Source organism: Mercenaria mercenaria, chromosome 16 (assembly GCF_021730395.1).
Source record: "Mercenaria mercenaria strain notata chromosome 16, MADL_Memer_1, whole genome shotgun sequence".
NCBI lineage: Eukaryota > Metazoa > Mollusca > Bivalvia > Venerida > Veneridae > Mercenaria > Mercenaria mercenaria.
In genome coordinates, this window is record NC_069376.1 from 68106861 (window position 1) to 68231163 (window position 124303).

A 124303-nucleotide genomic window follows, 5' to 3' on the forward strand; every position below is an offset into this window, starting at 1 on the left:
CCTTTTGCTAAGTTTTGCACCACTTTTCATCACATATGCATTCCAGATATAGTCCCCAGAGCTTTAAATGTACACACAGGTAAATCAACAATATGTCCGCCATCCTGGTCCTTGATTCCGATGACGTCATCAAACAAGTGCCCTGTTATTTTAGGCATTCAGAATTAATTAATGGGTTAACTGGCCTGTTCAAATTAATCAATAAAATGTTTCAAGTCCACATGGACTTGCAGAAAATAATAAATTTAACTGTTAAACTGTTCTAACTACTATACGATTTTTTTTGCATGTTTAAATTTCTCTTCAGTGACACAACGGGGGGTACATAATGTATCTCCCCTTCTTACAACACTAACTGGTGTACAAAAGTCTTTGAAAAGATCAGATATATGCATTTATGAGAGCTGTGGGTAAATATAGTCTTATTTTCCTCCTAACAGACAAAGGTTATGTCTTAAAAGATGAAAAATAAAACTAACCTCCATGAAAAAAAACTTATAAATAAGGTGAAGGTCAGAAAACCACTTAATTAAAATATGCTTGGCCTTTATGTTTTAACTAACTTCCTGTCCGCCATTACTGTCGGTGAATGGTAAACATTGCAGACGAACAGATTCAAATTTTATTTTGGATATTTGTGAGAAAAGGGGCATTTTTAAGGGAGACCATTTGGAAATAGTAAAAACTGAGTGTTTTCTCAAATATTATATAAAAGATGCCATATTTAGCTGTTTGTGACGCATTTTCGGATGATGTTTACATTGGCAACATTTTACGTTCTTAGGAAAACTTTTCAAACTGTTCGGCTGCGTGACGTCATCAAATACCGCGAGACACGAGATCAAAACAAAATGTCATCGGAATTAGGACTCTCATGGAATTAGGACCTTGAACGATAAATTGCAAATGCTGATCATGTGGACAGGAAAAACAGAAAACAGATAAGTTACATGCATCAATATGTAGTTACCCTTACCAAAATAATGTAGATTTATGTTATCAAATGAATTAGTATGTTTTTCTTCATCCAGTTTTCTATGAAATAAATCGATTTTTGCAGCATGTAATTTGGTAAACATTTGAAGAAAATGGCGTAACTGCATAAAGGGGAAATAACTTTAATGCAACTAAATATAATTGTTATGATCTATTATAGACGATGTGTGCGTAGTATGTATTTATTTTGATTAAAGTCCATTTGAGAACAATCTGGGACTGGAATTATAAGCATTTATACACTTTTACGTCCGTAAAAAGGAGCGCACCAAAAAAAATTGAGCTGATTTTTCCGATGAACAACTTTTTAATTTGGTGAGGCCTTAAGACTGAAATTTGACAACATTATAGATCTATATGTAGTCACACAAACCTGACATAATTTCACCATAGATATAGATTCTAAATCTGACAAAATAATATCACCATAGCCAAATATCGTAAAAAAAGTCACCACAGCCAAGAATGTGACATAGTAATGTAACAATAGCCTAAATCTGACAAATTTACAAACAAAATGTTTTATTTTTAATCAACAGTAGGACTATGCTATTTTGACAATGTAAAATTCTTATGTAAAACTGAGATTGTCGTAACAACAAGAGAAATGCATGGAGATCAAAGAGAAACTAATAATAATGAAAAACATGTATCTCCCAGTAAATTATAAAGTATCAAAAACACTCAAAGCATGTCCCAGCAGTGCACTAGAAGAAAATGCATAGACATTTTCAGTGCAAGTATTTGGTACCGTAAGTCTCTTATATTTATACAATATATATATTACATGTAAATAAAGCATCACTTTTTTTTATAACATCCCACTGTCCGATCTTCCTGATCACTTAACGATCTCTCACAATTACAAAATAAAACCAACGTGTCATCAAAATTATCACTTTACACGGCTTCATGGACATCACGGCCTACTAATATTATTTGTAAACATGCGCCAACCAAACAAATGATGAAGATCGGGACTTTTTCAAAGGTATATTTCATTTTCTGTAATTTTCTGATATTCTAACCTTTAAACAACCGAATTGTATGCACAGAAATAACGAAGAATTTATGCAATATAGCTTTTAGTTTAAATTTTGGACCTATCTTTTTCCAGCCAAACAACAGGCATGTATATTTCACAAACCCGGCTTGTCCTCGAACTCAGTGTCAAAGGTTAGATCTACTAGAACATAAACACAATAAATAAACAGTCGCTTACTATGTTCTTGTAAGTCCTGTAAGATGAAACGGCTCATGTTCATATATATTCCGTATCGGGAACATTGACAATCACAGTTCGATCTTTTCCACGAACATGAAAACAGTAACTTTTATTCCTTTGTTTACATTTCAAACATGACAATTCACATATACGTTCAAGAACGTTAATTTTGTGCTTTCCGACCCACATGGTGTGTAAACATTTGTAATTAAAAGTATTATGTATTCGGCAAACCATTTGCCAGTAATTTCTGACTGTAAGTATCATTTATGTTCACGAAACTTAATGGAATATTTAAGTTTTATACTTGCAAAAAAAACAACAAAAAAACGTGATGGCCATGATCGCTGGTTTCGAATTCCCCGCCCATCACCGACGTGGGATGGAAACCTCACTTGATGTGTAAAAGTTTTCACGTAAGGTGATGTCACTTTTTGAATTTCCGGTGAATAACAAAAAAACAAAGAATATTCAGTTCTTTCCAAAAAGCGTTATATTATGATTCAACCAAATAGTTTCCTTTGTCTACCGGAAAGGAACAATTCTTATATCTTTATATTGAGATTTGGTACCTTTATAACAGACAATAAACTAAAACAATAGACATTCATATGTGACGTCGGTGAGCTCAACAAAGCAATTTCAAGCACAAATATTAATGTGGAATGTAAAGTAAGTTACACACTACAATATCCGTCCAAGATACTTTCAAAAACAATGCATTTGCAGAATAGAGAGATAAAAATAATTTTGACAGCTCGTGAAAACTAATGACAAATTTTGACAGGTATATGATGACTCATGACCTAATTAAATTTTTTCTGTTATAAATTTCTAACTTCCAGTTTGATTTTCATAAAATGGGTATTCTTTATTGTAGCTTACAACTCATACATTAAAACAATAAAAGAATATATTGTTACCTCACTGTCGTTTTGTCTATCTATCTCTCGTACGAATTCTTATTGTTTCAGTCATTTGTCAGTAATTAGAGCAACTCACAGTGTTGCAATCATACAAAACATCTTATGTTTATCTTAAACCTTATTTTCACATAGATATTGAGGATTTATCTAATGAGCACATGTATTGGAAACTATGGAATCCCGGTGCGACATGCTTTTTGCTATTTGCGTTATGCTTATTGCGTTTTGCTTTTTGCGATTTGCGTTTTGCTTCTTGCTTTATGCTTTTTGCGGTTTGCACATCCATTTGCATCTTTTTACAGCGTCAACAAATAAAGAGTGACTATAATATGCAGTGATGGATGCCTTGTAGATATTCAATTGCATAATACAACAAATATAGGTCTTCACACTTCCGGGACAATACTTGAATACACCCTGGGACTTTACTCTTCTCAAAAGGAAGGTGTAAAGTCCAAGGTTATATATATATATATATTTACAACCTTTATTCATATCTTATAATTATTTTATTCAAACTCTTGTTGATTACTGCATTAATCAAACTTTATAACGGTAATAATAATTTAATGTTAATGATTCTTGTCACACTTTTCCGAGTTCAAGATTCAAGAAACTTAGTTCTGGCTACTGTATGTACCATAACTTAACTGACGCTGTTTTTTATTTTCTGATGGTCGCGTCCGTAACAGCATATAAACATCTCTGAGCTGATGTTTTTTAGCTACAAAAAACTTTGATATGATAAATGATTTATCATAACGAAAGAAGCATTAACACCTGCTTAAAAGTATCTTTGATTTTTTAATTACAGTTGATTGATAATGTTTAAAGAAACATATTCTTAAATACACCAGAATTTTGAGATAGTGTTGTATTATTTCTGTATGGGGGAAGTATGGGTCCTCCCCCGTAAAATTTTGCAATTTGTGATTGCTTAATCCTGAATTCTAAGGGGATTTCAACAAATTATCAGAATAACATATTGAAGTAACAATTTACATACTCTACACAGAATTAAACTGGCACTCTTCTTCAGCAGTGTCCAATATATAAATGATGAAAGAAATGCTGCTCAGAAAAAAAGTGTTATGTTATGATATATAAAAACCTTATTATATAAATAAATTATAAAATATTAAATCTAAATGCAGTTTCTGAACCAAGAATATGTCATTCAGAGTGATATAAATATATATATTAATAATTATTTTTTTTTAATCTGACTTGGAGCCTGATTTTTTTCATTGGTATGGGAGTCAGAAATTTTTATTTTCAATAAAAAATTTTAACACCAAAGACGGGAATTTTCTAGAATCTGTTTAACTACAAATGCTTGTCAATAATCTCGATATCATATTGAAAAAGATATTGTGTAATACTTATTCGAAAATTTACTTTTATATGATTTTAAAACTGTATGATAATCAATACTAGTTTGTTTATTTCATTTAATAACAATCAATTAACAATGTGCTAATCTAATCACATCAACATTAATGGGATTATCGACAGGTGCTAAAATGATTGCTTGAATAAACAGTTACTGTTGATTGTACAATTTCAATTTAATTCATTTCTCTCAAGTCATAATACATGACAACATGAGGTATAACATATACCGGGTATATTACTTAAATAAGTAAGGCTACAAAAAACACTACAATAAAGCTTTCTGACAGTTATCTCACAAGCATTATTTTTGAATATTTTTGAACCATACTTAAGATTGTGGAGAAGAATCCATATCTTCAAAACACAAATGTTTGATAAAGGAACAACATCTTGAATTACAAACAATCTATCTGACAATTACATGTTCTGCCGTACTGTCCCGTACGATTGAGGATTCACGATGGATACTTAAAATATTCTCAAAAAGTTGTCCCCTTTGAAATACCATTTATAAAGAATTGCTTAAAAACTATGTTCAACCTAGTTATGTGAAATTTCAGCGCTGGGATATTATTGCAAACACATCAAAACGAAGAAGTCTTGCCGACTTGGGTTAAAACCTATCTTATCTTAAGATAGCCTACTGCATGTAACAGTTCCGAACTGAAAATGGTGAGTATATAAAGGCCGTACGAAAGTATAATTGAGTGACGTTTTTGTCAAAAAACTTTAAATAAGCATGGTATATCCCCAACGGATGCATACTTATAATAGATACATACTGAGATATTCCAAGTATGGTAGGCCCAGTGGATGTGTTGGCTGCTTGTCACGCAGGCGATGCTAGTTCGAAACCGTGATGGTAGACGAGGTATTTTTCTTTGTTTTATTGTATCAAAAATTACAATGGAAAGACCTGATACATTTGCTTTCCTATTTCTTTGGAAAAATGTTGTTTTTTATATGTTTTTTGTTGTAAAAAATTGTTGAAAAAAATTACTGTGCGGGAAAAAAGATCCGCTGACCGGGTTCAAACACGGTACCTTTCAATTACTGCGACAGCGCCATTATCCTTTGGCAGGCTATAGGTAAAGAAACATAATAATAATCTAGATACTAGTAGTAAAATATAAGGTTATCATTGGAATGTAAACACAATATGACATCACTGTCAGGTATCCCCGGTCAAATAGTATCTATTTGTCTAAATCTAAATCTAAATCTAAATCTAAATCTAAATCTAATCTAATCTAATCTAATCTAATCTAATCTAATCTCTAATCTAATCTAATCTTCTCTAATCTCCCGCCACGCCCGAAATGTACAGGAGGGTAAAAGTAATACTAATGTATTCGTGAAGTCTTGAAAATCAAGATGACAGTGTTATTAAAAAGAGGAGTATAAACAGTTAAAACAGATTAAAATTAGCATTTTTCACATTAGATGATCGTGTGAGAACATTTGGCCACTCCCTGTCTGAATTGTTCCAGGGTAGGGACCTGCACAACCTCAGTTGGAAGAGAGTTCCATAGAACTATAGTAGCTGGGAACAAAGAGAATTTGTAATAATTACAGGGTGTAATTAATGATCTGCTTGTAAGACAAGGGGTGCATGTGTCATGTGTCTAGTGAAGCGGGTAGGGGGTATAACGTAAGGGGGCATTGGCACTGCAACCAGTCCATTTACAATTTGATAAAACATAAGTATCCTGGCATCTGATCTGTCTTCAAGCGAACACCACCCTGAAAATTATGTTCAACCTAGTTATGTGAACTCATATCACTTTATAAGTTCATTTTAATTGATATTTTATTTTTTTATTTTCCATGTTATGTCAGTCTAAAGGCTTTGATAGTAAAAATCTAAAATGTCAGAATATTGAATGTTGAACGTCATGCAATTGCCAACTTTTTCACGTTTAATTATTTGGACTAAACGAAAGTGTAGCCCTGTTATACAGCCCTTTTCCAGAATTCAGCGTATATATCAGTAAACTGACACTAACTTATGGTGTGTATAATAATATACATATTTTATATGCTGTTCAATTTTCTATGATTTGGTGTTGTTTGAATTTTTTCTCAAAATGTAAGACTATGTCTTAACACAGATATTTGCATGTTTATCCTTAAAAAATATGTTAGACAAAACATTGGTTCAACAGTTCTTTGAAATGGGATATAACAGTCAAGAAATTGCTGCTGCTATAGGATTGAAATATCATATTTGGAAAAGTTCAGAGCACTTTTTTAGTTCTGGCAGTGGCTAGGGCTCAAGTTAGTCAAAATAATTCGACGTTTAGATTGTTTTGTCTTTTGTGATGGACAGTCTAACTTCGTACTGTACATACATAGGTTTAAATCACCAGAAAATTCGTATTTTTGGAAATTATTTGATAATTTTTACATAAATTAATGGAGCATTGAATCCCCTTTTGATACATGTAAGTTTTATTTGACTTTATCACGTATTCGCAACAAAATGAGAATATTTTAACCCAAATTGGCAGCGATAATAATTTCATAGGCCAAAGTTGTTAAAAAAATATTCCAATATTGCATGGTTTACTCTTCGCGTCCCGGGGTAATTTACACTTGGCATGATTGCTGAGATTGTAAGAGACTGTGGTAAAAGAATGTCTAATTGCCTTGTTTATTTACTTTTAATAATAACAACACATATATGCTTCATTTGTCATGATAAGATGGGGAGTCCCAGGGTAAATTTTTAACCTTTGACATTTTTTCTGATGACACACTGTATATATCCAAAATCTGGCAACAATGAGTTGGATGGCATCCAGTGACACCCCTGACTTGATCAGATAATACTTAATACTTTGAACTGTTGTGTCAGTGTATTAAGGGGGACCAGAAACCATGGATATAAATTAACTTGATGGAAGATAAAAGTGATTAATTACACAACTATGAAATCCATGAAAATTAGTCCACCACAAGTATTTATGACTTTGCAGTGTTTTTTAGCCATTTTTCTGCATATGTAAATGGGCCCTTCTGCACTATCAGTATTAGTTCAATCAGTAAGGCCTAAAAATTCTTTGTTTCCGGTAAGTAGGTCGGAACATTTTTTTTTGGCAGGAGGGTGGGGGGGGGGGGGGGGGGGGGGGGATGGGAGGGAATTTTTCAGAAATTATTTTTGTGTCAAAAAATGAATACAAATAAGGCAGTTATGCCTTTAGAACATCAGTAAGTTGATTTCTAACATCACTGGCCATGTTTAAAGCATAAAAATTGCAGTTTTGCAACTTTTTCTTAAAAAGTTGAAAAAAAAAAATTCTCAAAGGTCATAAAAACATTTAGGGTCGGGTCAAAAATTTAGGGTAGGTCGGGATACCGGAAACAAACAATTTTTTTACGCCTAAATTTATTTCTATTTAATATCTTGTCAAGGATAAAAACTGAAAATTTAGTAGGAAACTGAAATAACTGAATAAATACTCATTTTGCTTAAAAAATTAAAACTGCATATTTTAGTCAGGCTAGAGAACTGCTTAGCAGTTTATGTGCATATAAAGATCTGTTAATGTGCAAAGGGCTTCTTGCTAGGACTTGAACCTAGAATTCTTACAAGAGTAAGTGTGTTTCTTTACACTACAAGAAGTGATCCCTTAGCAACATAGACATTTACCTAAATATAAAATATTACATATGTATGTAATCCTTCAGAAAAAGATACATTTTCTATAAATTAAAACTAAAACAAAAGACTATAATATTGTTTACATCTTATGTAAATATACTGATACAGCAAAGTAGTATAATACTGTAAATCATAAAATGCATAAAATATGAATAAAAACAAGAGCACCGCCTTGTGGGTGCTGACGCTCATCTGATTTTTTTTGTATAATAGAAATATTGTCCTACCCATGATTTTCTAAGTCTAAAAAGGGCCATCACTCTTGCAAAAAGCAGGATAGAGTTATGTTTCTTGATGTACAGTGTCCACTTATGATGGTGAAAAACTGTTGCAAGTTTTAAAGCAATAGCTTTGATAGTTTATGAGAAAAGTTGACTTAAACATAATATTCAACCAAGAAAATGATTTTTCTAAGTCCAAAAAGGGCAATAATTATTGCAAAAAGCAGGATGGAGTTATGTTGCTTGCTGTACAGGGTCAGCTTATGATGGTGAACAAGAGTTGCAAGTTTTAAAGCAATAGCTTCGATAGTTTAAGAGAAAAAGTTGACCTAAACATAAAACTTAACCAAGAAATCTGATATTTTCTAAGTCCAAAAGGGGCCATAAATCTTGCAAAAAGCAGGATGGAGTTATGTTTCTTGCTGTACAGGGTCAGCTTATGATGGTGAACAAGTGTTGCAAGTTTTAAAGGAATAGCTTTGATAGTTTAGGATAAAAGCTGACTTAAACATAAAACTTAACCAAGAAAACTGATTTTCTAAGTCCAAAAGGGGCAATAATTCTTGCAAAAAGCAAGATGGAGTTATGTTTCTTGATGTACAGGGTCTGCTTATGATGGTGAACAAGTATTCCAAGTTTCAAAGCAATAGCTTTGATAGTTTAGGAGAAAAGTTGACCTAAACATAAAACTTAACCAAGAAATCTGATATTTTCTAAGTACAAAAGGGGCCATAAATCTTGCAAAAAGCAAGATGGAGTTATGTTTCTTGCTATACAGGGTCAGCTTATGATGGTGAACAAGTATTCCAAGTTTCAAAGCAATAGCTTTGATAGTTTAGGAGAAAAGCTGACCTAAACATAAAACTTAACCAGGCAACGCCGACGCCGACGCCGACGCCGACAACCGCTCAAGTGATGACAATAACTCATCATTTTTTTTTCAAAAAATCAGATGAGCTAAAAATGGCAGAGGATAATTCAAAAAACTCTCAGCAGTAGCCATTATTTATAAACATTAACTAATACATGTATACTTGGACCACAAGTTATACCTCCTTGTTCAAATTTTATCAAATTGAATACAGGAGTAAGGTTAGACTGATGTCCACTTTAAAACCACTGCATTATATTGTAGTATAAAGTACGTTACTTGTTGACAATTGCAAGATTTTAGTAAACTGCCATAATAACCTCAGGATTGCATTCCCTACTGTTCATTTGTGTGCAGATACATATACACGCATTTGATATGTATGAAAGTGCGGGCATGAAATGTCACAAAATCATATAGTGAGAAAAATGTGAAACCGGGTCCCCTTGCTGCCAGCACTGCTCTCCTGTCAGAGTTAACTGGACTGCTTTTACACATCATCTCCACATTAGCTATTAAGTCTGAACCGTGACTCGGAATCATTGTAATTTAATTACAATATTCACATACCCAGCTAAAGTTAGGGCTGGAAAACCACACACGGTGTGAAACTCCTCTTCAGAATATTCAGAAGAACTGCTAGAATAAATTTCAAATAGATTGCAGACTTTTCCGCCATATTTGTTTATTTTGCACTACCCCAAAACGCATGATTCACTGAAGGTAATTCGTAATATTCCGAAGATCCCAGAGAGTACATTGTTTTGAAAAGTATTTGGATATTTTGCCATATTATTTAGTTAAACCTCTTTGTAAATTTAGAACTATGAATCATTCTTTACCTATTGAGAAGGGAAGACATTATAACATTGAACGTTGTGAAAGAAAATGTGCACTTTGCGACAAAAAAATTAATTGGGGATGAATTTCACTATCTATTTGAATGTGACTTTTTCAGTACCAGTAGAAAAAGATCCATGCCAAAATATTATTTAACCATCCTAGTTCATTCAAACTAGATGATCTTATGAATTGCAAAATTAAGACAAAACTTATTAAACTGGCATTATTTTGTAAGACAATTTTGTCTTAGTTTAAATAATTTCATTCTCCATATAAAATACACTGATCTCATGGTTGGATGCACATGTATAACTCCTAGAAACAGTAAAATGATATATAGCTCTATTTTTAGATATACACAATATGCTTCATTGTTGTTTTGTACACTTAGCATTGTCTTTATAATAACTGGTTCAATATGTGTATCAATGTTTTCATCACATGCATATTATATGCCCTGATGTGGAAATAAGCTTGAAGCAAATCAAGAACGCCCTTGGCAGAAACGTCGCTTTCCACAAAAAAGTTACTATAATACTGCTTCCTCTTTTATGTATAATGATAAACATACCTTTAATTTTATCCCTATAGCCCCCCAATCCACTGGCATCAAGCCAATCTCCAACATCTTTTATCGTTTGCATTGTGACATATGGCACCGAATTCAGAAGAAACTGACGAAAAAGCAGAACGCAAATAGCAAAACGCAAAAAGCAAAGAGCAAAACGCAAAAAGCAAAACGCAAAGAGCAAAACGCAAAAAGCAAAAAGCAAAACGCAAATAGCAAAAAGCATGTCGCACCGGGATTCCATAGTAAACACAATTCCAATACCGACTGTGTATTGTAATAATGCTAAACTATCTCAGCCGTGACGAAATCCAGCTGAGGTTAGTGTCTCGATCTAGGTACTAGTCTGAGCCCCCAAAAATGTCTGGAGGGGCACTTGGAGTCTTTCCCCCACCAACAAAACCTGAGAAAAGTCGTTGTGTCATTTCGGTGTTACTCTCATCAAACAAAATAAACATTGTTCCCGTTTTTTGTTTGTTTGTTTATATTTTTAAATAAATGAATATGCAAAAGGGTATTTGTTTGTTTCAGTGTAACGTGAAAATATATTATTACAATTATAAATCAACAGTGAACGCCACATGCATTATATTTTCACGAGGGGTTAATACTTTGATCTTACATGTAAAACAAACATATTCCTATATAAAAGATAAAGGTAAAGGTCTTGTTTATTATAGTGCCACCTCTATTGAAAGGGCCGGCCAATTTGGCTTATGAGACACCGTTATTGTGCTTTCCAATTACCTCCCAACTCCTACCACTATGCCAGGCGCCATGCGAATAAAAGTCAGTAACCATTCATTCAGCTCGCAGCTCAAGAACCGGCCTTATCGGATCGAATCCCATGACAAACACCCCCTTTTTTATGTAGATGAGTATGTACTCGTGGAATTATACGTTAAGTGTAAAAAGTATGTATTCACAGTGCAAATCATCCATGCTAAATAATACTTTCAAAATGTTTGCTTTCTCACTGTCTAACATGTCCGAAATGATCTATTCGATTTTCATCATAGATAACATCGCACCGACACAATTATAGATCATATGGCGACGTTTCAGCTTTGATGATGGAGAAAGACCCCAGATGCCCCTTCGTGCATTATTTCATCACGAGCGAGCACCTGGGTAAAACTTCCGACCTTCTGTAAGCCAGCTGGATGGATTCCTCACACGAAGAATCAAACGCCCCGAGTGAGGCTCGAACCCACATCGGTGAGGGGCAAGTGATTTGAAATCAGCGACTTTAACCACTCGGCCACGGGGGCCCCTCCAGTACTACTAGTAATGGATTATGCTCTAGAAGAGGGAAAACCAAATAGCTAAAAGGGATATAATTTGAAATTATTCAAAACAGGGTTATGGTTCTTTTAGGTACATTCCTTTTCATTTGTACCTATTTATAGTTCATCTAAGTTTTCAATATATTTTTAATGGGAACACTATGGACAAAATAGGAGTAATTAGAACCATTTACAAAGCAGAGTTATGTCACTCCTTACAAATGGTATATATCTATATTTCAAATTTCGGAGAAATGTCTCCAGTACAAAAGAAGGTATGCTGCGTACAAATGAAGTGTACAGACAATGAGGAACATTAGCTTGTTGCTTCCCTTGAACGTTTGTATGATAAAGCGCAAGGATAACCAAATATAACATTGGTTCCTTTCAGTTGGATTCCTCTGACTTTTTTGTTATAACATTTATCCAAGATGTTGCAGTTGGTCAAAATAAATATGCTTTTTATGTGTAGGTTTCTAAATAAAAATGATTAATTGAACCTAAATTTAGTAGAGGGCCACTAAAAGAAAACCTGTCCTTAATCATTTTCCAATCCATTGAAATTTAGTATAGATATTGCTTTTGAAAGTTACAAAGAAGTCAACGATAAAAACAAAGGAAGGACGACATAATCAGGGGAAGTAATTGACTAATGTTCCCCATTGTGACCGACGTATAAACGACAACTTATGATAAGTTTACCCGTTGGGAAACATGCTGAACATTGATACGGTTAATTCACGGTGATAAATCTTTTGGATCAATGCGTAATTTCGAGCGTACAACACACATTTTTTTACTGCATGATAAAAGAAAATCAACAGGTTGATTGGTAACTAACACATTTTGAAGAATTAAATAACAATCACCTACACTGAAATTGGATCGTACTCTTCTTCTTGTTTACGATTAATGCACTACAGTTCGTTTTCGTAAACATTATGTTTGTAAACATTAAAAAATTGCGTTTTGTAACCTTAACTAGGGTTTCATATTTTAGTGTGTCTTGTATAAGAAAAACGTGAGCTCAAGCTAAAACAAAACATGATCAAAAAATAGAAACGTCATTTTGCAAGTAGAGAAATTTTGGTTTGGAAACGTGTAAACACGTATGACCTAGTAATAGAACTGTAAGTACTTATATTGGTTTGATAATAGTAGAAAAAAAAATGCGTTTGTTTCCCAGCAACAAAAATTTTAGAAGTTAAATTCTGACTGACAATTTCTAATAAGTACTGTGCGTGTATGATAACTTCGGAGTGACGTCACGTTTGTTTATGTTTTCTGGACTTACAAAACCAACAAAATAGGTAAAGCAGCTTACATAAACAATAATATTGGGTATATTTTATTGCAACACGTCTGTCTGTCCCGGTAGCTCAGTGGTTAAGCATTGGTGTTTGTAATATTGAATTTTGCGGGCCGTAGGTTCGAAGCGAGGAAAGTGTTTTTTTTTTTTTTTTTTTTTTTTTTTTTTTTTTTTTTTTTTTTTTTGTTTCTCTTTCAGGGTAACCACCATAATCATTCATTTCATTCTCCTGGAATATATTAATATATTTAGATAGAAATATTATTGAATTAATTTCTGTTTAAAGGGGACCAGGCATCAGCTCTGTGTAAACACATCGTTTTATGAATGCATAGTCACGAAAACACTCGGAAATTTCGTGCAGGTTAAATTCCTCTCTGGTATATTGCCAGTATTAGTGTAGTCAACATGTCCGAGGCGTTCACGTCTTTTTTGCAAAGAGAAACACTGTTCAGTATAAGAATGATGCTTAATGCATACTACAAAATATTCTGAAGGTTATCTCAAGCATCATCATTTTTCCATATTTCAGTTCGTTATTCTATACCGTAGTGCTCTCGGGGGAGGAAGTGTCACACGAAGGATGGAGTTCTTCTGATAACCTGTCATGTTTTCTTCTGATAACTGTTACGGAGTTCGTCTGATTTCTGAATGACGTGCCAAGGAATCGTAGGAAAAAATGGTAATTATTTATCTTTAAATAGAGAGAATGGGGTGTAAAACTAAAGTTTGATGATCAAGGTTGCCTGATGACTTGTGCTATGCGTCAGAAAAAACTGTTTAGTGTAATAATCAGCCCCACTACTTTGAAAAGAAGACATTTTGAGTAAAATATCGAAATCGTTTTCTCATTCATACATATTATTCTTCTTATTCACGTTCTTAATCGGCAGCACATGCAATAGAATAATTTTAGTGCAAAGTTGCAAACATATACCACTTTAATTTTTTAAATACAAATTGCACATAAATGTACAGTGTTAAACAGTTACAGAAATATACTTTTATTTTCATTTCTAACACGATCCGCAGCAGTTGCTATATAAACATATAGCGAAATCGCCTATACATGAATCTACGATAAAATATAGCTGTTCCATTCCACCCTACGATTGTAACATGACTGTGAGATTCTATTCTGCTTCCGTTGTATGCCGACTAAATACTCGACTTTTTCAGTGCTAAGCAGTAGTAATAAAATGTACATCAAATTTTCTGAAACAAACAATTTCTAACTGATGAATTTATTTGTTTATATTTTTACCGTAAGAAAATGTTTCAGCCCGGTAAGTTTCAAACTCAACATCAGTGCATCTATCTGGTCGTGTACGTAGTTTACAATTTCTGCGCTGTAAGCACCACGAATGTCAACTAGATTCTACTTTGACATTACTAAAATAAAATTATAATTCATGTTCCAATCTTCCAGACTCAAGTGTTTACGTGTTTATATGCCGCAATGTTCTGGCGTGTATGTTTCAGTGCCATCATGTAGTGACGTGTACTATTTTAAGAAACTGCATATATATAGGGTTTGAATAAAGTATTTACATCTGATTTCTATATCTGACCTTAGATATTATTGAAAATAGCATTTTCACAACTTAATACTTTAATTAAAATTTAATGAATATCGGAAAATTCCGTTTTATGCAACGCTTTCCATTCGTGGGAGGTTTTTGTAATAGCATATGGCCAGCCGAATGACATATTGAGCTAAAATGTAGTGCTGTAAAATGCGCAGAATTTGCGTGGTTAGAATCGAAATAATAAATATGTTCCAATAATTTTATCAGTTAATAAAATATGGGCAATCGTTCGGATGCGAATATTAAATCACTCGTGCTACGCACTCGTGATTTAATTATTACGCATCCGAACTCCTGCCCATATTTTATTAACTGATAAAATATAGGGACATATTTATTATTTCTTAATTAATTGGCTTGGAAATTACATTGTGGATTCTATTGTAAGAAAGTGCAGAATCCTCTTACTTTATAATATTTCCAGCTAAACTCTAAAATGCCATTCTATTCATCTTATAGCATTTAGATAGCACTTTAAAATTCACATTATTCACTTATTATGATATTCTATATGACAAATAATATATGCACGTATGAGGATGACAACCCCCTATTTGGTACGCAGTATTCAGCGCATCGAAAATTATATGCATTCTGTAAGATGTTATGACAATACTGCAGTATTAACGCCAGTCACATTACGAACATGTCGGTTATCTGCCTCAAATCTGTGGTAAATATGCTATAGCATCATATGACTCATGTCAACTGATTACACATGAAGCGGTAGCTCGCTCTCTGTGTTGTGTAGTGTCGCATTGTGACTGTACTTTTTCAGTGTCAACTATATGAAGGATTTAAAAAATTATGATGGTAAAGTTATAATTATCATGGTAAATCATACTATATAGCATTATTTTTTATCATTAATCCGATCAACCACTTCAGAAACAGACAGCCTCTGCAAATGCAGCAAATAGATGTACCCTAAATTAAAGATAACGGATTTGATTTCAATTCAGTGATCAATCAAAACGGAAACCAATAAATCGTTGTTCACGAACATTAGCACATCCATTGATAGAACGAAAAAATACAATATACTGCATTTATTATCTATTCGTATTTTACTATATATGTCATTATACTGCATATAGTTTTAAACTTTACAAAAGACTCATACCGAACATTATATTACCACAATACTGTGCCTTGGATAAATATATTACGTTAGAACATCGTTAACACCCTTTTTAAATAATAAAATTAGCTAAAAAGTATCTTAACATAGCTCAAGAAACACCCTGGCAGTAATAAAAGTTATTATAAGAACTCTATGACATCTTCAGAGTTATCACCGGAATTCCGTAACATTTGAAAAATCGGGCATAAAATTGTTAGGAAGTGGTATATGTTTGCAACTTTGCACTAAAATTATTCTATTGCATGTGCTGCGGATTAAGAACGTGAATAAGAAGAATAATATGTATGAATGAGCAAACGATTTCGATATTTTACTCAAAATGTCTTCTTTTCAAAGTAGTGGGGCTGATTATTAGACTAAACAGTTTTTTCTGACGCATAGCACAAGACATCAGGCAACCTTGATCATCAAACTTTAGTTTTACACCCCATTCTCTCTATTTAAAGATAAATAATTACCATTTTTTTCTACGATTCCTTGGCACGTCATTCAGAAATCAGACGAACTCCGTAACGTTTTCCAGGAACTCCGTAACAGTTATCAGAAGAAAACATGACAGGTTATCAGAAGAACTCCATCCTTCGTGTGACACTTCCTCCCCCGTGTTATTGTACACGGTCAGACCGTGGACTATTAAATATCGCCTATTGTACACGGTCAGATCGTGAACTATTAAATATCGGTTATCGTGCACGGTCAGATCGTGGACAAAGTGACCAGCAACAGCTTCATAAAATCTTTAAAAAAGACATTTGTCAGAGATATAATTTACCCTACTTTTAAGACTATAGAAACAGTACAAAACTAATAAAATATCTGTGTATAAAACTTTCTTATAGTTAGGTATTATGTAGAGTTAAAACAGCAACTAGCAGAAAAAAGGAACAATTGCTTACTTGGGCAGTATACTTCCGCTGTTTGTTGAAATGACTCGAACACGATATATGTTAAAACTACTACTGTATTGAGTAACCAAGCCGCCATTACTCAGCCCGTAATTTAAAATCTATTTGTGTTTCGGTATCTATAGCGCAAATGTTCGTTATTCAAACGAATAATTGCAGTGTTTATTCAATTTACAGGTAGTTAAGGGGACGCATACTTTGAAATTAAAAAAAAAGTGGGTGGGGTATTATAAAATTTATCTGCAAAAAAGTACATGGTTTTGGTAAATGAAATGAATACTGTTTTAACTGTTATAAGTACACAAAGGATTGCTCACTAAAATAAAAATGAGAAAAACTGAAACAAGAAAGTTATTGTTGAATTACATAAGACTTCTTGTGTACATTCAAAGTCAACAATTAAGACTTTTTGGTGCGAAAATAATAGTGCTTCACTTTGTCCAAACATTTATCAATGTCCTACAGATTCTAATTTAAAGAAAGAATGTGAAATAAGTTCACTGTCTTGCTTTTCATTTGGCATATGTGAGCTAAAACACATTATTTAGTTTGTTTACAAAGTAGTGCATAAGAAAAGATACGGTGGTCAAGGAATGCCACATTACAAAACTAAAAGAGTATATTCCCCTTAATACATTAAACATTTATCATTACAGAAGTCTAGTGGCTTACAATAAAGGCCTAGAAATGTTGCCATTATTAATTTTTAACTTGGTATTCATGAACTGCAATGCACTTAAATATCAAAACACATTCAACAAACTTTTGAAAATCTACTGTCTTAAAAATCCCTAAAATAAGGTATGAAATTTGGTTGAGAGGTCCAATCAATGTGTATATGTGCAAAAGCAACATTCTAATCTTGTTCACAAAAGTTACTTAATACACAGCAGGAATGTCAATGAATGATCAAAACTGGACGAATATACAGTTATCCTCACTTTAATGTCATTTATAATTTGTCCTTGAATTCTCCACCATACTTTTCATAACTCTGTTTGCACGAGTTGCACGAGAATGCTGTCATTCACGTAAAAAAATGGGGTCAAATAAGTTGTAAATGCAATATCATGTAAACGTAGTTAATGGATTATGCAGTTCAAGATAAACTTTATCTCATAACGTAACGAACATGTATAATGTTGTAACAACAACTTTACCTACACTGATTTAAGTAGCAGTCGGTTTATAAGTGACTTTATTGATTCATTTTGTGTTTTGTTATTGTTGTCAAAAGTATAACGGAAGTGCCTCACAGCTGAAGCGGAAACCAGTTTGATGCGCAAAGTAGTCCACTGTAAGTAATATTTTTTGACAAATGTCCACAGAAATTAATAATTTTCTAATATTAAAGACGAATATCTGAATAGGATTCATTATTTGATAACAAATTATAATCATCGACATGTTTTTTTAAAAATCGTACACGTGCTGACACCTAAGTTGTCTCCCGTTGTTTATTAGAGTTACCTTTCGTCCGGCACAGTAATACATTTGCAGTGAATCGCCGAGAAGTCGTGGGAAAATTAAAAACCATGTAAACAAACTAAAATTAACCACCTTTTCAAGATGAATTTCAAGTGATCGACATTATGCATTTAACCCGCCTGACCTGTTTAGCATCTTAGATATCTGTTCTAAGGTATTCATTGTGTAGAATGTCATGTTATGTCCTTGCAATGCTAATTCCACTCTGATTTTTTTGTTTACATTTTTTGTCAATGAGAAATATGGCGTCCATTCCGATATGAACTGACGTGGCGTTAAATTTTTACATGTTTAAGCAAACCTGGTGTGTTAGAAAGAAAATCTCATCCCTTCAACATTATTTGGAACACTGTTATTGTAAAAAACCTGTTTTTTCCTTATACAAAAGCTTAATATTTTGTGTTGAATGTACTTTCACAAACACCTCTGTTTTCCTATTACATTCATAGTACCACATCCTTATCCACAAAATACTGAATATTACAGGTGTCCATCAGTATTATATCAGTTTAGGAATATGTTTTTTATTTTCCCACCATCGATTTCTTGAATATGCACCCCTTCCACATTGCTGTATGAACTGTGAATGTAGCAATATGCGTCCCCTTAAAATCCCAATTTTTAAAACCTGGCACAGCACTGTTTTCATTTTCTGAAAATCAATAGACCCGGGACGTAACTTGAGTATAAATATCGATTATCATATAATTTCATTTACCTGGGTAAACAGGATAAACCTAGTGCAATAAACTCTCGTTTGGAGGAATTACTAAATTCTTTCTAAATTAAATGTGACAGAAAGTTATGTAAAATGGCGTATTTGACCATGGATAACGTAGTCTGTGCATGTATAATGGTTTTATTTCAAATAGTATTAAACATCAGTACCGTAAAAGGTAGTGTAGGGAACTATTGTCCAGGTTTGTATCTCCTTAATGTTGCTAAATGTTTTTACATAACTACATGTTTGATTTCTGATAACGACATATTATCTGGCTATTCAATTTTATTAAAGTTATAATACTGGCCAGATAAGATCACGTAGCGAAAGAAATAGGAAGGTCATTTTTCTACAACAACGTATAAAACATCCGTTCACGAAGACATTGGCTGGATAAATTTACTTGTAAATTGATAGATTCCACCGATGGAGACGGATATAAAAAATGTTACTTTCGGTTTCAGTGACACAACCGCCATCATTCGGATACGTCCGTGACTACGCTAAAGGAAGTGGCTAATCGTACGGTCCCGTATGGATAGTGAAATAAACCGCAGGTGGGTATTCGTACGGCAGTTTTGTATTACATTGTACTGAAGTCATTCAACTGATATGTTTTCAACGGATTTATTTACTTTTCTTTAATTTTCAGTAGCACATAAACAGAAAATGATTTCGAATATAGAAAAAGACTAATTTTATGTATGCGTGTAATATTGTTGTCATCGTATGACACATATGCAATAAGTGTCAATAATAAAAATGTGAACTATAGAAGTTCACAACATCGTTTGAATAGCATGTAATATGCTTACTTTTTCTTTCATATTTCGGTTGATAAGACTGGAACTAATTATTGACAATAATAAGTCTTCTATCTATCTCCCACCTTCGCCCCCCCCCCCCCCCCCACACACACACACACACTAAAAACACTAGAGACGCTCCTAAATATTTGAGCGTCACGGTAAGTAAATATCTCATTTGATCAGAATATGTTGATACCATCACATCAAAAGCAAACAATTCACTTAGTTTCATTAGATGGGGGAAAAACAAGAACAACAAAAAATAACCAGGAAAGTGAAAGAAACAACATACAACACAATGTCCGCCCACAGCTTAAACACTGCTTCTCTATAAAAATGAGACTAAAATTTACATGACTTCACTTGGTACCGGCAGGGTTCCACAAGATTGGAGGAGGCTATCGTTGTCCCTGTATACATAAAGGGCCCACGAAGCAAAGCCAGCAATCACAAGCCTATGCTCTTACTTGCAATTGCTTCCAACTGATGAAGCATGTTGTAGTATCCCTTACCCTAACCCTAAGTTTCCACTTTTTTCTATTTTAGTATCAAATATTATTAATCATCTAGATAACAAAATTTGCTTAATTCCTTCCCACATGGCTTCCGCTCAAAGCACAGTTGTGAACCTCAATTATTAAATTTTAGTCAAGATTTTTTATTACCTTGAAGCTAGTAAGTAGACAGACCTAATAGTAATAGACTTTATCAAATCGTTTGACAAAGTCGATCACAATCGTCTAGTCTACAAGCTATTTGAATTAGGTATAACTTGAAAAACATCAATGTGGATTTAATCTTTCCTTTAAATACGAAAACAAAAGGTCTTCAATCAGATATACCACATTTGGTATCAGGGGTACCGCAAGGGTATTCCTTAGGCCTTGCCTTTTCTTAACATACCAGTCACCTGTCAGGCTCAATTAAAGCATTATAATTTATTAAAATATGGAAAGTAGATCCCTCGGAAGCACCGAAAACAAGGCAAACAGTGAAAATTGCAGACTCGGTTTCATTGAGTCTGTTCATGAGCAGTAATGGAAAATGTAACACTGCCCACGCCCCCTAGCACTGGCTTAAGCAGTATTCAATCTTCAAATCTAAATGAGTTGAAATCAATGTTCCCGAATTACCAGAAAATATAACAACACTGAGACGAAGTCGGGGCGACTTTTAACGGCCGCCACACAGCACTTAACACCCGCTGTTGTGGAGTAAATAAAATCTGGAAAGTAGATCCCTCGGAAGCACCGAAAACAAGGCAAACAGTAACAATTGCAGACTCGGTTTGATTGAGTCTGTTCATGAGCAGTAATGGAAAATGCAACACTGCCCACGCCCCCCTAGCACCGGCTTAAGCAGTATTCAATCTTCAAATCTAAATGAGCTGAAATCAATGATCCCGAAGGACCAGAAAATATAACAACACTGAGATGAAGTCGGGGCGAAATTTTACGGCCGCCACACTGCACTTAACACCCACTGTTGTGAAGTAAATATAATCTGGAAAGTAGATCCCTCGGAAGCACCGAAAACAAGGCAAACAGTGAAAATTGCAGACTCGGTTCGTTCATGAGCAGTAATAGAAAATGCAACACTGCCCACGCCCCCTAGCACCGGCTTAAGCAGTATTCAATCTTCAAATCTAAATGAGTTGAAATAAATGATCCCGAAGGACCAGAAAATATAACAACACAGATGAAGTCGTGGCGACTTTTTACGGCCTCCACACAGCACTTAACACCCGCTGTTGTGAAGTAAATAAAATCTGGAAAGTAGATCCCTCGGAAGCACCGAAAATAAGGCAAACAGTGACAATTGCAGATTCGGTTTCATTGAGTCTGTTCATGAGCAGTAATGGAAAATGCAACACTGCTCACGCCCCTAGCACTGGCTTAAGCAGTATTCAATCTTCAAATCTAAATGAGTTGAAATCAATGATCCCGAAGGACTAGAACATATAACAACACTGAATTAAAATCGGAGACTCGTTGTTGATGATACGTAGTTTATCTCACTATAAATATCATGCATGATTGTAAGACTCTCTAGCAGTACCTCCATAAATTAGAGTTTTGGAAAAAAAATCCGGTCAAAGGAGTTAAATTCCGATAATGCGAAGTGATTAGGGTATATAAAAAGAAATAAAAAAACATTGATTTTCTCTATAAGCTACATATCCATGAATTTAAAACTATAAAAATGCTTAATATTTAGGCGAACCAGCAGTGTTAGATCACAAAAAGACAAACAAGACCCTAAAATACATCAAAAGAAATGATCAAACAAATGATAAACGTACAAATTTAAGAAACTCCGTATAAAACATGTTCAATCATAATTGGAATATTGCTCAACTGTTTGGCATTTAACAGTCTCTAACATATGGAATTGAAACAGTACGAAAGGCTGCCGCCAGATATGTTCAAATCAATTATGTCTGTTGAAGCATCACAGAAATGTTAACTTAAGGAGAAATTTCACATCCCTACATTTCTGATTCTTTTATATAAATTCCGTCATTACATTTTTTTGTAGATCACCAGTACCGGCGAGACTCTCAGGACCTTCACTTTTATATTCCCTCCTCCCGCACCCATTATCACAAGAACTCAATTTTTTCTCCAAGAACCATTAGACTCTGAAACAACCTACCACATCATGTTAAATCTAGTGCTACTCTTAATGAGTTCAGGAGTGGCCTAGATTACTGATGTTCAAACCTGAAATATATGTTTTATCATCTTTTAACCTGTAACTTGTAATATAATAGTGCTGATTTTAATATTGCACACTAATTTGTGTTTTCAATAAAGGCTTAATCATCAAAGTGCCGATCAGACAGTCGCCTCAAAGTCACAGTCAGTCATTGACAATTGGGACTATCTAGTTCTGGCTAACATAACTTAACTGACACTGTTTTTCATTGTCTGATGGTCGCATTCATTAAGTTATGGCGAAACCCCATTTGTTTAACTAACCAGTATCAAACCGCAACATCTCGCAAGTTTCTCCTGAGAAACTCATGATGTCATGCAACAGTTCAAAGCACGTGGTTATTCTTGAAAATCAGTATAAAAATTTTACCTATTTATGAATTTAATTTAATCACATAAAATCTATAAAACAAGATACAATTTCTCAGAAAATGTCAATAAATAACGATTCCCTACCGCCTATTGGTTTTTCAAAATGAAGTGTACCCTGGAATCAATATTTGACATGTTGTAGTGATGTTCAAATATTCGGTTATATTTCTTCAGGAAACTTGCAAACAAACTTTAAATAAACGTTAGATTTCTTCTTGTTAAATGTTAAACAAAATCACAATTATTTGAAAATAAAACGTGTACTAAATAATATGAGTTTTAGTTTTTTTTTGTTTTATTTTCAAATTTGTAATCGTTGGGATAGCGTTGGCATCCTAATCTTTTGGCCAACAAAGAAATAGAGTTGACCCAACGATGGACCAACCATGATAGGCGAAACAAATGCTGTTGGCCCAATGGAGGGCCAACGATAAGTGTAGGATACCAGTTGTTGGCCCGATGGAGGGCCAACGATAAGTGTAGGATATCAATCGTTGGGCCAACGGTGTACCAACCGTTGGGCCAACGTTGCGCCAATTAGCAAAATGGCGTTGGGCCAACGTTGGTAATCTTCGTTGGGCCAACGAAGCGTCTGCAGTTGGCCCAACGTTGGGCCAACGCCTGTCTGCTATCTGGGCGGGACCGTAATACGAGCCACGCTAAATGATTTTCCGTACGGGACCGTACAAAAAGCCACGCTAATCTATTTTAAGAAACAAAACAACAACATGTCTAGCACATTCGTATTGCATTTTCTGGTAACCTGCCTTTCTTTTTATCTAACTACAGGCTTAATTTTATAACATTAATATATTATTTGTAGAAATGGCATCGAAAAGCAAAATATTTGTAAATTTCTGCATTTATCCGCCGTCTTTACACAAAATTCTATCACGGCCGATCAGCCATTGTTGATTTCGACGTATTTAAATTTTTGTCACGTGACACTGTCTTCGTTGGTTTACGGAATGAATTCGGCGAAGCCTGGCGAGTGAATTAGTGACCAGCTGGTCATTAAATATTTCATGGTTTTATATCCATTCGTATCTCAACAATATTTGACCATCCAATTTAAACTAACGGGCGAATTTGTTCATTAGACTGTTTTCTATAAATCTACAAATTTATTTGCTTTATTTTAACGGTGATTTTTAACAGGTTTATAACTTTAATACACGGTTTCAGTATAACATATCTTTTTATTTCTTAGGCCGTGCCCCCCCCCCCCCCCCCCCCCCCCCTTCCACTTCCTTGTTGGCTGAGAAGTGAACTATACTCATCAAATTTGCACCGGACTACCGGTCCAACTAATAGGAGTGTAGTACCCCACCCGTTCCTCAAAATTTAGACAAAAATGAACCGAAGGCCACCATTTTATATCTCTATTTTAAAATTTCCCCCTGAACCCTAACACGAGCGGAGGAACCCCTCCCATACGTACTCGCACTCGGTGCCTTCGTTCTAAACTGGTGCCGCCCCCGCCCCCATAAAATATATTTCTGGATCCTAGCCTGCAGAGGTATCGGGTTTAATTCCAATGTCTTTTCATTATGTAACACATTAGTTTACCTATATTATATATTTACTGTTGCCAAAACCGAGTCCGATGATGAGGTCAAATGACTTCAAACGTTCTGGTTTCAGTCAAATCGCCCCCGCCAGAGGAACGCAATCAAAGCGCCACTCAAATGATCGTGTTGGCATTGACAAGCTCAAACAGCAGATTCGTTTAAGGACTTTGGATTTCATAATTTATAACATAGATATACACACACTGAGTAACTGTTTACATGTACAGATACCTATTATAATACAGTCGGTTCAATCACTGCTGCATAATTACATAATTTACTCTATCTTAGACGAAGGCAGAGCGCACCATGGAGAGTGGCGATTTCATACCGACGAGATCGACGGCTCTTCTTGTGAACTGATATGTCACCATGGTTACAGCCCTAGCGGATGCACTGTTCTCAGGAAAGATGGATTTGGGAACTGGAACTATGATATTCCAACTTGTGAAAAAGGTATCCATTACTTAAAGACTGAATCACGGTTAAATAGTTACAAGCTAGATATGAAACACATTTGATTAACCCTTATCATGCTGGACACGAATGATCCTGCCTTTGCGGCCAGAGTAGATCATCCGTGCAGTCTGATCAAGATCTGCACTGTTTGCTATTCAGTCAGTATCATTTTGGTATGTACCCCTTTGAACAGTTAATGTTAATTATAGAAATTTAGCATGGTAAGAGCTAATGTGTGCCCTTTTTGTACAGTTTTGCTTTCTCTTTATAATAAATTCGGTTTATCCATTGCTGTATATATCAAGTAATAGATGACTGAAACAACAAAAGTAACTTTTCTAACGTCACACCATAACACAGGCTTCCAATGGACAACTTCCGGGAATATGCATATGACGACAATGCAAATTCAGAGTTGTAACCCCTACCGTGAATTTTCCGCCTTCAGCGTCACAAGGTTCTTGGGAGTTAATATTGATTTGCTGTATACAGCTTTATCAAATGAGGGACCTCCGTGGCCGAGTGGTTAAAGTCGCTGACTTCAAATCACTTGCCCCTCATGCATGGGGCGTAGAATTTTTCATGTAAGGAAGCCATCTAGTTAGTGTACAGAAGGTCGGTGGTTCTACCCAGATGCCCGAACAAAAAGGCGTTGATGGCCCTAAGTTGCTCACATTGACCTTGACCAACTTCAGGTGACTATCTTTCTAGCACTTCATGAGAAGCGTCGTATCTTCTTATACATTTCATTACAGCTTATTCATATATGAGCCGTGCCATGAGAAAACCAACATAGTGGGTTTGCGACCAGCATGGATCCAGACCAGCCTGTGCATTCGCGCAGTCTGATCAGGATCCATGCTGTGCGCTTTCAAAGCCTATAGCAATTACATAAACCGTTAGCGAACAACATGGATCTTGACCAGACTGCGCGGATGCACAGGCTGGTCTGGATCCATGCTGGCCGCAAAACCACTACGTTGGTTTTCCCATGGCACGGCTCATATATTTTTCAACTCTGGTTACCACTACATGCAATCAATCGGAACTATTCAACAAATATAAAAGAATATATCAATTGGTGCTACAAACCAAGTTTAGTGACTATTCATTGAGTGTTTCATAAAAAAAATGTTATTTTGAAACTCTTTCTGTTAGCCCATAACAGCAGTAAAACGGCACCACTGCACAAATCCTGGAGAGGCCAATACCAGGATGCTATAAACCAGTAAATAAATATATAAAAAGATCCTTTGGTTGCATAGAATGTAACCAAGCAAACAAATTGCAGAGTCGGTTAGGTCGGTCTGTGTTCATGAAATCACCCCTCACGTCCCTTAGTTTCACACCCATCCATCTGTACTAACAGCTCAACTTGAACCTTTGGTTCAAAAAGGTTCAAAGTAGGTTTAAACAAAAGGACCATAATAGTCCTATATCGCTCGACAGAGTTTCGTAGCTCAGACAAACTTTCAGAGATCAAACATGTATAATAAGAAACATTTCCGCTAAATGTCTTTCAAAACAGATTTAAACGATTGCACCATATACAGGACATACAGCGGAAAAGTGAATAGTACGCCCTCTGGCGGTCATATTTTGGCGAATCTGATCAATTTGAATATTCTTTGAAAAGGAATACCCCGAAGGAACATTCATGTGATACCATCTTAAAGTCGGTACAAACATTTCTTACAAAGTTCCCACTATATACATATAAGAAAACTGGCTACTATGTATAACAAGTTTCAGAGATGTCGTTTGAGGAAAAGACTAGACGACGAACGGACTGTGATTGATTACAATAGCTCACCCAAGCATAGTTTTGCTCAGGTGAACTATACAGAGAATACTAGGTAACTGTCTTACAAATTGAAATTTATTAGGTAAGTCGAAGAAAATATAAAAGTCGAAGCTTTAATCAAAGCTTTTACTTTTCGTAGATGAACTTAATCAATTATTCATAACGACAGAAACCTAATGTTCTTTTCTTCCTACCTTCCGATTTAAAATCATTAAAATCAATAACAGTCCACAACAACTAGGTACGTGTCTGTCCTATAGATTAAAAATTAATACACCACTAAAGTATGTGTCTCCAAAGTATACAATGTACACAGACTGTAATGAAATGGCTCTTAATAATTCCAAATATTATAAAATAAAAGCAGGACTACAAATATGTCACCGACATGGATGCCCCCGCAACATGAGAAAGGTCACATGCATGATACTGCTCACAAACTAAAAGAAGGACCCTTGGCTCTATTTACTTACAAAGAAAATATTGTAGGGAGACCAGAAAATTTAGTAATCTATATATATATATATAAGAAAACTTGGCTAAGTTCAACCAAGGACTGTGACCTTGACCTTTGAGGTAGTGAAATGGTTATTGCGTATCTTCTATCCATGCTTATTATTTGTGTCAACGTAACTTATTTTGAAACCGGGCCAAGCATGTCAAAGTTATAGACCGGACACGAAGACCATATTATCAGTATATATGTAGTGGAAATTGGGAAAAAAAGTTCAACCAAGGACTGTGACCTTGACCTTTAAGCTAGTAAAAGGTTTTTGCGCTTGACACATTGTCTATCCATGATTATCATTTGTATCGAATTATTCTGAAATCGGTTTATGCATGTTAAAGTTATGACCCGGACAGGAAGACCACTAATGTAGTGATAATTGGGTAAGTTCAACCACGGGCTGTGACCTTGAACCTTAAGCTAGTGAAAGGATGTTGCGCATAACAAATTGTCTATCCATGCTTATTATGTGTGTCAAATTATTCTGAAATCGGACCATGCATGTCTAAGTTATGGCCCGGACACGAACATCACCCTTTCCCGAACACACACACACACACAAAAAAACACACACACAGACACACACGCGGACAGGGGTACCATTATATGCCTCCCCCCCCCCCCCCCCCAACCCTTCCCTATTTTATGGCGGGGGCATAAAAACAAAGCATTGATTCTACGTTAACTCGTTAAATTCAGAAATAAAAATTGTTGAAAAACACCTATCTTTAAATGTTTTTTTGAGTGTTTTTATTTGATTGAACAATGTTTCAAAAGTAAACATCTGAAGTCAGTGGACCCAAACAGGTCCTAGATTTTGTACCAAAATTTAATTAAGTATGAACACTCTGCAGGTACATCGTAAGATACGTTATACTGACGCATATTTTAAAGTAAACTTCTATGAAAATTTTTCAAATCTGATATATCATGACCGTCTCAAGCATAACGTATCTTATGCTTTTTGCAATATGTTTCTTATATTATTGTTTAAAGATAACTATTTATGTCTAATACGAAAAATAAAATCATAATCCAAAACAATTTATATAAAACAATACTCATGTAATGTTTTTCTTATCATTTTTTTAAAGAATACACACCATCATGATCATAATCTCAGTTATATGTCGTATCTTAAGAAAACCCAAATATGCAGGTTAAGACACGTACAATTTCATAAAAAGATTTATGTTCTTATAAAGTTATAAATGATGGATCTTTTAAACTACAGAACATAAATTTTATCTATCTTTCGGCCTCTTTCATATATCTCATATATTCTATTCCTAACTCCTCAGTGCTTGTGGTGTTTTAATATGTTTACTGGCCGAGAGATTCGGTTGTTTTTCAGACTCTGTCCTTTGCAGATAATCAAGATCAGATTTCTTCGCTATTAATCTCTGTTCTTTCTGCCTAAAATTCTGCATGGTTGATATTATTGCTTACAATAAAAGAATATGAAATGTAGATTTACTGATTCTATTGTAAACATATGAGTTTACTTCCATTGCTACGCTTTAGAATAAAACAAGAGGTTTTCATAAGATACGTTATGATTTACATAACTGGCCTTGTTCAACATACTCAATAGAGGAAAGCACGTCTTACAAGCTTATGTTTTGTCTAGATCTACACTCAAAAAGTTTATTAACGTACATTTCCTTAATTTAAAATTATAAATTACATGTATAACTAATGTTTCATTTAACAAATAATCAAGGCCTTTGAGTTGTTTGTTTATCGTCTGATTTACCACGATTCAGAGTTCATTTGCGTAGGAATTGAACCACGAGGGCGTTATTACCCATACGAAAAAGAAATTTATTAAAAGGTCAATAAAAGGCAAACAAAAGGCTAGCAAAAGGTACTTCTATGTTTTGTTAAAACCTTTTATAAGCCTTTCATTTAACAAAAGACTAACAAAAGACTATTAAGGATTTTGTGAGTAATACATTTTGTTTACCTTTTGTTTCAGATACTGCCTTTTATTAATGTTTCATTACACTTATATTTTGAAATTTATCTTTTATTAGCATTGGATTAGACTTATTTTCTTAAATGTTGCCTTTTATTAATGTTTCATTACACTTATAATTTGAAATCTACCTTTTATTAGCATTGGATTGGACTTATATTCTTAAATGTTGCCATTTGTTTGTATTTCATTCCACTTAGAATCAACACTGACATATTTTGTTTGTATTTCATTACACTTGCTTTCAAAAACAAGAAGTTTTTTTTCATATTTCATACATTTGTAAGTTTGGGTGACTTGTTTCACAAAATCTAGCATAAGCAAATTAGTTTCATATTTCACTGATATTGGCTAAATACTGCTGCTGCTGTTTTGAATTTAGAGCTACATCTACCATTCACTGCGTTCTTCATATGCATAATTACACCTCTGACGAGTGCAAAGATTTGTCAGTAAGTAAATGGCTACTGAGCACTTGCAAATGCATATATTCTTTATCATATATAATTTTTAAATTAAGCCAGCCCTCAATTTTCACAATTATGGGAATTGTGAATACAGTCAAAACCTGTGTCAAAAGACCACCTGCAAACAAAGACCACTAATACAAAACCTGTCTGAAAAGACCATCATTTTTTTCTCCGGTCAGACCATTATCAATAAATTATTTAATCAGTTTTAAGAGAGACAATCTGTGAACAGAGACCACTTAAAATAATAATTAAAAATTCTCCTGCAAAAACAATTCCATTGTTTTTCTCATTCCATAGAATTCCTTAGATTTTTAAAGATAATGCAAAGTTTGCCTAGTAAGATTTTTTAAATTTAAATTGCAGCAAAGAGCTCATTAAAAATCTTAAGATTTGTTTGGATTATACTAGATATCCAAATTAATTGAAATGAAACAAGGAATCTAACTAATTAAAATTTATGTCAATGTTTTCATTTTGTATATTAAAAGGATGTAAATTAGAATTCTATCATTTTATTTATAATTAATGTAACAAGATATATAATTGAAAATAGTTCCTATTTATATAAGCTATTTATTTTTTGGTTATTGAACACCTCAAACAACAGCACAAGATAATAGGCATTAAAAGTCATTTCATAAGTACAACAAATTGTAAATGATATTATGCTTTTAATATAATGTTACAATACATCATAAATGAATTAGTCTATTCTTTTGATGACTGGCAATGGTTAATTATCTTGCTTTTACAGCCACTTGATATACTGCTGTTCAGTGAATACAGATGAGTTAACACACAGAGATACAGCTTATCTGATCAAGATAAGGACCAATGAAAATACAGGCTTCTGAAGCCGTTTTACACCTGTACCCCAAAAAATAATCCCAATCTTTCTGCTAGTTTGTTTTTTTTTCTCTGAGATCTTTGCAAATGCTGTGAGCAAATAAATGGTCAAATTTTCCCATGAACTGTATACTTATATATCTTAAGAACATAGATATTCCCTTCAGTAACTATATTGTACCAAAGAAAATGGCTCATGAATACAAAAATTTGAATGTAAACAGGAAGTTCTTTGTTCATGTTGTTGGAGGCAAATGGAATAAAGCTAACTTGAAACTCTAAAATGCTTTTAGAGAGATATCAGGTAAGAGTTTCAAACTTTCTAATGTAGAATTTATGTTTTACAGCTATATGTCACAGATCTTGAATAAATAGACTGAAGCAGGAACTTTATTTATCTCAGTAGATTGAACTTTCGCCTGGTTACAAGTAACCTTTTCAGGTATATGTGAATGATAGATTATAATGCTTCTGAGAAAACAGTTAAATATTCAATACTTAATTGTTGCAGTTCTCAGTTATTAATTTTTTTAATAAGTACAAATATGTTAGTAAAATCACTCTGTTAACCCCTGACTTACAACAGCGTCTAAACATTTTCAGATGAAAGAGTGTGCATATATCTAGTTATTAGAGGTATGCCTATATGTATGAATTGATGTAGTCGGAGAAATCAGATCGCTTCAGTGACTATGCTACAGGATGATATAAGATCACAGACAGAAATTCGATCTAGGATCAAACATAAATTACATAATATTTCAACTAAATTGTAAGTTAAATTTGCAAACAGTCTTATACTATACAATTACTATAAAAGGTTGATAATTTATTTATTTTGTTGGGGTTAGCCTCACACTGAAAGGATGATCATAATACACCAATATTTTGTCAGTTCTAAATTCTAAAATTTCTTTTTAAGATTGTCTGATAAAAAAAACACCCAAAAAAACAAAAAAAAAACGCATTATTGTATGGTCAAGCAGATGAGGGATAATACCCACAGGTGGTGCTCTCAATATTTTCATTTCAGTGTCCAATAAATTAAATAAATAAATGGTTTTGATACATGTAGAATGTTTAAATGGTAAGTACAAATTAAAACTGGCTTTAAAGTTGTCATTTCACATACTACTGTACTAAGTTAGGAATATTGTATTGCCTAAAATTATATTTTAATCGCAATTACTAATATAATTCATTTCTGTAATTATGTTATATCATTTTCAGAAATGGCTGGAATGAAGTTCCTGACCCTGGTGATGGTTTTGGAAAAGCAAAGAGACATTCTGATGCCACCTTGTATTGAGCCTACAATACTCCAATTTTGTTGTATTCATAATTTTCTATCAAATAATCTTTTAGTTTAATTTTCAAGTTTAAGCTAAGTGAATTTTTATTATTCTTAACCACAAGTGTAAAAGCTGCTGGCACATGTGTTATTCCCCTTTGAATTTTATTCTTTTTGTGTTTTTTGAAACCCAGATCTGTCTCAATATTATATTAAAATAATTTTGTAATGATATTATTTCTTCTTTTTTTTGTTTTGTGTCAATATCAGCAATGTTTCACAATGGTTTTCCATCAAACCTTTCCAAACTTTTGCAAATAATTCTTAGAAATTCCTTCAACTTTAATGCGATGATTTCCAATTTTTAAAGAGTTCCATGGACTTTCAACTGCATTTTTACAAGGCTGTTCCCAAGGTTTCAGAGGTTTATTACCATGGAAAATATGCAGGGTTTAAAACCACGGAAGTTGTTCGAATACTCCAAGGTTTCCGAGGTTTCTATTCATGGAAAAAATCCAAGATTTCTAGCCACGAAAAATATCCAAGGTTAAGTACAACGGAAGTTGTCCGAATACTCCTAGGTTTCCATGCATGTGCATTTTACGAGGTTATTTCACCAAGGTTTCCAAAGTTTTATTCCCTGATTTTTTTCTTTGGTCAAAATCTTTCAAAATAAAAGAGTCCGAATAGTCCATGTTTTTTTTTTCCATGCTGTTTTTCCAAGCTTTTCCATGGAAAATGTACAGACGGGTGTTTTTGTGACATAAACACTTTCTAGTTTTAGTGTATGTTTGGGATCATGCAAGATATCTGGACAGTTTTTTTTTTAATACAAAATCAATAATTTATTTAATTCAGCAAAACAAGCATTTTGGTTATCTTACAGTATTTGTTCATTGCAGTGAAATTGATAATTGCATGCATTGAAATAACTTTTTTTACATTATTCTTTTGATCATAAATATATGTATATAAATGTAAATAGTTATTTGTCAATAGTGTTTGATTAATGTTTTCTTAGCCTTACGAAAACTTAAATAAAAGGCAATTGATGATATACCTTTTATTCATGTTTTGTTTCTTTGAAACAAAATGAACCGCGCCAAGCAGAAATATGTCTTAACGTACATTATGACGAAATCGAGAAACGACGTCACAAGTTGCAGGTGCGATTTCAAAATGGCGACGCCCATGCTTTGACATGTTTACAATTTAATATTTGACATGGATACGTTTGAGGTATGTTTCAGTCTATAATATTACATGTTGATAATGTTGTAACATATATTTGAAAATTTATTCAGTATTATAAGCAGTTTTATTATGAAAATATGAGAAATCCCTTGCTATAAAAAGTGGTGAAGGTCAAGTGTGTCGTCACTGTCGAATCGATTGTTGTGATGTCATCAAGCTATATTTTGCATTGAATGAAATAATGAAAAAGAATCTAGATCTACATGTAACAATTTTGAAACGACATTTGTTCTCGTAAATTATTAATCAAGATAAGCCCTACAGTATTGCAATTTTCGATTTAATTGTATGCGAATGTTTCTGGCAATGTTTGTAGATTTAGATCTATTTTGTCCAATTTTTATTATTTATTTAAGTCAAAAAGCTTGCACTGTCGGCTACATCACATTTCTTTTTGTACATAAACATATGTAAAAAGATCTCCGCCGATGACATCATTGTACAATTTTTAAAGATGGTATGTGTTAGTTTCATAAGGTGTAATTATTTATACAATAAATGCAACAAGTAAAATTGTCTTGGGCGGAATGGCGCAGCGCTAGCGTACCCGATTTGCAATCTTAAGACTCGCGTTCGAGTCTGTCTCACGTCGTGTTTTTTTTTTTTTTGTTTTTTTTTTATAAATTATAACTATTCATTTTATTTACTATTCAACCTCCACACATTCCATTCTTTTTTTTCTCCATTCAGGATTTAGAAGATTTACTTGAAGTGTTTGGATTGGGAAGTAAATCTAGTACATCAAATAGCCAATGTACACAGGAACTTGCAGAAGCTGGAACTACAAATGGTAGTGACTGTTAAACTATTATTGACTTTTTAAATGTTTTTATGTATAGCTAAGATGCAGGTTATAATAACGACACACACGTTTTTAAAGTTCACTTAAACAATGTTTTTATAAATTTTCTTTATAGCTCTATATACATACACACGCTGTATGTGCGCGCGTTTGTGTGCATCATGATCATCATCAGTATTTACCTTAGCTAATAATACCAATAAATTAAATCTTACTTAGATGAAAATGATATATTTAGAAGAAAGAATTAAAATGAACGTGTTAATTATCTCCGATATTTTTCTGTTATGAAATTACATCACTAAGATATAAGTAAGCTTTAACATTCTATTTTCCATGATTACTTTAAGATGATGCTGATGATGAAATGTCCGTGGAAAACCTGGTGGAAAACTTCATGGCAGCTAGTGTTCAAACCGATACAGCTGGTGATGAACACAACGATGATACACATCTAAACCAAACAGATGAGTTTGACGAAGATGATCCCCAAAGAGATCTCGCAACTATCAAACATAAACTTCAAGAGGGGTGTGGCTGTAAACTTTGTTGTTTCAAAGGTGTTACAGTAGGAGTTGTTCTAGACAATATTCTTAGAATGAGAGAGATGTCAAAAGACAATAAAGAGTTATTTGTCATGGGAAACTTGCGAGAAAAACTTGGTACTGACCGGTGCAAGGAGGGAGAACGACAGCGAGTGCGCTTTGAATACAATTTCCAAGGAAAAACGGTTTGCCAGAAAGCATTTTGTTTGATATATGACATGGGGAAAAGCACTGTGAAGCGTATTCAGAAACACATTTCCACAAAGGGTGTAGGACCGCGGGTTCATGGTCTAGTAGGAAGAAGACCGTCAAATGCATTTTCCTCTGACGTCATCAAAGATGCAGTGTAGTACTTAATAAACTATGCAATCGAAGAGGGACTTCCACAGCCATCACCACCAAGAGGCCGAGATGATACACCGCCCATTTATCTACCTGCATCAAAACCTAAGATCATGATTCATCAAGAATATATGGAAGCTTGTGTAGAAAGTGGTAAGGCAGCGATTTTTTTCCTTCTTTAATAGGGTCCGTAAAACGGACCCTTTCCCAATTGAAAATAATGACCATTTTTCCCAATTTCAGACCAAATTATTCCCAAAAATGACCTACAAACATTTTTGAAACGGCTGCTGTCCCGACATCGTGAAATTCGCCGATTATAGAAAATATGTTCCGAATTTTAATCGAGTGTTCGCTAATTTTGACCAAAGGACAAATATTCGATTAAAATTCAGAACATGTTCTCTGTCATTTAATCAATCGCACCATGCATTGTTTTCGGTAACCGGTTTCCACGATCTTTTTCTGTAGAACCAGTGACAAGCTGTGCGAACAATGAGTCACAACAGCAAATATAATGTTCAAAGGCTAACAAAATCCAAGCTTGCTGGCTGCAAAAGCCTTGTGGAGTTCAGATTCTCACGGGCATCTTCACAGCCTGTTCTGACTGAGGAAACGTCCGTTGAATCGTCGACATCGGTGTCGTTTTCATGTCAGAGTCAGGAGAACTCTTGTGTAACTCCGGTTGAATTTGTGCCAGTGTGTGCTTTTAGAACAACCATCGTTATCTCAGAGTCAGGCCACTGTATCATGTTGTGATGATCAGAACACTAGCTCTAGTGTAACTCATTTAGATCCAGGAAAGGGGTTATTGTAATTTTGTATGTTACACAAAATTCCCAATTAGGATGAAAACGACGCTATTTTTCCCAAATCGTCCGGACGCGGACGCTTTCCCAAAATGGCAAAAAAAATCGCTGTAAGGTTCACGTTGGAAAGTCAACATTTAAAAATGTATGGAATCAGTGTGTCCCTCATATAAAAATCATGAATCCGCGAGACGATGTATGCAAGACATGTGAGGACTTTCGCGATACCATATCTATGGCTAGAAGTGAAGATGACAAACTAGACGCCACTGCTAGTTATCACCAGCACGTTTTGTCTGCACGTGCAGAGCGAGAGGTGTATCAGCAATGTGTACAAGAATCTACGGCTCTTTTCCGAGGTAGCTCACAAGATCACAGCAAGGTCCATTGTACATTTGATTTTAGTCAATATGTGAAATTACCTCATCACGCAAGAGAGAAAGGACCTACCTTCTTTATACAGCCACGCAAGGTGCAGATGTTTGGCTTCAGAATAGATGGATATCGCCAGTACAACTATTTAATAGATGAAGACCAGACAATAGGTGTGTAAGTTCAAATTAACATGATTAAGTACTAGTAACATTTGTTTTGTTTGTTAATAAAACGTAATCCATGTTTCTTGATTGACCAGTATTTCTCACTTCTCCGCATGTAACTGACAACTTCCAAACAAACGGTTACTTTTAAGTGTAATGCATGCAATTACAAAAATCAGGCAAAAATTGTATGCTTTGTTCGGGAAGCGAGTCCTTTATCTGTGTGGTTGTTAAAAGTATTTTATTCTTCCTACCAGACGAACCGGGCAGGCACATTACATGTTACTAGTATATATGCTCGTGATGACTAGGTCCTGCGCATGCGTTTCATATTGATTTTAACATTATAGACATATTGTAAATTTGTTACAGCTTGTTTTAAATATGATAAATATAATAGTTATAATGTAACTTTGCATTACAAGTTTCCATTTCATTTTCAAGGTGTAGACGGACAATTGGCACATGGACCCGATTCTGTGATCTCCATGTTGGACCACGCCTTTGGTACGTTTTGTCACCAGGGAGGAGATTGCACAATACATGCTGATAACTGTTTTGGTACGTGTCTATTACTGTTCAGAGAATAAAAAAAAGATCGAAAACAGGACACCCGTTTCATTGAAATATTATAAATTTGGAAATTGTAATTGTTTCTCATTCTCTGACCGCTAATAGTAAAAGTAACCTTTTTCTTTTTTGTGTAGGTATTAGGTTAAAGCATAAATTAACTGGCAGTTACGAGTTAAATAAACAATGGTTATGAACATGTGAATGGAACAATGCAAATGATAATAATGATAAAAATAGTTATAATGATAATTATTCATAATGTTAGATAAGTCATACTCATGAGATTATAATGATGATGATCATAATAATAATGTTGATGATAATGATGATGATGATCATAATCATGATGATGATGATAATGATGATTTGATAATGCGGGTGATGATTGATTTGATGTGGATAATAATTGTGAAAATTGTATTTCAGGTCAAAATAAAAACCGCTACGTGATTGCCTACCTCTCATGGAGAACTATGACGAACAGACACGATAATATCAAATATATGATGCAGTTACCTGGCCATACTAGGTAGTACAATTTACAGATTACCTAAAAACTTAGTCAAAGTGACATTCCTTTATACTTAGGGTGATATTCTTTAAGAGTGCATAGGAATTCATAAACAGATTTTAACAAAGAAATACTATTTATGTTTAAAAAGACGGCTATCTAAATGTATTTACGAAAGAATTTTATTCATCATTATAAATAAACATTTTGGGATTATCCTTGTTACCTTATTAGCTTGATCCGTTGTACATACCCTAAACGGCCTGTTGGTTTATAATGATACATTTTATGATGTATGTATGATATGTTCAAAGATTAAAGCAGTAACTGAATGATAACTGTCGCATTTTACAGATGTTTGATTGACGCCGGTTTTGGCAGAATTAAACAGAGGTATCGTAGGGAGGATGTTGATACGCTTCAACACGTAGCGGATGTTGTTGATCTGTCATCCTGTAGCAACGTCTCAGTTGTGTATGGCAGGGATACATGGAAATGGAGGCAGTGGAAGGCTTTCTTCGGCGACAGATATAAAAAAGTTCCGAATATATCCAAGTACCACTACTTCCGGTTCACTTCAACAGACCCCGGAGCCGTATTTATGAAAATGTCTGCGGTTGACACAGAGGAGACAAGGTTTGTCGTCTGTAAAACAAACCTTCTTGCTATGGATTCATGTGACATTCCCCAAGAAATAATGCCAGCTGGACTTAACCGAGAGCGACAGCGCTACCTTTACAGCCAGGTTCGCCCGCTTGTGAGACTTCAGTTTCAGGAAGAATTCTGTGCAGTACCAGCTCAAGAATAGTGGACATGTGAAAAGCAATGTCTTTAAATGGGAGCTTTTTAACGCTAGACGTTTGTCGTCTCGTGAACAAAGTGTTTACAAATGTGTAAAAATGAGATTTTTAATTTGGTTATATATCGTTATGGTAATAAACAGTGTAAACTTGAAAATTGAAGTACATACTGAAATACCGGATGACGGACTTCTTTCACTGCTGTTACCATGGGAACGGATAAATACGTGTGCTATTTCAGATATGTTGCTTGTTATAAGGGACGGCATTTAATGATTTATTGTTCTAAACAAAAATGTTTTGAATCTGATTTCTATATGTTGCTTTAAATTTTATGTAAATAATTCCTTTTCACTACCGTTGTATGCTACTGATGTTACTAAGTTTACATAGAAAACTGCTTTTCTTTTAATCATAACAAATTTGTAATAATTAAGTGAAATTTCGTAGGATATTTTTGTAAAAGTGGAAAAAATATTTAAAACTGTAATGTTGTAAGTTTACCGGTGTAAAAAGTACTTAAAATGTCTTGAAAGCTGCATAATTCTATTCGCAAGTCAGTCGTTTCCTTGACAACAAATATTTGTATAAAAATAAATACTTATATTTTAGAGAAAGTGTTTGTCTTTACATATAATATTAAATGACCGTTGTAAAATCACTATAATACAGTAGATAAACATATAAATCCAATACTTCTTTTTAATTGTTTGACATTTTTGTTAACGTTTTCTTGACGTTAATTGTGTATTTTTTTATTCAAGATGACGTCTTTGGACTGAAATGCTCAAAAATGTACGTAATATACCTATAGAAAGGTTTACATTTTTATAAACAGTAAAAAGTGCAGAATAATAATCAATGAAAACCTAAAAATGTCACAAAATTACGTTAAGACATATTTCTGCTTGGCGCGGTTCAAATATTAATAAAAGGTCTCTCTGCCTTTTATTCATATTTTGTTTCCCATATTTTATTTTGAATTTGTTTCTCATGTAATGAATGTAAATGCCTTTTGTTAGTATTTTGTTACTACCTTTTATTCATGTTTTGTTTACCTTTTGTTAGTATTTTGTTACTACCTTTTATTCATGCTTTATTTGCCTTTTGTTATCTCATTTGCATATGATTTGCTAGGCTAATAAAAGGTCTTCAAAACATAACATTTTATTTGCCTTTTGTTTCAGCCTTTTGTTACCCGTTTTGTTTTCGTATGGGTAGCCCGAGTGGTTAAATACTGAAGCATCTGAACGATGAACCGTGGTAAATTAGACGATAAATAACAAGAAGGCCTTGATTGTTTTCATTCTGACATGTTCATGTATATATTTTAATATATATTATACTGGATCTCATTTACGCGAGGAGTAATGTATCGGACGTCATGCGGCAATATGACGTCATTATTGACGTCATAATGCTCTCTTATAGGTCCCCGCGTCAACCGTTGTTTATCGCAGAATATACAGAGCTTGATTTTCTTCTTTGTTTAACTGGAAATCAAATCGAGCCATGTTAGAATATTTCATAATATACGTTATAGTGCATAAGATACGTTACATAACTTACATAACTATTTTCAGTTTCCTAATCGACCAACTTTGGCTAAATAAACCGTCAAAGTTAATTCTGCATCAAGTTTGAATGTATAACCTGTAATAATATTGCCAAATATCATGTTGAATACAATACATATTTTAATAACTACTCACTTTTTCTAGGCTATACTTCATTCATTGTTTAACACCCTCACTTAGTAAGCATTATGTGTGAACAAACATGTTCGCTATGTATTTTGCTTCCACCAGATGTTCTTAAAATACATTAATGCGCATAATCGATTAACGTGATTAGTCGTTGTGAATTAATCAGTTATTTTATCAGCATAATGTATCTTATTTTAACATATCTTACTTGCATTATATGAAATTGAATCCCACATAAAAGTGTTCATCTTTTTTACTACATTTCCTTCACATACATAAAACAGGCATAGCTGGCTTAATAATAATACGGTGTGAGGCCACCTTTTCCAAAAGTTATTTTCATTTTCTTGCAAGCTCTGTATAACGTATCTTTTGTTTTTATTGAAGAATTCCAGTCGCGGTTGATCAACTTGCTTGGCTCTAGAAAGTATGTATTCTACTATGAAATAACTTGCAAAATGTATACAACTATGCTGTGTGTTCAATTAAAAAGTAATAATTATGCCATTCCATAAAACTTAAATCAGTGGTTATTTTGTCAGTTAAATTCGCATAACGTATCTTACTTGAAAATCGGGACAATGGACATTTGGAAAATGCAGAAAGATATCACTCAATACAGTTAGATTTTGTGTTTTAAAATCCACACTTACTCTAGTTCCTTTAGTTCAGGCTTTGTGCGCAAGTGTACACTACGCACTAACTTTGCAAATAGCTTGCATTGTACACACCCATGCTAGGGACAGGCACAAAAATGGGCTATATGGAGCTACTGTTGATGAATGACTAAACATATCGCGCAAAAGGTGGTGTCCTGGTGTCACCTCATTATTTTTCTACATTATATATATATAAGCACTAATACCAATGACTTACCTTTTAATATATAAGCTTGGGACAGGTAAAAAACGTAATGTGACGAGTTAACGTAGAATCAATGAAAGGCTAACCTTGTGTTTTACCCGCCTTCTGTGCTGAACATGAATTAATGATTTTAATTTCCTTCCAAGGGAAGTTTTATCCGAAGTACAGTTTTAAGTTGGATTATCAATTCTCACCAGGCAAACAATGGGCGCGAGTTAAATTTACACACGCTATGCCGCGTGATAGAAATAATAGATAACCGTTTTCTCAATGATTTCATTCAATAACATTACATTCCAGATGCAATGGTCCTTGATTTAAGTGCAGAAAGCTAAATTCCTGGACAAAGTAAAACGCTATGAACGAGTAATCTTCTGTTTCTTCGAGCTTCTTGTTGTAATAGCAAATACGATATGCAACGCAAAACTCGTTTATAAAATTCATTGCATAAATATGTCTTAAGTAGTTGTTCTCAAAAACAAGATGGTGTCGTTTTGACAAAAGTCTAAAAGAGGTCTGGCAAAATTTTGTTCAGTCACTAACCTGCTAAAAAGCAAAATCTATCAAACTCCGAGATTTTGCTCTTTATTTCGCCTGAAATTAGAATATAAACGATTTGATAGTTATTCTTATATAACGTATGTATGCATAGGAACTAACACGAGACACGATAACATAAATCATGAAAAATTGTAAAATCCATTGCAAGAAGTCAGTTGCAGATTTCATTGTACTTATATTTAAATACTTTCTTTATCATTTTCAGACTCTTGCTTCTCTATGTCGACGCTTGTGTGTAAGGCAGCTGGATTTGCTCCCGAATATGTATTAGGGTCCTTTGGATTTTCAAAGACTGGCATTGTTAAAAATTCCATTGCTGCAAAACTGATGAAATGGCTGGTTTGTTTTAACATTACTTTGATTAAAAGTTAGCATGAGTTTTGCTTTTTTCAAATTAAAGTTATTAATGAGCATGGATCTGAACATAAACATCCTCTAAATGGTGCATTGCTGTATGAATTAAAACACGAGTTCCACGACCACAAGCTTCAAGTTCAATAGAACACTGATCGTTCAACGTCTTAGGTGCATTATCAGTGTGTACATACCACGTGGTTTGTGACGTCATTTTCGGGTATTACGGCAAGAAAATTAATAAACAAATCCGTCGATTCAGAACTTAAAAACACCGTAAGTATTTCATTTCTTCTCCGATTTGAAAAATTCTTTTACGAGGCTTAAGCCAAAATAGTGGGCTATAAACACAAGTCAATGTGTTTCTGAAATTCTAAGCAGTTTTTGAAAAGGCCCTTTCCAACCCTGGAATTGGGCAAATTTTTGGGAGGTAATAGGGCAAAAAAAACCCCCGCGTTTTACAAAATAAAGCAGGATGTTTTCCCTTTACTTTGCTGTGCCCCTTCCCATCGCTTTTTTTTGGGTTCCAAGAAAGCCTGCAAACCACTTTATTGAAAAAAAAAAGGTAGGTTTCTTGTGAAAATGTTCCCCCAAAAAGCTAATACGGAAAGAATGATATGAGGGCAAGCGATTCATGAATCACCTTTTTTCCCTTAAAAAAACTTTCGCGGATTATTGAGTTTGAGACTGTTTCCCATTAATATCTTTTTGTATATTTCACAGCTTTTAAGATTAAACAATGTATACCAATATAATAACAAAATTACATGGATCGTATATCTTGTATGTCATACAGATTTAAAAAATGCGTTTCCCCGTTAAAATAAAAACAATACTTTTTAAACAAAACGTAATGTGTTAAAATATTTTCTCAAATTTTGGACACTTTAAAGGGCAAAAAAACCCAAACGACTGAAAAATAAAAAAATTCGATCGATAAAATAGAAAAATGGAAACTTAAAGGTCGCTAACACGACAAAAACGAAAATTGCAGGCCGTTGATTGATCATGTTTTAGACGGAAGAAAAAACGGTGGAAATGCCCCGCTTCCCCTCCACCCCCCTTTGCCCCCGGGTTTTAGCAAATCTAAAAAACAAAAAAATACATGGTATTCACAAAGACCACACCAAACGTGAGAGAAAGAATTAATGCATGGCCTTTGTATAAAGCGTTAGTGATTTGCACACATTAGTGCGATATTGAGCTGCTCCTGAGGCAAAGCTATCTGTTGGTAAATAAAACATAGTTAACACAGACGGAATCAAGGGTCGTTGTAACATCTTCCTAATACAGGTCATGTAATGAAACAGTTGTCTTCTACTAAATTATGACCCTGGTTATGGTAAGGATCGCAGAATCATTACTGAAGATAATTTGGGCTTATCATAAAACTTAAAAATCATATAATGATGAAACCAAAAAGTGCTAAAACTTTATGCCCTAAAAAGGGGGCATAAAAGTAAAAATATGAAAAGAAAAGAAGGTTTATCCTGTTAGATAAACGTAACATTACGAATCTGAATTTTCTTAAGATTTTGCATAATTTAATACCAAAATTGTACAGTATTACATGCATTCTTCAGACCCCAATACGTATATTAAGATGGTATCAAATTGTTTTTGACAAACGATAAATATTTTTTATGAACAATATTACAATCGTTCAAAATATCGTTTCAGAATCATGGTCGTAAAATGGAATGTAAGACTATGCCTATAAAATCACTTTACTTGCCAACATTATTAGTAAAAAGTATTTTCAAGTCGTGTTAAGCAGTCAGACTTTAAAAAGCTATGACAGTCCTTTATCGCTCACATAGTACAACTGTTTGTACAGCAAAGCCCCCATCCTTCACATGGACTGAAAGTGCATGAAAAGGTAACAACAATTTTGAAAACAGACCACTGAATTATTCTTTCTAATAAATTTTAGGCATACGGAAAAATGTTTTGTCAACACTTCAAAAATGAAACAGGGCTTTACTTTTTATAAACGGTTCCGTGTAGGTTAGCATACCATGCACTAAGTAGGTAGGCCCTATTTACTTACCTGCTGACAGAAGTAAGTAGTTGTAAAGAACCAAGTCTCAGCTGTTGTTCGGAACAAAATTTTACAGGTTATTAGCTTTGTATCGGGAAATATGCACTCGTTCTTCAGCGGAAATATTGCGCGAATTTAGGAGCGCAATATTCTTCCGCTGAAGAACGAGTGCATATTTCCCGATGCAAAGATAATAACCCTTTTATTACATACGCATCTACACATATAAATATAATGTAAATATCACAAATTTCTTCAATAGCCCGAATAGGATTGACAATACTGAACTAAATAGAAAAAAATAGTGCAACAACACACACTGAATTACGTCACGCACCCGATATGAAATTCAGGCGTCAATGTATGGAAAAATATTGACGTTTCCGGTACCAGTGTAACTTAACGGGAAATAGAAACAAGTATGTAATAAGTGTATTCATGAATCTGCTTGCCGTCATATCATTCTTGCCGTATTAGCATTTTCCGAAGACATATGTTTTCACAGAGAAACCTACCATTTTATTTCCAGTAAAGTGATTCGCTGGCCTTCTTGGAACCGAAATAAACAGCGGTGAAAGACACAAAAAATATAAAGGAAAGCAATCCTGCATTATTTTGTATAACACGGGTTTTTCTTGTCGTATTACCCTCCAAGAATTTGCCGAATTTCAGGGTTGGAACGGACCTTTGCAAAAACTGCTTAGAATTTCAGAAAAACATTGACTTGAGTTTATAGCCCATATATCTTGGCTTGAGCCTCGTAAAAGAATTTTTCAAATCGGTGAAAAAAATGAAATATTTACGGTGTTTTTAAGTTCTGAATCGACGAATTTGTTTATTAATTTTCTTGCCGTAATACCCGAAAATGACGTCACAAACCACGTGGTATGTACACACTGATTATGCAGGATTTCGAGCCATCAGTTTACCAAAACATATATGCAGACCAAGTAACACTGGAAATTTAAGTTCACTGTTGTTGTTGTTTTTTTTTTTTTGTTTCTTTACACATAACCATGAGAGGTTTTAGAAGTAGCACATATACCGGTACTTCTTTAATAACAATATATTGCTATGTCCTCGTCCAAAACTATAAACATCCTGTAAAATGTTTGTTTTCTACAGAAAGCGCATTTTCAAACTCGGTTACGATTTTTTCGTCGGCTTAAACTGGCACTATGCCTTCGATATTGTACAAACAAAGATAAAGACCAATTAAAGATCATTTTATGGGCGCAAACAGGACGTTTTTATTTGGAAATTCGTACATTATAAATCACTTCCCACTGAACACAAACTGAACATGCGCTAACGCTATTCTAGCATAAACGTGTAAGAGGTTAAAATGCATATGTTGTTCATCAATTTTATTAGATGTCCACGAAAAGCGGGGGAGGTGGGGGATGTCATCATTGATTGATAATGCGTTTACGCTTTGCCACGGAACGAGCATACATAAAAAGATGTGGCGCGGAAATCTCTATGTTAACACGTTGACTTTACCGTGAAAACAAGCGTTAAAGCGACAAAAACAGTAATTTATGCTAGAATGGTAGATCTGAAAGCCCACCTGGACCTAGTTGCTTTGATTTTTCTTCTTGACTTTTTCGCAAGGCCCTTTACAGCGTTGCTCTTGATACTGTGTCGTCTGCAAGATATTAAGTATATTTGTATATGATGTGTTATCGTTTGAAATAAATGGATATGAACATTACTGTATTTTGAAATATCTTGCCTTTGTCACCTTTGCGAATGTTAGGTATTCACACGCGGGCGATTACATGTCTTCACTGAACCACGGACGGGGTTTAGAGCACCGTTAACTTGATAATGGTAACTTTTATCGGTGTTTTGCCACCGACCGTTCCAAGGTGGAGTCCAGTTCTGTGTCTTTTCTTTTGTGTTTTATCTACTCCTGTATGTTTTACTTTGTCTTTATATTTCTCTGTGAATTTCTGTTATGCTTACATCTATTCTTTCGCTTTTACAGGGTTTCAATTTGATACGGCCGTGTTTAGTAACGCTCCTATGCTAACACACAGCCGATATTTCTGTTCTGACAACTGTTACAAATTACTCAGAAAAGATCGTCAATTATTGCATGCCAGAAAGGTTTTATCTGTGTTCTTGCCGGTGCTGGAAAACCTCATGCCGAGGTGTAAGATGAATCACGTGCTGATGAAGTTTATCAATGAATGCGTAAATTCATATGTTCATATAACAAAATAGGTCTTAAATAGAAACACATGTATCTTGATATGTATATGAAGCAGTCTATCTTTGGTATCTTTCCATTTCAATGTCAACACTTAAGCGATTCTGTTTTGTCAGATGTTCCAGAAGCAGATGTGTACAGAGATTCTATTTTCTATTTAGTTTGTTTCCGCCTTTTATATTAAATTTCATTTTATTTTCACTACCAGCCGATATCATTTCATCATGAAATGAATTTAATTGCATGGAAACGTTGAAAAAGGAAGCGTATATTCAAGGATACAAAGCGCTGCAATGAAGGGATACTATCCAACAGAGGTGATTGATCTTATATGTAAAAAAGTAATAGAGTATTTTGCTTCAAGACCAAATTGCGAAACACCGAGAAGAAAGACAGAATTGTAAGGCCACAAAAACACTGAGCAGATACTGTCTAGTAAATATACAATCTTGAGTGTATGTGTTGTTCCATGTATTCGTTTGTTTTTGTTGTTGTTGTTTTTGTTTTTTTTGTTGTTTTTTTGTTTTTTTAAATGTTTTATAACTTTCTGAATACTGTATAATGATGAGTACTGTATGAACAGAGATTGTGATATTTACGCATAAATGACAGTGATGTATAAGATAGAGATATGTTTTCTTTTTTTATATCGGATGAAGGACATCATGAAAACTTGTTTGCATATCATGATTATGATATGTCCATTTTGCATGTTCCCTAAACACTGCTATTAATATCATTATTTTTATTGTTATAATTAGTATCATTTTTGTTGTTGTAATGACATAATGTTATTGTTAATTAAGGAACATGTAAGGTCCTATGCTATATGCACCATCTCTGATCTTTTTAGGGTTTTCAGACATCACTGATCATTGATTTTCATGAAATAATTTAACTAGATGGTACCGAAAACGTAGGAAAGGCTTTCAGAGGGACTGGTGTGTTTGAAAATACGGACGTTATTTTTGACATAAGCTTCAATCAAATATTTTGTTTAGAATAGAAAGATAGAAAGAACAAGAGGGCCAAGATGGCCCTAGGTCGCTCACCTGAGAAACACACCATAACACAACATATTAAACAGAGTAAACATGTTTGACCTAGTGATTTCATGGAAAAAAATATTCTGACCAATTATCATTAAAATTGGAGCAAAAATATTGAGTATAAGTAAATATTTTCTTTGATTTGACCTAGTGACCTAGTTTTTGACCCCAGATGACCCATATTCGAACTTGACCTAGATTTCATCAAGGCTATCATTCTGACCAAATTTCATGAAGATCAATTGAAAAATACAGCCTCTATCGCATACACAAGGTTTTTCTTTGATTTGACCTAGTGACCTACTTTTTGACCCAAGATGACCCATTTTCAAATTTGATCTGGATTTCATTAAGGTAATCATTTTGACTTAATTTCAGGAAGATCAATTGAAAAATACAGTCTCTACCGCATAAACAAGCTTTTCCTTTGATTTGACCTAGTGACCTAGTTTTTGACCCCAGATGATCCATATTCAAACTTGACCTAGATTTCATCAAGGCAATCATTCTGACCATACTTCGTGAAGATTAATTGAAAAATACAGCCTCTATTGCATACACAAGGTTTTTCTTTGATTTGACGTAGTGACCTAGTTTTTGACCCCAGATGACCCATATTTAAACTTGGCCTAGATTTCATCAAGGTTATCATTCTGACCAAAATTCATGAAGATTAATTGAAATATACAGCCTCTATCGCATACATTAGGTTTTTCTTTGATTTGACTTAGTGACCTACTTTTTGATCCCAGATGACCCATTTTCAAACTTGGCCTAGATTTTATCAAGGTAATCATTCTGACCAAAATTCATGAAGATTAATTGAAAAATACAGCCTCTATTGCATACACAAGGTTTTTCTTTGATTTGACCTAGTGACCTAGTTTTTGACCCCAGATAATCCATATCTAAACCTGGCTTAGATTTTATCAAGGTAATCATTCTGACCAAAACACATGAAGATTAATCGAAAAATACAGCCTCTATCGCATACAGAAGGTTTTTCTTTGATTTGACCTAATGGCCTAGTTTTTGACCCCAGATGACCCATTTTCAAACTCATCCTAGATTTTATCAAGATAATCATTCTGACCAAATTTCATGAAGATCAGTTGAAAAATACAGCCTCTATCGCATACACAAGCTAAATGTTGACAGACGACAGACAGACGACAGACGCCGGACATCGAGTGATCACAAAAACTCACCTGAGCATTGCTCAGGTGAGCTAAAAAACGGATTCCAAGGGAACGGCATAAAAAGATCGGCCTACCCTAACAGACTACTAAACCCTTCTTCCAACATGGAAAAAAACAACTACCACAGACAAAAAACCTTTACCAGTTAAACACAGGAAACACAGCTTAACCTATAAAAACAAGACGCAGTACCTAGTGGCTATCGCCTTTGGATGGTTGGCACCAAACGGCTTCATGTTTTTGAACTAATTCAACAGGTATGCAGCCTCTCACTACCTTGAATACATGAATACATGAAAGGACGAACCACTAGACTGGTAATAAAAATATTCCATCTCTTAATCTATCATGTGGTTTTTTTTTTCTTGCCAAGTGTATACTGGCGATTTACATAGAGTAATATTTTGGAAAGTATTATGAAATTAGAAAATAAGTTTGTTCACATCAAGTAAAAGGGATTTAAACCGAAGAACATATAAAATATATAACATTGAAGAATCCAGACAACCATATTTAGACAAAATCCATTATGGCCAATGTATTCCATGAAGACCAGCAATATGAAACAGTTTAAAATGGATTCATTACTGACACTCAATTGTTCTGTCTAAACTATTTAAAATAGAAAAAAAGTGGAAACTTTACAGGTCGCTCAACTCGACAAAAACAAAAATGTTGCAGGCTTTGTTTGATTGAGCCTGTTCATAGACGGAAGTGGAAATGCATGCTACCGTCCATGCCCTCTAGCCCCGGGTTGAGCAGAACTCAACATTTACACATGCTACAAGTACAAAATACAATTAAAGAGACATCCGCAGATGTATTAATATGGTGGTGCACATGGAACCTTCAATAATTCACTAGCGTGTAAATCCATGAACAGCGCCATATGGTCCCCAGTTAAAATAATAAGCCATGTTGTATTTATTGTCAGGACTGAAAATACACATTATCGTATCTTATGGTATTTGTATTCTTTAATACTTAACATTTATTTATAAAAATGGTTTCCCTTTGTTAACAATCAAACATTGTGAATGACAGTTGCCTCCACTCCTTTGCATTAATGCAGCCTTAAAAAACAGTTACTAAAATGTCAAGGAAAAAATTAAACATAAAAGTTCAGAAATTGGTTTCCAAATCTTTCAAAATATTATTTTACCAAATTATTTTAAATGAAAGTTTTCTTTATATTAATAAATGATCTTAGAGATTATTATACCTGTGTATGCAAAGACAGGCAACAATTGCCTCGGATAAGTATAAAGCAGATAATGTTAGGTCAATAACGCATATCCGGTATGTTAGTGTACAGTGTATAAAGGAAAACGACAATATTGATATTACTTTTCAAAACTAAGACAAAACGTTTGAATTACTTGGCAAAACAGACACAGATGTATGTTTTAGATTATTTGCTGACAGAAAAAGCCATAATTTCCATTTCAAATACGTGTATCAAATGTGTCAACTAGTGAACTACACATTTCATTATCTTGCCTCCTACAAGTTTCTTGCATTTCTATTGGTCAATAGACGTCACGAGGAGACAGGATATATTCCATATCCTGCAAGTACATTGCAGATATGAATTTTAATTAAAACAAAATGGCTGCCGCATCGCTGGCGTCATTGAAACAAGCCAGATTATTAATTTGCTCCAGCGATAGTATCTTTTCCGAGAGTAAATTTAGTGTTTTCTTGCCGTTGTCATTTTACTTAGTTTAGGCTCGTGAAGTTTGACAAATGTTAGCCGTAAAAACGGAATAACTCTATATGGTAGACACTTCGAACATTGAAATCTTGTTTTAAGTTAAATCGTCGTAAAATAAAGAAACTGACATATTTGTTACTCAGCAGTTTATTGTAGGATCATTTAATCTACGTGTAAGATAAACGATTTAACACGAAACTGGATGAAAGCCGAAGTTTCAAGACATTTGTGACATCGTGAAATCTGGTCATTTTCGAAAGGATGGAACAGGAAGCTTTTTTGTGTTTCTGATCTAAATTAGTTCATAACCTATGTAAATGGGCTTTTGTGTTTTGTTATTTAATCAAAATACAGGTCATTGTGCATTTTATGGCTGGTGTAAGTCAACTATAAGCACAACATGATGACCAAACAAATGATTGCAGGATTCCAGTCTGCACTGTAAGTAGCTTTGTTATTTACAAAATGTGTCGATTATAGCATGTAAGTAAAGGGTAGTCAGCAAGATAAAATTGTACCACAGCGTGTTGGTGACAGGATACGGGATATATGCTGTCTCGAAAATTTCCTCGACAGCGTATATCCCGTATCTTGTCACCAACAAGCAGTTTAACTAATAATATCCAAACACTTAATTTAAATGAGTGTATGCATTTGAATGACCTGCAAAGTATTGTCCTTTTATTGGTCTGAGTATAATCAATCCTTACACACCCATTAATTTGTAAACACCATACCCATCAGTTGTACACTGCATTGTTACAGTACTGAAATTACTATACCTTAGCTTAGACATGAATACTTTTTATTTTCAGCCAATTTGTGACCTGCTAGACAGTAATGGATGGACAGCTGTTTTGGTCCATTCAGATATTGCTACAATAGGAAAGAAATCTAGTTGTATGTCCAGCACAAGTCATGTCCATGTACATATAGTTTGTATAATCTAAAACTGAGAGCATACAGTGAATATTAATATCTCCAATGGCATCTTCATATAAGGGTATTATATGATGTTTCAAACTACTAGCCTAAAAAGGAATCAATTGTTTGTCCACCAATACAATATGTTGGAGCATATCTCGGAATTCGAACCAGTACTGGAACATGCTGAAATTTGTTAAATCAGATAGACAGCGAAACTTCACATTATACGTTCGGGCAGTGAATCAGTAGATCTCATGGTTCTTTGCACTAGACGAAACCAAACTATTCAAGAAGGTTAGACGTCAAGAGATATTCTCACCCTTTCAGAAAAGAATCCTGACATTCACAGTTCGTGAAATTTCTACAAAGAATTCTGTGATTCTGTGAAGTTCTCTCCAGGTTGGGTAATATGCGTTCAGAAACAATGTCGGATCTACTGTTTACACTTGAGACTCAGTCTATGAGTGCCATTTGAACATACTGAAACGGGTCCCGCTAACGTAATTGCTATTCAATAAGTAGTTTAGGTTTGTTTTATTTTGATTTATTTTGTCTTTCTGTATGACAGTTCAAGTGCGACAAAATCATTTTGTCTGTACTGCAGGAATGAAGCTTTTTAAACCTTAAGAACAGCAGATAGGTCACATCTTCCCTACACTGGCAGTGTTACTGCAACATACCTTGCAATATTTAGCATAGTCGCCTGTCAATTTTCGAAAATATTTTAAATGTTAAATTAAACACGTTTAAACTTACAGGACAGGTTAAATCCAGGGCCAGTCAATGACAGCAGAACAAGGTATAGCAACATGGATAATTAATCCAATGGAATGTACATTGACCTAATATAGAAATATGAGATCAGGTGTGCATTTCCGTAGTAAATCCATACCTCAAAATTTTATGGCGGCCATCTTAAATTTTGTTTGAATTTTGTCGATAATATTAGATTTATATATCGAATGCATGTGTTAAAATGTTGCAGGGGTATGTTTTACAAATATATATACTACCATACAACGTTTCACAATTTTCACACAATATGCCAAAGTGACGAATGATTTTCATGGAAAATAGTGTTTTATGGCGGCCATCTTGAATTTAATTGGCCATATTAAATTATCTATCTTACACTAAGGAGATGTTAAAATGTTCAACACATACACATTTCGACACTCTGTACCCATTGTGTTCAAATTTAATCGGCACAAATTAACACAATGGGTACAGACGTGTCACGTTGTATGAGTTGAACATTTCAAGGTGATTCTTTTTGAAGTACAAACTATAGTTAAGTATATGTTCGTTGTGATTTCATATCTCGTCAGTGTATGTCAGTGTTACCATATTTCCTGTCTGCATATTGAGCTTACCTGTAGGTAAATATTACTTTGTACTATAACACTAACTCATTATTTCCTCACCATGTATACAATTCGAGAGCATTTTACTATGAAAATGTTAATAATGGTGGTCATCTTGAGTTCTGGCCGCCATTTTGAATACAGTATAATAGATCAATATACAGACATAAAACAAACAAGAAGACAGACAGCATATAGTTCACAACAAAGTCTTACGAACACAGCATACATTACCCTACTTAAGTGAATACGTTAAAGTCTTTTTACTGGTTTTCTATATAGAAATTTTTAAAACAAAACTTGGGTTTGTTTTTCATATATAGGAAGTACAGAAAAGGGTCCAGGCTAGTTTAGGGTAATTGATAACGTGAATTATTCAAATCACAGTCCATTTAGAGAAAACATGCATACCAGTAAAATACTGAGCAAAGGATTTTTAAAAATTCTGTGAAACTAAATCCATTTTTCATTTATTATAAATCAATGAAGTGTATTATTACGATTAAGTACTGAGAATAGACCATGATAATACAACATATGTCGAAAAGGTGGATAATATTGATGACGGTGGACGATAATTTTGCGTGATATACGTTATATTGTAGTGTTCACCTTTAACATTTGCATAGATTACTCTTTGACTTATTTGTAATAATGTCTCTTTGAATGTCTACACGGACATAATAGTTTTCAATTACACGGGTGAGTAATGTCTTTAAAATATGCAGGTCGAGTAATGTCTGTAAGTTATGGAACTGTTTTTAGTTATTTTGATCATGTGCCTCGATTCATAACCATTTAAACAACAATCACATTACACAGGGGATATAGGCAGATTGTAATAAAGTATGCGAGGATTTTTTCGAACGCTTTTCAAGTAGGTGGCTTAGCTTATCATTGTTCCTTCTCTTGAGAAGGAATATTATAGTTTGGTAAGTCACACTTGACTGAGCTACTGATATCGAAAGCTGTTGTGATTACAAGCTGGCCAGTCAAACTCCGTGACCTTAGAAATAACCTCTGACGTTAAAACTATTCTTTCTTAATTGAGGCGACTCTCTGACTGAACGCATCCATGGATTACATATTACTAAACCCGAGGATGGTTGACTGATTCTTTTATTTCCTCAATTCTTGAAGAACATAACATATGTACAAACAGATAGACATATACCTGCAAATTTACATGTAAACAACTAAATATTACCGTTATCTTCAAATGCATGGTTAATTTGTGAAAACAAACCCCATTGCGACCCTCTAATTATGTGCAACAAATTCACTCATCGAATCATAACGGATTGACCGGGGTCAATGTCTTATTGCCGTATTTACTCAACTGAAAGTGGTAACAGATTTAAACAGACATTGCAACCAAAATTTTACAAGATGTTCATTATATATTTATATAGATGTGCCCTAGAAGGAACTTTTGTTATGCTTTAATTTGCAATATATAGTGTTTACTTACTAAAAGAGGAATATCATTATTCATAAATAATCGAAAGTTCCTGGCAACAATAAACTTCACTTAAGATTGGATATATAAAATGCCTACGAAAAGACAGCACAGCTGCAGTATTAAAGATCTCCTAAGCTATTTACATTTTATCAGCATAACAATTGCGATGTCATGATTTTACGCGTTATATCGTGCAATGTTCGTGAAGTTGTGCGGGTAAAATGGATATAAGTTGGTAAAACCACTGAAACAAACACCCAGTCTCCTACTATTTGAACATAGTACCTTCCTCACATGTTGAAATATTGTAGTTCCAGTCGCCATATCCGTCTTATCTAACGATATGACATCCGCTTGGGCTATACCCAGTGTTACAGTCCAAAATACATCTCAAGCCATCTTTGTTATCCAGCCGCCACTTTCCATTCGCTGCCTTTCCATTGTCTGAATAATAAAACTGCTTGTCAACAAAAGAAGTGAATGGTCTCACATTACTACACTTCCAATGTTATCAACCGTTGTATAAAGTAACATAAGAAGCAAAAACAAGTATTCTAGCATAAAACTGCTCTTATTGTCACTTTTCTGAGGTGTTTTAACAGGAGAGAAAACGTGTGTATACAGAAAGATTCTCTCGCTCACGTGCTGTTAAAACACCTTTTTATATATGCGCGTTCCGTGGCAAAGGGTAAACGTATTACGGCCTCCAAAGGGATAATTCAAAATGAAATGACGCCAACGTGTTAAAACAACGTAGACTTTACTGCGCATTTCATGTAATTTTAATGACGTTGAGAGACATTATATTCATTTACTTGCCATTTACGCGTTTTATGCTAGAAAAGCGTTAGGGCATGTTCTTTTCGTGTTATGGCTTCTTCAGAATCCCTATCGGGCTCGGGTACCAACCAATCCCTCGGGATACTGCAGACGTTATAACACGAAAAAACATGCGTTATCCCTACATTACAAAAATATCTAAATACCAACACTGCAAATTGTTTGGTTTAATTAGTTAGTTGCATTTTGACGTTTCTGGGCCTTTCAAACATAAATATGAAATACGTAAGGATATTTAAAATACGTTTTACAGAGCAATAACTTTGCATAAACACCACTGTAATAAAACGAAATTTATGGAAAACAACTGTTTAACAAATTCAGTTGTGAAAGAGAAATAACATAATATTTTGTGTAAAGTTATCTGAAATAGAAGTGTTACGTTGCGTCCGCCTGTCCTAGCTTGCAAGTATCCCAGTATGTTATGATGACACTGCGGTGTCCCGTTAGGATTTTTGAAATGAAAAATCTCAAAACCAAGGTGTCAGAACAATGAAAAGTCCAAAGTAAATTATTTGTTTGTTTACTTGATCTCTAACTGTTCCCTAGTCATTTATATTTCGGGTAAATGTAAATACGGTACACGTCCATACCCACACTACTGTAGTACTGTAGGGGCGTTCAGTCTTTGAAAGAGTTATTTGAAAACGTTTCAGTCGGAAATATTTTATCGTTTTTAAAGCAGATAGGAATTTATCAAAATATCTAACATTTCATATTTTCATTTACATCTTTTGCAATATTATTATGTTTGCAGCTGATATTTTAACATATACGTATATACATTTTTACATAACTCATTTTAGATATGCTTTACATTTTTACATGGATGATTTTAGATATGCTTTACATTATGCAGTGTGCTTTACATGTTTACATGGATGTTTTTAGGTATGTTTTACATTTTTACATAAATGTTTATGCTTTACAGTTGGCGTCTTCTCGGCGATGTATGACCATTTTGTGTCAATTCGCCGTAAAACCCAACTCACTCACTCACTATAGGGGTGCATTTTGGGCAGGTTATGTTCTTGTAATACGGTTATTCTTCTTGGATATTTGTTCTTTATTAAATATGGCGACGGCCCTAGCGGGATAAATTTCATTATTCTTTATTATAATCTTATCCAAACATGTTCCACATATAAGACAGGTTAAATAGCCACATGTACGCCATTAGACAATAAAGCACAAGAAAGACAACTCTGCAACACGTGCAGATCAAGTGGCAAATTAGGTATTTTTCTCAAAGCGGTAGCAGACAGAGCGGAATATCATAATTCTATTTCTAATCACGTATAACGACATTTGGGCACAAAACAGAGACTTATTTTTGGATTTTTTTTATTTTTGACCAATTTTCGCACATGATAATTTCGCTAAATATGGTGTAGATCAAATCCCTTATTTGTATGATTTAGAAAAGATATCACGATGTATTTGTTAAATCCGTGTCCTTTCAGATGAAATAGTGCTTATTTTACCTTCTGTGCTTTAAAACGTTTGCTAAAACACATGTAAAACACTCGAAAAATGCGAAATCTTGCACATGAGGTGACATTTTTGACCAAAAAAAAAAAAAAAAACAATAACAAAAAAAAAAAAACGGACATTGGGTGGCCTTAGAAAAACTCGAATTTCTCGACTTTAACTTATGACATGCAAATTGAACTGCGCAGACTGTCTTTACTGAATGTTTTCTGAGAAATAAATGCAAAAATTGTCGAAAATTAAATAAGTTGGTTCCTCTTGTAGGTTATATTGCAGTAATTCGGTCAAAAACGTGCTTCCGTTGAGTAGTCGAAAGAAGTCCCTAATAAATAGATCCTATTTTTTCCATTTTTCGCGCATTTGCGCGCAAACCGGAGGCCAAATGTGTATTATTTCACTTGTGGAATGAATTTTACATTAATTTAAATAAGACACTTTTCATGCTAATATTCGCATGTTTTCCAGTTGTTTACTTGAAAATGAAAGTAGGGTGTTTATTCTGCGGACCGCTTTCTGAAATGCGGCTATATGAGGGTACCTGACTTCATTACACTGCATACTATTCAACACCCCTTTTTCTTTCGGTTTTCTTGAAGCAAATGTATGGATATTTTGTGGAAAATAGGTTTACGACGGAGTGAAAATCTAGAACTTGTATCAAAATTGTTCTTAAGTAGCTGAATTTTTATGAAACAAAGAATAATTTCTTTTATTGATATATAGCCATCAAAGTGGTCATGTTGCCTTGCAGGTTTTCCCCCTTATTTAGCATTTGCTAATTGATTTAAAGAATCCATCGTTTGTTATATACTTTAAACAAAAGTTCATAACAATGAAATATATCGCCAAGATAAACAATGATCTTCATAACTTTGAGGAAAACTAGTCAATTTTGTTACAAAAACTGAATATATGATTTCCAACCATTACCCTGACTAGGAGAAAGAAATTACAATATCCATTATTGACAAAAAGTTAGATGTAAAATCCAGTGATAGTAGGAAAAGGGCAACACTTTTTTCAGTTTTTTTTTCTCGCTTGTATTTTTTGTCACTTTTTTTCTTCCTTTGTGTTTCTTAAACAGAATGCTTGAGGTCCGTTTTTAGCTTAAAATTAGAAATATCATCAACTGTTTGTAAATATATTATGTATGGTACTGTGTATGCATGTAGAAACTTTTATTATCTAATTAAATATTGAAATGTTTTTGGATATTGTAAGGTTAGTAGGCGGATGGTTCTCCGATCCCTATCATACCAGTTACGGGGATAATAAACGGGGTTACCCCACACGGGGCCTCAAACAAAAAAGAAGAAAACAACAAGCAAACCAGAAAAAGAATCTACTTGATAACACTATAATATTGAGAGAGGAAAACTAGCATTATCGCGCACAAAAATCTTCAAAAATCGGTTATCGTCCATGGTCAGATCGTTGGCTATTAGCTATCAGTTATCGTGCACAGTCAGATCGTGGACTATTAAATATCGGTTATCGTGCACGGTCAAATCGCGAACTGTTATATAACGGTTATTGTGTACGGTCAGAACGTGGACTATTAAATATTCTTTGTCGTGCACGGTCAGATCGTGGACAAAGTGATCAGCAACAGCTTCTTAAAATCTTTAAAACAGACATTTGTCAGAGATATGATTTACCCTTCTTTTAAAAATATAGAAACAATACAAAACTAATAAAATATCTGTGTATAAAATTTGCTTATAGCTACAGTATTACTTAGGGTTAAAACAGCCACTAGAAGAAAAAATGCTTACTTGGGCAGTATACTCCCGCTGTTAGTTGAAATGACTCAAACACGGTAAATGACTATATGTTAAGAAGAGAACTACTACTGTATTGACTAACCAAGCCGCCATTACTCAGCCCGTTAAAATATATTTCTGTTTCGGTATCTTTAGCGCAAATGTTAGATATTCAAACGAATAATTGCAGTGTTATTCAGTTTAAAGGTAGTTAAAAATATTCAGTCATGTCCCAATTTTTAATTTCTGAAAATCAAAAAAAAAAAAACCCATCCATGTCCTATTTTCATTTTCTGAAAATCAAAATAACTTTCATACGGTGTATTGTATAGATATCGTTTATCTGGGTAAACAAGATAAACCCAGTGCAATAAACTCGCGTTTTACTAAATGTCTTTCTAAATTAAATGTGACCGAAAGTTATGTTAAATGGCGTGTTTGACCATGGATAACGTAATCTGAGCATGTATAATGGTTTTATTTCAAATAATATTAAACATCAGTACCGTAAAAGGTAAAGAGAGTGTAGTGAACTATTGTCCAGGTTTGTATCTCCTTAATGTTGTAAAATTTTTATATAACTACACAAAATTAAATTGTTGCCATGAACAATAGTTTCATATGCAGGACATTGACATGTTTGTATTCTGACAATGACATATAATCTGGATATCAATTTTATTGATTCCCCAGCCCCGCCCCACCCCAGTTGGCTCAGAAGTGAACTTAATCATCAAATCTGCACCGGACTATCTTGTCAAAGAAATAACATTTTCTAAAGTTTAGCCCCAAAAATGCACCAGAGGCCACCACTTCATATCCATATTTCAAACTTTTCCAGGTAGATCTACGTGACCCAACTAACAGGAGGATAATTACCCACCAGTTCCATAAAATTTAGACAAAAATGAACGGGAGGCCACAATTTCATATCTATTTTTCAAAATTTTCTAGGGGTCACCCCCTGACCCGTAACACGAGCGGTGGGCCCATCCCATACCTACCCGCACTAGGTGCTATGTGCCTCGCTGGTGACGCCTTCGTTCTAAACTGGTGCCGCCCCCGATCCCATCCCCACCCCTCCCAAATTAAATATATTTCTGGATCAGGGTGTGCAGAGGTATGGGGTTTAATTCCAATGTCATTTCTTGATGTAACACATTAGTTAATCTATATTAAAATATTCCTTGTTGCCAAAAATGAGTCCGATGATGAGGGCAAATGACTTCAAACGTACTGGCTTTAATGAAATCGCTCCCGCTAAGAGAATGCAATCAAAGCGCCACTCAAATGGTCGTGTAGGCATTTTAAGCAGATTCGTTTAAGGACTTTGGATTTTATATATTTAATATACACACTGAATAACTGTATACATGTACAAACACCTACTATAATACTGTCGGTTCGATCACTGCGGCGTAATTACATCCTTTACCCTGTTTTAGAAAAAGGCAGGGCGCACCATGGAGAGTGGCGACTTCATACCGACAAGGTCGGCTTTTTCTGTGAACTGATATGTCACCATGGTTACAGTCCTAGCGGATGCACTGTTCTCATGAAAGACGGATTTGGGGACTGGAACTATGATATTCCAACGTGTAAGAAGGGTATCTATACATTATTTAAGGACTGAATCAAGGTTAAGTAGTTACAAGCTAGATATAAAACACATTTGACTAATGTGCGTGCCCTTTTATTTACAGTTTTGCTTTCTCTTTAAAATAAACTAAGTTGATCCATTGCTGTGTATATCAATTAAATGATATCTGCAACAACAAAAAGTAACTGGTCACGCAATAACACAGGTTCCAATGGGAAACTTCGGGGAATATCCATATGACGACGGTGCAAATTCAGAGTTGTAATCCCTACCGTGAATTTTCCGCCTTCAGAGTCACAAGATTTACGGAAATTAATATTGATTATCTGTATTTAGCTTTATCAAAAGAGGGACCTCCAAGGCCGAGTTGTTAAAATCACTGACTTCAAATCACTTGGTCCCTAATCGACTTGGGTTTGATCCTTGCATGGAGTGTAGAAATCTTCATGTCAGGAAGCCATCCAGTTAGTTTACAGAAGGTTGGGGGTTCTACCCTGGTGTCTGAACGAGAAGGCGATTATGGCTCTTAGTTGCTCACATTGACCTTGACCAACTTCAGGTGACTATATTTCTAGCGTCTCATCTTACACATTTCATTACAGCTTATTCATATATACTTTTTTAGCTCTGGTTACCCCTACATGCAATCAATCGGAACCTTTTCAACAAATGTATAAACAGTATATCAGTGGATGCTACAAACCAAGTTTAGTGAATATTCATTAAGTATTTCATGAAAAAGTTAATTTTAAGGTCTTTTCTCTGTTATAGGTCTGCTAGCTCGTAACAGCACTGTACAAACTCTGGAGAGTTCAATACCAGGATGCTATAAACCAGTAAATAAATGTACAAAAAGATCCTTTGGTAGCATAGGATGTAACCTAGCAAACAAATTGCAGAGTCGGTTAGGTCGTTCTGTGTTCATGAAAGCACCTCTCATGTCCCCTAGTACCGGCTTAAGCAAACTTCTATTTTAAAAATTCATTATCAGAAAGGTCAAGAAACAATAACACGCCCATCCATCTTTACTAACCTTTGGTTCAAAAAGGTTCAAAGTGGGCATAAACAAGAGGGTCATGATGCTCCTATATCGCTCAAAAGAGTTTCAAAGCTCAAACATGTATAATAAGAAACATTTCTGGAAAAATTACTTTCAAAACTAGTCCGCGGATTCATACGATTCCACCATATACAGGACATATGATGGCAAAGTGAATACGCCCTCTGGCGGTTATGTTTGGCAAATCTGATTACTAGTAATGTGAATGTTCTTTGAAAACGGTTATCCCGAAGGAACATTCAAATGAAAATATTTAAAAATCGGTCAAACATTTCTGACAAAGTTCTTACTATACACATAATTTTATAAGAAAACTGGCTGCTATGTGTTTGACGAGTTTCGGAAAACATGTCGTTTGCAGAAAAGACCGGACGACGGATGGACGGTGATTGATAACAATAGCTCAACCCAAGCACGTTTTTGTTCAGGTGAGCTAACCAGAGAAATCGGGTCACTTTCTTACAATTTTAAATTTATTAGGTAAGCCGAAGAAAATATAAATGTCAAGGCTTTAGCCAAGATTTCTTTTTTTTTCGTACACGAACCTAATAAATTTAGATTTATAACGACAGTAACCTAATGTTCTATTTATCCTACTGTCTGATTTAAAATCATTTCTAATTAAACTTTCCAACCAACTAGGCATATGTCTGTCTTATAGTTTAAAAACTAAAACTAATACGCCACTTAAATATGTGATGCCAGTATATACAGTCTGTATTGAAATAGCTCTTAAAAGTCTCAAACATTATGAAATGAAAGTGAAGTAGTTGCAAGTCGGATTAGTTTTTCCCATCAAGCAAACATAAGGCACAAATTAAATTTATACAAGTCATAACACCGCTCGATAGAAAAAATAGATAACGTTTCCTCGACGATCTGAATTAATAACGTTCCATTCCATGATTTAAGTGCAGAAAACTAAAGCTAAAAATGCTATGAATGAGTCAGTCATCGTACTATTCTTCGGCTTCTTGCGGTAATTGCAAATACGGTAGGCATACGCAATAAAATAGTAACGTCTAGTACCTATAAAACTTTTATACATTTTTTGATAAATGTAAGCAGATGTTCAAATCAAGACGGCGTCGTTTGAAAAGTCAAAGAGGAGTCACACAATTTTAATTTGCATTGATTTGTACGTCATATATTTTGCCTAATTCTTGACTCGACTTTCAAATAAACTGGTATGAAATAGTTTATGCCTCTAAGTCAGGACTAACGTGCACTTTACTTCTAAGAAGGTGCGTCTGTTAAGTCAAGTGTTGACAATGATAGTATCCTAAATACTAGCTCATGTTCGCACAATGTCGATGGGTGATTGACTGTCCTTTCCCTAAACTTAATTGTACAGATCTCGAATAACAAGCGATGTACAGGAAATTTTTAGACATAAATGGTCTAATGTATATACTTCAAATATTTAAAAATGTTGACCCCCATTAAACAAATGTCATTTGTAAAGAAATAAAGTAAACTTTCAAAGCAGTGTAACATTTTACGTAAAGTTAGCCACGGGGCATTGTGCAAATCCATCAAAACGATACAGACATCTTTTTTAAAATGGTTTTTAAAGGCGTTGAACTGTCTAGAAGTGTGGTCCCTTTTTGAAGTCCCTTTCTGAATTTCAATACATAATATATCAATAAATTGACAGTTGTTTTGCCTACTAATATAAATGTTTAAAATGCTGTTTAATGTTCATGTAAAACAATTCTTTCTTTCTATAATTTGGTGATGTTCGAACCTTTGTACCGAAATATGGACGTAACTCTTAACTGAAAGTACAGATATTAGTAACAGATTATCTATTGATAATCTTATATCATGTTTTACTGAGATATTGTACAAGAGGTTGTAAAGCCAGTATTTTGTAAAACATCTATCATTAACAGAGGAAGTTCGTTTACTGATTTCTCTAAGGAAAACAAAAAGAACTGGTTTGATTGTGAATGTGAACAATGTGATATTTAAATTTCACACATTTAGAAATAATGATATTAGAGAGCAATAATGTTGATTGAAAGGTAAATATCAAAATATTATCATAGTATTAAAGTTAAACGTAATCGATACCGAGCTTCTAAAATTATGGAGAGTGAAAAGCTACGGTTATCACAACCTTATATATTTGGAATATAGAAAATGTTAAAAATAATATTTCTTCTGACTCATCTTTTAAGTATCTTTCCAAACGTAGTAAAGATAATTATATTGCAGTCTACTAATGTTGAAGCTGAAGATTTCGATTGGTTTTGTTAATCTGGAAAATGTAGATGAGGTTTTGGATAAACCCGTTAGTGTTGAAGAAATTATTGAGGCTGTTAAAACATTAAAAAGGGAAATCTCCTGGTAATGACTGATTGATTAATGAAAATTTTATTGAATCTATCACACTTTTGTGATATATTTAATGGTATTTTATCTGGTGGTTCTTTTCCTGAATCTTGGACTGAAGGTTAATTATATTATTATAATTATATAATTATATCACTTCATAAGAAAGGTGATGTTACCAATGTAAATAATTATAGAGGAATTACACTAGTCAGCTCTTTGTTTAAACTCTTTACTTCCATTATTAACAGAAAGAGTAATTAGTTATTGTGAACAAAATAGTATATTGTCTGACGCACAGTTTGGTTTTAGAAAGGAATGTCTACTCTAGATGAATTGTTTATTTTATTTGTCAGTAGTTCAAAAATATCTAAATGATAGAAAACGTTGTGTTATTGTGTCTTTATGGATCTTAAAAAAGCGTTTGACTGTGTGTAATAGGAATAAATTGTGGCTAAAATTACATAACGTATGTATTAAAGGTAAAGTGCTTTATATTGTCAGGAATATATATTATAAAGTTAAATCTTGAATGAAATATTATGATAATTACTCTGATATCTTCGAATATGCAGTCGGAATACGCCAGGAGATGGGGGTGTAATTTTGCCGATTTTATTCTTCCTGTTTATTGATGATATCGAACTATTCTTACAGCAAGATTTATACTTATGCTGTTATTATTTGCTGATGAATGACATGGTTATTTTGAGCTCTCTATACTACACCTATTGTTAAAAGTGGAGCCTTGATGTCAATATAGACAAAACTAAGATAGCTGGTTTTAGAAAACGCCATTTACTGCCACATGAAAAAGTATTGCAAGATGTCAATTGCAGATTTCATTGTATTTATACTTTAATATTTCTTTATAATTTTCAGACCCTTGGTTCTCTATGTCGAGGATTGTATGTAAGGCAGCAGGGTTTATTCCTGGATATGGAATATCGGTTCTAGGATTTTCAAAGGCAGGAATCGTTAAAAATTCCTTTGCTGCAAAGCTGATGAAATGGCTGGTTTGTTTTAACATTTCTTTGATTAAACATTTAGTATGTAATATAAAAAAACGCATTTCAAAATATTGCCATCAAAAACGATAATACCACTTCTTTAGAATTTTATTTGGCACTGGGGATTTTTTCAAGGGAACTCTGCTTTATAATACGCACATAATTTTATATTATTCAAGAGTCAGTGTAGGGATAATGCATGTTTTAACGTATAACCTCTTCAGAATGCAGAGGGGTCGGTTGCGCGAGTTATGTAGGGCTAGTCTAGCATAAACCTCGTAAAAACTAATACATAAATATTAACATTCGCCCTACTCTTTTCCACTGACAATTATGACGTTTATTTTGTATGAACAGCAAAGGGAAAGGCGTCAAAGCTACGACAATGCTGCTTAGTTGTAATGGGCCGCTGTTTTGATGACGTCCACGTATAGACAAGGAGAACATTCCTCAGATGTTTGATCACGTTGACGTCATTTTCTTTTGCTTATCCGTTTTGTTGCCATAATACGTTTGCGCGTTGTCACGCAACGCGTATATATAAACAAGAGCTGTCGGAGGACAGCAACGCTCGACTATTCAACAGCTTTGTCATTTGAACAAATACAGAAGTCGAAAAGGGGCATACTTTTGTAAAAATGCAAATCAGGGTTATGGAACCTGCAGAGTGCTTATCAGCTCATAACAGTGGACAAGTGTGTGAAGTTTAAATCCATTCCCATTAGTGGATACTGAGATACCAGCTTACATACAAAAACTTGACCAAAAACTGCTAAGTTGAAAAAGGGGCATAATTTTGTACAAATGCAAAGTAGAGTTATCGGACCTATGCATTGCATGTCATATCATGACTATGAATGAGTGTGTGAAGTTTCAATCCATTCCAATTAGTGAATACTGAGATACCAGCTTACATACAGAAACTTAACCAAAACCTGCTAAGTTAAAAAGGGGCATAATTTAAAAAAGTGCAAAGCAGAGTTATGGGACCTGCGTAGTGCATGTCAGATCATGACGGTGAACAAGTGTGTGAAGTTTCAATCCATTCCCATTAGTGGGTACTGTGATACGAGTTTACATACAAAACCTTAACCAAAAATTTCTAAGTCGAAAACGGGGCATAATTTTGTAAAAAAGCAAAATAGAGTTATGGAACCTGTGCAGTGTAAGTCAGTTTATTACAGTAAATAAGTCTGAAGTTTCCATCCATTCCCGCAAGAGGTTATTGAGATAACAGCTTACATAAAAAGACAACAAAAATTGAACATGCTCTAGGCTATTCTAGCATTAACGTGTAAATGGCTAAAATGCATATCTGTTTTCCACCAACTTTATTAGATGTTCACGAAAAGCGGGGGATGTCATCGTTGATTGATCACGCCGTAATTGGGTCCGTAACGCATTCACACTTTGTCATGGAACGCGCATATGTAAAAGGGTGTGTTAGCATCACGCGGGCGCGAAAATCTCTCTGTTTACACACGTTTACTCTCCTGTTAAAATACCTCTGAAAAGGATGGCAGCTTTAAAAGCTCTTTTTTGATGTTTGTCTTCTGGCCATTTTCGCGTTTCTTGATGTTGTGTCGTCTGCAATTATATTAAGTTCACTTATACTAGTATATGGTGTGTTATCTTTTAAAATATACGGATATGAACATTACTGTTTTTTGAAATATCTTGCATTTGGTCACCTTTGCAAATGTTAGGTATTCACACGTGAGCGATTACATGTCTTCGCTGAACCACGGTCGGGGTTTAGAGCACCGTTAAATGGTAACTTCCCAATGGTGTTTTGCCACCGACCTCATGCTCTTGAGCCTGGTGAGACCGCGCCAAGTTTTGATAAATTTAATATCAAAAGCGTCCCAGATACTTTTTTGTCTGATGATAGTGTTTTATCGGAAATTAACGCTGTTATATCCAACCTTGAGCAGGGCATGAGACTGCAGTGTGATATTGACACGGCATATAATGGATGGTGTAGTATTGTTAGACATGAAATGTATGATAAATTACCATGCAAAACTGTATCTTTTAATACAAACACTGTTAGGAGTAATAAACAGTCAAAACCTTGGTGGAGCCAAAAACTTACAGACCTGTTCAAAGTCGTACATGATACTGAACGAAAATGGTTGAAGTGTACAAAAAAGGCGCAAAAAGTCACATTAAAGCAAGATTATGTTGCTAGTAGGAAATTGTTTGATAGAGAGGTGCAACGAAGCAAGAGATTTTATTGGTATAAGACACAAAGTGATATGCTGTTTAATTTGCAAAATGATCAAACTCTGTTCTGGAAAAACATTGGTAAAGTTGGAATTGTGTCTGAAAGTAATAAATCTATTCCGATGCAAGTATTGCTTGATGATGGTAGCATTTCAGAGGATCTCAAAACAGTCCTTAATAAATGGAAACATGATTTTTGTAAGTTGCTCAACACTGCCACTGTTGAGCCTAGTTCAGATGCACTGCCTCCAGACACAGTTGATTTAAATCTTGATACAAATATTAGTATTTTTGAGGTTGCTAAAGCTTTGGAAAGGGCTAAGTTAAATAAAGCTGCTGGTGTAGACCAAATCCCATCAGAAGTTTTGAAGAATGATGCATCTGTACTTGTTTTACATAGTTTATTTAATGTTTGTTTTGAAACTGGACAGGTACCTACCACGTGGTCTAAGAGTATTATAAACCCTATACCAAAGTCTGGCAATAAAGACAAAAGGGATCCTATGTCATATCGTGGTATAACATTAGCCTCTACCATGTATAAAATATATAGTAGTATTCTTAATGAAAGAATTGTAAAATGGACAGATGATAATGATCTCATCGTTGAAGAGCAAAATGGTTTCCGCAAAAAACGCAGCACTGTTGATCATATATCCAGTCTCACAAATGTCATTGAAACGCGAAAGAAAAGTAAAAAATCAACCTTCTGTGCTTTCATAGATTTTCGAAAGGCGTTCGACTCCATCGACAGAAACCTTCTTTGGCATAAGCTGTCTGACATTGGCATGTCAACCAAAATGCTCTCAGCGGTGAAATCATTATACTCTGACATATCATGTTGCGTACGTGTAAATGGATTTCTAACAGATTGGTTTAATGTAAACACCGGTTTGCGTCAGGGTTGTTCTCTATCGACTGTTTTATTCAATATTTTTATCAATGATCTTGCTATTTTAGTGAAAGGTTTGCACAAAGGTATTAAAATTGGTGATGAAGACATTTGTATACTTTTATATGCAGACGATATTGTTCTGATCGCTGAAAATGAAAATGATTTACAAGCCATGTTGACATTGTTAAATGACTGGTGTACAGCTAATGGCATGTCTGTTAATATAAGTAAAAGTAATATTGTTCACTTTCGACCAGAATCTGTGCAAAGATCAGAATATGTCTTTTACTGTGGACAGTCTGTATTAGAATATGCTAATAGTTATTTGTATCTTGGTATTACTTTATCCGAACACCTTGACTATGGTATTACAGCAAAAGTAGTTGCTCAGAGTGCTGGCCGTGCCCTGGGACTTCTCATTGCAAAGTTTAAAAGTTACGGTGGGCTACCGTATGATGTATATACAAAATTGTACAATGCCTATGTTGTTCCTGTAATATCATATGGCGCGGCCGTGTGGGGAGTGAAATCCTACTCGTGTGTCAATGCGGTTCGCCATAGAGCAATGAGATTTTACCTGGGCACGGGCAAGTACACCCCAAACGCAGCTGTACAGGGTGAAATGGGCTGGAAGCCTATTTTGCATGAGCAGTGGAAAGTGATCTGTAATCACTGGTCTAGGTGTTTGAATTATGATAGTACAAGAGTGAATAAGAAAATTTTTAATTGGACATTAAGCAAAGGTAGTAGTAGATGTAAGAATTGGTCTTTTATTGTTACAGAAAAACTAAAGTCGATTGGTTTAGACAGATATGTTCATTTACCATTTTCTTGCAAACAGTTTCTTAAAGATGTATCTGATGTTTTGATGCAAAATCATGTCCAAAATTGGAAGACTGATTTAGAAAGAGTGACAGCTGTAAATGGTACAGGTGGCAATAAGCTAAGAACATATAAGCTCTTTAAGACTACATATACTGTCGAACAATATTGTAAATTAAACATGTCATTTGGGCATAGGTCTGCGTTTGCTAAATTCCGGTGTGGTGTGGCACCACTTCGGATAGAAACTGGGCGCTATGTAAATTTGCCTGTAATTGAAAGAAAATGCCCATTTTGTGCGGACAAGGTTGAAACGGAAATGCATGTTTTACTTGAATGTCCAATGTATGTGCTAGATAGGCAATTGCTATTTGAAAAAGCTAACTCTGTCAGTGCTAGTTTTCATACTTTATGTGATACTGATAAGTTACAGTTTATATTCACCCACCCAGATATGATAAGGATTTTAGCAAAAACCTGTTATAACATTTTAAGACTCAGAAATAATCAACTATATAGTAAAAATAATACATGTAGTTGATTGTATAGATATCTAATAGTTGTAACATTATTATTGTTTTAAAATGAAGAATTCTTATACACAGTATCACTGATAATTGTAGTGTTGCCGCGCGGGCGGGGGCTTTACGTGGTTTTGTGCATCGTCTTGTGTTGGTCGATGAGTGGCTGTGACATAAACTGATTGTATCCTCTCATTGACTGATGGGAGATTGTGCGTACGGCTGTTGTGATGGCCTTCTGTCGCGTTGCAAGGGTACAATTATCTATGTGTATACATGTAAAATATTTTTGCTAATCCAACTACAGATGATCTGATCATATGTAGATTCATTATTTTAGCTCCTATTTTTAAGTGCATTAGTACCCTAATACAATTTTCAGTATCTTAATATCTTCTACTTTTATGGCAGATTTTAGACTATGATTAGCAAAGATATTTTAACTTTTAATTGTATAAATGTAAATAGCACGGTGAAAGTTCATTGATGCTTGATCTTAAGCACAGGCTAAATCACGGCTAAATAGAGTCTCTTGGTAATGTGGTACTTTACTCTGGAGTGGGGATGAGGATCATGATCTAAAGGTTTATGATTGTCTCCTTTGCTCCACTGTGGAATGCTCCCAGTTGTGATAGAGTATGTGCTTTGACAAATGTGATAAGTTAAAAATTTCTGTGATATATCTCTTGTAGTTCTATGTTAGAACGGCCATTTACATGTCTTGTTAGTCAATTTTATGTAATGTTTTATGTATTGTTTTATGTAATGTGTGTAAATGGATGAGACAGTAATAAACAAATATATATATTTTTTCCTAGTTGGAGTCCAGTTGTGTATCTTTTCTTTTGTGTTTTATCTACGCCTGTATGTTTTACTTTGTCTTTATATTTTGTGTGAATTTCTGTCATGCTTACATCTATTCTTTCGCTTTTACAGGGTTTAAATTCAATACGGCTGCTTTCTTGTAACGTGGTTTTTCCAATTTATTTTAATCATCTTTTCTATTCGTTTTCACGAACAGTAAGACCGTGGTTAGTAACGCTCCTAGGCTATGCTAATACATAGCTGATATTTCTGTTCTGACAATTATTACAGATTACTCAGAAAAGATCGTCAATTCTTACATGCCAGAAAGGTTTAATCTGTGTTTTGCCGGTGCTCGAAAACCGAGGTGCAAGATGAATCACGTGCTGAAGTTTATGAATGAATGCGTAAATTCATATGCTACTATAACAAAATAGTGCTGAAAAAGAATAGCATTTGTGTTCTTTTATTACGGTATGTAAGAAAAGGAATTTGTCACTAGTTGACGGTGCGGATGAAAGTATCTTGGTCTGGGGTAACTGTTTCGCGATAACTCGGCTGACCCTTGAGCCAGATATTTCCATCCGCACATTCAACCAGTGAAAAGTTCTTATAATCTGAAAAAGAAGCTCTGATGAGAATTTCTAAAGAAAGATTGTTATAACACATGTATCTTGTTGATAGGTATATAAAGCAGTCCATCTGTGGTATCTTCCAATTTCAATGTCAATATCGGTTCCGTTTTTGTCCGATGTTCCTGAAGCAAACTTTTACAGAGATTCTATTTTTAATTTAATTTCTTTCTGACTTTTATATTAAAATTAATTTTATTTTCACTACCAGTCGATATTATTTCATCATAAAATGAACTTAATTGCAGAAACACGTTGAAAAAGGAAGCATATTTTCAAGGATACAAAGCGCTTCAATGAGGGGATACTATCCGACAGATGAGGTTGAGATTATTTGTGAAATGGTAACACAGTTTTTCGCTTCAACACCAAATTGCGAAACACCAAGAAGAAAGACAGAATTGTAAGGCCATACAAAACACGGTGCAAATATCGTCCATTAGATATACAATCTTAAGTATGTAGGGATAATACACGTTTTTTTGTGTATAAACGTCTGCAGAAGCCCGCGGGATTGTTTGTGACCGAGACCGAAGGTCGAGGTCACAAACATATCCCAAGGGCTTCTGTAGACGTAAATACACAAAACAAACGTGTATTGTCGCTATTCTTGCATAAAAAAATATTTCACGACGATTTATGTATTGTTTTCATATGTGATGACTTGACGATTCCGGTACATTTTTTATTTACCATTCCTGTTGTTCTTGGATACGGTAAACATGTTTTAAATATCCGTATCCAGGGCCCGGAAATAAACAACACTATCAAAAGCACATCCTGAAGGTTTTTAACCGATATTTTTTATCTCTCATTATTACAAACATAAAATTACCAATAATTGTTCATATCATTTCACAATTTGGTGGACTCGATCACAATTTCAAGAATAATAACTTTACATTCGAGTTACATTGAGTACGGACACGCAGTTGGAGTACGGATGAGTACGAACGTAGTGTCAAGTTTCCAAGCTGTTTATATAAATTCTTCGAGAAATTAGATAAAAACATACCGACTGATACTTACCAAAATCATAAATATGATACCTAAAAACAAAGAATTGCACAGGTAAACACGCGATCTTTTAACATTCACGGTTGTCTACAAAATCTGAACTGACGCCGAGTTCTAAAAGGGGAGTAAACAAGGGAAGAAACGAATACGAACATTGTTTGGGGCAGCGCATTTGCCGTTAGTTACTGATACAGTAAACCATTCTATGGTTTAGATTGCACCTTTAATGCTTCAAGAAGAGGTTTTTATGAAAAAAAACAAGACGCAGATACCAGATGTCAATCTGCGCAGAATTACATATACGTCCCTGGGAAAGCATTTCAAAAATAAAAATCGGGTATTAACAGCACGTGAATTGCCTTGTTTGCACACGATTTTTCTCCCGTTAATACATGGGCGGATCCAGTGAAAAAAAGTAGTTTTTATGCAAGAATATGTGTTGTTCCATGTATTCGGGATTTTTTTTAGTGTTTTATATCATACTGAATACTGTAGTACTGTATGAATATGGATTGTGATACTAACTGATAAAGGACAGTTATGTATAAGATACACATATCTTTTCTGTTTGTTTTCATCGGATGAAGGACGTCATGAAAATATGTTTGCATATCATAATTATGATATGTCCACTTTGCGTGTTCCCTAAACACTTTCTTTTTATTATTGTTATTAATGTTATTATTTTTATTGTTATTATTATCATTGTTGTTGTTGTTGCTGTAATGAGATAATGTTATCGTTAATTAGGAATTTTTAATGTATTAGGCCCCTAATAGTAATGTTTAAAAAATGGCATTTGCTTTGTATATTCTTACAGTTGACCGTGCTTTGCACTGTGTTGCAAATTTTTAAAAACTTTTACTGTGCCGTTTTTTTATAAATTTGGTGTAATTTATGGTATTTCCTCAAGCTCAAGTAGAGACAAATTTCAAAATGATGGCCTTTATCTAAAACATTTGCAGACAATTCATTTTACCATTATTTTTTATGAAAGAAACATTAAACTATTGGTAAACAGTTATAAAACTTAAAATAAAACTGTCAATATCATTTTTTCTAGGGTGCCTCAAGTAAACGGATTTAAGGAGACAGAATTCTAACTCCAACATTGAAAAATTAAGGTCGAATTCTGCGGGTCTGTTTTGAATTTTGCTCCCTCTATTCAAAAATAACAATGGGGCAGAAGTATAACCTACCTACATTTCTTCCATAATATGTAATCTAAAGAATGAAGGCAAAATAGAGAACTTATACCGCATGCAACTCAGTATTTTTAAAGATGTGTAACTCTACCCCTTCTGTTTCAAAGATAAATTTACTTTGAACAGCAAGAAATCGCTTGGTCCCCCCCCCCCCCCCCCCCCCAGAATTGCAGTCAAAGTAGGTTTATCGTAGGAATTGAATACCCTTCAAAATGGAGGTACTCTATTATGGGCCTAATACTTAAGGTCTTATGCTATATGCATATATGCACCATCTCCCATCTCATTGAGGGGTTTATTACATCACTGATCATTGATATTTCACTAGATGGTTCCGAAAAAGGAAAGGCTTTCAGAGGGATTGATGTGTTTGAAAAATTTTATACGAACGCTATATCCAGCCTCTCACTGCCTTCCTGGAAAATGTATATGTGTGTATAGAATTCTTATCTATTAGTACGCACGGGTAACGAAAATTATTGTTATGTGCATTTGTGAAAAAAATTGTAACATGTCTTGTGGGTGAGAATTAAATAAACTATCAGAAACTATGTGGATAATCGTTTACGAAATATATCATTCCTTCTAGATAAAAGTCATAATTATCATTTATCATTATGAATTATAATTGCAGTATTTATCATCATCACTATCATCTTAAGCATCATGGATGATCCCTTATCAGACCATGTAGTATATCTATAATGAGATGTATATACTAAATTATAATAAAAAATGTAGTATATATACATATGTAATCTGTTTGCTGACTTTCAAAACGAGACTGCTATTATTTTGTTTGATTGCGTTCCAGGCTTTCAAAAGAATCTTCTTGCAATTATATTAACTCTTTAGAAGAAAATAATTTGTCAAAATGAGACTTGAAATTCTCTACCTCATAGTGTGTACAAGATATACAAAAGATTAGAACCTGATTACCCATTTGACCGGTAAATCGGTAACCACATTGACATTTATTGCAGTTATTAAATCTTTTCTCATTCAAACAATGTTTTATGGTACAGGTAGATTTGTTTATAACAACTTTTATGTTTTGTCATGCTGACCAATCTATTTTCAACCGTAAAATATCAGAATTTAGGATCAATTTAGAGGTATTGGCAGATTTTGTGTTTATGAAAAAGCGAATGGACGTTTTGATCATACTGGTCTAACTGGAGTATCGGAGAGAAATTAAGGAAACCTTTTCATTCAGAATGCAGTTGTCGAAAAGTTTATATATTTGTCTTTGTTTCTTTTTCATACAAGGTATGTATATTCTTTTGAATATTTTTATTATGAATAGATTAACATGATTAACACTATTCCGGGCGTTTGTCATCTAGAGAGTCTAAATCCAATGTCCTGTTGATGACAATTTGATCCTGTTATTACCTTATGCCAGCAAATCTACAGCATATGAATTTCCTCTAGCTTACTTAAAATTGATATTCTACAAAGACTTTCCGTTATTTCCGTTATTTTAGATTATACAAAAAATATATTTCGCAACAATTGTGATAAGATATTGATACCGGAAATTAAGTACCTAATGTATCTCATTTCAGTAGTAAACATTTTTAACAAATAAATGACAGGTATGTAGAAACAAATAAGTAGTCTGTTTTTTTTTTTTTTTTGGTTTTTTTTTAATTTATGCATGAAATGAAACGCGTATTTTTTAGTTTGTTTGGAGGCCGAAATGAACCTATAAATGAATCCATAAGCTTTTCGCTTATTTTTTTCAAGTAATTTAATACGCGTAATTTGTATTCATGTATAATTTCGCATTTTTATATATTCTGGAAAAGTAAATTGGAGAGAAGATAATATATTTAGATTATTTCACACGTTGTATGTACAGATGGAAATATCTGACTCGAGGGTGGCTTATTTGGCGGTAATGAGGCTAATCCGAGTTATGGCGTAAAATGTTACCCGACTTTTGGATATTCCCCTCTGTGGTACCACTAGTGGTAGAATATTTTTCTTGCATGCCACGATGAATGCATCCTTGAAATAGTCTTTGTCCTTCTTTACATAATTTTGTCTCAGATAAAAAACTTTTTCCTAAACATTAAGAGCAAACAGTTTCGGTACCATGTTCCCGTGATCGGTACATTGCTTCATAGCATACTGGTAGGTTTGATTATATGTTTTCAAATAATTAAAGTAGTGTATACTATTTTAAGAGATACAGCTCATTAACTAGTAAAGTTAAATAATTTGACGATTAGCATTTATCATTTAGCAATAGGCATTAGTTGTTTTGCATTTAGCACAAAATATGTGGCATATAGAATATAGAATTTTGTATTTAGTATTGGCATTTAGCATTAAGTAATTGTCATTTCGTATTAAATATTTTGGCATTTAGCATGAAGCCTCTTAAAACAAGAAGACAATAAACACATATTCTTTCTATTCTATAAAATGTCTAACCTTATATCTCCAGAGTATCTCTCTACACTAGTTCCTCACACTGTTGGTCAAGTCTCTGCATACAATCTTAGAAATGCCAGCAACACTTGAAACCTTTAATGCAATACTCAACCTTTTTGCTAACTCTTTCCTTCCATCAACTATAACTGACTGGAACCAATTACCACCGGACATTCGAAACTCTCCAACTTTGTAAACCTTCAAAAGAAGACTCTTCGCCGACATACACAAACCTCATTGTCATTACTATGCTGGAGATCGCAAATATCAAATACTGCATACTTCGGACTCACTGTAGCTCTCTTAACGAACACTTCTTTTCTAAAAACATTACCAACAGTCCTCTGTGCACATGCGGAGAAGTTGAAAACACCTACCATTATTTCTTTCTTTGTCAAAAATATATCATAGAACGCACAGAACTCTTCAACAATATCAGACCACAAACAACTGTTACTTTACACACACACCTTGATTACAAACACACACACAACTGCTCAATATTCCTGCACATACAAAAGTACATACAAAAAAACAAAGATATTCGAAACATAATTATTATGCACTGGCATACTAACCAATATAGACTTACACACGGTATATAGACAAAGTTCAAATCAAAGCTGGTCTCCACAGCGACCACTCAACTCATTTCTTCTCTAGTATCCTACTTTTAACCTCCTTTCTTAGCCACATAGACATACACATTTTAGTACAACTGATAAAATAACAACCTATTACTTTAATGTTATTTTATCTTCTATTTTGTTTTTGCGTTCGTGCTTTAAAACATATAATAAGAATAAAACAAATGTAGACGAATAAACTGCAAGCAATTTACATTATCAATCACTTTATAAGTTACCGTGATTTTACATGATAAACGTAAATATTTAAGGACAGAGTTTCAAATAAGCTTTTAGCTTCCTACTCAATCTTGTATGCCTGTTTGATACATGTACATGTTGTAAATGAATTGTGATTAATAAAGTATTGTTTAAACCAATTAGAATGGACATGCCGTACCGGCCTTCCATAACCTTTTAACTTTTTCAATTCAATAAAGTTTCGATTAATTTTTGTATGCCTACATCATGTACGGAAAAGGTCATTTTGAACCAGGCTATGGTTTATACACAATTTGTGGATGAATTCGAGATTCCGTTTTAAGTAGAAACAAAACATGTACAATTACACTGAACATTAATTTTGGTTACTAATATATGCATGGAGTTTCGGGCCCTTGTTAGGGCTTTAATAAATTGATTGAGGAATACACTTTCACTAAGAAAGAAGCATCCGCTATCAAGCGTTTACTCGTAATGTCACAGGCTTCGAATCACTTGTCCTTCACCGCAATAGCTTCCACACCTCGCAAAGAATGTAGAGTTCGACATCCGGCTGGCTTACTGCGGTTCTCAGACCCTTATGCCCGCCCCGTGCCTGAAATAATTCCTGATGGGCACCCTTAAACTCCCTTCAAAAGCTTGAACTCAGTCGCCATAATTAATGCCCTTAATCTGTATTAGCGTGACTTTAAACTCAATAAAGCAAACCATTCCAATAAGAAATGTAAGTCACGAGTCATTGTAACAAAAAATAAACAATAATTCAAATACACATTGACATACTTTGATTGTGTGAGTTATATAACAGGCTATTAATCATTAGTGCTATCACTGACGATGAATTGTTAGTTTTGATTAAGTCCAAATTTCATAATAAAAGGTCAGCTAGTATTTAATATATTACACAAAAACATTTTAGAAAAAGCTGTATCCGATTACATCACTATATAAATAACAGGATTTTAGCTGTAGATTAGAAATTACAACATAAATATCAATTGTATATAAGTATTTTTAATGAGTTTAATAAGTTATATATACCATTCTATAAATTTTTACAATGTTGATGTTTTGCTGCTTTTAATGTGCATTTGTTGTAAAATCTATACAGGAGTTGTTGTTTTTGACTATTTAGATTCATTATCATACTCGTGTTTACATTATCAGATGGTCATTGACATGTTGACAAGATTTGTGATTCATCCAGAATCAATTAAATGACTAAAAGATAAAGAAGATAAACTTGATCGTAACGTTAATACCCCGCGGCAATCACGAGATATTCATGATAAACATGTTTACTGGTGAACGGTGAAAAATTCAAATCAAATACTCAACTTTTGAAGAAAGTAAGACAAATAAGTCGTTTTATATATTTATCTTACATATCGTTTATATGGTAAGAACCAATAATATTTAATGATCAGTAATTATTGTTCATATCAAATCATACATTTATTGAATGGCAGGCAGGTCAATGGTCAAAACTAGTTACCTAGATTCGAAGGAACGTGGGGTAATATTTCGGAGCCCTGGCAATAGTATGAATTATTGTCCAAAAAGTCATTCAGTGATTGCTTTATTACAGGACTTCAAAAATATATTTTCATACTTTGTTTTTTGAAGTTTTGACTTAGCTCAGATAAATTTAGTATTGAACTTTAGACCGGTTGGTAGCACAACCTATCTATCGGCTATTTATATAGGGAGTCCTGTAATGATAAAGTACTAAATACATTTCAATGTTGTTGTTGTTGTTTTTTCAGCTACAGTCGGAAGAAGTGCAGGTGCAAAAGTAAAAAGGTAATTTACAAGTTATGATTAATAAACATTTTAAACACTTTTCTTTCACAATTTGGGAATAGTCTTGCAATCTAAACAATGCATATTTTACATTGAACACGTATAAAACAAACCATATACAATTTTATTCCTTTCGTCACCATCTATATTTCTATTTTGAACAATTCTTTAGTTAGTCTGCAGTGGCATGTAAAGCTTTGTCTCAAAGCGTGCTTTGATGATTGTATAAACACATAAAAACTACTATATTGGCCTGATATCAAAGAGACATTTTGAATATGCACTGACCTGGCACTCATAAATATTTCATAATTAGCCGCACCGTGAAAAAAAACCAACATAGTGGCTTTGCGACCAGCATGGATCCAATCCAGCCTGCGCATCCGCGCAGTCTGGTCAGGATCCATGCTGTTCGCTTTCAAAGCCTATTGCAATAAGAGAAACTGTTAGCGAACAGCATGGATCCTGACCAGACTGCGCGGAATCGCAGGCTGGTCTGGATCCATGCTGGTCGCAAAGCCACTATGTTGGTTTTTCCATGGCGCCGCTCATATGTTTACGTTAATTAATTAATAACGATATAACTATTGAAAACCCGCATGTCACAAACCGTTCAGCTTCCATTCTCGGTGTTGTGGGTTCAAGTCCTCTTGTTTGACCATATCATTTTCTTATTTCATCTGTAAACTTAACAGAAGGGAAAATTGTAAAATTTGTCATGATTTATCCTTCATTTCTTAGAAAAATACTTTATTATTCAACATTCTTCTACGTACATGTCAGTAAACCGCTCTACAAAATATGTCGACTTTAATCTGCGGGACCGGGCAAGTGTTCGTTCTTTCAACGGACATTTAAAGAAACTAGCGTCAGTACACAAAAAAAATATTACATGTTTTATATACAATAATGTAAGAATAAAAGCAATATCGATACAATTACATTACTTTTAAGGAATAAAAATGGTCTTAACTGAATTCCAACCTATGGTAACTTTGCCTAGAAGTAGGAGAGCTTACCACTGTGCCGTTGTTTAACTATATTGGTTACTAGTATTTTAATTTATGGAGATATTTTCAGGATACAAATATCGCGTGAAATAACGAAAGCGCCGGAAAATATTGGCGAAGATTAATGAGTGCCAGGTCAATACTTACGGACAATACATGATAATCCAAACAAGTTTTAATGCATATGAAATATATTTACTCTTTATATGAATAATTGGTTTTATTTACAATCTGTAATTATTTCAGCTCGGACGTATTGCACAAATTTATTCGACTTCTCTCACACAAATCAGAGCGTCGATCTTCCAACGACGAGCAAGTGTCTTCTTACACAAACAATGTTCAAAATAATATCCTTATCCCAAAAAGTCTAGAGCAAAATTCCGCGGAAGGGCTTGCATCTAAAAGTCTAGAGGAAATTTCCTTAGAAGAACTTGCACCACCTAAAAGTCTAGAGGATGGTTCAATGGAAGGGCAATCCATATCACCTGTCGCTCGGGTCTTACTAAAGCGTATGATGCTGGGCACCGGTAAGCAAGGAATGTCGACAAATAGAGCATCATATGGCGCAAAAATATCACGTGATTTGAGAGCCGATCACGTCATTGGCATAAATTCACGGGATAACTCATTGCCGTGGGATAAGGAATGTTCCGGAGGTTATGACCACTGTGGAGGGTATTTTCCGCTGTGTTGCGAAGGGTTTGTATGTCTGAAACCCTTGACACCATGGGACAAGAAGCATGGCTTCGTGAGATGTTGGCCTGACTATTTCCAGGAGTTTGAGGGCTCTGACGGAAATGCAGATGAATAGAATATATAACATAAAGCTAATAAATATCGAAATGTGTTCTCATTTTTCACCATTTTGCTGTAGAGTTTCATTTTTTTACCGTTTTGCTGTTCACAAAGAGGAGACAGCTCTTACGTACATTTTAATAATTAGACAATTTAATGTTCAAAGTCAACAAGCTCGCGTGTTCTATTTTTTGTGACAATAAACAAGTGTATACACATAAAATATTATAAATTATTTGACTCAAATTTCTATTTGAAAATATGTGCAATTACTTCAAAGTACGTAGCCTATTGATAGAGCGCCCGCTTCGAGTGTGGGAGGTCTTGGGTTCAATATCTGGTCCTGTCTTACAAAAGACGTAAAAATGGTACTAGTAGCTTCCTCGCTTGGTGATCAGCATTAAGAGGATAGTACTAGATCAGCCCGGTGTCAGTAAAACTTGGTGGGTTGGTATCATGTCACGTGTCTATGGCGTGATATTCCAGTGAGGCGGCAATATAAAGTTGGGTATTGTGCTCACTGCTACAAGTTGACACCGTCGTTTATATGACTGAAAAAATGTTGAAGAGCCGTTAAAATCGAACACGCACGCATGCACGCACACACACATACACAACACGCCTATAACATATATATAGCTAAGCTTAGTATACACATATACTACCACAGAAGCAATGAAAGCTCTTGTACCATTCCCCCAATTTTGATGAGACACATAGATTTACCCTTGTCCGTACGTCTATCCGTCCGTTCCATATCTCAAAAATATTTGACCTAAAGTCATGGAAGGTTCACTTTTGCACCAAAATGGCCTTAAAACAGAAAGTCTGTAAATTTAGTACAGAACATGTTTGCTTTCATCAAGTAGTATTGTTTTATCAAACTGCACAAAATATTTTACAATAAATTCATTTTAGAAGGAAATATCGGACATACCTGAAATAATTTTAACATTATGGGTATGGGAAACCTTCAGTTTTTAATCTAATTTTCAAACATATCTGAAATTTTCGCTATGAGCACAGCTGTCGACCACAATAAAAATAACCATAAATTCTGTGAAATAAGGTGGACCAATGGTCAAAGTATTTTTGTGGTCCTTGAGTGTGCTCACAACTGAAAACATTCCCATATGACCTAAATATGGTAAAAATTGCCAGTTTTCCCAAAATTCTGAGATTTCAGCAATATTCATTGAAATGTTGTGAACAAAATAATAAATTTATTTATAAACACTAAATTCCTTATAGTAGATAGACATTTTGGTAGCAAACAATATATAGTTCTTGCAAATTACAGCCAATTTGAAAATTTTCAAAATTGCATAGGCCATATAAGGCTTAAGTGAATTTTGTCCTTTGTTATCGAACATGTGAAGTTGTGCACCTAGGATTTCACTCAGGAAGACCAGAGTCACGGCCTCTGGCAGAGTCACGGCCTCTGGCAGTAAGAAATATGCATACACAGTCTTAAAGATTGTATTGCACGTATCTCAAAACGACTTCGACCAAGAGTCACAATCTTACAAGATCATTATTCAACGCGTGTAGTTGTGCACCTGGGGATTTGTTTGGCATTTCACTAAGCCAGACAAGAGTAATAGCCTTTGACCTAGTCAGAATACGCATTAAAGGGCCTAAAATTTTGTACCGCATTTCTCTCAAGAAGTATTTGACATAGTCATGAAACATGGGAGGATTGGTACAGGATATAAAATTCTGCACCTGGTCTTTTTTTTTTTAATTCACTTAGTCTAACAAACTGGTACGGCGATTGATCTACTCAGAAATATGTATAAAAGGGCCTTAAAGTTTGTGCCGCATTTATCTCAAAAAATATTTGAAATGGACACAAGAAACATAGGTTGGTTATTATTCAGGATGTTAAGTTATGCATCTGAGGTTTTGTTTGGAATTTCACTCCGACAAACCTGAATTATGGTCCTTGACTAGGTAAAAAATATATATTAAAGGCTTAATTAAAAGTTTGTGTAGCATATATCTCCAAAAGTATATGACACGAAAACATATAAACATATTATTCAGCATGTAAATATGTGCACCAAAGGTTCTATTTCGGATTTCACTCTGCTAGACCAGAGTACGGTCCCTGACGTAGTCAGAAATATGCACTTGGAAACCATTTACGTTTATTAAGGGTGTTGGGAACTAGATTCAGTTTAAATACAGAAATGTCAGTCTGTGTATATCCATGCCAAATGATTATCTTGAATAGCATGTTTTATTACCTTTGTTTATTCATGTTTGTACACCATTTGATATAAAGATGAGATATCATCGTGAAATGAAGTGTTCGTCCCTGTTTATCACTGAATTGATACGGACAAAGGAAAAAAGAGATGTACTTGGAGAGACATATTTAACTGTATGTATCAACAACTGAAGCAATCAGGATTCTCAAAATATTTTTGTTATTGCTTGTTTAGTAATAATAACACATAACAGTGGTTAGAAGCAGTTTTAATCAGCATATCTGTACAGAAATATTAAATGTATTATGATAAGATTACAACAAAAATAGTACATACATGACACTAACACATCTTAAAACGTCAGTTTTTTTCTCAACCTCTGAAACGTTACCTGAAAAAAAACATACCTGAAATTTTGCTTATATCTACGTTTTGAATTTCAAGACGGGAGAAGTATTTCGCACGTCAGTTTCCGTTTGAAAGAAAGCTGTTTTAGAAAACTCCAATGAGTTGATGTATAAGGATAATAGTGTTCTATCGTTTAATGGTCGTCCAACTAATGCATCTATTACCACAACTAGACGACGCTTTAATGGTGGTAAAAATCATGTTCATTTACTACACAACCAAGATGTTGCTCCAATCACTACAGTCACACAATAAACTAAGTCATTCAAATAAATTTTTTACAGTGTACATTTCATGTATATCTTGATACAAATCAATGGAGAAATCATGTAATAGGTTTGACCATGAAATAAATGTGTTTTGGGGTCGAATGGTATTTCTATAATTATAAACAGTGTGACAAAGCTCTGTCAAAACCTTTTTTAATGTATATTCTATTGCTTTGGCCCAGAAAGGTATTATTGTCTTCAAATACAATATAATGAGAGTGATAATAGTAAAGCTGAGTTTGCTCTAAAGTTCATCTAACCAATAAAATCTGAACAAAAAATCCCTTGAAGCAAACAATGCAACCAAGACGAATAATAGCAGACTCGGTTTGACTGAATCTGTCCATGTCGTATTTGCGATATCACAACACTATTTTTCAATATTCCAAGAAAATATTGGCGATGTTCAGCGCTCTAAAGAACACAAAATTTCATGACAGAATATTTCCTAAGTACATCGATTATGTTTAAGATGAGCATATAAAATCCATTTTGATTGGAATTCTGTCATTGTAAATTTCAACAAGTCTGCTTTTTTTTTTTTTTTTTTAATTTAGAAGTTTCTATAACATATTGTTATAATATGAGTTTATGTTTAAGTAAATAGTCATAAAAATTACGTTGTATATTATGTAGCATAAAAGGAATATGCTTCTTAAAAACTAATACCGATCCAAACATTATTTACAAATTTTATGGACCGGGACATTTTCTACGAAAGATACACTTTAAGCTACAGATTTAAAGCGATATAAATACTTCCTCAAAATTGAACATGTTCCTACTGAAAAGCTTTTGGATGATATATTTAGTTCTTGAAACATAAAGACTTTGCTGCAGGAATAATGAAAAAAGTAGTAGTTTTGCTTTTCAAAGTACTATATCTGCCCAAACAAAAGATCTTAAATATCCCGGTCTTGAGATGTACATCACAACATCAAGCAAATAACAACGTCTATAAATTATTAAAAATGTATCATTTTAACCCTTATCATGCCGGACACGATTGATTCTGCCTTTGCGACCAGTGTAAACCAAGATCAGCCTATACATCCGTGCAGTCTGATCATGGTCTGCACGGTTCGCTATTCAGGCAGTAAACTTTCAATAAACACCTCTTTAAATGATAAATGGTACTGCCCAAAATGGAAGATGGACTAGTCCATTATTGAAATTTAGCATCCGGATAATTTTCGTCGAAAACTTATGGCAATACTCTAATATGATATATCGTATAAACTGTTCTGTTAACGCAACACTGAAAACATAAAATGAAATATCAGAACTGTACAATACACACAAGTTTATCGTGTAGATCTAGCTATCTACAAAATTTTAATGTATGTCTTATTGTTTCTGTTTAGTTCGCACATTCCTGATTTCCAAACGGATTCGGAAGACAAATTCCCGATAAGTCATCAATACTTTTCATGCTACCTTTAATGAAGCTACAGCACAGGCGAATCTTCTTCTTCTTTACGACACCTAATTCGCAGCACATTGGAGACCAACCACCACAAGGTCTTGTGAAGCCCGAACAATGTTTGCTGTGGTAATTTCTATCTTGTAACGATGTCTCCATGAAATCTCCTCCAACTTGTTGGTCCGGCGAATCTAATCTTGTCTTAATATTACCATTGTTTCCTGTTTTTGTGAGTACATTCTGATTTCCCTTTTTCAGAGCATTTAGAAGAATAAGTTTCAGTTCGTCTTCTGTTTGTTCCAGTTTCTGTCCGTTCTCTTGTAGAACTTCAGCATCATTTTCTTTGTCTGATTCAATATCAGCAAAGATCTTCATAAGCAAATGTGCTGCAGACTCTTTTAGTGATAACTTTTCGTTTTGTGTTTTCGTTATTTTACTAGCTTCATTGGAGTAAAGTCGCATGTCGTCATCAGTAATTCCAAAATCGGTTGCAAGTTTTATACGCATCAGTAAAAGATTTTTTGCAGCGTCATTCATTTTTCTGATTAGACTGTCATATTCCTGTTCTTTGTCTTTTTCGCTGTGTTTATGTACCCTGTTGTCATCGTTTTCAGAATTCTGAACGATGTAATCGGTCTCGTTATAAGCAATATTGTCCAGCTCAATTATGTATTTTGCTTTAAGTTTGCTTATATCAGCGTTTATTTCTTCAATCGCCTCTTTAATTATGCCTTTTTGGTCATTGTCAAGCTCATCAGACGCGTCATAATTGCTGCTGAATTGTTCCGGTATTTCATTATCTCGATCAGACGATTTTTCATTTGGTGAAGTGACTAGGCCGATTCCAGTCAGAGTACCTGCTTGTGCATCTGTCTTCACTTTGCTGAAAATAATGTATCAATATTTTCAAACGTATGTAAACTATATAATTTATACTCTTGCTTCATATCATTGCTTGATAAGACAGTGGTCGCATAAGTTCATCAAATCCATTACACTCATCAAATCTAATAATACATGTAAATATTTAGTGTTTCGATTGAACTGTTTCATTGTCTATATATGTGTTTGTACCAAGTTTCAACTCAAAATGACAGAATGCCTTTTGAATTTACAAAGCCAATATATTGCCGCAATTTATTTTGTACATTTAAACATCAACAACGTTTGTCCCGATGCAGATTAAAATAAGGGAACTTACTTTAGTATCTGTAGAAGAACGGATCTAAGTTCTAGCTTCTCTTCTGCTTCAACCAGTCCTGAAAATTAATAATATAGAGAGGATAAATATTGTCACTGTTACGAAAGATCGAAACATCTTTAAAAACCGCTCGAATACAATGCAATTTTTGACAAACATTCAAAATTTCAAATCCGATGTTTAACGAGAGCACGACATTTGTTCAACATACATTCTGTTTATTTCTCGTGTTTTTAATATTTTAGCGTCACGCGCAAACTAGTTAATGATTTCAAAAAAATTAGTCAAAAATATACACGGAATCTACTGAGAGACTTTTATGAAATTAATCCGTGACTATTTGATAAACGACATTGTGTCTGAAATCATTAGTCCTCCACCTCTGATAATTCATGTGGGGAAGTTGGCAGTTACTTGCGGAGAACAGGTTTGTACTGGTACAGAACCCAGGAACACTGGTTAGGTTAACTGCCCGCCGTTACATGACTGAAATACTGTTGAAAAACGGCGTTAAACCCAAAACAAACAAAATTTATGAAATTAAATTAAGTCAAAGCGAATTTCACAAGTATTTTATTAAATGTTGTATTATTTTTAAAATCTGGAGGTGTCGCTCAATGCATTCTGCTATAAAAAAAATTATCGATGTATGCGCACCTTTAACGTTCAAATTGACATAGGGCCTGGGACACTAATTGATTAATTACCTACTAGAGCTATGGTATAGTGGGGAAAATATCTTTACATTTTTTTTTAATTTAGAAAATCGTATCATTTGTTAGCAGTTTTTAAATTATAAGAAAACATACAATGAGATCTAGGCAATGTTTATGTTACAGACTACTCACTATCGGGTTAAATTTAGAAATAATAAAACATCCGGCGTCCAAATAACATTTTGATGGAACATTGAACGAATTCGACTGCATGGTATCATGCTTATTAAATATCAATTAAATAATATTAAACTGTATCTATTTATGTGTGTTCTTATTTCATAAAATTTTCATCCTGAAAAAAAATATACAATACGAAAATAATCTTAGTACAAACAACGAACTTACCTATCCAAGAACAGAATATCACACAAAGAAGCGTTTTAATTTTCATATCTCTTGTAATAACTATGTAACAACACAATTCTTCAAAGTCTACTTAATATTGACTTGTTCTATACCCGACAATTAAATATCAAATAATGTTTGTTGTCCACGCATTTGGACAGTATATATAATACTTTGTTACCAGTTTCATTTTAATATGTAAAGTAAAATGCACATATATTTTGGCTTTTGTAGCGGCTGATTATGCAATTATTATCGAGCTGTAAAACTGATAAGACAGAAGTCATTCTTGTCATGCTTCACACATTTTTGTTGACCTTTAAGAAAGTAAACAAGGTATTTACGTCGATCTTTCCTATAGCAGTATAAATTAAAGAAATTCATCCGCATACATTTCAGCATCACTACAAAACAACAGTCATTCTACCCTGCAGCTGATATAGAGAGACAAAAGTCTCCTTAAATTCAATTTTGTTCAAGATGTTTACGACTAAATATATGTTTCCGATTAGGTAGCATTAGCTATAACCTATTCAATTACATAAACTGTGTAGGGGCCTCCATGACAGAGTGGTTAAGGTCGTTGACTTTGAATCACTAGCCCTTCACCGATATGGGTTTCAGCCTCACTCTAGACGTTGAATTCTACATTAAAGGAAGTCATCCAGCTAGCTTACAAAGAGTCTGTGGTTCTACCCAGGTGCCCATCCGTGATGAAATAGTGCAAGAAGGGCACCTAGATACTTCCTCGGCCATCAAAGCTGGAAAATCGCCATATGACCTAAAATATTGTCGGTGCGACGTTAAACCCAACAAAACAAACAAACAAACAAACAAATGATTAAATAGATAAATATATACCATGCGCTTCGTAGATTGAACTTAACCTGCAAGAGGACTGTATCGGCATCAATTATTTACAAGAATTAATGACAACCATTGTTACGTCTGCAAAGGCCGAATATTCATAATTGTACTGGTGATTCACGTAGATATATTGTCGTCTTGTGTTGGTCGATGAGTGGCTGTAACATAAACTGATTGTATCCCCTCGTTGACTGATAAGAGATTATGCGTATGACTGTTGTGATGGCCTTCTGTCACGTTGTAAGGGTACACTTATCTATGTGTTTAAATGTAAAAGATTTTTGCTAATCCAACTACAGATGATCTGATCATATGTAGATTCATTATTTTAGCTCCATTTTTTTAACCAGGTTTTCAACGAAAACCTGAGTTATTAGATTGGGGTAGATGTCGGTCGGGCGGGCGGGCGGCGGCGGCGGCGTCGTCGTCAAACTGGTGTTTCCGGTCAATAACTTTTGTTTCGGTAAAGATATTTGAATAAAACTTGGTATGTATGTAGCTTATATCAAGACAAAGGCTGGGATTGATTTTGGGGTTTCTAGGGTCAAGGTCAAGGTCACTGTTACTTAAAATAGAAAAAGGGTTTCCGGTCAATAACTTTTGTTTCGGTAAAGATATTTGAATAAAACTTGGTATGTATGTAGCTTATATCAAGACAAAGGCTGGGATTGATTTTGGGGTTTCTGGGGTCAAGGTCAAGGTCACTGTTACTTGAAATAGGAAAAGGGTTTGCGGTCAATAACTTAACTTAGGAATAAGCTATCATGATGAAACTTGGTGTATAGAAAACTTATATAAAGTTGTAGCTTGGGATTGATTTTGGGGTTTCTGGGATCAAGGTCAAGGTCATTGTTACTAAAAATAGGGTTAGGGTTAGGGTTAGCATATCTTCTACATGCATGGAGGGATTTTGATGAATGTTGGCGCAATTGTTCACCATCATGAGACGGAGTGTCATGCGCAAGAACCAGGTCCCTAGGTCTAAGGTCAAGGTCACACTTAGAGGTCAAAGGATACAAGAATGAAAACTTTGTCCGGAGCATATCTTCTTCATGCATAGAGGGATTTTGATGTAACTTGGCACAATTATAAACCATCATGAGACGAAGTGTCTTGCGCAGTTCCCTTCTTTAGAATTACTTCCCTTTGTTGTTACTATAAATAGCTTATATTGTATTTTTTTCATTACTAGACGTAGGGAAAAATCGAGACTACTTATCTGTAGTACAACATGCATGTTACATCCAATTTTGAGGTGTATTTTGACCAATCTCTACCTGGTAAGGATTTCTGTGTGGACTTACAATTTTTTTTTTTTTTGTATTTTTTTTTTTAAGATTAACTTCCCTTAGTTGTTACTATAAATAACTTATATTGTAACTTTTTTATAATTGACCGTAGGGAAAAACCAAGACCACTTTTCTGTGGTACAACATAGTTGTTACTTTCTAATTTTAGGTGTATTTTAAGGTATCTCAACCTGGTAAAGAGTTTTTTTTGTGGACTTAGAAAAACAAAAGAATTACAATGATTACTAATCAACCACAAAATTAAAATTACATCTGCAAATACAGGTGCTAGAGTAAAGAAATTTGCTTTGACGGGCGTATATTGTGACATTCTGGCACTCTTGTTTATTCTTATGAAAAGTGTTGAAAACCTGGTTTCGTGGCATTGCCGCGTTTCTTGTTTTATTTTGAAGTGCATTAGTACTCTAATACAATTTTCAGTATCTTAATATCTTCTACTCTTATGGCAGATTTTAAACTATGATTAGCAAAGATATTTTAACTTTTAATTGTATAAATGTAAATAGCACAGTGAAAGTTCATTGATGCTTGATCTTAAGCACAGGCTAAATCACAACTAAATATAGTCTATTGGTAGAGTGTTAATTTCTTCTGTAGTGGGGATGAGGATCATGATCTAAATGTTTACGATTGTCTCCCTTGCTACACAGTGGAATCTCCCAGTTGTGATAGAGTATGTGTTTTTTGGTTAAGTGATGAAATGACAAATATGATAAGTTCAAACATTTTGTGATATGTCTCTTGTAGTTTCTATGTTAGAACGGCCATTTACAAGTCTTGCTGGTCAATTTTATGTAATGTTTTATGTAATGTATGTAAACGGATGAGACAATAATATACAAATACAGTTGAATATCGTTACCTCGATATCGTTTAGCTCGATACTCCGGTTAGAACGATGTGTTTGAGTCGGTCCCGATTTTTCCCTATTTATCTTAATGTAATTATTTATCATTATCTCGATATGATTAGCTCGATATTTTGTTTAGCTCGATGAGATTTTTCAGTCCCGTCAACTTACCTGTACTGTTTTTACACCTGGTTGCTTCGATATAGCTGCTTGTCAAAAAATATCCTTGTTATTTTTAAGGTGTGAAAATCAACCTATTGTTATCCGTCTATGTATTAATTACATGTATAATTAGGCTAGTTTGTGCGTTTGTTTTGTTTGTTATTACTCTTTACTCCATTTTAAATGTTAGCGAGTTTGCATTTTATTCTCAATAATTAGTCTTATAAAACAGCGTGCAAGCAGCAGAGCTGTTTTCTGATGTAACAACTAATTTGGATGAAACATTTTCTGTTTGACGGAGTAAAAATCTGCCATTTAGGATTGAGTAACAATATGCGTATAAACTGGCAAATTTTAGTTATCGAAGCACAGTCAAAATGACTACTCAACTAGGAAGATTACCGCTGCATTCAGACTTGTTTGGGGAAGGAATAAAAGTGCTAATGTTTAAATCTATATTTTAAAAAATTAAAAAGTTGTATGAATGTATTTAATTAAGATGATTTATTTGTCAAAAAAAAAAAATGAAATCGTATTTACGTTTTATATTATTTTTTCCCCTTTCTAACCCTCTGAAACAAAGCATTGGATATAATGCCAATATAGACATCCGACACAAGTACAAAGTAGTCCCAGATAGTCGATATCGTTACGTCGAACTTCGGATACGTCGATTCAATTTTTACAGTCCCTTGAATATCGAGGTAGCGGTATTCGACTGTATATATATGTTTTTTTCTTGTAATGTATCAAGAAACGGATGTAATATGAAAAGTTTAGAACAAGTTTAATCCAGATTCAGACGTGTTCGCTGATAAGACATTTGCAAAATCTTGCAATTTCGGACAAGCAACTAAATTGCATTTCTAATTTGTTTGCGCATAGGTTGGCCTAACAAACATTAACACGATCTAAATCTCGAAATATCTAAAAGGAGTGTTAATTCTGTACAGATGTATTGTATCTGAAATGTTTTTACATTTGTTCGTAATGTCACGTTTTTACTATTTCAAACAGGTTACACATTTTGTTAGACAGTCAAGACAAGACAAAGAAACATTGCTACTATTACACATACCTCTAGATTCAAAGGAGACAATTTTCCATAGAGCTATGTGTGAACACCCACGTCGTTTCTTGTAATAGTTGTACAGAGCTACTTAAAATACGTCCAGAAATTTAAAAACTTAAAAATTCATACATATTGAGAAAAATGACCACGCCCTCTAGGGCGATGATTTTTACGAATCTTATTGATTTTGAACAGGCTTAGTAAAGGGTCACCCAGTGAACATGTTTATTTGTAAGAAGGTTATTAAAAGTTAATTCCATATATGTATGAAAAATGACCGCAATGTTTCATGTGTATACATATACTCGCTACCGGTAACATATGGGTGACTCTTCCATGTGACTGTTAGTAATGTTAGTAGGAGGTAAGTGCAAGATACAAAAGACACTCCAATTTCGTGCTAGGTGTAATGCATCCATAATGGGACTATTATCAAAAATGTCAGTAATTTTTAGTTCGAGGAGCAGGGGCTCGAACTCACGATCCTTGGTTTCGTAGTTAGAAAGCCGATGTTACCACTGGACCATTGTGTCCACTCTAGACCCAGACGATTTCCGTTTCAATCCCTTTTTTTAAATTTCAGAACAACTTTTTAGGAGCGGATGTATTTTGAAGAAGTTTCTACTTTTAGCTCTGATAGCTATGTTTTTCAAGAATTGTAGTACCTTATAAAGTTTCCTCTTTATACAATTAGAGAAAAGTAACTACCAGTCCGGCAGTCATATTTTTGACAAATCAAACTCGCGTGAACTTTACGGTAGATGGTCATGCAATGAAGCGTTGGTAGCCCTATATGTAGCCAAACAAAAACCTTTTGAAGGAACACCATCTAAGGAACTTATCTATGAAGGCAGTGGTTCAGGAGATGCTGTTCGAAGGAAGTGTGGACGGATAACTGACACAGAGTCACCCTAGCTTTGCTAAGATTTAGAAAAGTATTATTCGAGCTGATATTTCACCAGCATGATTCAAAATACCGCTACCTTATAGACAACTGAAAAATCCGTGCAGTCAAATTTTGTTTGATTATGATATTATGATTTCAAATGTCAAACTAATAACATATGAAATTTTACGGAATCTTCAATTACAGGCTTGCAATCAGCAAAGAAACACCAGATTTTCTTGGAAGCCTTGTTGTTAGGGACCAAAGACCGTAAGTGTCTGAGTACGAGTGCCACCTGTTGATAGTGTGCCATTATAATTATATATACAGTATAGCATTAATGTGAATGATTTCTCAGTGACCTTAGTGACATAATGATAACTGGGTATAAACTCACTCACATTTGAATATACAATGTATTTTGGACGGAGGTAAATGATAAACAATTATCCAAATTATATGGCCTAATAGACAGAAAAACTAAGATGAATTCTTGGCACAAACGTTTGGCCCTGAGTTATGACATTCTGCATGATATTGTATATTCATAATATCTTCTTGAAAAATTTCTGAGCCGAGTTTCATGAACAACCATAAAGTTGGCTTAAACAGATAGGGGCTTGCAAAGGGAAAGGGAACGAGAGAAAAATTCTCCGAAAAGAATCAAACCGATGTTGTATGATACATGTCCCCTGAAATTCTTTACAGCACAATACTAAAAAGTCCAAAGAAATATGCTAACTCCAAAAACATAATCGGATATTTAATACTCGACAATATGCAAATTTCCACTTCACGTTGCTAATTTATACTAACCTTCATTTAAATTAGATGAAAAATGTAAGAGAAATACAGTACACATGGAACAGATGTATTTGTGATATAATAAAATCCATAAAGGGGCATAAATAATAATTCGACATAAAACTCCCGATATTGATATGTATATTTCCAACCTGTTTCTTGATGTAAAACAAATTCCATTTGAATAGAATGGAAACAGCAGACAGATGTAAGAACACGGGGTACAAATGTGATAAAATTCTGTAAGTCAAAAAAGGACAAAACGCAAGAAATAAAACGTATTCGCGCGAGTCTACTTTAGGTTCTTGAAATATACCAAGTTTCATTTAAACTGAAGAAAAAGTGCCAGATCGAAGGAATGACGGACGCACGGACAAGTTTGAACACTGTTTGCCTCTTCATCATCGGGGACATGAAACTTATCATGATCAGTTATTACATGTTTGTCTTCACCTGCGTCAACGGAAAGAGGAAAGGCGCATACATTACAGATAGTTTTACAGTTGATTTTGTTTAATCACCGTTTTACTAATCAATATGCGTCACACAGTTAGGCTGACTTCTCTACGGAAGTAAAAAAAAGTATTTACATCATTTATATTCTTACATCAAATGATTTACATATATACTGATGCTTAATTAAACTTCATGATGTTATATTGTTTAAATAGAAAACAATTTATTTTAAACTTGACTATCCCAGTGTGAGTTCTAGACTGTTCAGTAGAACGCAACAAAACAAAAATGAGCCGCGCCATGAGAAAACCAACATAGTACAACTGCGGCCAGCATGGATCCAGACTAGCCTGCGCATCCGCGCAGTCTGTTTAGAATCTATGCTGTTTGCTAATGTTTTTTCTCTAATTGGAATAAGCTTTGAAAGCGAGCAGCATTGATGCTGACCAGACTGCGCGGATGCGCAGGCTGGTCTGGATCCATGCTGGTCGCGAATACACTATGCTGGTTTTCTCATGGCGCGGCTCAAATAACAATAACAGTCTGTTCATGAGAAGTAATTAAACGGTTATTACATAGCTATATATGATTTATTTAGGAAGAAATATTCTAAATTCTTTCATTCATCAATCCAGGAACACACGCGCATTCGATAATTTTATGATCGATCCACAACCAAGAGACGACTACTAGTATCACGACCTGATCTTCCCCTAAGTTAGTAAGTAGTATCAAGGGCGGAGCCACGGTGGGGGGGGGCGCCCTCACCCCATCCCTAAAATCGCCGGAGCATAGGTAAAATGCAAAATATGATTTGTTTTTCCCGCTCGCTACGCTCGCATATGTAATCTATCTCTTAAAATATGCATATTTTCTCGCTAGCTACGTTCGCATAGGTATTTATCTTTTGTTCTGGGTGAAAAATACAAAATATGCATTTTTCCCGCTCGCTACGCTCGCATACACAATGTAGTTAATTTGTATTTTGTTCTAGGTAAAAAGATATAAATTATGCATTTTTTCTTGCTCGCTACGCTCGCACATTAAAAATCCAACAAAGTTTGCACGAGCTTCTATAACGTTCTTTACCATTTCTATGTTAATAGCCCTTGGTAACCCCTCCCCATAAAGTCCTTAGAAATCCAGTCGGGCTAATAAATTCCATTCTGGGATACTTACGCAAGAATAAGTCTGACAAGTCATAAAACATGGACTTTAATTAGCATGTTATTTGGGTTGATTTTGCCACAAAACCTGTCCTTTTTCAATACTAAATAAAGTACCTCAGAACGCCCAGAATGCACCAGATGGATCCATTTTTGTTTTCAAAATTTTCCGATAGGATGCCCCGGACCTCCCCCCCCCCCCCCGCCCCCCTCCCCCCTAGTTGCGCCCCCGCCCCCAACGCCGAATCCTGGAACAGCCCCTGATTATTTAGTATGATTCAAAAAGGTGGTAACAGATTTAAATCCTTGCATAAGCTTTGTGTTAAACCGACTTCTTTTGGAGGGGACCTGATAAAGATTATTTTAAAACAAAGCGCTTGATAACAGAATAGAATGACGGCATGGTCTTTCAAAGGAACGCAACAAGAAAAAAAATCCAGTTTAGAGTTTTATCTGCAATGAAATGTTGTGCAGTTATTATGAAAAAATCTAAATCAGTAACTATACAATACAGAGTTCAACTATAAAGCATTTGTTTTTTCATCCAGTTTGACATATAAAACGGAAACTATACTTCTACTAGGCACAAAACAGCTAAGTTCATCCCAAGTATATGACTAAGAAAACTTTTAGCCAAAATGACGAAAAAGCATATATATAGCACATTAGGTAATAATCTAAGCAAACGCGTTGGCCACTATTTACAATAAAATAATGTGCTTGTCGAAAACTCATATAGTTCTCATAATTTAAATACCCAAAGCATTAAAGTAATAAGCTTTTTGAACAATTAAGAAGATACACGGTATTATGCGAACGAAAAGCAGTAAAATCAAATGATCCGCACATTAAACAGCGAATATTTAAGTACACAACTGCATTCAGCAATTAAACATATTGTATATATATACCCGGATTTATGTTTAACATCAATTTCCCACGAAATAATGTGTTTTTATCCTCTATTAAAGTTAGTTTCTTTCATAAAACCAAAAGTTAGAAAAATATTAGTTAATATTTAAATAAAACATGACAGTTTTTACTGTGAACAATTATAGTTGCGAGCGATGTAGGCTATAGATAGGGGAGAGCATCATTAATAGTAATAAATTCACACCACTAAAAACATCTTCAAAAAAAGGAAGCTAAGTTTTGATTATTCTTCATCCGTGATCACAGTATCCAACGACTTTCTCTAAATTTATGATTTGGTACCTTGCTCATCATCGGAGAAAATGAGCTTGAAAGTTTACTTCAAGAAGACCCTCGACTCGGTGCCTCTTCAAAACCTCAACAGGTTGTCCCAACATTTTTCTAGAATATTCGAATTCCACTCTGCGTTCAAAATCATCCACAAAGATGTGCGTTCCTTTCCGAGCAAGGAGAGAGGATGTATAAATGGACTGATATCGACCAGGTCCATTACCAAACCCTTGGGGTGCATCTATTATAATGACATGCCAGTGTGTTCCGGTAATGACCTTTGGTAACTGTGAACGAAGGTCAAGGTCAGACCAGATCTCCGGGTGATTCAGGTATTTGTAGAATGAATCAAAAAGATCTGTAGTATATGAAACTTTATAAACTTCCAAATAAGGATAAGCATCAGTCATTACGTCATACCAGTATCCTGCAGGTTCTATAAAAACAACTTTTCCACGTGTTCTCTTATACCAAAATGTACTATCATATCCTAATCCCCAAACAAGTAAATTACCTCTTTTAGGTAATACGTTCAGTATGCTGTCAATCTGATTTTGGCCCATTTGTGTACCCGGTGGAGGGCGATTAAATGATTTTCTGTTTTCCTCTGTGTAGTTTACTTTTCCACTTTCTAAGTTTATTTCCGGTTTCTCTGGTCCCAGAAATGGATCTTTAAATTGTTGTAAACTGTCAACAATGTTGATAATACACTGAGTAAGCAATGCAACAAACACTATATACATGAACACATTGAATGCAAGGCGATTTTTCATTATCATAATATATATCCCAGTGACAAAAAATTTGAATACACTAGCCATAGTTATACAACTATATAGCTTTATTCATATACCCATTCAGCTATGATTCACAATATTATGAATATAAAACGTAAATTACCCGCGGTAATGAATACCCAGTTATATATATTTGTAAATTATCCAACTGTAACCAAATCACATGCGTTTCAACAGGTACAGCGACTGTCAGTATACCCGAACATGATATTATAAACTTAAAGTTTAAAATAAAATACTTACGCTTAAATATCTAAATATCGCAAAGCAACCACCACACAGTCCACCCATGGTAAATGCACTCCTTTTCCATTATATGCGTATCCATTTCCACAAGACATGAACTAAATAGAGTTTGCCTAACTAGATAAATGATAGTCTATAATTTTGGGTATTTGTGCCAACAGAGATACGTCCGTATAACAGATTCAAATCTAACAGATTCAAATGCTTAACTTTGATTGATAATTGCATGTATAAAAATGGAACACATTCATTTTAAAACGAAACTTGAACTCCGAACTAGGAATCTCTCACTACCTGTATTAGAGGGGTGAATATTTCAAAACATAAGCACAGACTAACTGGGACGGATAAATAACTCTGCTACAATAATCAGACTTGAACCAAGCATGAACGTCATGGCACACCTCTCAAAATAAAAAGCAACGCATGTACATCCAGGTTGTATAAAATCCATAAAACCGACTGATGTACAGACGTCTACGTGATGAACGAACCGACTGATGTACATACGTCTCTATGACGGACGAACCGACTGATGTACAGACGTCTATATGACGGACGAACCGACTGATGTACAGAGGTCTCTATGACGGGCGGACTGATGGACAGACTTCCCTATGATAAACGGACGAAGCGGGTGTATTGCACTGAACTGTAAAATGTGAATGATGCCTCTACTTCTATATAGTGAGGTACAGAATACGCACTGGCTATTGCAATATTGTTATATATTGCTTAGGCGTAAAAAAATATTGTTTGTTTCCGGTATCCCGACCTTCCCTAAATGTTTGGCCCGACCCTAAATGTTTTTATGGCCTTGGAGAATATTTTTTTCAACTTTTTAATAAAAAGTTACAAAACTGCACTTTTTATGCTTTAAACATGGCCAGCGATGTTAGAAATCAACTTACTGATGCTCTAAAAGCATAACCCCCCTTATTTGTATTCATTTTTTGACACAGACATCATTTCCGAAAAGTCTCCCTTAATAAAAAAAATCCAAAACAAAATTTCCGACCTACCTACCCTAATTTTTGACCATGTTATCGGAAAATAAGAAATTTTTAGGCCTTATTGTAGACAGTCTATTGACGAAAATGGTTTAAACTGATTTTGACAATGATTGTGTAGTTGATAGGAAGGGATACACCGTTACAATGTAAGACATATTACAGGCATGTTATGTAACAAGGAAGCCCATGCGTAACAAAACAATAAGAAGTTAGGGTAGAACAACCAGAAAGCCATACCTCACAAAATAGGCCCGCAACAAAATTAATCTTAGTGGAATGATATAGCCGACGGGTTATGCAAACTGCACTAAACAATAATATACAATTGAAAGTCGTCTTACATTTGAATAGTGTATTCTCCTAAAAGTACAAATGTATGTCAACAAAAGCTGTAAAACAGCGCGGTCGGTTTCTTTGCTAGATAGTTTAGTGGCCTCACCTAGAGGAACGACAGTTGCCAGAGAATATTGCACGTCGACTATTTCGGCACTGGATAGTGAAAGAGGAAACAAATTTAAGATATTTTATCTTTGACATCTAAGTGTGATATTGACCTTGGGCCTAGTGACCTGGGTTGTGCGATCTGCATGTCGTCTTGATGAGGTTAACAACTGATGGAAGTTTTATGAAATTATTTAGAGGTAAACATGATATGGGGTTCGAATGTTTGGTCTTTTGCGTTGTTTTTAAAGAAAAATCTTTTCGAAATGCCGGTATAGAAGTACTTCCGGGCTTTGTATCCTAGGAAGAAGGTCTTCGAAATTGTGAAGCCATCTCTATTTTGACTGGTTACATTTCAAGCGTATTTATTGACGTTATGTATAAATTTTGTGTCATTTCTTATGTCTTCAACAATTGTTCCGTCTGTTTTCTGCAGGAGTACATTGCTGTGAAGAAGGATTAAAAATGTACTCCGGACTAGTCGGCGCTGACAGTAGTGCCTTAAACTGTGGACAGTGATTGTAAACATTGAAGTATAGCCAAAAAGTTCATCGTTCATAACAGTTGTTTTCTAGTCTTGATTTACTTGGATAGTGTTATAAACCTGAGAAATACAGAGATGCCTTTGCTATAATACTGTCGTGAAATTCACAGTTCATGTCCAAAAATGCTTGTTCTTTCATACATCAAAGAAAGTGAAATGATTCCAGACTCACACCGTAATACCGATCCGTCGGAACGGCCAGAATAAAGTTATAAATGTCTCATCAATATAAGATTTAAAATCTATGTTTCTATGTAAAACAAAATGAGATTAATATCTGTATTTCTGGGTTAATTCAAACTGTATATCCATTGACATTAAATATCAGCCAAATACTGACCAAACAATCAAATACTGTTTTTCCATTATATACAAGCACTTTAGAAAGCTATCTCAATATCGTTATAGTCAAGCAAATGATTTATGAAATATTTCTCCCTTTTATTAATTTTTCCGCTTATTTTACATTGGAATAATCTATTTTTATAGCTCTGCAGATCATTCCTGATTCTCACTTAAAAAGACTATAAACTTCAGATCTTAGCTACAAATGATCTCTCTTTAAATTGAATATTGTCCACATTATAAACATTATTACACGAGTTTTTTTTTTTCTCTAAACTGTCTTAAAAATAAACGGAAAGAAAACATGTCCCAGTAGGTAAACGAGCCGTGGCCGCCTCGGCAATAATAATTTCAAAGCTTTCTTAAGAAATATTACAAGTATAGTAATAATTTCCTGATATCTAATTGTTTTGTTGTACGATCTGGAGTCAGTGCCATTAATTGGTAACATGCTAATGTGCGGTCCATGAACAGTGGTTCTTTCAGCAGAACGGTGTTGTTTAATCACGAATAGTTTTAAGTTTTCTTCTACATTTAAAATAAGCCTTGCATACTGATACTGAACTGCGTTGTTTCGTGTGATTTACCTTCGTGTCGAACAATGTCTATCTTTTTTAAAAAGACTTTTTACAACGTATACATCAATTCGATGGAACTCCGGCATGGAGGCGCTTATGCAACGAAAGTTATGTGAAACACTTTTTAAACTTTCCTAAATATGTTGCATACATATAAGAGAGAATGGGAGCTACTCCAATATATTTTGATAAAAGTATATGGATTCGAAGTACTTCATATCTTTGAAATATAACACACCATGCAACGCTACAAATAAACTTTTCTAAAACTTTAAATATTTGTATCCCGGTTATACTTCCCTGGCTAATATACCTTGTTATTTTGGACCAAAGAAAGAATATCAGTCCGCCCGCTTAGTTCAATAGGGAAGCACGCAAATCTACTGATTGCGGGGTCGCGAGTTCGGTCCTTGGGAGAGGCGCATGCTCTCTGTGGCTGTTTGATAAAATACATTGTGTCTGAAACATTAGTTCTTTACCTCTAGATCATGTGGAGTCATATGGAGAAGTTGACAGTTACTTGCGGGTTGATACTGATACAGAATCCAGGAATACTTTGTGTCCCTTGAGTTGTCATCCAAAAATGAACTTGTTAATCCTGAGGGTAAACGAAATTCAGGAGACGTGAAATATCTTGAATTTACCAAGAGATAACAGAGATTTCACGTGTACTACAACCATTTGTTACTCGTCGCTATTAGGATACAGTACCGTACGTGCTTCGATAGTATCTTGCCATTATTTCTTCTTTCAGCATGTACACTTGCGTAGGAGCGATTTAAAACTGGGGTAAGGCAAATGGGGCCGGCCACATTAAACTACTCATAATTTCCCTGAACGTTTTTGGACAAACTGTATTGACAGTAGAAATCACATCAAATCCTCTCTACATGCTTTTCCCATTTATCGACTGTTATTTCTAAGAAAATTCAGTTCTGGTGGTCGAAAGTTCGGGGGTGGGGGAGTAGACCAAGCATATTTTGCCTCCCCACCACACCTTAAAATAGGAGGGTCCCGAACCCCTGCCCCCACCCTTCCTCCTTTGAAATTATAAACGGAAGGCAGTTCCGGGTTATATTTTCTATGACCGGAGGTATTTCAGAGAGATCAATGCTTGTTTATTCATCATTACATGGATAGATACATTCGTTCTTCGGTTTAGTTCTTATTTATTTGTTTAAATATTGATAAAGTACTTTGGGGTGTTTGAAATGTCTGTTTTGAATTAATTTCTTATTAATCATAAGCACTGTAAGAATGAGGCAAAATAAGACAGTCTCGAAAAGAAGATACTAGTATGACCTCCTGTCCGACTTTAGGCTAGACTCTTCATGAAATCTTGCAGCACTATGACAGGTCGATTATTATCTCCATCCCCCCCCCCCCCCCCCCCCGCAACCCCTCCCCCACCCCACCCAACAAGACAATACCTTACCTCTCATTGATTTTCCTTGCTGTTGTGTTTTGACACTCCACAATTAATTGGCGATGTCGTCGCGACGTACCGGTGCTTTCCAGTCATTGTGCCCACAATATCATGACCCCCTGCCCCCCCCCACCCCCCTCGCCCCCTCATCCCAACACCAGCACCAACAAAAATAAACAAATTTAAAAACAACACTGACAAAACCTATTAGCATTATAGTCTAAATGAAAAAGAAGTATTTTACTGTACTCGATGGTTCAACTTGTTAGTCACTTGCATGCCCTCTTGCACGAGCGGTCACCGTTGTGAAAGCGTTACTATGCATATCGACAAATTAGCGTTACGAGCTGTTAAAAGTTGGCAGGTGTACCTTTTTACTGGAACAGACATTCCGTGTCTGTCCAGGTAGTGCGAAAGCTGCAAAGTCACAATATGAATCCAAACTCAAAGAAACAAGTGTTACTAAGGGCGAGCCGATGTGCCTTCAGTGGTGAGCAGAAACCATGGGTTGATGCAATTAAAGCATGTCTTATTAATAAGATGAATACTCCACCCAAGTTCCATAAATATCCTTCCATGAGTTTAGAAAATACACATCAGACAAATCTAAAGCTTGAACATTTTGCTTTTGAGATGTGCCTTTGACAATCAGCTTGATTGGTACATGTGCTGTCCACATAATCTTGAAGCTAGGAACATTCTCAAATTATTTATTTATTTGGGTTTTACGACGCACCAATACAGTATAGGTTATATGGCGCCGAACAGCATTTACATAGAAATTAAAACATGAAATGTGGAATCAAAATCTGCATAACTGCTGGATTCACAGAGTTACAGCAAATCCAAGTGTTAAGACCCTATTAGTCGCCTCTTACGATCATGCAAGGGTAAGGCAGTGGTTCCAATTCTTTTCATACACAGATCGTCCCAGAACCACATGGGGCCATTCTAACATAGCCGCCTACAGACTCAAACATCTGAACCTTATTTGTGATATTGACATTGAGCCAGCAAAAACTTTTCGTCTTTGTTTCACATTCCAACAGTATAATAAATATTCTTCAAAGTGGTAAGGAAGATATGTACCATTACAGTCAATTATGGCAAAAACATATTTATTCAAAGCACACTGGAATTTGTTCACTATCATGAACTTGTGGACTCACTCAGTATAAACCATTTACAGAATCTTAAAGTTTATCGTCATTTTTAGGATTTTATAAAACTGTTAAGATTTTAAATTAATTTGTGAGTTATCACCTACAACCTGAACAAATACTATTTCAACTATGAAATGATCTAAGATTATCTTACTTGTCACAAGTTGATTCCATGACCTTCTATAAAAAAAACATACCCTTAACCCTTAGCCTGCTGACGGCAAGTGATACCCTTACATTTATTTTTCTCTTCTCTGAGCTGTAACCCCGGTGGCAATAATGCCAATTACTGTTTTCTTGCCAGATTTCACAAATATTGCTCATGGAAAGGGACTTGTTAAAGAAATGAAATAGAGTCAACTGTGACAACTTAAAAACAAACACCTCTGGTTTTAATGAAGTAATCTTGTCTTTCACTAAACAAACTTGCCCTACAGCATGTGGCTATATACATTCTGTGTAAGTTTAATGAAGACTGGTGAAAAATTTAATCCACAAATTAATCAACTTAGTGTTAAACAAGGGCTGTCTGTTAACAGCGTGATTAACTATTCTAAGAATTGATGCAAGTATAGGTTCCAAGTTATTTTTCCAATGGTCTAGCTAAAATGTTGTGTGTCGGTAACTTATGTACTCTTGTCTACACAGGAAAACAATGTGAATATAAGAAGAAAGAAAATAACTTTGTTATTTGTAGAAAATAGTCTAATGAACACGTTCGCCCGTTAGTTAGACATGGATGACCAAATATTGTTGAGATACGAATGGATATAATATCATAAAATATTTAATGAGCCTCAGGTCTCTAATTAACTCGCCAGGCTTCGCCGATTTCCGTAAATCGATAAAAACAGTGCCACGTGACAAAAATCTAAATACGTCGAAAACAACAATGGCTGATTGGCCGTGATAGGATTTTGTGTAAAGACGACGGATAAATGTAGAAATTTACAAATATTTGGCTTTTCTCTGCCATTTCTACAAAAAAAGACATTTAAGTTATCAAATTAAGCCTGTTGTTCAGTAAAGGGAAATGCAGTTTACCAGAAACTGTGATACGAAAGTGCTAGTAATGTTGTTGGTGTGTTTCTTAAAATAGATTTAGCGTGGCTCTTTGTACGGTCCCGTACGAACAATCATTTACCGTGGTTCTTTGTACGGTCCCGTACGAACAATCATTTAGCGTGGCTCTTTGTACGGTCCCGTACAAACAATTATTTAGCGTGTCTCTTTGTACGGTCCCGCACGAACAATCATTTAGCGTGGTTCTTTGTACGGTCCCGAACGAACAATTATTTAGCGTGGCTCTTTGTACGGTCCCTTACAAATAATTATTTAGCGTAGCTCTTTGTACGGTCCCGTACGAACAACCATTTAGCGTGGCTCTTTGAACGGTCCCGTAAGTGGTCTATCCACTCCACCAACTTGGATCCTAAGTAGGGTATTATCCGCTGTCCTTTTTATATTGAAATTTTTACAAAAAGGGTCTAGCTATATATATATTGGAAATATTGTCCAGGCGAGATCTATAAATAGAATAGGCTCCATGGCCGAGTGGTTAACGTGCTCGCCTACCAATCAAGCGACCCGGATTCGATTCTGCTGCGGTGACCTTTTTTTTCAAGATATATTTTTCTATTTTTTTAACATTTTTTCACGTTTTACCTTAACGGCAAGCATTTCAATCCAAACGTTCAGAGTTAATTTACACCTATTTAAATGGGCAAAATGGAATAATCATTGCTCGCCGATGACGCTGAAGTAGTTCTTATAACTTACTTCCCGCAAATAGCTTTTCGAAAATGCCTTCATCTTGAAGGTAACGGACCGGACCAAGCAAGAAACTATTGCTCAAGTGAGTAGACGAAGTCAAAATGGCGTTTTAGGAGACACGTTCTGCCTGTCTATTTTGTCAACGCATACATAAAGTCCTAAATTCAACCTAAACAACTCACAGGTAACAAGAATATCTCAGTTGCCCATCACAAACGTAAAAGACAGACGGAGCTAAAACGAAACTCTGTATAAATTTTAGCTAGGACTCCCCGTATTCTGCTTACTTTATTCATCGGGTAGGACGTCTTTCCAGGAGTGGATATGTTGAGCGGGGTGGTAACCTGCCTCAACACCGGTAAATGGGTCGAAACGATGCAAATGAGCCACTATTTAGTCTCCTAAGGTCATCGTTAAAGTGATTATTATATATAAAACAAAATAAGTTTAAGGAATTTATACTTTATACTTTATACTTTATATTCCGGCAAAGAACGTTAAATCTGTTGAAAATCGGAATTTTAAGCATTTTCAGATGTGCTCATCACGAAATTTGAGCATGCTTTGGTGCTCATTGACTGCTGTTTTCTGCGCCGAAACGATGCCCTTAAGCCAGTATTTGGTCATACTAGGGCATCATTGAGCTCTTAAGAATTAAATGGTTAAAGAAAGAATTCAAATCTTCAGTTGGGTAATGAATGGGTACACACAGGCATCGGAACCCTTCATAAATGACGGAAATGAACCTCCTCATATTGACAGGTGAAGAACATTGTTTTCGTTATCACTTCCCTTGGGTATCAGCTGGTCGGACGTCTCTGACAATATGAGGAGAATCTTTTCCGGCATGTGGGAAGTCAGTTTGACCAAGGGATACTGCTAACTGTTAACTGTTCCGTGTATCATAGCTATTATCTGAACGAATTTAGTGTCATTTTGCGACTTTTATGTTCGCAATGGGCGTCTTCTGACAAAAACAGCTAGGTAGTTATGCGTTTTGCCTTTATGAAATTATACGACAGAGAAGAACTTATAGTACTAAGTCCTTGCAGAAAATCTTATTAAAACCTATGCAACAACTTTGATTTGAACCCGAAAAATTGGGGAGTGGATTGATGGTGCATGCGTGTGTGTGTGTGTGTGTGTGTTTGTGTGTGTGTGTGTGTGTGTGTGTGTGTGTGTGCACTTGCGCGCGAGCGTGCGTGAGAATGTGTTTGGCGTTCGGGTACATCTTCTTGTGTTAAGTACGGACACCCATTTCTGTTATAATTCATTCGATTTCAAAAGTGTCACCAAACACTTTTGAGAGTTTTCTTCTATATTTAAGAGTACACGTGTCTGTATTTAAATAAATGACAAATATGGACGCGTGAACATTTGATAAGAAAATTTTCATACAAATTCTACATTTATGTACTAATAAAGGCCACAGTCAATGAAAGTCGTAAAAACATCTTCCATATCAAATATTAACATTACCAACTTTTCTATAAATATATAAAAGAAAGATATGACTTTAACAGTGCATGTGTGACATTTTATTTGACTGAAGACCTGTAAAGGAGGTGTTATTAACCGCTAGTTTTGTCATTCATTTCTTAATATTTAAGGTTTTTAAGGATTCATTTGCTGCCTACATTTTGGATAAAAAATGGTTGAAAGAAAGTAATCTAACTCTTTTATCAGAGCAAAGTCAAACGCACAATGGTGTTATTGTTGTAAAATGCCCACTTTATGAGTTTTGTCTTGTGTTTGTTTTTACGGAATAATAGAGATCCTCCTAAATTCTATGTTAAAGAATTATAATGGATATTTGAATAGAAAGACGGACAAAAGTCCAACAGAAAAAATATGCAACAACCAAATAAGCCTGTTGGTCTTTTATGATTACTCGGAGCCTTCGTGATATTCTCGCATACAGGATGTCTAAACTCTCTTCTGTTGCCGAAGATTTGTGTATACTCTGTGAGCTTAAATATTATACATGTGATTATTCAATGACTATGTACAAGTTATATATACATTTGAAACTCGACATCTCAAACTCGCTTGTCTAAAGTTCGGGTGACCTCGAAGACATTTTCAAATCCCGTGCCGAAAACACGGGCGCAGTTGAATTCGTGATACCGTGTTTCAGATGTAGTTATTAATGTTGTTCATTTGTAATGACTAGTTTAAATGCTGAAAACATTTTGTTTAGACGAGTTTAATGCTGAGATGGGAGTCCAGCTTGGCTCTTCCGACGTGCGTTGTGTGGATAGTGGGTCTTGAAGTAATCTGGCTGGTCAACTTCGCAAAGGAAATCAACAAAGTCTGAAATGAGAATTACGAACATGTCATAGAAACTAGATATAAAAACGGTTCGTTTAAGATTTCTGACCGAAGGAATTGTTTCAGTTAAGCGTTATTACTACTGAAGTGGCCTTTGATATAACCTTTCTGACAAACATCTTTGTTTTTGAAATACCAAGACATGAACAGATTCAGTTTCATATGAAAAAAATGTCAGATATTGCTCTTGGCATGGTAGATGTGTACCGGTCGGACAATTTAAGAAACCCTTATGGATCAAGTGGACATAACCGATCCATTGAACACACTTATCTTTATCATGAAATTATAGTTTTGTGATTTAATCTAGTACGTTAAATACTGTGTTTTTTTTTCAAATCGAAAGAAAAAGAATTCATTATAATGACGTTATAGTTTTGTGATTTTATCTACGTTAAATACTGTGTGTTCTTTCTTTTTAATCGAAAGACTAAAGAATTCAAGAAGAACATCCTTTAGCTAAAAAGCAAACTTTGATACATTTGCAATTTTTTTTTGTTAGTTCTGTTTGGTTAAAGGAGACACAGACATAGGTCATATGGCAATTTTTCCGTTGTTTCATGGTGGAGTAATACCGAGATGTTATTATAGGTGTTTGAGCATCGGGACAGTAGCAAAGACATTCCGTATGTAAGCTGAATGACTTTCTCGTCTGAAAAAAATATCTACACCCCAAGACACAATAGTAATAAGAAAGCATTGATTAATTGGTTATTCTCTTGAATATTCTGTACCAGCGCCTGTCATTCTTTTTAACAGCAAAATATACAATACAATATATAGGTCACCTACTAGGAAACTTTTAATTGGCCGATGTCTAACAGTGTATAGTTAACACGAAATAAAAACCGTTCAACCCTATCCCTGCTAAATTTCTATAATCAACTTGTCCATCTATCAATTTGGACAGTACCATTAAAATTTAAAGGTGTGTTTACCAAAAACGATACTGACTGAATGGCGAACAGTGCATATCATGAACAGACTGCATAGATGTGTAGGCTGATCATGATCTACACACGTCGCAATAGCAGAATCAATCGTGTCCAGCATGATAAGAGATGTTAAACTAAAATCAACAATAATAAACTATTATGTTACATCTATCTTACCGTCCATGTTTACTTTGCCGTCACCATTTTTATCCATCAGTTCAATCAATTCCTTGGACTGGCGGTGGGTCAGAGGTTCTCCATATTTCTTTAAAACACGTTCCAACTCTGAATTTCAAAACATTTTTTACTGCAACATAGTGAAACATGCTGGGCAGTCATTTAAATAACTAAACCTCGGGACAAATTTCAGTATTGGATAACGTCTGTTAGTTCGACATTTTCTCCTGCAGCATCTTAACCATGATAAGCAATTGTTTTTGATCTAGTATGAAATGATAATGTTAACGTTCGAAAAAATAACCCGTCGAACCTTATATGAAAAGAACATCATGTTTATCAAACTAAGACTTTGATAATTTAATATCGAACACCATTAAAAGCATGATTCTATCTACCAATGCAGCTACATTTCAGTTAAAGAAAATACGTGTTTTGTGCAGTACGTGTAAGTATTCATGCTTAGGCAGTTCTGACAGAGAAAACAGTTGATCTTGTGGTGGTCTCTTTGTTTTTCTCATGTTAGAAGTAAATATAACAGAAAATTGAATTGATCAAAAGTAATGCTTCATTCAGTTTAAAGGCCGAGGCAAATTTCACTTTCACTGGTCCGTTAGTTTATTAAGATGATTTATTGTTGAAAAAAGCGTTGCGTTGTTTTTATATCCTTAGTCTTGCATGAATTCTTCACTTTTTAGCTGATTTTATGGCATCTGCAAACAAGGTGATTCTCGTGTCGCGTGTTGCTGCCGGGCGTTTTGTTATGCGATTTCGGGGCCAACGTACAAAAAAAAAAATGAACCCGAATCATTTTTGATTGTAGTCGGAAGATCCGCGATTTGTGAAATCTTTAAATGTGCTTTTTCATTTCATTAAGGTTGAGGAGTATATCATCAAAACACAGAAATATTTTATTAACGAACAACAACTTTACCAATATTTTACGTGACCATTACATTTTCTGCCGTACTGTCCCGTACAACGGATACTTAAAATATTCTGAAAAAGTTGCCTCCCTTTGAAAATGAATTCCATTTGTAAAGAAATAAAAATAAATAATCGCTGAAAACTGTGTTTAGCCCAGTTATGTGAAATTTCGACACTTGCACGCTATTGAAAATGCATCAAGATGAACATATGTAACAGTTCTTTGAAAATGGTGCGTTTTTAAAGTCGTTTAACTGTCCGGAAGTGAGGCCCCTTTAGGCAGTACTTTTCCGGAATGCAATGTTTATATCAGTATAGTGACACTTGCAACATGTCGCCTAATATACATGTTTTACATGCTGTTCAATTTTCATATGAAACAATTCTTTCTTTCTATGAGTTAGTGTTGTTTGATTTTTTTTTCTCAAAACGTAAGGCTTAGCGTTGAGTTATCATACTTCAGTAACCTTAACCTGCAAATCAAATATAACTTTGCTATTTAAATGAATTTGAATCGAGATGGATAACACGCTAAATTTAAATCTAACACTAAATCTTTCTAAATATGATACTTCTAAAAAGGGTTGGCTTGTTGTAAACTTTGTGTTTTGCATCATTTCTCAATACCTGCTGAAAATTTGATGAACAGGATTTGTGGATCTCACTCACAATGTTTGAGCCTATAAATCACAATCTGACTGTTTTAGAGCTAAAAACTACTGATCAAACTACGTTCGAGACGGGGTTGGTGCAAAGCGAAATATTCTCAGACGAGTATTAGAGATTACATTTTCAAGAATCCAGTGTGTATTGAATTCTATCAACCGATAATATCTTCATTTAATAGCGTAAGCTACCTTGGCCTGAGATACTAGAACAAGAGGGCCAAGATGGCCCTATATCGCTCACCTGTTATCATTGCACTTGAGGACAAGAAGGTCCTCAAAAAAAATATCTAAATCCGAAGGACAGGAACAACAAAGGGAAGAAATTTAACCAAAAAGAATAACACATTCTTACAAGGTACAGATATGTCAAAATACACCTAAAAACTGGAGGTACCATCCATGTTGTACCACAGAAAAGTGGTCTCGGTTTTTCCCTATGGCCAATAACAGAAACGTTACTAAAAATAAGATATTTATAGTAACGTAAAAGGGAAGTAATTAAAAAAAATTGTAAGTGAACAAAAGAATAAAATAAATCTGTTGACATAAATGAAATTTCAGATCAGTATCTTCATTAGTTACGGAGATATACCCATTTTAATTTGAAATAAAGGGAGGTAATTTGACATAAAATCAGTCCATAGTTATCTACCCTCATTGACTCAGTCCAACTAATGACAATAATGAAATTTCAAATAAGTCCTATAAGTACCTACTGATATAAATCCATTTTGATTACAATCAGGGGAGGTAATAAGATTTAAAATAACTCTGGAACCTACGAATGGATCTGATTTGTCATGGAATCCAAGATTTATTGATGTTGAAGATATTTTGGAAGTTTATGTCAAATAAAACCATAAATGAAGTCTCTATATGGCTGCAAAAGCCAAAATAGCCGATTTTGGACCTTTAAGGGGCCATAACTCTGGAACCCATGAAGGAATCTGGCCAGTTTAAGAAAGAAACTAAGATCTTGTGGTGATACAAGTTTTGTGCAAGTTTGGTTAAAATCAAATCATAAATGAAGCTGCTATTGTGCAGACAAGGTCAAAATAGCTAATTTTGGCCCTTTCAGGGGCCATAACTCTGGAATCCATTATGGGATCTGGCCGGTTCAAGAAAGGAACTCAGATATTATGGTGACACAAGTTTTGTGCAAGTTTGATTAAATTCAAATCATAAATGAATGCTTCTATTGTGCAGACAAGGTCAAAATAGCTAATTCTGGCCCTTTCAGGGGCCATAACTCTGGAACCCATAATGGAATCCATTAAGTTCAAGAAAGGAACCAAGATCTTATGGTGATACAAGTTTTGTGCAAGTTTGGTTAAAATCAAATCATAAATGAAGCTGCTATTGTGCAGACAAGGTCAAAATAGCTAATTCTGGCCCTTTCAGGGGTCATAACTCTGGAAACCATGATGGAATCTGACCACTTCAAGAAAGGAACCAAGATCTTATGGTGATACAAGTTGTGTGCTAGTTTGGTAAAAATCAAATCATAAATAAAGCTGCTATTGTGCAGACAAGGTCAAAATAGCTAATTTTGGCCCTTTCAGGGGCCATAACTTTGGCCCCTATAATGGAATCTGGCCAGTTCAAGAAAGGAACCGAGATCTTATGGTGATACAAGTTGTGTGCAAGTTTGGTTAAAATAAAACCATAAATGAAACCGCTATCGTGCAGACAAGAAATTGTAGGCGGACGGACGCACGGACGCACGAGACGCACGGACTGACGACGGACGAAGGGTGATCACAAAAGCTCACCTTGTCACTATGTGACAGGTGAGCTAAAAACAAGACAAATAACTGTGTTCAGTCTCTTTTTTTATACAAGCTAATGCCTAATAAGTCTAAAAGCATACATTATGGTTACATTTCAATGTAAAGTGAAAACTAATAACATCTTGGTTCAACACGTGTCGTAACATATTGGAATACTAACAACTTTCAGTTATGGTATTAACCATTATCATGCTTGACACGATTGATTCTGCCTTTGCGACCAGTGTAGATCATGCTTATCCTGCACATCCGTGCAGTCTGATCAAGATCAGAACTGTTCGCCATTCAGTCAGTATCTTTTGATAAGCACCCCTTTTAACAGCTAATGATACTATCCAAACGTTCATTATAGAATTTTGACTGGATAAGGGTTAAGAAGAACGACCCAAGTCTAACTAATACCTGTTTTGTTTATTTCTCCTTTGCCGGTCCTATCAAAGATTCTGAACGCATCCTTCAGTTCCTCTCGCACTTGCCACATTGGTTTCATGTACGTTACGATCATCTTCTCAAACTCTTCCTGGTTTAATAACCCATTGTCTAAAACATGAAAAAAAAAGTAAAATAATTGATAACAAAGTAACAATAGTACTACACCGGTGAATTGTCTTATTTCGGTCGAGTCATACATTTTGCACCGTTGGATTAATCAATCAGTAATATGATACTGATATAGAAGGAGATTTACTCTTACCCTCCAAACTCATACCTTATTCAATACATGCCTATGAAATAGATAATGTTGCACAACTTGTTTAAGACCAATCACGCTTACATTTTTAGTAAATTAACAGAGATTTTTTTATTTCAGCCGTTCCAAAAAGCTGTACCGTACCATTTAAGTACTTAAGTCTACACCTAGTCAATTTTGTGTTTAAAGAAATTGAATTTAGCATGCATAACATGTACCACAGCATTACTCAGCTCTGCGAGAAAGTTATTTTCTTCTTATAATAATTTTTCTACGCAATTTATCAAAGTTTTTACCATCGAGATCAAAGTTTTTCATGATTTCCCTCAATTCAGCATCAGATGGATTCTGACCAACAGCACGAAATACATGTGCTAATCCATCAATATCTAAACCATGTCTGCCCTTTCTGTCGAATAAATTAAAAGCCTCTATTGCCTCTGTAAAAACAGATAATGTTTCGCATGAGGATAAAGTTAACATTTTACACGACACGATTTTTAGATCTTATTCTAAAACAAAACAATATGCATGCATAATTTATTTAGGTTAAAACTAAATGATTAGACAGTAAAAACAAAACATTTTTCAATGTCTGTAATTCCGTACTTCAATGCATTTTTTTTCATTACCAAACACAGGAGTTGTCATGCATTTCAAACATATCTCTTGAAAGCTCTAAACGTATTGTCTTTTGTTGGGTTTAAAGTCGCACCGACACAATTATAAGTCATATGGCAACTTCCCAGCTTTGATGGTGGAGGAAGACCCCCAGGTGCCCCTTCGTGCATTATTTCATCACGAGCGGGCACCTTGGTAGAAGCACCGACCTTCCGTAAGACAGCTTGATTGCTTCCTCACATGAAGAATTCAACGCACCGAGTGAGGCTCGAACCCGTATCGGTGAGAGATAATCTTATTGTGTGCAAGTGTGCGGGTGGCAGTATGACGCTTATAAATGTTAAATACAACGGATATGGACATTTTACTTGCCTTTTACTAACGCTGGACTGATTTCCATTTGATGCTCATCTTTCTGCAATATAAAAAGTTAAGAAAACTGATCTGGATTTTAAAGAGATTTGTTTTCAAAATAATACCACTACGAAGCAGACTGTACCGTGTATAAACTATCAAAACTCATCCCATTCTACATCTGTACACTTGTGTTACCAAACTGGTAACTAGTCTATAATAATCTCTTTTCACACACGCCTCATCTGAATAACTTGGTTTACCTCGGCTTTCTTTGTTTTCTGAATAACTTGGTTTATCTCTGTATTTCCTTATCTGAATAACTTGGTTCATCTCGGCTTTCTTTCACATCTGAATAACTTGGTTTATCTCTGTATGCTTTTCTGTTTGTTTTTGTTTCAACTGAATAACTTGGTTTCTCTGTTGTTGTTTTTTTTCTGAACTGAATAACTTGGTTTATCTCTGCTTCTTATTTTATCTGAATAACTTGGTTTATCTCAGCTTTTTTTTTCTTATCTGAATAACTTGGTTTATCTCAGTTTTTTTTTCTTATCTGAATAACTTGGTTTATCTCTTTTTATTTAACCTTTTCTCAAAAAGTTAAAATTATCTTTACCTTTAACGTAGTTTATCTCTGCTTAATGTGACAAGAACCGGAAAAATAATAAAGTGAGAACATAATTCTTGGAAGCATAGCAAACACAGAGCAACGCCCAGCAAAATCGGCCACACCAAAAGGATACTGTAGGGGAAAGACACAACAGACGTTGTCACTTGCATATACATGCATTTAACGAGAAACAAATAAGATAAACAACATGTCTATGCGAAAAAATAATACATTAAATTTAGAAAAAAAGCTATTTACGCACCGTTCTTGAATTTCTTCGAATGTGCGCCATGTCCGTCATCTGAATAAAAAGATTTGTAATTTGCATTTAGGATCACCAGACAAAAACACATGTATAATAATAGAAGAAAAGAAAACAACATCATTTATATATATATCCCTGTAACAAAAAGAATTGGAGAATAGTAGAAATGTAGGTAACTGAACTATTAAACCGAGCTACTTTAAAAGTTATCACATCACAAAATATCATTGCCCATGTGCAACATATGCCTCCCCATTTCTTCGAAATTTTTCATAATGAAGCTAATGGGTTTATAGAAATAAGAAATTGCGAACAGACCTGGATCGCATTGTAGACAAACTCACGATATCTACATGTGCGTGTGAGTGTGTGCGTGTATTTATGTGTGTGTTTTACTTTCAAAATTCAGGTGTAATCTTCTTCAAATTTGACAACGTTTTGACAATTTTCGTGAATAGAACCAAGCTACTAGCTTTGTTATGTACTGACCAAATATACTAAGCAGCCATTCCGATATTTGCATTGTTTTCGCCTAAAACAAGACATATCATTAAATAAAACCTAATAATTAATCAATGAGATCACATAACCGGTCAAAACAATTACTGGCGGGTAGCTTATCCTGTATTTATACATGCTATATCACAGTCATTAAAAGATCACACATTAAATGAATAATATAATAGATATCATATTTTAAAATATGTTTAAGATTCCTTCCTGTAATATATTCGAGTATAATACATGTACACAAAAAGAGCTAGTAGACTTTATTGCGCATAAAATAAACAACATGATCAATATGAAAATCATAAGTAAATCTGCCTTCAGTTAAGTGCCAGGCAATGTTTATATTGTTCCACTTGCCTAACATGTTAAATGTACAAAAAGAAATCATTCTAATATCCTTCATATGTCATTTTGCATTTGATTCCAGAGACAAGTTGCTTGAGCATGTATGGTGTTTTCAGGCATATGTGCTCTGTATTACACTTCTTTCATTAATATCTAACTACTTATACCTTTTGTACATAGAATAGGTTGGTATCAATAATAAAAAATAACAATGAGATTTCGTGTATATCTGATTCTATATATCTAGATATAATACGAGCAAACACGCCATGTAATGCTTAGATAATCAAATCTAACGGGATCGTAAAATGCAACCTAGCAAAATAGATACAGACTGACTTAGTTAATTTGATTGAATCAGTTCATGTGTATGATCTGAGGTATTGAAATGTGTTACATCCCTTAAGTCCCCTACCGCCTGTTTAAGCGGAACCCCATTATCCCTAAGAAACATTTAAATATGCTATATCCCTTAAGTCCCCTACCGCCTGTTTAAGCGGAACCCCATTATCCCTAAGAAACAAATATTATAACAGCAACACCATTTAATCTGTTCCGAAAGGCTTTTTTCTATGCCTACTTACAGTATCAACGACATCTTCTAGACGACGTATAGCATCTTCCTCCTCAAGCTCTCGAAGAATAGTGTTCTCTACTTTTATATCAGGTATAACACTCTGCTGTTCCAAATCCATTTCTGTCTATACTAACGTCCACACTTTCTTACTATAACTAGATATTCAAATTTATTTTGCGTCTAGCTCTCCTATTTAATTAATGTAATTTTATTATAACGACAAGTGGTTTCCCTACGTTAATAAAAACGATAGACGTATACACATATATAAATCAGTTTCTTTTTGTAACACTATCAAATTATGTTGTCTCTCTCACAAGAACCCTAAAATAATCCATTAACTGTTTTGTTTTCTTATTCTTATTGTTTTAGTACTCTTAACTTACTACTATCTCTTTATCTAAACAAAACAATGTCTCAAACTTTTGGAATGCAACGTTATTTTTATATTTTGATAATTAATTCCTCACATGATACGTACCGTAAATAAATTTGAGCACAACAATCATCCAGATACATTTCTCACACCCGAACCTATCAACCAATTAATCATTCAATATCAGAAAAACTACATTGTAACTGAAGGAGTCAAGAATAGGTTTGGGTTTAAAGGTATTAAAACTTTGATCCACAGTAAAGATGGGCAGATAAATAAAATAACAATGAGTGTTTGATCGTGGGCTTTTAATTTAAACAAAATAAATTAAATTAACCATAAAGTTTACAGTAAGACATTGATATATTACAGATCAAAACAAAATGACTATCAAACAAAGTGCAACTTAAAGGGTATGTTTTAATGTTAATTGACTTCGGCTTTGTGCTTGTACGGTTTGGTAAGGACAATACCCGCCATAAATGACGATAACATCAAACCATAAAACAACAATACTATAATGCATTAAATGGATGCATTTAATACATAGCCTGATTCATACATCCTTAAATCTTTGGGGAGGATTCTAACGAACAATGATACAATTTGTTAAATACCGAAAACGTTAATATATTAACAGCAGCTCACATACTTAGGAATGATAAACAATGACTGACCAGTCTAAAACTGTTATTGACATAAATTAATTTGGAAAAGCCAAACTCTAAGAGCGCAGCTTCCCCGAATAGAAATCTTTCCGTAGTGTATGTATGTGTAAACGATTGACATTTGTACACATAAAGACATGTTTACATAATAAGGGAAGGACAAACAAAAAAGGAACAATCTGGGGCACTGTCTTGAAACGGTTAGTGGCAAAACCACAATTTGAGAGTTTAAGAAGTAATTTCATTCTTAATCCGCTCCAAGTAACAGGACGATGTAAACTGTAAGTTATCATTGCTAGGTGAATATCTAATAATAAAATGATAAGAAGGGTCAAGATAAATATAAATAAATTATAAACAGGTCAATGCAGATACAGATATATATCTAAATGCAAACTGAAATAGCCGCATATATGTATTCAAAGCGTTTGAAGAAGACAGAGCAACAGTAGATTCACTACAAAGGTTCAGTTAGAAGATAAGTATCAACGATATCAGTCCAATTTGGCTGCATAGATTTTAATACCTATTAGATCCTTAAGTGCTGTGTTGCGGCTGTAAATCATATTTTCTGGTCCTTTGGGATCCCTTTTAGCATTCAATGTTAACGGATAACAGATATTCGCATAAGCTGATGCTAGGGGGAGTGACGAGTGTTGGCATTATATTCTACGAACAGACTTAGTTAAACATATACTGATATTATTATTTATTATGACTGGTTTATTTAAGGATATTCTGCATTTAGCTTCTGGAGTGTTTCATAAACCTAACAACCTGTGTAGTAGTCACCCAAATGGGTGACGGTGGCGATTATAGATGAACTTAGATATATCTCGTAGGAGATACAATCTCGAAATTTCTTAAAGGTATTGTCCATTTTTTTTTTTTTTGGTAAATAAAACGTATCAAAAGGCATCAATATTTAAGATCGACAATTATTGTTCTTTTTAAATCATAAACCATTGTTCATACGAATCTAGTATTTGAGGTTAATTTAATTTTTGTGACAGTCATTGCATGTCCATTGGAGCATTAAAATTGATTAGGTTTAAATGGAATTGTTATTTTACCGATAATGAATCTGACAAAAACAAATTATTATCTCCACATAAGGTGTTTACACAGACCGATCGGGCAGATATTAATATGACACTCAAATTTAGACTGATACAGCTTTTGTTATTTATGATCGATATAGATGAACACATTAATCGTTCCTACACTGATCTGTCAGTGAACAGAATGTTAATATTTTCTTGATAAGCAATTGCTTCAAACACACTAAATAAGAAACTTTCTTTTTTATATTTATCTAGTGAATTGCCACGTTTTCTTGAATGATTTGTAAATTCGTGAGAATACATTTTTCGGAGCTCACTCGATTAAAACATTTCAGGTAGCACTAAAAAGCAAGCATAATTCTTTCTATTTCACGCTTTTCCGCGACAAAAAGACATTGCATGGTTTTCTAATGGGAGTCCCGAAAGCAACAGTGATCTAATACGAATGATCAAAAACAAAGAGTGCCAAAAATATATCCGCAACCATTCTTGTCAGAAGTATCTTCTAACAAATTCAGGACTAAATCGTCTTTATATTTAATATGGCAGTTATCAGAGCTGTAAAATTTGAACCATTGCAACGAATATTAAAAATGTTCTTAATGCATAACAGGGGTGAAATATCCATATGTGAATCAAGTGATAGTACGGTAACCATATATTTGAAAAACATGCAAATCGAAGAATTTCGAAAACAAATATCTTATTTATTTTAATCCTTGGCACTGAATGACAATATTTGAGGCATCCCAAGGGGGAATTATCTAGAGTATTGACTACTGGAGAAAATAGTTGATAATTGTGAAATTTTCAAACCTACTGTTTCACTTCATCTCAGCAATTCAAGCATAATCTAAACGCTCGTTTTCCTTGCGTCTGTATAAGGACTATAATATGAGAGACCCGTGCTTTTGAAATCCATATGTTAGGCCCACCCTACCTACCCGTTTGTTCACGTTATCACATGATTACACTGGATAATCCCTATAACGTTAATTCAGCCCATGTACTGTTATTCCAGCACCCATAGTACCTGACATATCTCAGATGAGATCAGCCAGAGTTTACAGGCCGGTCTAATAACAAATAATATTTGTCATACGAGACCGAAACAAACGTCTGAGTAAGGATATTTTCAGACAATCACATGCTCTTAAATTTACCATCTTATAATATTGTCAACGAACATAGTTTTAGTCCTCACCCTATTGTCACAGGTTTATACGACAGACATTGGATCAAACATAGAGTCCAGTAAAATGGTGTAAAAATACTTCAAAAAAAATGGGAAAAGCACAAAACTTGGTACATAACTACTTTAGGGCAAACACACTAAAAATGAGCATGAGACCCACTCCAAAAATATCCAATATGGCCGAAAAATCTAAGATGGCCGCCATGCATGTATATATTTTCAGAAATACCTAATATTATCTATAAAACGTCTATAGACACTTACAGTCATCAGTATAATTAGCTAAAATCACCCGTTTGAATAAATGCAAACATATTATATTAACAAAAATACCGCTCTTCCAACAAAAATGAAAAAAAGTTGTCTCCCTTGGATAGAATTTTCTATTAAGCAGAAGAAAAGTCAGAATGCCTTTATGTGAGTCAAAATTAAGTATATAATGGTAACTGGCATATCAAGAATGTTTAAAATGGCCACAGTCCTGTGCAGAACTTTACAACTTTACAACAGTTGTAAATTATTATAAGTACATTCGTACTTTGTTAACTGGAACCTGTCCGGACCGACAAAATATATTCGCGTTATCGGTAGTTTGAGTGATCGAAGAAATATTATAAAGGAATTTGGTTGGCTGACGATAGGTTCAAGTGAGGGATGGTGTTCGAATTATCAGAGTTTGAGCGAACGAAGTTTGTCTGTAGTGTGTGTTAGTGAATAAATGACATGTGTTTCACTTTATCATTAGTTTTCGAGACTCAAAATTTGTTAGTGTTGCTTTATTCATTTCAATTTATTTACACTAAGATAACTAATGACACTAAGTAAAACTATACAATTCATTAACTATGTTAGTGCGATAGACCATGTGAACATCCCTGGCCTGTCAGACCATCATGATTTCTTTGGGGAAAAGTCATTGCAGTTTGATCAGCGTAATCAAATTTACATTTGCATGTTCCTGCAATGTTCTGTTTTTGTCAAATTGTAGCACATTGTGCCATAACAATAATTTAATAGTTTAATGACATAAGCATATAATGTACAGTCACTAATGCCCTGATCACTCTCAGACGAAGACAATGAAGATCACACTGCTTCCTGAGAATTTTGACGCGGTGGGGACGGGGCTTAAACTCGAAAAATGTGCAGTTCTAAAGTTTATACTGTGCCCTTACAACATCCTTGATAGGTTCTAACGGCGTCTAACACGTTCACACTAACTTTCTTACCACGCGCATCTTCACGTCCAATGCGTTCTTACTATATTCTTAGTTCGACCAGTCAGTCTCGATTACCATGCTTTAACTATGCGGTTATCACCTTCTCACTGCGTTCGTGGGCTACTTATAAATACTACGCCACGCGCCTCTTTTTCATTCCTTCTGCAAGTTATATTGTGTCCGCATCTACACTCAACAACAATGAAATACAATATACGACAAGGTGAGCAGTCTTATACAGAGGCCGTGGTAGAAAAAGCAAAGGCAGCAAGAAGGGTATACGAAGATTCAGAAGTCCACTACAAGCTGCCAGTGCTGCTGAGTCCGTGATTATTTGGTAATTCCTGATGATGTGCAATCATACCCAATGCTGGTTGAAAATGAAGTGATGGGGAATTGGATCCAGTATTCATACTCACTTCTCAGAATCTGAAACAGACACAGTGAGAACCTGCTGCAAACGTGACATAGACATGTTAAGCACCGAAAGAACGTATTAATAACCTAATGAAGTATTCTACAACGTGGCATGGATGTAGCATGGTCATAGCACACAAGCGTAGATGAGACGTAGTGAGAACTCCATTGATGTAGCCAGAACGCAATGACAACCCAGTGACAGTGCAATAAGCACGCCATGCAGTCTTTCCCGTCCGCACCACGCTTGTACTATGTCCTACTAGGTTTTAATTACATCATAACTACGTCCTTATTAAGTTCTACCTGCTTTCTGATTCGAACACGTCCTCACTACTTTTGTTTTGAACATGTCCAAAGTTTTACCGCGTCCTCCACACTCGTGGAGACCATAATTATCATGTACTGTATTCCTTCTACATTGTACAAGTTCTTAGTGCGTCCTGTCAGTTCTTAGGACGTAGTGGGAAAGTGGCTGAGTGTGATAGGGGTATAAATTAGGAGCAGAATCTATCATTTCTACAAAAATGTGCACTAATATCTATTTCTGGACATTTTTAAAATTAAAATACTAGTATATTAGATAATAGTGGAGCGGGATATTGCAAAACTACTTTATTTGATGATACAAGCATCAGATTTACAGGATAGTAACTTCCTATCACGCAGTTTAACATAAGATCAAGGGCCACTTGAAATTATGTCATTTTCAAGATGGCCGCCACAAAAACAAAATGGCCGCCATTTTTGGAACTTTTTAATACTTTATTTCAGGTAAGCATGTAATACATTAAAACAATTGCATTGTTTTATTTATACACTTTCGTTTCACTTAAGAACAGAATACCAAGCTGTAGTATGCATATTCTTTTAATTTGTAATCAACTTTGTATGACTACGCTCATGTGTGTAGACATCCCAACACTTTGTTTTTATAACTTACATTTTTTTTAACGATGGTTAAATCTGAAGCTCGCCAACCAATACAAGTTTTATATACATTTTATTTAGATTAAATTCAATGCAATAAATCAACATCTTAAGAAAATGCGTCTTCTAAACCATAAGGGGACAAAGAAATAGGGCAGCGCGAGCACTTGCACAGTCAAAAGCAATATTTTCCTATAATGCAAACCTTAAGAAACTACCACGGTTGATTTTCTATATATACCCATGAAACTATACACATCGGAAACGAAGCAAAAAATATGCATATGCTGCATTTAGTCATTTTCTTGACAGTTGCAATAACAAACTGCTGTGCATAACAGACCTGAGCGGTGGCACTTGCAATTGCCCCCTTGCAATTACCAGCGCAGGAAGTTCTTTTGCAGCCCCACTTTTGAAGCTCCTGGCAGCATTCAGCCATTACGGACAACTACGCCCAGTAAGGGATGTATACATTGTTCTGCTTCAGCCATCCCCAGTCTGACGGAGTTGGCAGTTGCTGCATGGTAACTGTTGCTTTACCCCAGACATGACCTACCTGAAAAATTGCTTGTTTGGTGTGTTGTTTCAGAGCACCTTTTGTTGGTGGAACTGCAATATACACTCTTTGTTTCTGGGCAAACAAATCAAGTTGAGCTTCATCCACCTTGCATGTCGTGCTTGATCGATCATACAATATAACTACAACTTTTTTTAATGTATCCATTTCCTGTGTCTTTGGCAGCGCTGAAACTATGAAATACTCCAGTAGCTGTTTCGAACACATTCCATGCCGTGTAGATTGCTTGCCCTTGCCGACAAATGCAGAAACAGTGTCGCAACCAGTAAAAACATGAAAAAAATGGAAATGCCTTTGAACGAGGATTAAGTGATCTTCAAACATTATAAATCCGAATCAATATTTAAATAAGGGTACACTAATATAGCAAGAACTAACTACCGATTGTAATTGTTTGGCGGCATGTCAATGAGGTATGCTTTGCATGAACAAACATACGACTGTTGGCTTCTTAGTTATTACATGGAGCAAGCGCATTTCTATTTATTTAAATTGCAAACAATATCGACACACCCCCAGATGCTGTAGACGGAATTAGTCTGCGCTTTTTCTTAGCAATTATTTGCCAAATTCCAATCAAACCTTGTAATTATGATCAGTACAAAGTTGTTGTTCATGTGCAAATCGGATTCCATTTGGATGATTTTTCAATTAAGTTATGGCCCTTTAATAATTCTTTCTTTGTATGTTTATGGGAACAATTTGTTCGCGCTTTTTCTGGGCCATCATATGCGAGATTTTTATCAAACCTTGTAATTATCATTGGTACCAAGTCAAGTTGTGCTGTCCAGAGCTTGGTTCACGCTACTACTCAGTCATTGTATGCCAGGCTTTTATCAAACCTTGTTATTATTATCATCGGTACTTTAGTTATGCATGTGCAAAGCACGTTCCATTTGAATGATTTTATTTGCTATGTCACGGCCCTAAATTTGTTTCAAATATGAATAGAGTTACACTGTACACTGGAAAAGACTTCAATATTTTTCTGAGATATTTCATATGCTGTTAAGTACAACTTGTTGATGACCCTTGATATGATCCAATACAAACGTGGAAAACCACAGGTTTCCCAACACGACATAAACGAAAATGTTGCAGGCTCGGTTTGATTGAGCCTGTTCATGGGCGGTAGTGGAAGTGTAATCTACGGTCCAAGCCTCTAGTCCAGGGTTGAGCAGATCTCAACATTTACACATGTTAAAAGTACAAAGAATGCTACTTAGAGACATCCGCAGATGTACATGGAACCTTCATTGTTGCACAGAGTGCAATTCCATGAAAAGCGGCGTTTGGTCTCGAGATAAAAATATGGTTGTGCGCTAAACGAGAAAACAATAGGAATAACTAAACAAACTCGAATTTTGAGAGGGGGTCTGTGGTTATGGAGCCTACATATCACAGAAACTGCCAAAACCAAGATTAAAAAGAAGGTTACATGGGCATTGGACCATGACCTTGACCTACTGACGTACTTTCGTCTTTTTTAAGATATTGCCATAAAATTTGGATTACTTGTATAGTTTTGAGCACACATCTGAAAACTGACTTTACGTGACCTTGATTTTGACGTATCTTCTTCTTTTTAAGGTACAGCAATGAAATTTTGAGATCTTATACAGCTTTGCACAACATCTTTTGTGCATCTTGGTACATTTTCTCCCTTTACAATATACAAATGTATCATATTTTCAATACCCCGGTACCTCTGATAATAAGCTGCTGCCTGGGGGTATTCTTTGCCATTAGTGATAGGTCTTGTATTATCCGCAAGAAAACTAAATAGTTCAGTTTTGTTTTCATCCCATCTAAGAAAGCTATTCCATGAATTAGGAGGTCTACTGTTAAACTCTTTTCGACATTATCAAATGTTTGAAACAGAACACAAACAAAAGCACAAAAACTCAAACTTACAATGATAGATACAAATTTGGTATGTCAATACAAAGTATGTACTATTATAATTTGAAGGCCGAGGGACTATCATTTTACCACTTTCAATATATATTTTAACATTTTGCTGTATGGGATACGACTTGGTTTGATAATTTTATTCGTAAAGCATTGTTTTTCTTGGCTCGGCTTTCCTGAGATGGCACACCGTCTATTCGGGTACGACTCTTTAACCTTTAAAGGGGCGGATCAAAGCTTAATACAAGTGTTAAAGTTGTCACTGAACCCTATGCTGAGTTGCACGACAGTGAGCTACTCCATTGTGCCCTGGTAGTGTTTGTAGTCCATTCTATAGATTCATTACACATATCATTCAATTATAAAGGATTAAAAGATTTTGTTTCAGCTAGTTAGCAATGGTTCAGTATTGCAATGATTTTGAGAAGGTTTCTCAGTGAAACATAGCAAGAAATGAAGAATAGAACAGAGAAGAGATTGAAAAAAGAAGTCCATATAAACAATATTAGTGTCTTTCAGGCCAATATCATAATATATGCTATCAGGTTTATTTGGCACCAGGATCCAATCAACCGTCGATGGTGATAGCATTGGAAGTGTAAATTTCAAACTTGGTCGTGATGAGAACGCTATTTAAAAGTCTGGCGGCCATTTTGAAGATGGCGACAATCTTAAATAGGTAGATATTTGGAAAAAGCAGCATTAAAAATAAAACAAACAGCATATGGGGACACATTTATAAGAAAAACACGCTATATCCGTAGAAATGTGACATTTAAGAAGCTTAAAGATCCTGATTATATGAAAAAAAATGCTAAAATGTCTCAATTCTGGTAGCCATTTTGCAATTTGGCGGCCATCTTGAAAATGGATGATTTTTAGGTGGCCATCGATCATTTTTAAATCTGGGCCATGTGGCGAACATTTAGTGTAAATTTCATGCTTGTATCATCAAGTGAAGTATATCCTTAGATTTTCTCACTTAGCTGCTCCACTATAAGGACATATTAAATGTGAGTACTTGAGGATTTATCTAATGAGCACATGTATTCGAAACACAATTTTAATACCAATTTACTGTTTTAAGACAAAAAATATTATCTATTTACCATTTGTAAGGCTATGCCACTACCAGTGAAGCAGTCCACTGTAAGAATAACACTGTCAAACAAAACTAACCTGAGTACAGCTCGCGTTTACAGGTGAATCAAGCTTTTAAATGCATTTTCTACACCTTCATATAAACAAACTGTTCATAATATTTCTGTGGTATAGATGGAGTCTTTCGATACTCTTCTTTACAACAAAACATGTCAAGTAGCTGATCAACCATCTGTTCACACAAAGATTAGGGCTATAGTGTGCATTCCTGCATCGTCTGCTACACCTCTTGAACATACTAAAAAGGTTGCCCATTAGGTCGGGCACATACGGGGTCAGGTGTTCTATCACTTTCCTAAAATTCCAAGTCAAGATAAATAAGGCTGACCAAAGGTAACTTTGATAAATTGGAACCTTTCTGGTAGTTTTTGCCTCAAGTACCTGAGTCTCATACCAATAGCTCCTCAAGTGCATTTGCAACCTAGGTAAAGGCTGTAGAAGAAGATGTAATTTTTTGAAAGTGCTGAAATGCTCTGCACTGCCTTATGCAAGTTAACTAAGGTTATCGACAATCTCGTGCTTTTGTGTACTGACACGAGAATCTGACATGTACCTTATTTCAGATTTCAGCTCACTGTGCAGAGTAATATGTTTCACAGAATAGTTACTAAGTGTTGTCCGTGAAAGCAACTTTAATATTTTCAGCCTTACTCTTCTTTTTTACACAGTTAGCATTACATAATCAATGATTATGTGATCAATTTATTATGCAGATATTGTGACTGCGGGTGCATAATAAGGAACGTTGTTTCATTTGATCCTACTAACCCGTCGCTATAATCTATTCTTGCATTTCGAAGTCCCAAACCGAAAGGGGTAGTTGTCGTACTTGGTGTCATAGGAACTACAATTTTATATAGAAACTGAGTTAATTGACCTTCACATTCTCCGCATTACCTACCATCTATTAACAAGATTTTATAAAGAAATCTTTAGAATTTGCACTTTTGAAGTTATTGAAGAATCCGCCATTTGCGAATGATGGACAGACATACAGACGATCAAAATGATGTACAAAAGGAGAAAATAAGATAACAAGCATGTTTTCAGTTTTTTCTCCGATCTATGTACAATTTATCAAGAAACAATCTCTCTTAGTTTTGAACAAATGCAGGATGACACTTTTTGTCATATTCGTGCATTATTTGTTGCCATAGCAACAACATTTGTTGCCATAGGAACAAATTTAAATGACACTGGCATTCCCCACATTGCCATCTATCCATGTACCACGTATCATGAAAAAATCTGCTGTAGTTTAATAGTTATTGTAGTATCCCACATTACATGGCTGACGTATTTACTTGCATATGGGGGCAACCCATAAGCTTCCTCTAGCTTAACACTGGGTGGGATAACAACAATGTTTCGATATGCTGCTGTGGAGGGAATGCAAGTAAAATAATATAAATTACATACAGTAAAACAAAACATCCTTTAGAATATGCAAAAAAAAAACACAATGGTAATATTAAACCGAGTTTTAAAGGCTAGATTTTAACCGTTACCATTGAAACAAACAGAAATTAACATAATTTGAACATTTGAACATTTATTTTTGCATTTGAT

The 124303-nt window shown here is 34.7% G+C and overlaps 7 protein-coding genes across 10 annotated transcripts; 5 read left to right on the forward strand and 2 right to left on the reverse strand.

The window, feature by feature from the left end:
* Positions 1–19176: 19176 nt before the first annotated feature.
* On the forward strand, positions 19177–41852 carry LOC123540945 (uncharacterized). Its single transcript, XM_045326280.2, has 3 exons — positions 19177–19350; positions 24912–25076; positions 41491–41852. The coding sequence occupies exons 1-3, from the start codon at positions 19242–19244 to the stop codon at positions 41655–41657; spliced, it is 441 nt and encodes a 146-aa protein (XP_045182215.2). The 5' UTR covers positions 19177–19241; the 3' UTR covers positions 41658–41852.
* On the forward strand, positions 33061–35078 carry LOC128545864 (uncharacterized). Its single transcript, XM_053527327.1, has 3 exons — positions 33061–33218; positions 33924–34023; positions 34386–35078. Exons 1-3 carry the CDS (start codon positions 33204–33206, stop codon positions 34928–34930), a joined length of 660 nt encoding a protein of 219 aa, XP_053383302.1. The 5' UTR covers positions 33061–33203; the 3' UTR covers positions 34931–35078.
* LOC123540944 (uncharacterized) lies at positions 35076–39164 on the forward strand. Its single transcript, XM_045326278.2, has 4 exons — positions 35076–36276; positions 36715–36831; positions 37270–37372; positions 37709–39164. Exons 1-4 carry the CDS (start codon positions 35910–35912, stop codon positions 38160–38162), a joined length of 1041 nt encoding a protein of 346 aa, XP_045182213.1. The 5' UTR covers positions 35076–35909; the 3' UTR covers positions 38163–39164.
* Positions 41853–57723: 15871 nt separating the features above from the next.
* LOC123539590 (uncharacterized) lies at positions 57724–72553 on the forward strand. 3 transcript variants are annotated; one of them, XR_008367925.1, is made up of 5 exons: positions 57724–58248; positions 59150–59302; positions 60076–60792; positions 63584–63717; positions 69860–72553. XR_008367925.1 is itself a non-coding variant. In XM_053527330.1 (4 exons), the coding sequence occupies exons 1-4, from the start codon at positions 58176–58178 to the stop codon at positions 70016–70018; spliced, it is 519 nt and encodes a 172-aa protein (XP_053383305.1). In that variant the 5' UTR covers positions 57737–58175; the 3' UTR covers positions 70019–72547. The 3 variants fall into 3 exon arrangements, 2 of the variants coding, with proteins under 2 accessions (XP_053383305.1, XP_053383304.1); XM_053527330.1 differs by lacking the exon at positions 60076–60792 and having other exon boundaries at positions 57737–58248; positions 69860–72547; XM_053527329.1 differs by lacking the exon at positions 60076–60792 and having other exon boundaries at positions 57738–58248; positions 59150–59311; positions 69860–72547.
* Positions 72554–72704: 151 nt separating this feature from the next.
* On the forward strand, positions 72705–78921 carry LOC128549775 (uncharacterized). The gene is made up of 3 exons (XM_053527328.1): positions 72705–73102; positions 76890–76926; positions 78183–78921. The coding sequence occupies exons 1-3, from the start codon at positions 73051–73053 to the stop codon at positions 78748–78750; spliced, it is 657 nt and encodes a 218-aa protein (XP_053383303.1). The 5' UTR covers positions 72705–73050; the 3' UTR covers positions 78751–78921.
* A 2277-nt stretch (positions 78922–81198) lies between these two features.
* On the reverse strand, positions 81199–85464 carry LOC123540607 (uncharacterized). The gene is made up of 3 exons (XM_045325789.2): positions 85313–85464; positions 84249–84306; positions 81199–83930 (listed from the first exon to the last, which is right to left on the reverse strand). Exons 1-3 carry the CDS (start codon positions 85356–85358, stop codon positions 82985–82987), a joined length of 1050 nt encoding a protein of 349 aa, XP_045181724.2. The 5' UTR covers positions 85359–85464; the 3' UTR covers positions 81199–82984.
* An 18314-nt stretch (positions 85465–103778) lies between these two features.
* On the reverse strand, positions 103779–113728 carry LOC123540974 (calmodulin-A-like). Of its 2 annotated transcripts, XM_045326314.2 has the most exons (7): positions 113223–113717; positions 111781–111819; positions 110927–110969; positions 110230–110373; positions 109645–109782; positions 105858–105965; positions 103779–104727 (listed from the first exon to the last, which is right to left on the reverse strand). In XM_045326314.2, the coding sequence occupies exons 1-7, from the start codon at positions 113331–113333 to the stop codon at positions 104621–104623; spliced, it is 690 nt and encodes a 229-aa protein (XP_045182249.1). In that variant the 5' UTR covers positions 113334–113717; the 3' UTR covers positions 103779–104620. The 2 variants fall into 2 exon arrangements, with proteins under 2 accessions (XP_045182249.1, XP_045182250.1); XM_045326315.2 differs by lacking the exon at positions 105858–105965 and having other exon boundaries at positions 113223–113728.
* Positions 113729–124303: the final 10575 nt, after the last annotated feature.

Coding starts and splice junctions, on each gene's coding strand:
- LOC123540974 (XM_045326314.2), bottom strand. CDS start 113,333: ATGGATTTGGAACAGCAGAGTGTTATACCTGATATAAAAGTAGAGAAC. Junction 110,970..111,780: donor TTCGAAGAAATTCAAGAACG/GTGCGTAAATAG, acceptor TTTATATTGCAG/AAAGATGAGCATCAAATGGA. Junction 109,783..110,229: donor GAAAAACTTTGATCTCGATG/GTAAAAACTTTG, acceptor TTCATGTTTTAG/ACAATGGGTTATTAAACCAG.
- LOC123540944 (XM_045326278.2), top strand. CDS start 35,910: ATGAATCCGCGAGACGATGTATGCAAGACATGTGAGGACTTTCGCGAT. Junction 36,277..36,714: donor AGATGAAGACCAGACAATAG/GTGTGTAAGTTC, acceptor TTCATTTTCAAG/GTGTAGACGGACAATTGGCA. Junction 36,832..37,269: donor ACATGCTGATAACTGTTTTG/GTACGTGTCTAT, acceptor ATTGTATTTCAG/GTCAAAATAAAAACCGCTAC.
- LOC123540945 (XM_045326280.2), top strand. CDS start 19,242: ATGGCGTATTTGACCATGGATAACGTAGTCTGTGCATGTATAATGGTT. Junction 19,351..24,911: donor TGTAGGGAACTATTGTCCAG/GTTTGTATCTCC, acceptor ACTCTATCTTAG/ACGAAGGCAGAGCGCACCAT. Junction 25,077..41,490: donor TATTCCAACTTGTGAAAAAG/GTATCCATTACT, acceptor TATCATTTTCAG/ACTCTTGCTTCTCTATGTCG.
- LOC123540607 (XM_045325789.2), bottom strand. CDS start 85,358: ATGAAAATTAAAACGCTTCTTTGTGTGATATTCTGTTCTTGGATAG. Junction 84,307..85,312: donor GATATTCTGTTCTTGGATAG/GTAAGTTCGTTG, acceptor ATTAATTTTCAG/GACTGGTTGAAGCAGAAGAG. Junction 83,931..84,248: donor GTTCTTCTACAGATACTAAA/GTAAGTTCCCTT, acceptor CATTATTTTCAG/CAAAGTGAAGACAGATGCAC.
- LOC128545864 (XM_053527327.1), top strand. Junction 34,024..34,385: donor AGAAGCTGGAACTACAAATG/GTAGTGACTGTT, acceptor GATTACTTTAAG/ATGATGCTGATGATGAAATG.
- LOC128549775 (XM_053527328.1), top strand. CDS start 73,051: ATGCAGTTGTCGAAAAGTTTATATATTTGTCTTTGTTTCTTTTTCATA. Junction 73,103..76,889: donor TTGTTTCTTTTTCATACAAG/GTATGTATATTC, acceptor TTGTTTTTTCAG/CTACAGTCGGAAGAAGTGCA. Junction 76,927..78,182: donor GCAGGTGCAAAAGTAAAAAG/GTAATTTACAAG, acceptor TAATTATTTCAG/CTCGGACGTATTGCACAAAT.
- LOC123539590 (XM_053527329.1), top strand. CDS start 58,176: ATGGTTTTATTTCAAATAATATTAAACATCAGTACCGTAAAAGGTAAA. Junction 58,249..59,149: donor TGTAGTGAACTATTGTCCAG/GTTTGTATCTCC, acceptor ACCCTGTTTTAG/AAAAAGGCAGGGCGCACCAT. Junction 59,312..63,583: donor TATTCCAACGTGTAAGAAGG/GTATCTATACAT, acceptor TATAATTTTCAG/ACCCTTGGTTCTCTATGTCG.